This window comes from Sorex fumeus, unplaced genomic scaffold (genome assembly GCF_029834395.1).
Source record: "Sorex fumeus unplaced genomic scaffold, SorFum_2.1 ptg000006l, whole genome shotgun sequence".
NCBI lineage: Eukaryota > Metazoa > Chordata > Mammalia > Eulipotyphla > Soricidae > Sorex > Sorex fumeus.
The window spans coordinates 42,692,000-42,796,391 of NW_026606063.1; the positions used below are offsets into that span (position 1 = coordinate 42,692,000).

General features: G+C 39.5%; 1 protein-coding gene and 1 non-coding gene across 2 annotated transcripts; one reads left to right on the plus strand and one right to left on the minus strand.

Annotated features, from left to right (window-relative positions):
- Nucleotides 1-30,590: 30,590 nt before the first annotated feature.
- PPP3R1 (protein phosphatase 3 regulatory subunit B, alpha) lies at nucleotides 30,591-98,856 on the plus strand. Its single transcript, XM_056128647.1, has 6 exons — nucleotides 30,591-30,702; nucleotides 70,197-70,236; nucleotides 89,945-90,121; nucleotides 91,290-91,349; nucleotides 92,308-92,492; nucleotides 98,148-98,856. Exons 1-6 carry the CDS (start codon nucleotides 30,700-30,702, stop codon nucleotides 98,193-98,195), a joined length of 513 nt encoding a protein of 170 aa, XP_055984622.1. The 5' UTR covers nucleotides 30,591-30,699; the 3' UTR covers nucleotides 98,196-98,856.
- Nucleotides 61,346-61,404, minus strand: LOC130038224 (U7 small nuclear RNA). Its single transcript, XR_008794619.1, has one exon. It is a non-coding gene; the product is annotated as a U7 small nuclear RNA (small nuclear RNA).
- Nucleotides 98,857-104,392: the final 5,536 nt, after the last annotated feature.

The window sequence follows — 104,392 nt, forward strand, 5'->3', positions numbered from 1 at the left end:
CTGCCTCTATGGCAGCACTTTATATAGGTACTAAGAGGTCACTGTGTTTGTTCAGGGCATTCAGTATTTTTATTGGGAAGGTAAGGCTGGAGTAGCTTTTGTAAATGGGTGGTAGATTTGGAATGCAGACATGACTGCCAAGGTTTTCAGAAGTACAGGGAGCTGGGAGGAGCTGGGAGGAGCTTTCTCATCCCACCTGAGAAAGCCTGGAGATTTCAGTCACAAAACCCACACACACATTTTCAGCAGATTATATCTTGGTGAGGTCCATCCCAAGATGGTGGAGTCCAGCCGGTGGCATGGTGATGATTTTGGATTGTGGAAGCAAGCAGCTGCCAGGGGCTCTGCTTGGCCAGGCATCAGGCTGACCAGCCTCCCTTTGATTTACCCTGGTCTGTTCAGCTTTGCATGGGTTTGAGATTAACTTCAGCTTTTGATTTCTTTTGAGATTTACTTATGGGTCTCTGAAGCACGGCCAATAAATGAGCTTGTATAACTGAGCCAGACATACCTAATTTTTAGCCATTTAATTTCTTGGGAAACTTGGTCCCAAGTTGTTGGGGTCTGACTAGAGGTACAGAAGCAATTTTGGAGTATGAAGAAGCCTGAAGGCAGCATCAGGCTGCTAGTGTACTTGCCCCAAAGGTACAGGTTGATCTGCTGGTGGAACCACACCCCAATATCAATTTTTTAATATGACTTTTTTGAAAGATTTTTTTAGGTGTGTCTTTTTCCAGTTGCAATTGGGACACTGTTTGTTTATCATCTTTCAGCTACTGGCATGCCATAATCTACTCTAGGAAATGACTGCATAAATTACCATATCCAGAAATATTCTAGTGGAAAACATTTCCAGGTTCATTTTCAGAAGTAGACTGCATTACCTCGATGTTGAAACCTCTCCTCCTGGGATCAAATTCAGTTCCATGTCTCCTGTCGCCACACCTGGCTGATCTCACCGGGACCCCTTGGAGGTGGCTGGGTCACCCTCCCTGCCCTGAGCAGAGCTCCTGCAGCCGAAGACCTCCAGAACCAGCCACTACCATGCTGAGACCACTCTCCACACGCATGAAGGTTCCGGCAGAGGAACAAAGGCATGTGGGTCCCCCCACCCCGGCTGGGTCACCCTCCCTGCCCTGAGTTTTCCTCCCTGCCCCGAGCAGAGCTCCTGCAGCCGAAGACCTCCAGAACCAGCCACTACCATGCTGAGACCACTCTCCACACGCATGAAGGTACCGGCAGAGGAACAAAGGCATGTGGGTCCCAGGGCTGAGATCTCCAAGCCTGCTAGATTTGGGGCTGAGCATCATCCACCCAGATCCTTCATCTTCCAGTAGGCAGGGGTCACACCCACCAACTGCCCCCCCTCACCCCCCCCCCCCACCCCGGCGCCATGTAATCCCATCAACGGCCAAGACCCAGAGACTACATAAACCCAGCTCCTGGAAGCCTGCGGCTGCTTTTGCGGCCGCGTGACATCTTATTATCTCATTCTTTGGACAACCTGGCAACCTACCCAATGTGACCTGCCCACATGGCAGAGTCTGGCAAACTCCCTGTGGTGTACCCAATATGCCAAATACCAGTAACAATGATGGGTCTCATTCTCCTAACCCTGAAAGAGCCTTGAATATGGCACTTTAAAATCTCAGGGCTAGGATGAAGGAGATATTACTGGGGTCTGCTCGAGGCAATCAACGAATAACAGGATGGTTGTGATCGTGATCGTTTCTATATTTAAATCAATAATTTTGAAGTGTTATTTTAGACATCACAACTCCAAAATTATGGCAAATAAAGCACTTTACATCAGGGCCAGGGGGTGGGAAAGAAGCACTTTATAAATGCCATATACTATGTATATTATTGTGCTATATACATGCTATATAAAAAATTGCATCTTATTGTAAAAAAAAATCAACTACACAGTAATGGCGAATACTCAGGGTCTTATCCAATATAGATAGTCAAGAAACCTCTAACACTTATGCTTGGCTTGAAAAACTGATTATGTTATACTGACTTGGGGGTGGGTGAGTGGGTGGGATGGGGTATTGGGCCACACCCAGTAGTGCTGCAGGTGGAGGAGCTCAAAAAGAAAAAAAAGAATAGGCTTATATGTCTATTTATGAAGGTAACTGAACCAACATGCACACAGGTTATTCTGGTTCATTTCTGGGATTCTTCTAAGCATTGTTGCTTGGCTAGATGATGCCATTAAACATTGCTGGGTTTTTTGTTTTGTTTTGTTTCTTTTTGGGTCATACCCATCATGCCTAGGAGTTACTCCTGGCTTTACACTCAGCACTTCTGGCAGTGCTCAGGGGACCATATGGGATGCTGAGAATAAAACCTGGGTTGACCTCATGCAAGGCAAACACCCTACCTGCTGTACTATTGACCCAGCCTTGTTTATAACTGTTATACAACATTTTAAAAATCCTATTCATTCTATACCTGGGAAGGCAGTGTTTTTCAGACAGTGCTCATTGAAAGTCTTCTATATGATTAAAGGATTGGTTGTTTCTGTGTTTTTGTTTGTTTAGTTTTGGGCTACACCCAGTAATATTCAAAAGTTATTCCTGGTTCTGCACTCAGGAATTGCTCCCAGCTATGTTCAGGGACCATATGTGGTGCCAGGGATCAAATCCAGTCGACCATGTGCAAGGCAAGCACCCTACTCACTGTTCTATTTCTCCAGCCCCTCTATGCGAAAGGATTGGGACAGAGGGGATCACAAAAATAATTTCCAGGTTAGTTTACAAGCTACTGTTTGTATGACAAAGTATAAAAAAATTAAAACCACAAATCATTTATCTGATTAAGAAAATTATTTTTTTGTTCACTTTTAAAAATAAAAAATTCCATTTTTATTTTGCATCTATTTTTACAGGAGTCACTCCTAGCAGTGTTCAGGGCCACCAGGGTGCTTGGAGATCAAACTCAGGGTCTTACACCTGCTTCAGCTATTTCATCAACACTTAGATTTTATTGTTAATCCATTTATAGAATTAAAATGTACTAAGTATATTTTCATCTCAGAGAAGGAGGGAGAGGGAGAGAGAGCCAGAGAGAGCGAGTGAGAGAGAGAGAGGGAGAGGGAGAGAGAGAAAGAGAAATGTTTTTCTGCATGAGTAATGAATCATTGGTTTGGTTTGGTTTGGTTTGGTTTGGTTCGGTTCGGTTCGGTTTGGACCTCCCAAGCAACAATCAGAAAGGCCCATGAGCCACTGCCAGCAAAACTGGGCCAGTTGGCCAGATGATTCAGTGCTTGGGCTGGATGCTGCAGTACTACTCATGCCCAGTGATGCTGGGACACAGCAGCAGTACTGGGGGAGGGGGGGCTAAGGAAGGGTGTGGGGGGAGTGCTGACAGGTATCCAACCTGCAATTCTCTCCATGCAAGGCACATACTCCAGCCCTCTGAGCTATCTCCCCAGCACCCTATCTGGTTTTTTTTAAACTTTTCAATTGAATACAAAGATGTTCATGATTGGATTTCAGTCATACAGTATTCCAACACCCAGTGTACGTTTCCTAGCATCAGTGTCCCCAGGTTCTCTCCCACCTCCCATTCCCTGCCTGCCTCTATGGCGGGTACTTCTTCTTCTTCTCCTTATCCTTCTTCTTCTCCTTCTCCTTCTCCTTTTCTTTCTTCCTCTTCCTCTTCCCTTCCTTCCCCTCCTCCTTCCCCTCCTTCCTTTCCTCCCCCCTCCTCCTTCTCCTCTTCCTCTTCCTCCTCCTTCCACCATCTCTCTCCTTTAGGATATTGTGGTTTGCAATACTGATACTGAAACGTTATCGAGAATAGCCCGGGCTGGAGCAATAGCACAATTGGTAGGATGTTTGCCTTGCACACGGCCGACCTGGGTTCAATTCCCAGCATCCCATATTGGTCCCCTGAGCATCGCCAGGAGTAATTCCTGAGTGCAAAGCCAGGAATAACCCCTGTGCATTACTGGGTGTGACCCTCCCCAAAAAAGAATATTACTTACCTACTTTTAACCTCAGATATTGTCCAGCATGATCATTCCCAGTTATTATTGTCATACTGGTCTCTTCTCTATCTTACCTACCATCTGTCCCATAAACACTTGTGGTTAGTTTAAACCATTGACAGTCTTCCTAACCCCTGTTTTCCTTGGCCATGAATATTAGTCTTCTACCATATATTTTTGTATATACCACAAATGAATGCAGTCATTCTCTATCTGTCCCTCTCCTTCTGACTCATTTCACTCAGCATGATACTCTCCAAGAAAAGAAGAATGGATAAAGAAACTATAGTACATCTACACAATGGAATACTATGCAACTGTCAGGGAAAAATGAAGTTATGAAATTTGGCTATAAATGAATGCACTCTGCCTGTTTTTTAGTCACAGACACGGGGCTCCCATTCCAGCCCTGTGAGCTCCCTTTTCTGACTCAGCAACTTCATCTACATCTCCCCAGGGAAGTTTGCCTGATCTTGTGGGCTCTTTGTCAACTTTTCTGGTACGGAGGGGGATGGAAATATATTAATAAAGATTTATAACGTATACCATTAATATCCTCAGGTGAGTCATAATTTAGGACTTGATTATTGCTTGAAAGTTAAACTCTTGACTTTTCAACTCAAGTGAAAATGTAACAAGTCTTCATCCTTTAAACAGTAGGATTAAGCATAGGAACATTCTGGCTTCCAAAGAAGAATTGTTTGCCTGAAAAGAAAGTATTAGCAGATTATAAAAGCTTATTTTCTCATCTTCAGACTAGGAGCGGAGCTGCTTTCATGTATAACTGATAAAAGCCAAAGGAAGAGAAAGAGGTTCATAAAGGCCCTTGAATAGCATACTTTGCCATCTTTGGTGCTGTGTTAAAGTACTCATTGTTGAAAGGAAATCAGCTCATTTTGAAATAATTTCATTCCTAGTCATGAAAGAAACCCGAGAGGCCCTTTGGTTTTTGTCCCCAGCATGCAGTAACTGCCAAAACAACAGCGTGGCACTGTAGGTGAGGAAACAAAAGCACAGTGAGCTTAAGTAACAGAGCAGAGACATTAATTCATGCCCATGATTCCACACTCCATGAGCTTTACAGCACCTTAAACAGCCACTTCCAAGAATTTATACTGAAAGTTGCCCTGTGTGGGCACATTTCTCCCTGTTTCTTTCCCTAAACTTTTTCTGAACTTAGAAATTAAACTAAAGAGTTGGGGTTCTAGCTCAATGCTAGAATGCAAGCCTGATACTCATGAAACCCTGAATTCTATCCCTCAAACCATAAAACATATTGAACTGAGATATTCTAATGAAACTTCAATCTTGTTGCCAGAGACCTGAAGATAACACAAAGCATCAGTTAAATGTTATTTTGAAGGCTATTTATTTTAAAATAGTTTAAAGGGTAATAATTTTTTAACTATTCTTCATTTATTTTTTAAAAATTTTTATTAGTGAAACACCATGAGGTACAGTTGTAGACTTACAAATTTTTGTGCTTGGGTTTCAGTTATACAATGATCCAGTACCCATCCCTCCACCAGTGTCCATTCTCCATTATTTACATTTTTTTAAAAATAATTTTGTTAGTGAAACACCATGAGATACAGTTGTAGATTTACAAATTGTTGTGCTTGGGTTTCAACTGTACAATGATCAAACACCCATCCCTCCACTAGTGCTCATTTTCCATCACCACAGGTTCCAGTATCCCTCCCATCCCCCATCCCCCCATCCCACCCTGCCTCTGTGGCAGGGTATTCCCTTTTGTTCTCTCCTTTTGGGTGTTGTGGTTTGTAAAAGAGGCATTGAGTGGCAATCATGTTTGGTCTATAGTCTACTTTCAGCATGCTTCTCCCATCCTGGGAGAAGAATAACAATTTTTAATTGAAGACACAACCACTACATATGCTCTTTCTTGAGAATTTATGTAGTCTTAATAAATCTTTATATCAAATTAAAATTCATGGCATATTCTCAGTATTTTAAACTTTGTATTGAAATATAACATTTATACAGAAATGAAGAATATTTGTTTTCTGGAATGTCTAAAACTCTCCCCATTCTCTTCTTGTAATAAAATGACTTTTCATAAAGTCAGAGGTAGATGGACAAACACCAGTGACCTCATCCATCTGTGATATAAAAAGCAAGAGAATAGGTAGTATTATGACAAACCCTTGGCCAAGGATTATACAACTCAGATTACCAAGCTTTGGTTTTGAGAGGAGAAAGAGACAAATTAGAAGTGACATAGGGACATGGCAGAGAGGAGGAGAGGAGAGACATTTTGGTGGTGGTGAAAATACAGTAATTGTGTGTATTAAAACCATGAGTATAAGGGTTCGAACAATGGGTAGGGTGTTTGCCTTGCACGCGACTGACCTAGGTTCTATGCCCAGCACTCCATAAAGTCCCCTGAGCCCACCAGGAGTGATTGGCTGAGTGTGCTCCCCCATAAATAAAATCCTAAATGCTAACACTATTGTAACCATGTTACCTCGACTACAACACAAGTACAAAATTTAAAAGAAAACACTTCACATCTCCAGGACATATACTATATGTGCATATGAACCCTAATGACGTATGAAGGTGAAACTTCCTGTTTAAAATTAGGTGTTATTGGTAAGTTATTATTATAATTGTGATCATCATTTTTTATCTTGTTAGCTGTGGGAATATAGCTGGAAAGGGTACCCCCAGAGCCAGGACTGCTCCTGGAAGAGCTTGGGGCCACTAGGCTGCTCTGGGCAGTGTTTGAGGAGCTGTGCAATGCCAGCATTAACCCCAGGGCACCACACGTGCCAAGGATGCTTTCTGCCACTGGACCTGTATCTCTCTGGCCCTGATTATCATTTCACACAATAATGATATTTTTTATACCTTTGAGCTACAAGGTAAATATAATCTTTAAAATCTTAAAAGGTTAAGAATATTCATCGCCTGAACAACTTATTAAAACAATATGATCAAAAGTTCAAAAGTTTCCAAAAATGTGATAGCAGTTGAGGAAACTCCATCTTAAGTGAGAACTATTTTTGTACCTTCATTTTGATTAATATTCCTCTGTTTAAAATGCACTGACAACCCATTTAAAAGACATCAAATTCACTTTGATTGTTAGATACTGGTAAATATCACACCGCATTATGGAGGCTCAATGATGTTCTGAGGTAGGAACACAAATTTATTGAACCAATGAGCCTAAGTGTTTTACTGTAGTTCTTTGTACTCCTCTAAACCATGAGTCAACTCATTCCTGCCTTTCATTTAATAGATAAAACAACAAAGACCACCAACTACTCTGATCTATGTCAAGACTCAACTAAAAGGAAAACAGAATGATCGGTCTCCCTACACACTGGGAAAATGGACTTGGATTTAACCCCATTTTCAGTGTCTCTTGTGGCAAATATAAGGTTAATCTGCCCGCTGGAGTCCTTGCCTCACTTGCGCAACTCCCTCCTGTTCTTGGGGCGCCTACATTAGTAGAAAACACTCTGAGAAGTCTCCCTGAGGGGCTGAATTCAGCTTTTGTCTGCCTGGTGAAAAACAATTCTCTAACATTTCCCCCAGGATTTTCCTTAGAGAGTACCATAGAACATATACTGACCCAATTTGAAGAATAAGTTAGCTCAATGAGAAAGAAAACAATATACCCATAAACTTAAAGATTGCATTAATTTGCTACCAAAAATTAATTATAGTCTAGAGCATTAAAATCTGGCTGCAGGATTTCAGGGGGAATATCCACTTATTTAGAGAGTATCAAGTAGAGCACCGGTATCATTAACATTTTCTTATTTAAAAGGCTAGAAAAGCTGTTAAAAGTGGTAAAGCATGTATCTTGCTACCCTCAGCACAATTTGGAGTAGCCCTGGCCTTAGCCATTCAGCACGGCCATACAAGTAATACAAAATAAAACAAAGCCTCATATTTTTTTCTTAAGAGCTTTGTTGAAAAACTGTAGAAAATGTATTACTGTCCTAACTTATTTAAATCATTTGATCATCTTTAATCACTTAGAGTTAAAAGTCTTATAGGGCCAGAGTAATAGCACAGCAGGTAAGGCATTTGCCTTGCACATGGTTGACCTGGGTTTGGTCCCTGGTGCAGTATATTTTCTCCTAAGCCCTGCCAGAAATGATTCCTAAATGAAGAGCCAGGAGTAAACCCTGAGCACCAGTGGTTGCAACCTTCTCCCCAACAAAAAAAGAGCCCCCCACACACATTTATTTAATTTTATAAATATTACATGTTCTCAGAACTTTAAAAAAGTACTAATTTAAATAACAAATTAAAAGAAGTTATAAGATGGGTGGAGAGGAATAAGACCAGGTCCACTAGTCATATAATACATTTCTTCTGCTGAATCATCTGTATTCTACACAAAATTTCCCTTATAAATGCATGCTGGTGAGTCCCAAATTTGGGGGGTAATATATCTATAAGAAACCTATATTTTTGGTACAAGAAAACTCAAAAACTACATTCTTTTAAAATTAGAGTCAAGGCAACATGGGTTTGCAGGTTAACATTTGTCACTTTGATAAGACAAATTTACTGTACCAACCACCACTAAAGCTACTGTTTGTCTGTCTCTTCCACCTCTTTATTCCTCTCACCTCTGCCCCCAGTGCTTGGAAATAAGTTTGTAACTGAAGTCTGAGGATTTGTCATTGTTCCATATTGTTTATTCCCTTGAAAAAATAAATTCTTAAGTCAACTAAAAATAATTAAACAGAAAATCTATGTGAATCTGTTTCCAAGACTGTCTCCTGAGCAATTCAAAAAAAGTGTCAGCCTTCTGTCCCCTTTCAATATTCCCTGGATTTCTCTAATTTAGGTAGTTACATAACGAGATTCTGTGACTTGTAAACAAATAGCCCCACCACTTGACAATTCTGGATCTGTGGGTTTGTACTGCTGTTTCCCTGAGGAGGTTGAGAACTGCATAATGATTTATTCTTTCCCCGCCCCTGCTTTCTTTTCTTATTTTGCTCCTTTTTTTTCTTCTTGGTTAAAGTAGGTTAAAAAAAAATCAAAGGAACTAAATGTGAAAGCAAACCCAAGGGCCATAGGACTGAGGCCATCAATAGAAACACACTAGGCGCAAGAAATGCAAAACGTGAGGGTCTCAGACTCGGCGGAGCTCCCCATAGTGAGATTTCTAATGTAGTATTTTTTCAGTAGCCCCGGACTCTGCACATATGCTTTTGTATAAGGCAGCTTTGATTCCCCTGGTTTCCCACGCATGAAATTCACAGCTTCTGAGAGCTTTGCATGCAAAAGATACATGGGGGTGTAGTTCAGGAGAACGGGCCTCGTAGGCAGAATGTGGGGGAATTAACATTTGAGTCTGTGCTGTAATTCCAGTGCTACCTTTCACTGGTGCCCCACTTATAACGTTGACTGCTGCACATCAGAAGCTTTCTATATTGGTGGTTAGAACTAATCAATTACCTAGTATTAAAACACACCAAATTTCATCACAGAGAAGAAAGAGTTTTAGATTGATTGACAGGACATGAATTTGTTTTGTTTTGTTTTTTCTCACAGTATATAGATTAAGTATAATTTATAATATGAAATGTTGGGTCATGTACTTACTAGCACTTTGTGCTGCCAGTGGAATCTTCAGGAAACACTATCATTACATAAGGGGGGGGGAAAGCAGAAAAAATTGCTTTAGGTTGCTTAAAATCTAGAAATTTGTGATTTCAAGGGAAGCGAGACAATAGAGTCTTCAAATACCTTTAATAATTACATGAACATTTAACTACTTCTTTTGTATTTGTTATTTTAAAAGATCTTTGTTACTAAATATTTTCTCTTTCTCTCCCCTTTATTCCCAAATCCTTCATCAGTCTGAGCATTGTAAATTATTTCTATGCCAAACCACATCTTAGAATATTAGAGTCAAATTGATTAGTGGACTTTCTAATCAAAAGAAAAAGAAACCTGGGAGCATTTTATTAGGTGCATCAGGGCGGAAAAATCTTTTGAAATGGCAAAAGATCTCTTTCAATGCTATTTTTGGAAGTTGGAGCTTATTCCCAGAAATAAAACTAGTTTGTGATTAAAGGATATTCAACAATCTCTTTATAAAAAGTTCACCCCCACCCCACACACACACATTTAAAAATCATTTTGTTCTGGGAATTTTTTTTTATGTTAGCACTTCCATTAACTTAATTCTCCCTTCCCTTCTCTTTGTTGCTGTCCTTATGATGACTGTGGGTCAAAATCACTTGATTGGGGTGCTTATTGGAGACTGCGTACTTAATTGTGCCTCACTTTTATTTAAGTGTATTTCATATGTACATCTTGAATAGGAAAGCCTGATTCTCCCTGGCACTGATTTATGTTGAAATAAAAGTGGCAGACCTCAGTTCTCTAGCCAACAGACTAAAACGAGATTTTGAAGTGAAATAGTTCCTGAGCCCAAGAAATTACCCGAGTCCTGTGTTTCAGTCAGAAGCTGTAGTTGGTACTTGCCCAGTTTGGCTCTGGCAGGTTTCAAAGGTTGTGAGAAACAATGGAAGCATAGACCTTCAGTACTGAAAGATGGATCTCAGCTTTCATCTATTCTAAATCCCTCAAGTTAAAGATGAGAAAAATATATCCCAGGCAGGGAATGTGATCTTAAAAGGCACATTTTCTATTTTTATTCTTTTTAACAAAGCTACTTTTAACTTGTGTTTAAATTAGTAATATTTAGACCATACTAATTGTGATTCCTGTTTACATGGTGGAGAAAATATATAAGGAGTATCTGTTTTTACTTCTCCTGATAGGACCGAGGAAAAAAAATGTAGAACAAAACACTGGATGAAACTTAATGACTTGGAGGGGTAGAGAAATAGTATGGGGATTAAGGGTACAACCTTGGGGGACCATATGGGATGCTGGGAATCAAACCTGGGTCGGCCACATGCAAGGCAAACACCCTACCCGCCGTGCTATTGCTCCAACCTTGGAAGCCCTTTCCACCTCTCCCCCAGCACTGCATTGAGGACTATGTAATCCCCAGCATCAGCACTGTAGGGCTGAACTGCACTGTGCCCTACAACTCTCCCATTGAACTGCCAACCAGGTTGATCAAGAATTCCTGGAAGGGACTACCAGACCTTCCTAAAAAACACTAGGGTCTGATTTGCCAACCTCTCTATCAGTAATACAAGCTTCCTAATTTACTTTATATAATCAAAGCACTATAGCACTGTCCTCCCGCTGTTCATCGATTTGCTCGAGCAGGCCCAGTAACGTCTCCACTGTGAGACTTGTTACTGTGTTTGGCATATTGAATACGACATGGGTAGCTTGCCAAATTTTGCCATGCGGGCGAGATATTCTCAATAGCTTGCTGGGCTCTACGAGAGGGGCAGAGGAATGAAACCCGGGTTGGCCCAGTCAGCAGCATGTAAGGCAAATGTCCTACCCACTGTGCTATTGCTCCAACCCTATATAATCATAAACTAAAATATATTAATTATAACATATAATAACATATATTATTTTATGACAACAGTCAGCCTGGAAGGATAGCACAGCGGTAGGGCGTTTGCCTTACAAGCGGCCAACATGGCCAACCCGAGTTCGATTCCTCCACCCCTCTCAGAGAGCCCAGAAGCTACCGAGAGTATCTCACCCCCACGGCAGAGCCTGGCAAGCTACCCGTGATGTATTCAATATGCCAAACACAGTAACAACAAGTCTCATGATGGAGACGTTACTGGGCCCGCTCGAGCAAATCGATGAACAATGGGAGGACCGTGACCGTGATGACAACAGTATTATGGAGAACTGCATTTTTAAGTATAGAATTTTAGTTGACTCTTTAAAAGATAATTAGGAAAAAGAAGATAACTAGGAAGGCAGGAAAAGATTATATTTCTGCTATTTCTATACCATAGCCCCAACATCCTAAGTAAAAAAAAAAGGTTGGTGAGTCTACTTATATGCCAAACTAGCTGTTGGCTTTTCTGATTTTACAAATGCAAAGAAATTAGATCATTGTCTTTTATTTCAGTTTCTGGGTTTGCAATATTACGAACTAATAGCCTGAGACTTTGAATCACTGTAGCTTTAGTATGTATGGTCTTCAAGAACTATATTTTTAGGTGGAATTGAATTTTACTTAAACATGATTCTTGAGTTTAGAGTTAGGTACCTCCACCCAATGTAACCAATCCTAGTATGTTCACATGAACACACAAAAATTGATGAAAGATATTGCTGTGAACCAATATAATTCTATTTCTATTTTCAAAATAAAATCACTTGATCACTTGACATCCCGTTACTCATCAATTTGCTTGAGCAGGCACCAGTAATGTCTCCATTCATCCCTTTTGCGTGCTAGTGTAGCCCAATGGCATCTGCTCATTCTAGGAATATGAACAGCCTCTAACTGATTGTTCAGTGTCTTGATGAAGAAGTCTGACCATCTCATAGGTGGGCAGCCATGCGATCTTTTGACGTCCCGTGGAATCCAGTCAGTAATGGCTCTAGTCCAGTAGTCATCTCCAAGTCTCATAACGTGTCCAGCTCATCCGATTTTCGATGCCTTGGCAAACGAGACAGCGTCCCTGATTCTTGACCGTTGATGGAGGTCGGAACTCCAGATTCTTTCTCTCATTTGAGTGGAGTGTGATACTCCAAGCATAGCTCTTTTGATTCCTCTTTGGGAGACCCGAATAGCGAATAGCGTTCTCATCCTGTTTGCATAGGGCCCAGGCCTCTGAGGCGTATGTTAATGCAGACAGAACAGTGGAATTGAAGAGATGTGCCCGGAGCCAGAGGTTCTTCATCCTCTTAGCTATTTCTTCGATGCTCTTGAAGGTGTTCCAAGCTGCTCTCTTCCTCCTGCGCAACTCGGGTGCCAGGTCATTCATCATGTTAACCTCTCGACCTAGGTACACATAACTGTTGCATTCAGAGATGTTCGTCCTATTGAGAGCGAATGGAACATCAGGAATGAGACCATATCTCATAAATATTGTCTTCGTGAGATTTAGCTGTAATCTGACCTTTCCACACTCACGGTCAAAGTCGGCCAGCATTTGTGCCGCTTGACTTATGTCTGGTGTTATTAGAATGATGTCATCAGTGAAATGGAGGTGGTGTAGTTGCCAACCATCTATCTTCACTCCCATTACTTCCCATTCCAGTCGTCGCATGATGATTTTGAGGGTGGCACTGAAGAGTTTTGATAAATGGTATTGCCCTGTCAAACCCCTCTCTTGATGTCAATGACCACCTTCTTGTAGAACGGTGGGATCCTGGTAGTGAATCGCAATACAGCTCACAGAGGATCCTGATGTACTGAGTTTGAACGCCCTGTTTGGCTAGGGCTTCAATGACAACTTCAGTCTCAACAGAATCAAAGGCCTTCTTTATATCAATGAGCGTTAGACAGAGCGGCATCTTGACTCCCGAGAAAACTCAATGAACTTGGTTATCGTGTGGATATGGTAGATTGTGCTGAATCCTTTTCGGAAACTGGCTTGCTCACATGGTTGTCCTTCATCAAATGTTCTGCTAATCCTATTCAGGATGACTCGAGTGAACAGCTTGTAGACGATAGACAGCAGGCAGATCAGGCAATAGTTGCCAATGTCGTGGATGTCTCCCTTCTTATACAGTAGTACTGCTGGTTTTCCATTGGGATGGAACATTCCATTCAGACAGATAGTGTGTGAAGAGCCGAGCCAGTGTATTGATGAGTACTGACGGCAGGTTCTTCAGGTGTTCGGGTCTGACCTTGTCTGGGGCCGGGTGCTGTTCCCTTCTTTACCAATGAAATGATGTGTCAGATTTCGGAAGGGAGAACATTGGGAACGACATATCCATCCTGTGGAATTTGGTATGTGCGCAGGTGGATATGGCTATAGAAGAAATCCGAATAGAAATCATGGATAATCCTTTCCATTGCCTTTCTGGAAGATGTGATAGATCCAACAGGACGTCAGAGGGCAGTCATCTTGGTCTTGTAGTTGGCGAAGGACAGGCGGGCATTGCAAATGCTTTTCCCAGCTTCTGCCGCATCTGCTAGCACTGCTGCTCTTCTCTCTTTGAGGTCTCCCTTTATCGCTTCTCTGCACTGCTTTGCAAGCTCTGACGTTCACTTGTGGTTGCCTGAGGCTTGCACCAACCCACGATGACGAATGAGCTCGAGAGTTTTCGAAGACAGGCATGTTTTTGTGGCTATCTCTCTCGGCGTTCTCCGCACAATCATGGAGGTGCTGAACCAGTAGATCGTATTCCTCATCAGTGTTGTCAATGACGGTATCTTCCCATGTTGCAACAATAGTGCCAAAGAGCTCCCAGTTGGTGGTCATTCTGGGAGTTCTCTTCTTAAACTTTGCAGCCCTTTCTCCCCGCTCCGTGAGGTAGAGTTTTGCATGAAGGAGAAGGTGGTCCAATCCCGTTTGTAATTTTGGGACAACAGCAACATCAGTCAGGCAAAACCATGGACTGAATATGATATGGTCAATTTCGTTGTGGAACTGTCCACCAGGAAACTCTCATGTCCAACGTTTAGATTCGGCCTTCTGGAATTGTGAGTTACCATGGATGGTCTTGGTCGATATGATGAATTCAGACAGTCTCTCACCCTGTTCGTTCCATTCTAGGCTATGGGTTCCACTGTGGAGTTCTTCAGATGATTTTCTTGGTCCTATTTTGGCATTAAAAATGCATGTGTCAACACCCAAAAAGAGAGAGAGAACAAAAGGGAATGCCCTGCCACAGAGGCAGGGTGGGATGGGGGGATGGGGGGTGGGAGGGATACTAGGATCTGTGGTGGTGGAAAATGGGCACTGGTGGATGGATGGTTATTTGATCATTGTATAATTGAAACCCAAGCACAAAAATTTGTAAGTCTACCGCTGTACCTCATGGTGTTTCACTAATAAAATAAAAATTAAAAAAAAATAGAAGGAAACATGAAATAGGAAAAAAATGCATGTGTCTTGCACATATTTAAAGATACAAACCACTGGGGCTGGAGCCATAGAACAGCGGGTAGGGCGTTTGCCTTGCACACAGCCGACCTGGGTTCAACTCCCAGCATCCCATATGGTCCCCCCAGCACCACCAGGAGTAATTCCTGATTGCATGAGCCAAGAGTAACCCCTGTGCATCACTGAGTGTGACCCAAGAAGCAAAAAAATAATAACAATAAATAAATAAAAATAAATAAAGACACAAACCACAATTATGCAGCAAACTGCTATATCACAGTGGCAAAATGTTTGAGTTTTGGGTTTTACTTCCAGCCCCCACACTTATTCTTCTGTCTTTTAAGACATAAAAAATATTCAGTGAGCTGAGAAGACAGAAAATGATGATATAGACTTCAAAGTAATTAAAATTATATTTTCTTATATTATTCATATTCATTCCCATGCTTTTTCATCCATACCTATGATATTCATGTCCTAAATAAAAAAAATATTTAGATTCTCAAAGCTAATCCAGTAATATTGTATACTGGAGAACTTGATTGAGATTTAAAATTCTAAGCCCAAAGCTTACAGTTCTTGGGCCAGGGATATGTCTCAGTGGTAAAGTGCATTCCTGGCAAATAGGAGACATGGGTTCCACCCTTACAACCAAGCAAAAAATAATAAACTCAATGTTCATAGTATTAAATCCAATACCAAAACATCCTATAGTGCCTATTCAACGACTATTTGTCACAAGACCATGTACATTTCAATCTCAACACTAGTTGATTTGAATCTTATGAGACTCCTCTCCTGATCTCAGTCCCTTAGGTCATACTCTTAAACCACGTGTACAGCATCATCTCTTTGTCTTGGCCATCCAGACTTATTATTTTTTTCAAAGCATAAGCTAAAGCCAAATAATCGAATTTATATGATTCAAATTGGTTTATTTTATGATGAGGTTTTATTTTACATTGAAAATATCTATTGCTAGCCATTTCAGTGTGCCCACCTCTACATCTCCTGAACCTCTACTTGTTACCACCCCCTACCAGCACAGCAGGAGCTCCACAAACCACAGACACTTAAAATTTCACTGAGTAAACTGGGTGCTAACCAGTTCAGTAAATCCTCGGCAATAACGTTAGTGACACCATGATGGGACTGTAAAGATTTTTTTTTCAGGTTTTGTTTTGGTTTTTTTTGGTCGTAGTGGGAGGTCGGTATCCAGTAGTGTAAAGGGCTTACTCCTGGCTCTGTGCTCAGAAATTACTGTTGGTGGGCTCAGGGGACCATAAGGGAAGTTAGGGTTTCAGCCCTGGTTGACCATGTGCAAGGCAAATACCCTATCCACTATACTCCTTCTCTGGATCCCATGGTGAAGGTATTTAATGAGTGCAACAAAAGGATGACATAGGAAGTCAGAAAAGTGAAAGAAAGCATGGGAACCAAAATGAGAAACCCACAAGCAGAAATGAAGAGTACAGTCACTGTCACTGTCACTATCCTCCCGTTGTTCATCGATTTGCTCGAGCGGGTCCAGCAACATTGTGAGACTTGTTGTTACTGTGTTTGGCATATTGAAGAGTACGCTATGTAATATAAAAAGGACTCAATAAAGGTGCCAGAGAAATAGGACAGCAGGTAGGGCCTTTACCTTGCATGCAACTGACCTGGGTTGGATCTCCTGGCATCCCATGAGTCCCACAGGAGTAATGCCTGAGTGCAGAACCTGGAGTAAGCCCTGAGCACTGTTGGGTGTGGCCCAAGAAACAAAACAGAACAAAACAAAAACACCTCAATAGAATATCTGGTCAGCAGAATGACAGCTGCTAGGGAAAAGATCAAGGTGCTCCAAACAAGACAGAGGAAATCTCTAGAAAACAAAAGATGGTGGGGAAAAGTCTGAAAATGAATGAACAGTACTCCAGAGAACTGTGGGATGAGTTCAAGAAGAACAATATAAGAATCATCAGAGGGAACCAGAGAAATATTACAGAGGGTAGGACATTTGTCTTGCATGTCCTGTTTGGTTGACCTGGCTCAATCCTTGGAGACTCCTTATGGTCCTCTGAACCTGCCAGGAGTGATCCCTGAATGCAAAGCCCAGAGTATGCTCTGAGCACGGCTGGGTGTGGCCCAAAAATCACATACACACACACACACACACACACACACACACACACACACCCCAAACCAAAAAAAAAATCATCAGAACCCCTGAAGAACAAGACGACAAGTTTGATGAAGAAACAGTAATCAAATCATAGATAAGTACTTCCCAGTGTTGAAGAATACTGGCATCTAGATCCAAGATGCCTGAAAAGTCCCAGCTAAAATAAACTCAAATAGGAAGACTCAAGACACACTGTGCTCAAAATGACAAACTCCAAAGACAGAGACAGAATATTGAAAGCAGCAAGATTTAGAAACAAAACAAAACAAACAAAACAAAACAAAAAAAACCCAAACAGGAGCTTACATACAAAGGAAAGCCCAACAGATTTAAATGAGACTCTACAAACCCGAAGAGAATGGAGCAATATAGCACAAAAACTAAATGAAAAGAACACATCATCAAGAATACTCTATCCAGCTATATTATGCAGATTTGAAAAAAGAATACAGCGCTTCAAGGACAGGCAACAATTTTCGGAATTCAGAGCCTTGAAACCAGTTTTGCAGGAAGTATTGATGGAGCTTCTTTAAAAGGCAAGACAAACTTCTCAGCACTTGGCATTGAATATGGCATTCATTCATGGTACTTATGGTTGCCCTCTAGAGATTGAGAAAGGTTTGTTGACTCATGCTAAGACTTTATATTCACAATAAGAAATTAACATTTAATTTATATTGAATGTTATATGTCAGATCGGGTTTTCTAAAATATCAGTAGAAATTTTTATTACAAGCTTTTACTTATTAATGCAGACACTTAAGGAGTACCTATAATATAATATTTTCTAACATAAAGCCAATATTCCCTTACTTAGGACAAAACATACTTTTTTACTTCTATAGGTCTTATATTTTTCTTAACTCCTATTGAGTTTTCATTTGCAAGACTATTTATCTCTATTTATTTAGTTATGTGAATCATAAAAATGTGTTAGCACAGAATTATTCATAATGTTCATTTAACAATTTATATATCTGTAGAAACACAGAACAGTCTACCACCATTTCATTATAAGAATGATGTATGTAATTGGTACAAAATTATAACAAGATAATGCATACAGTTGGTCCTAAATCATATGCCATTGATTTCAGAAGATAATGCTGTCAGTTGTTTTACAATCACTGATGGTTTCATTTTTTAATTTGTATTTATTGTTCATTCTGTGACCTTAATGCAGGATTGCATACGTGGCTTGCCTCTTCATTGAAGAATGTGACTGACATAAATTTTTCTTTTAGTTTTAAGGTCAAAATAAAATTTTATTTTTAAAATTATTTATTTATTTATTTATTTACTTTTTGTGTCACACCTGGCAATGCACAGGGGTTACTCCTGGCTCTTCACTCAGGAATTACTCCAGTAATTACTTCAGTACTTACTCCAGTAATCCCGGTGCTCAGGGGATCTTATGGGATACTGGGAATCTAACCCGGGTCAGCTGTGTGCAAGGACAACGCTCTATCCACTGTGCTATCGCTCCAGCCCCTCAAAATGAAATTTTATATCAATGATTTAACTATTCAAAAGAAAACAAAGCTACCATCAAGGCAGACATAATGAATCCACACTCTACTTAAAGAATAGTTGGTATTCAGGAATCTCCAGTCCTATCTAATCAGTGAATATATATACAATATATAGCACAGAGTGATAGATTAATAGGGCATACCCCACTTTACTGTGCTTTGTAGATACTGCATTTTCTCTTCTTTTTTTCTAAATGAAACTTGTGGCACTCACTCTTTCAGTAAGTTTATCAGCATCATATTTCAACATTATATGCTCACATTGTGCCTCTGTCACATTTAAACTAAGGTTTGAGCACTGTGTTTTCAGACAATGCTATTGCACAGTTACTAAATTAGCATACTGTAAAGATAAATTTCATATGCAATAAAAAATTAAATTTGTTGCTTTTTGTGGTGGTCTGAAATGGAACCCTTAATATCTTTGAGGAATACTGTGTAGTATCAAAAAAAAAGTTCTTAATTGACTAGAAAGGTATTGATATATTGAGGATTTGAACTCTTGCATTTTCATCTGTATGTGCAAAATATCACAAACAAAATAAAAAATCAAACTAGAAACTTGAGGAAAATCATTGGAGCAAAAGATAAGGGTCATATCTTTCACAAACAAAAGTTGCTATAAGACACTGTAGCACTGTAGTACTGTCCTCCCATTGTTCATCGATTTGCTTGAGCAGGCACCAGTAATGTCTGCATTGCGAGACTTCTTGTTACTGTTTTTGGTATATCGAATACGCCACAAGGAGCTTTTCAGGTTCTGCCATGCGGGTGGGATATTCTCCATAGTTTGCCAGGCTCTCCAGAGGGACGTAGGAATCGAACTCGGGTTGGCCACATGCCAGGCAAACGTCCTACCCGCTGTGCTATTGCTCCAGCCCCAAATTTTCAATATTAATAATAATAAAAGAAATTCAAATTATGATAGGTATCATTAAAAACATAAGTTAAAAGAAAGGTCAATATATAGATTGTATAGCTGGGAAATGTGCATATCTGGTTGACACAACAGTAGAAACTTTCACAGGAGTAAAACACTACCAGGTTTGGTTCTTCAATTTCACTACTCTGAATATTTCTTAGAAAAACAAATAGCATTGTTTACAAAAATGTACAAAGATGTTTACTGCTGTCACTAATCAGAAAAACAGAAAACAATCAAAATCAAATTTAAGTTATAAGAGGTGTTTATGAACATTTACGTACCACTGTACCACTGTCCTCCCGTTGTTCATTGAGTTGCTCAAGCAGGCACCAGTAACGTCTCACAACAAATTGTGAGACTTGTTACTGTTTTTGGCATATTGAATATGTCACGGGTAGCTTGCCAGGCTTTGCTGTGCGGGCGAGATACTCTCGGTAGCTTGCCGGGCTCTCTGAGAGGGGCAGAGGAATCGAACCCGGGTCTGCCGCATGCAAGGCAAACACCCTACCCACTGTGCTATATCGCTCCAGCCCATGAACATTTACTATTAATGTTAATTTAGAATTAACATTAATGTTATGAATATATAAAACAATTTAAATAACATTCTTGATGAATGTTTATCACTTCACTTAATCACTTAACTTCCCGTTAGTCGTCGATTTGCTCGAGCGGGCGCCAGTAACGTCTCCATTTGTCCCTGTCGCGTGCTAGTGTAGCCCAATGGCATCTCTTCGCTCCGGGAACATGGAGGGCCTCAAACCGATCGTTCATGACCTTGACAAAGAAGTCTGACCATCTGGTAGGTGGGCGGCCACGCGGTCTCTTGACATCCCGTGGAATCCAATCAGTAACAGCTCTAGTCCAACGGTCGTCTTTAAATCTCATTACGTGACCAGCCCATCTGATTTTCGACACCTTGGCAAATGAGACAGCGTCCCTGATCCTTGATCGTCGACGGATGTCAGAACTCCGGATTCTTTCTCTCATTTGAGTGAAACGTGATATTCCAAGCATAGCTCTTTCTATTCTTCTTTGGGAGACCTGAATGGCGTTCTCATCTTGTTTGCGTAGGGCCCAGGTCTCTGAGGCATATGTTAATGCAGGAAGAACAGTGGAATCAAAGAGATGTGCCCGGAGCCGGAGGTTCTTCGTCCTCTTAGCTATTTCTTCGACGTTCTTGAAGGCGTTCCAAGCCGCTCTCTTCCTCCTGCGCAGCTCGGGTGCCAGGTCATTTGTCATGTTGACCTCTCGACCTAGGTACACATAGCTGTTGCATTCGGAGATGGTCGTTCCATTGAGAGCGAATGGAGCATCAGGAACAAGGCTGTTTCTCATAAACATTGTCTTCGTAAGATTCAGCTGTAGTCCTACCTTTCCACACTCACGGTCAAAGTCGGCCAGCATTTGTGCCGCTTGGCTGATGTTTGGTGTTATTAAAACAATGTCATCAGCAAAGCGGAGGTGGTGTAGTTGCCGACCATCTATCTTCACTCCCATTCCTTCCCATTCCAGTCGTCGCATGATGTTCTCGAGGGTGGCACTGAAGAGTTTTGGTGAAATGGTATCACCCTGCCGCACCCCTCTCTTGACATCAACGATCACTTCTTTGTAGAATGGTGAGATCCTGGTAGTGAATCCGCAATACAGCTCACGGAGGATCCTGATGTATTGGGCTTGAATGCCCTGATTGGCTAGGGCTTCAATGACCGCTTCCGTCTCAACAGAATCAAAGGCCTTCTTTAAATCAATGAACGTTAAGCAGAGCGGCATCTTGAACTCCCGAGAAACCTCAATGAGCTTGGTTATTGTGTGGATATGGTCAATGGTGCTGAATCCTTTGCGGAACCCTGCTTGCTCGCATGGTTGTCCTTCATCTAGTGTTCTGCCAATCCTATTCAGGATGACTCGAGTGAACAGCTTGTAGATGACAGACAATAGGCAGATCGGGCGATAGTTGCCAATGTCATGGATGTCTCCCTTCTTGAACAGTAGTACAGTCCTGCTGGTTTTCCATTGGGACGGAACCTTGCATTCAGACAGGTAGCGAGTGAAGAGCCGAGCCAGTGTATTGATGAGTACTGACGGCAGGTTCTTCAGGTGTTCAGGTCTGACCTTGTCTGGGCCGGGTGCTGTTTGCTTCTTTACTGACGAAATGGCGTGTCGGATTTCGGAAGGGAGAACGTTGGGAACGACATACCCATCCTGTGGAATTTGGTATGTCGGCAAGTGGACATGGCTATCGAAGAGATTTGAGTAGAAGTCATGGATAATCTTCTCCATTGGCGTTCTGGAGGATGTGATGGATCCATCAGGACGTCGGAGGGCAGTCATCTTGGTCTTATAGTTGGCAAAGGACAGGCGGGCGCTACGAATACTTTTCCCGGCTTCTGCCGCATCTACCAGTACTTCTGCTCTTCTCTCTTTGAGGTCTTCCTTGATCGCATCTCTGCACTGCTTTGCAAGCTCGGACGTTAGCTTGCGGTTGCCTGAGGCATGCGCCAAACCACGCTGGCGAATTAGCTCAAGAGTTTTCGAAGATAGGCGACATTTTGTGGCTATCTCTCTCTTGGCGTTCCTCGCACATTCATGGAGGTGCTGAACCAGTCGATCGTATTCCTCGTCAATGTTGTCAACAATGGCATCTTCCCATGTTGCCGCAATAGTACCAAAGAGTTCCCAGTTGGTGGTCGTTCTGGGAGTTCTCTTTTTGAACTTTGCAGCCCTTTCTCCCCGCTCTGTGAAGTAGAATTTTGCACGAAAGAGACGGTGGTCCGATCCCGTTCGAAATTTTGGGACAACAGCGACATCAGTCAGGCAAAACCGTCGATTGAATATGATGTGGTTCTTGATGAATGTTTATAGATGTGAACAAAGTTCTCCAAATACTTAATGGAAAATTATTTTCATGCAATTTGCTGTGACATGGATGGAACTAGAGGGTATCATGCTGTGTGAAGATAGTTAGAAGGAAAGGGATAGATACACAAATGATCTTTCTCATAGCTGGGATGTAAAGATACAAAATATGGGAGAAAAAATAGCCAAAGGCAACATAACTGGAAAGCTGGTATACAAAACTGAGCTTGGAGTGGGGAAGGAGTTCGAAAGGTAAGAATCTTTGGGGCGGTGGTACAGTGAAATGGATACACAGGTGGTGAGAGTGGTGTTAAATATGTGTATGCATGAAGCTACCACAAACAGTACTGTAAGTCACAGCACGTCAATAAAGATTTCTAAAAAGCGTAAAAGTACTTCTCAAAAAAGTAGAACCAACATATCTGAATTTTAAAATTGAATTTTATAGTATTAGTTATATGTAAACTATTTCTGCCTATATATAGAAAAATCGATGGACAATAGGACAGTGCTACAGTGCTATATAGAAAAAAATTGGATATACATCTATATATAATCAATGAATATTTATTGGTGATATTATAGATTTTTTTCTTTTGTACTTTTGTATCTAAAATATTTTCTATAACAACAAAGTAGATGGTACTATGTTTTTCCCCCAGATCCTTTAGCTATTCTTACTATAGCTAAACTATTCCTCTGTTCTAAACTGAAAATGAAAGTTTGAATTAGGGCGAATGCTAAATTTAGGGTAATTGATAGGGTTTGGCTTGGGCTAGGGTAAGTGTTTTTATTAGGATTAGGGTATGGGTTTGCGTTTGGGTTCAAATTAGGAATTAGGTGTGCTTGTGGTCAAAGTTAAAAATGAAATTTAGGATTGGGGTGAACGTTAAATTTAGGGTAACTGGTAGGGTTAGGCCTAGGATAGGGTTGGTATTAGAGTTTGGATTAGGATTAGAGTTAGAGGTTAGTTCTGGTTCTGGCTTGGGTTAGGGTTTCAGTTTGGCAATGACTGAAAAATAAAAATAAAATATAGGATTAGGAATAATGTTAAATTTAGATGAATTTTCAGGGAGATGCAGATCAAAACCACAATGAGATACCATCTCACACCTCAGAGACTAGCCCACATTCAAAAGAACAAAAGCAACCGATGCTGGCGTGGATGTGGCGAGAAAGGGACACTCCTTCACTGTTGGTGGGAATGTCCACTGGTTCAGCCCTTCTGGAAAACAGTATGGACGATTCTCAAAAAATTAGAAATTGAGCTCCCATTTGACCCAGCAATACCACTCCTGGGAATATATCCCAGAGAGGCAAAAATGTATAGTCGAAGTGACATCTGCACTTGTTTGTTCATTGCAGCACTCTTTACAATAGCCAAAAACTGGAAGAAACCTGAGTGCCCAAGAACAGATGACTGGTTAAAGAAACTTTGGTACATCTACACAATGGAGTACTATGTAGCTCTTAGAAAAGATGAAGTCATGAAATTTACATACAAGTGGTACAATATGGAAAGTATCATGCTAAGCGAAATGAGTCAGAAAGAGAGGGATAGACATAGAAAGATTGCATTCATCTGGGGGATATAAAGTAACAAAGTAAGAGATTAATACCCAAGAATAGCTGAGATCAGCACCAGGAGGATTACTCCATAACTTAGAGGCCAGCCGGGCATCCTAGAGGAAAGGGCAGTTCAGATAGAGAAGGGAGCACCAAATAAAGGATGTTTGGAGGATCCTCCCAGGAGGGGAGATGCATGTCGAAAGTAGACTATGGACTGAACATGTTTGCCACTCAATGCCTCTTTTGCAGACCACAACACCCAAAAGGAGAGAGAGAACACAGGGGATTGCCCTGCCACAGAGACAGGGGGGATGGGGGGATGGGGGTGGGAGGGATATTATCCATGGTGGTGGAAAATGGGCACTGGTGGAGGGATGGGTATCTGATCATTGTATAATTGAAACCAAAGCACAAAAAATTGTAAATCTACAACTTTAAAAAAAAATAAAATACAATAAAGGGAAAAAAAATTTCAAAATAAAAAAAAAATTTAGATGAATTTGTATGGTTAGGCCCAGGCTAGGATAATGATTAATATTAGCTTTAGAGTTAGAGACAGGATTAGAGTTAGGGTTTGGATTTTTGAGTTAAGGTTCAGGGTTAGGTTTGGCTGTGGTTGAAGTTGAAAGTTAAAGTTAGGATTAAGCGAATGTTGAATTTTAGGGTAATTGGTATGGTTAGGCCTAGACCTGGTTTAGGGATAGCATTAGCATGTGTTAGGTTTTTGGCTATGGTCAAAGTTGAAAATAAAACCGTTTGGGTAAATGCTCAATTTAGGGTAATTGGTAGAGTTAGTCCGAGGCTAGAGTAAGGGTTTTTATTAGTGCTAGGATAAGGAGTAATGTTAGGGTTAGAATTCATGTTAGGGTTAGGACTTATATTTAATTTTGGTTGAGTTGAAAATGAAAGTTAGCATTAGGGCAAATGTTAAATTTAGGGTGATTGGTAGTACAGGGCCTAGGCTAAGGCTTAGGGTTAGGCTTAGGGTTAGGAATAGGTAGAGGGTTAGGGTTTGAGTTAGGGTTAGGTTTGTGTTAAGTTAGGTTTGGTTCAACTATGACCAAAGTGAAAATGAAAGCTAGGATAAGATCTAATGTTGCAGGTAAGTGGAAAAAATAGAATTAAGGCAATTCCATTTATATTACCTAATAATTGCACAGTAATCAGAATCAAGCAAGAAATAGGTTTAGGAAAAAGAGGACTTTAAGAATAGCTCCTTATAGAGGCAATAGGAGAGGAAATGACAAGCTCATTTGTGCCCAGTATTTAGACTCAGTCTTCCCCATGGTCTCCCCATTCTCATCTAGAAAATACCATCTTAAGCAAGTCCCAGTTATTGTTGACCCACAGCTTAATGCCACTGCAGTGGCATTGCACAGTCTTTTTACTTCTAAGTCAGAGGGGAATTCTGTGGCTGATCAATCTAAACCAATTAATCCTTAGTATCTATGGGTTAAGGGTTGCAATCTGTTAAAGCCATTTCAGATGACAAGGAAGCATCCTCCAAACACTGGAACAGAGGATTGCTAGCATCGTTCTCCTTGGTACATAAAATGATTAGAAAAAGGTGATATATCCTCCATGCCAAATGAATCTTGTGATGAGTTGCTATATAACTAAAAGGTACAAAATATTCTTAATTCTGGGATCCTTGAACTGGGACATATGTTTTATCTTAGGGTAGAGGCAGATGTTAGCTCAGAATTCTATGTTAAGAAATGTGGACTAGCAAGGAACAAAAAAGAAGCTTGAAACTGATGCTCCTTTTTAATTGGCCTTTTCTTCTTATGTATAAAATTAAACATGGGGCCATGAATAAGGCTCAAATGATAGAGCAAATGCCTTGCACGTGTTATGCCCTGGGTTCAGTCCCCACCACCAGCACTGCTGCACAATCTCTGAGTACTGGATCCCAGGCACTACCAGGTGTGACCCTGGACCCAGGCCCAGGCAAGTGCTTCTTATGACCGAAAAATAGCTTAAATCATGATTTGTTATTAACAGTAGTAAAAAAGCATGAATAAGATTAGGTATTTTAGGATGACACTGCACTCCCATAAATAACTTAGAAATAGTAATATGTCAACAAGTGACTGGGGCCAGATAGATATAGAAGGGTAGGGCAGGCCTGGATTTAATCCCTCCCCATATGGTCCTCTGAGTCCTCCAGGAGTGACTCCTGAGTGGCATGTGAGGAGTAAGCTCTGAACACTACCAGGTGTGGCCCAAAAGAAACAAGCAAACAGTTCTTTAAAGATAAGACAGTGACAGCAATCAGTTCTTTAAGAATAAGACGTATTTCTGGCTATCACAAAGATTTTGAAGGTTGACATGACATGACAAAATTTCACGTTACATTTCTAACTTCCAAAGATAACTATGAAGATATTGAAACCTTAGGCTGCTCTGTAAACATTAATTTCTCTTAAACCTTTTCTTTGACAATTTGCAGCTTTTTTTTACTATCTTTATCTATGTCCTTTATTTTTCCTAGACTGAAAAGGAGGCATTTTCAGAATTTCAGTTTCAGACTTTTTTGGTTCCCACATCTTTTCTCTGTTCTAATCTGGATTCTAGTTCCTACCAGGATATCTTATCAACAATTCAAATTTAGCATTTAAAAATCCAAACTCATCTCTTTTTTGCTCAGTAACCAAACCTCCCCTGATTTTTCTATTCCTTCTAATGGCATCTGTACTTTGTCATCCAAATTAAAATTTGTCATCCTTTATTTTCTCTTTCCTTTCCCCCTCCATCCACTCAGTTGTATAGTCAAGTCTGCTTTGTCTTCATATCTTTCAATTCCATTCCTTTCTTCTGCCATTGTTATTTCTCATATTATCTTATGACTCTCTCTTACCATTCCTGTAACTACAAGCTACCGTCTTTTCCTTCAACTTATTAGACATATTACTTCAAGATACAACACAAGAAAAAGGGACCCTTACTCACTGCTGATAGGAATTTTGACTGGTCCAGTCTTTTTGGAGACAACATTACTCAAAAAACTAGAAATTGAGCTTCCATCTGACCCAGAAATTCCACTAAAAATATGCTTCAAAGGATTCCTATGTTCATTGTAGCACTATATGCAATAGCTAAAATGTGGTAAAAACCCGAATGTCCATGAACAGATGACTGGGTAAAGAAACTATGGTACATAAACACAATGAAATGCCACTCAGTCGTAAGAAATGATAGCCATGCAATTTGCTGCAATGTGGATAGATCTGGAGAGTATCATGTTGAATGAAAATTAATCAGATTAATTAATCACTCAGAATGATCTGTCTCATATGTGGGCTATATAGAGATTTCTTAAGGGAATATCAAATGCCCAATGGCAATAGAAACGAAGAGCAGAAGAACTGGTCTTCAGTAGGAAGCTTGGCACTGGGACAGGGGTGGGGGTGATAAGTTAGGGAAGGGAATACTAGAACAATGGGGGAGGAGAATACCTACCACAGAGGGAGGCTGGAGGGTGGGAGAGAAACTGGGAACCTTTGTGGAGGGGGGTGGAAGATAATGGCACCGGTGAAGGAACTGGTGTTGGAACAACACACACCTTACATTCAATCATAAATATCTTTGTAACTTTGTAATTCACAGTGACTCAATAAAAACAAAACAAACAAAAACAACCACAAACAACCAGCTTCTGGCTGCCAAGTTTTCTAGGAAATAATAACCCACTTATTAAGTCTTTTGCCTTTCACATGCCTGGTAAAATGTAGATGGTACTTTTGCAAAAATGTTCTCTAACTGTTATTATAAAAAAAAACTATTTTTTATAGTCTTTTTTTTTTTGCTAGGAAAAATTTTCTTTGGGAATATTAAATATGCATTTTGGATTTGCCTCTTTCAAAGGATTGCACTGTAGCACTCTCCTCTCGTTGTTCATCGATTTGCTCAAGCGGGCACCAGCATCGTCTCCGTTGTGAGACTTGTTACTGTTTTTTGGCATATTGAATGCACCATGGGGAGCTTGCCAGGCTCTGCTGTGCGGGCGGGATATTTTCGGTAGCTTGCCAGGTTCTCTAAGAGGGATAGAGGAATTGAACCTAGGTCGACTGCAGGCAAGGAAAACGTCCCACCCGCTGTGCTATCACTTCAGCCCTTCAAAGGATTAATAATAGATTACTCAACCTGCTATACGTTTATATTTTATATAGTGTACATTAAGTTGGGAGACTGTGAGGGGTGAACTCTGGGAGATTTGCACCATGGAAAGAAGTAGACTGATTCTGTGTTTCTTGCCTTAGTTAAGAGGCTCACTACTTTCACAGTGCCCACCACTTAAATTTATGATTCACAATAGATGTACGTTGAATCATTGTTCTAAATTGGCTCATATCATGACAAAATCATATGCCAATCAAATTGCTTTTAATGTTCAATCCTCAGTAACAACAATAATTTAACTTTCATGTCTGAAGGAGGGCAATAAATTTTTTAACATAGCACTTAAGACATAGCATCCTTTAATTTTGTGATGGACTAATAAAAATCTAAATAGTGCACTTTGATTTGGGACTTATAATTTTTTTGGTTAACACATTAGTTTCGAAACAACAACAAATCTAAGAAACATTAAATGATAGAAGTTAACAGTGTTGGGGCTGCAGCGATAGCACAGCAGGGAGGGTATTTGCCCTGAAAGTCGCTGACCTGGGTTGGATTTCCAGCATCCCATATGGTCCCGCAGCACTGCCAGGAGTGATTCCTGAGTGCAGAGCCAGGAGTAACCCCTGAGCGTCCCCGGGTGTGACCCAAAAAGAAAAAAAAAAGTAACAGTGTCATGTTTTCCTTGTGTGATGCAATTTATCAGGTTATCTTCTTTAATCATCCTGACACAGAAACAAAGATTTTATCTTTTTTTAAAGTGTGTATGTGTCTATACAAATTACTAACCTGCACCGGAAAAGATTCACGCCTATCATAAGAACGCGCCCCCCCAACACTCTTGTAAAATTCCTAACAGTTTTTAAAAACGCAACTACTCAAGAAAGTCACCAAAAAATTTATTAACAGTTCTCACCACTCTGAAAATAACCATCCTTTTCCCTACTCTCACACGGAAATAATCAATACATGAAAAAAAATAAGCAGTTTTTTTTTAAAGTTCTCCACGTTTTTCAGATGATCTTTAACCACATTTCTCCAGCGAGCCCCAACAGAACTCTCTCCCTTAATATTTTTCTGGGCTCCATTTTTCACCGTAATCGGGAGATTCAGAGAAATGGCAATCATTCCCAAAGTGGATGTTGCCCTATTAAAGGCAGAAGTGGGCACCATGTCTTCGAACAAAAAAAAAAAATCAAGGCTGCCTTGGAATCAAAAAGGCAGTCTTGAACAGAGCCACGCGCAGAGGCGTTTGCGGGACCGGGGAGCGGCCGTTCCCCCTCGGAGCTCCCGTGGCCAGCTCGGCTGCCCTCCGCGTCTTTCGGGAGGGCCGACACGGCCTGGCGTGCTTTGCACCGGCTGCGGGGGCGGCCACAGATGAGCTGGAGGCGCTGCGCAGTTCCGTCCGTAGGTCGGAATCGGTACCCTGAACCAACGCTACCTGTCTCGGAGCAGAAACGGAATCCCCCTAAGATTTCGAGAGTGCACGCGCGCTCGTGCGTGCGTGCGTGCGTGTGTGTGTGTGTGCGGTGCGTGTGCGGTATCCGGACAGCTCTGACCCCGTCAGGGCTGCCCCGGCGCTCCTCCTCCTCCCTCGCGAGGCTCCCCCATTCGTGGGCTCCGGTGCCCCTTCGGCCGGGGCTCGCGCACGCCTCTCGCATTTCCTCCCTCCCGGGGTAGCCCAGCATTTCCTTCCTCCCCTCCCGGCCCCACCTTCCCCCCCGCCCGCCTCCAGCCACATGACAGGAAGGGCTCCGCCACGCGACGTCACGGACGTCCGCGCCCCCGTGGTTTCCCCCCCCTCGGCCCCCCCGCCCCTGCCCCGCACGCAGGGGCGGGGGAAGGGGGGCAGGGCGGCCGGCGGCGCTGGGGCGAACGTGGTCCGCGCGCTCCGCGCTCCCCAACCAGAGCTCGCCAGAGCGCCGGCGCGGCGGCCGCCGACGGCGCGCGGGTGCCCGGATGTGCGGCGCTCGCGGAAGCCCCGCCCCCGCCGCCGGCTCCCCGCGCGCCCCCGCCCTCCGCCCCGCTGCGCTCCGCTTTCCCCTCCCTCCGCGCCCGCCCTCCCCCTTTTTCGTGCCTTGAGGTTGCGGGTCAGCGCGAGCCACTGCAGTGAGTCCGTCACGGCTCCGGCGCGAGCGCGACGCTGCAGCCCCCGAGCCGCCGGCTTCCTTTTTTATTTGCCCCCCTCCCCGCTGTCTCTCCCTCTCTGTCTCTCTCGCTCTCTCTCCCGGAGCTCTCGCGTCCGTCCCTCCCCCCTTGTCGCCGTCTCTCCTCCTGCTGCCGCTCTCTGTGTCTCTGGACCTCGACCTTAATTCTTATTTTTTTGGGGGGTTTTATTTATTTTTCCTGCCCCCTCCCCTCCCCACCTTTTCTCCCACCCTGTCGGCTCCCGTGCGCCCCGTCACCCGGCCGGCGCGGGCCCCCAGCCCGGACCCCCTCCCCCGCGGGCGTCCCGAGGGCCGCAGCCGCCCCAGCCGAGCGCCGCTGGGCCGCCGCCGCTGCCGCTTCCTGCGGGAGAGCCCGTCTGAGCGCCGACACACTTCTCCGCGCGAGCCGGCCGCCGACCGCCCAGCAAAATGGTGAGACCCTTGGCTTCCTCCCCGGGCCGACCCTCGGTGCATCCTCCCTCCCCGGGGCGGGGGCGAGCCCCGACGGCCGCGCTCGGCTCGGCTCGGCTAGGCTCTTCCTCCCCCGCCCCCACCTCTCCCGTCACCCCCACCTCCAGCTTGCACCCCCCTCCCCCCGCGCCCCCCACCCGCCGTTGGAAAATTCGAGCGACCCGGACCCCGGTTGGGTGGCGCGCGCGCGCGCGGCGGGTCGGGGAGAACCGCAGGCGGCGGGCGGGCGGGGGCGGCGGAGCGGCTGCTTGACAGGACGGCGCGGCCCGCCCGCCCCCGGGCCTCGGCGGGGCGCTGCTCCTCCACCCCCGCCGGGATCCCGCCTGTGCCGCCGCCGCCGCCGCGGACCCCCAACCCCCCTCCCCGCGCGGGGTCCGGGCGGGCTGCTCTCCCGGACCCTCCTCCACGTGCACGCCCGCCCCGCTCCCCCTTCCCCACCCCTCCACCCTCCCGCGCAGCCCCCAGACTCGTTCTCAAGTTGGGAGGCTCTGCCGAACGCCCGGTGGCAGCACCGCCCTCGGTGGCCGCCGGCGCTTTATATAAGCCCCGCTGTCTCCCCCGAGCTGCTCCTGCCTCGCACTCCCACTCCATTTTTCGAGCTCCGAGGCTTTGGCAGCCATCCTGCCGCTTTGCTTTCCCCGTCTACCCCCGCGAGTGTCGACGCCGCTGCCGCTTGCACCCGGGCGGCGTGTTGCTGCCGCTGTGTGTGTGCGTGTGTGCGTGTGTGTGTGTGTGTGTGTGTGTGTGTGTGTTGCGTGTGTGTTGCGCGCGCGCGCGCTCTGGGCACCGGCGGGGAAGGTCCGGGGTTGGCCCTTCCTGGAATCCGGCCACCTGGGTCTGGGACCGTGGCGGATCTTTCCTTCTTATTACGTGCTGCTTTAGCAGCCAAGGGGTGTTTTGATTTGTCACCTTCCCAAGTCTTTTCTCTCGTTTTTTTTTTTTTAAAAAATTTTTCCCCCTTTCTTTTTTTCTTTTTGGAATCATGGCGATTTAAATGTGCCTTTCCCTTACCCTCGCCTTAATCCCTAGGTGGGAGCCACTGCTGTAGTGTTTCGGTCCGACGCTAGGGGTGTGTCTCCTGCCTCTTGTCACCGTGGCCAAGAAATCAACGGCGCCCTTTCAGCCTGTTACCTTACCGGTTCGCCGGTGTAGTTTTTCTCTCGGTCCTCGGGGATTTGTGTCCATAGTCGAAAACGGACCCAGGACTCTTCCCCGAGAACCAGATATCGGAGCATGTGACTTTAGTTATCGCCTTAAAAAAAAAGTGTCTTTGAACAGCTGTCACAAGCTTTTTTAGACTGATGGACTTGGAGTGATTTCTCTGGACCTTTTAGATTGAATTTTACTGAGTGTATGCCGCACTTAAGTGTTTCAAAATGTAGCAGTGGTGGATGAGGGATGAGAAACATTGTGTCGCTGGCGAGTTGGTTTGATTGAGAGAGGAGTGAGGGCTGCCAGATCCTAAGTGAAAGTTGGATTTTTGGTTTTGTCTGTTTTGGGACTCCTGGTCGAGTGCAGTTACCAGTGTACCTGAAAGCCAGATTAGGAGCAGTCTTCATACATGACTAGTCATATTGCTTCATAGAGCTTTTTCCCCAAGCTGGAGGCAGCCCAGAAAGACAGCTTTGTCCTCCCGGAGTCCCCAAACGGGAGCTTTTCCAGACATTACAGAAAACAACTTAAAGTCATCCATACTAATCATTTTGTTGGCATAGTCTGTTGAAGTTATGAATCGTGCTTTGGTGCTTTCATAGTTTCCTGATGCATGTAGCATACTTGAAGGTCGGGATCCTGAATGTCTTTGCCCGTCACAGTGAATATCTTTACACCTGTATTTATCGGCGATATGTTCTGAGGAACAATGAGCTAGCCTTTTGTTCTTTGTATGTTATGTAAGAGAATGGTATGGTTTCTGAGTACTGTCCTCCCCTCTCCCCAGATGTACAGCCCCCTCTTTTTTTGGGCAACAGCTTAATTTAGGAAATCCTCACTTAGCTCTTGAAGTTTATTTTCCTACTACTCAAAAACATTATCTTCCAAAAACTTTTTGAGATTTGTTAAACAGTACTGTTCCAGGTGATATATATTTTTTTTTCTCAGTTTCTTTTTCAGTATTACCTGATTCACTGTGGGCTCTTTTTCCTACCATCTTCTTAAAACTATTTCAGGACCGATATAATTTGTTGTGACAGAAACTACCCAACTTGAGGATTATTTTGGTCTGCTGAGCTTTAAGCTCCAGTTTGAAAGTATCAAGAACGTACCCATAGCTCTATCCTGCCATATAGGATTTTGATGAACTCAAATAATTAGGTTTTGGATGATTGGTCATGTTTATTTTTAGCTAGTTGAGTTAAAAATTCTGAATAATTTTCTTTGGAAGTGAAATAACTCACAACACAGTTTTGTTAACAGGCTTTCAAATTACGACCATCACTGATCAAGTAAGGGGGGGAGTAAAAAAGTCTTTTAAGATTGCCTCAAACACATCAAGAATTTTTGACAGGTTATTTCAGTGGTAACCTTTTTAAGTTTCCTTGGAGTAGGATATAGCTCGTTGGTAGGGGAAAAACGTTTTCTTTTTTTCCTATAATTATTTTTCCTTTTCGATAATTTTTTGGCTGACACTCCCAACTGTGCGTACGGATCACTCTTGGCAGGGCTTTTGGGACCTGTATATGCTGGGAGTGGGGTATAGAACTGGGGTCACCATGCATGTTATACTATAGATTTTTTCTTGAAAATTTTATTTTTCCCTTATTTTCACCTATATTTGAGGTTTAATGATTGAGCCTCCAGGTGGGATGAAGATTATGCATATGGATACAAAAATCAGAACTCAGTTCCTCGGATCCTCCCATCCATGTCCCAGATTATCAGTGATAAACTTTTAAAGTTAAATTAAATATCTTCATAATTTTTGCTCAGGAGGCATGTGTAGGTTAGAGAGAATGCTTTAATGTTACTGACATTGAAAGGAATGGAAAGGAATAAATAAAAGAATATTTAGGTCTCCTTAAAAAGTCTTGAGTAGTATTTAATAAATTTAGTAGTGACGTTTTTAGAAATGCATTTAACTTGAAAATGTATTTAACTCAAATAGTTTTTACTATATTTCTGCTATAATGTAAACCCATAACCAAGTTTTAAAAATCTTTATAGATAATAACTGATTTGGTTGTGGCTGAATATATGAATATAGCACCTAAGTAGCCATCTTAAGTTCTGTTTCTTGGGGTAATCAAATTTCATAAATGACTTTTTTATGTCTTTGTGTTTTTAGTAAAGTAGTGTGCTTGGTTTGGGGGGTGGCGCTTGTTTTTTGTTTCTGAGTCACACCTGATGATGCTCAGAGATTACTCTTGGTTTTGAACTCAGGAATTAACCCCTGGCAGTTCTTGGGGGACCATATGGGATGCATGGGGATCAAACCCAAGTGGGCTTCCTACAAAGCAAGTGTTCTGCCTGCAGTAGTATTTCTCCAGCCCATGTAAAAAATAGTTTTATTTAGAGAAATATACTTAGAGAAATATTGAGAGATTGATTGAAAGAACATGGACTTCTAAAGAGGAGGGATGTCTCTGTCTGTTTTTAAATCTTATTAAAATTAGTCCCATTAAATGTAATAGATTTTGAAATGCATTTGTTGGTGTTTATATTAACTGCACTTAAAAGTTGCATGTGGGGCTGGAGAGAGAGCACAGCGGGTAGGGCGTTTGCCTTGCGTGCGGCCAACCCGGGTTCTATTCCCAGCATCCCATATGGTCCCTTGAGCACTGCCAGGGGTGGCTCCTGAGTGCAGAGCCAGGAGTAAACCCCTGTGCATTGCCGGGTGTGACCTAAAAAGCAAAAAAAAAAAAAAAAAAAAAAGTTGCATGTAAGTTATATATAAACACTGATATTTTAGTGTTGGGGGAGACTACTTAGAAAAAAAATTCAAGTCTATTTTACCAGTAGCAGAAATAAAATTTATATCAGCTATTAGAATGAACTTTGCTCATCTTGTCTCTTAGTGGATGAGAATATTTACAAGGCCCAGAGAACTAGGTAGAGGCTAAGTCAATCAGCAATGAAAAGGACAGACAAATGTGGGAGGATCAGGCATCTGTCAAAGGTAGTAAAGCAAGCAGAAGTACAAGGCAGTATAAGGAAGTCAGCTTGGGCCAAGAGGATTAAGCAAGTCAGACTCTGCACCCAGTCTGTGCAAGCAATTGGGTTTCACTTACATCAACAGATAGCTTGTAGAGGATATTTTGTCTGATTTTCACCAGTTACAATGCTCTGTTAGGAAGGATGTTAAAATGATAAGGAGAGTCTCCTGCCTTTGTTTAAATAGCAGACATGTTAGTAAGTGTGGAAACATTAGCAGGCTCAATCATGTGAACAATATGCACAAATACTTGTAGAAATTGAGCAGAGAGCGAGATCAGTTTCATCTGGGGTTAGGGAAAGTTTTAGAAGGAGGTGACAATTGATCCAAGTCTAAAATAAATAATTCGGATTGCAGTAGGCAAATTGGAGGCAGCTAGGAAAAGGCTATTTGAATTCTGGAGATAGACACAACATACATTTGGGCCACTGATAACTTAGAATATAGTTCCTGTACCAACGGCATTGGCATCATCTTCAAAATTTGTTAAGACTCACCCTAGACCAACTCAATTTAAAACTCTGAAGATGGCACCAGGCAGTCCAGGTAATTATGATATATTCTATTTTAGGAAGGAATGTCTTAAATTTAATTAAACATCTGTTATTGTACCCAGGACCGATTGTACAAACATAAGCATAACTGTAATTTCCAAGAATCATAATCAAGTGGGATAAACAATGCAATTATGATACTTGTTGTTAACAAATTAAACATTGTGGTTTATCAAAAGCACATGGCAGGGAAGAGGCTTAATCCAAAAGTGGGGTGGGGGGTGTACATTAGGAAAGGGAAATGATTATCATTCGAAGAAAGCTTCCTGGAAGAGATGGTGCCTGAGCTGAATCTAAAAGGATGAATATTTAGCCAATGGGAAAGGCACATTGGAAAGAAAATTTTGTTTAAAGTTATAGTGACGTGACTAACACTGGCTTAAAAGTTTAGGATGCAAAAGCAGGAGGGCAGGATCATTGAAAGCAGCACTATCATGTGAAGAAGTGAACACTTTCACAGCCAGTGAAAAGTTAGTTTTTAAGTAGGAAAATGATTTTGGCTTATTTATTGTTAGAGAGATCAATCTGGTGGCCCTATGGATAATAAAAGAAATTGGTGAATCAACATAGGGAACAATTTAGAAATTGCTATTGTAATTTGTGTAATGAATATGGACCTGAAAAAAAAAAACAAAAACAAAACACTGTCCTCCCATTGTTTATCGATTTGCTCGAGCGGGCCCAGTAACATCTCCATTTTGAGACTTGTTGTTACTGTGTTTGGCATAACGAATACGTCATGGGTAGCTTGCCAGGCTTTGCTGCGCGGGCGAGATACTCGGTAGCTTGCTGGGCTCTCCGAGAGGAGCAGAGGAATCGAACCTGGCTCGGCCAGGCTGGCTGTGCACAAGGCAAACGCCCTACTGCTGTGCTATCGCTCCAGCCCAATATGGACCTGAAAATTGTTTTTATAATACAGATGTAAAGGAGAACTGACCAGTATGAGACACATTTATGAAGGAGGAGTTAGAACTTGTTGGTCACTGGGTTGTAGGGAAGAAAGGGGTGATTGCTGCCAGGTTTCTGATGTGGGTGATTGGGTAAGTCGTATTGCCATCTTTTTAGCAAATCTTTTTTTTGAGTACTTGTGTAAGATTTGGCTCCAGGAATTTATGGTAAACATATTTGTCCTCAAGAAACTTGTATTTGCTTGGATGGTGTTGTTTTCATCACCAGACTTATCATTTGGATAATTATTAGAGTGGTATGCCAAAGGATTCTAAGATCAATAGTCTGTGAGATATTAACATTTTATTACATAGATATCATAGCCTTGGAGATTGCAGAAGGAATTTGATAACCCTGAGGTGGGAACAGAATTTTTTGGAGGGGTGGAGGGCGTACCCAGCAGTGTTTGAGGCTGCTTCTGGCTTTATGTTTAGGACTTACTCCTGACAGTGTTTAGGGACCATTATGCAGTATTGGGGATCAAACCCAGGTAGGACACTTGCAAGGCAAGCGCCCTATCCACTGTTCTATGTATGAGACAACGTATATTTGAACAGTGATTCCTAAAATGTGGGTGCTGAATTAAGCACATCAGCATCGTCTGATACTTTATTAGAATTGTCATTCTCTACATAGGGGATGGGAGAGAGGTGCTAGTGAGATCAGGGTAAGGTGCTCGTCTTGTACACAGGGGACTCTGGTTTGATCCCTGACACCACATAGGATCCTTTGAGCACAGGTTTGGCTCAATTCTCTTGCACCCTCCCTTCCCCCGCTCCCCTGCAAAAAAGAAAAAAAAGGAAAAAGAAAGAAGAAAAAGAGATGGGAGACAGATTTGGGAAAGTGATCATGATTTCTGTTTTGCACATGGTATATTTGAAGTAGTCAAGGGGTATCTAAGTGGACATGTAAGATAGATAAGTTGCTATCATTTTGTCTGAAGCTCAGAAGAGAAATCTGGGTTTGAATGAAAGGTTTGATTATTCTGTGTTTGCATTTGGTAATAATTAAACCCATGAAAAAAGATGAAATTCTACAAAGAATAAAATGAGAGAAGGAAAAATGAGAAGAGTGAAAACTCTGAATAACATTGCATTTAAGAGGCATGCAGAGGATGAGGAACTTACATGAGGTTGTCTGAGGATAGCCAGATAGTTGGAAAATTAGCATAGCAATGTTAGATTTGAAGGAGTCAGCAGTGTCTAGATATTGCAGAGATCAGGAAAGGGAAGGACTTAAAAGTATCTTTGGGAGAGTCAGGAGAATTTTGGTGACTAGGCCAATATTACAAAAAACAAAACAGTAAATAACTCCACCATTTGTAATGCTGGTAAGAAAAGACAGGACACAGAGAGTTGAAGAATAAATGGTGACCACCAATGGGTGGCAGTGTTCAGTAGAAACTTTAAAGAAAAGATGAAAATTAGAGGTTAGATTTGAGGAAGGATTTATTTGGGAGGTGAAGGAAACAAACTAGCAAAGAAGTAATTAAAGCATTTGAGGGCTCTCAAGGAGTAGAAGGGAAAGTGACTCTAGGAGGATAGATATTTTGTCTTTCTGCTAACCAGAGAAAAGGTGAAAAAGATGAAAACTATGAAAGAAGTCACTTGAAAGTTAAAAGCTGCATGGAACTAAGTTGTATGTTTAGTTGCAAAAAGTCTTTAACCAAATGGTTATTTGACCTCAACTTGGTTCCATTGAGATAATTGCTTGGTTAATCTGGACAGAAGATGTTGGTTCATTTGAAAGGATTAGAAATTTTAGGTGGGACTACTGCTTTGCAGTGGCAAAGGTATGAAATTTTAAAGATTTGGAAGTGAAAGAGATGGAGATACTTTATCTGTTTGCTTGTTTTGGGCCACGCCCGGTGATGCCCAGGGGTTACTCCTGGCTTTGTACTCAGGAATTACTCTGGTGGTGCTCTGGTACTACATGAGGTTGTGGGGAAATGAACCCAGTCGGCCATGTGCAAGGCAACTGCCCTACCCAGTGTACTGTTGGCTCAGGCCCCTAAGTTCAGTAATTTATAGCTGGGCTAAGTTTTCAGTATTGAAGATGTGTATATTCTCTAGAATTAGGAGAAGCCAGGAGAGGGAGCTGTAAGACAAAGGATGATGATGGAATGAGACTGAGGCGATAGAATGATAAAAGGAAAAGGAGGGACACCAGTAGAGAAGGGCAAAAAATCAAGGTGAGGAAAGTAGGCCTTGACAATAGATAAGTTTTAGTAAAGGACTTGTATGAGCTGCTCACTTCATTTCAGCAACTTGAGATACTTTGGAGGCAAGCTAGTTTGAGGCAAGAACTTTTGAGTGGTTTGAGGATGAGTAAGTAGTATTAACAAGGATCTTAATATCAATTTGAGGGGATTTTATAGGTAATTAACAGGGTAGTAAGAAAAATCTAATGGCAGATAAACTCCGAGAGGACAACAATAGGTTGGTAGGGTCAGTGAACTAGAAAATTAGAAAGCGAAACTAAGAAAGAAACAAGAGTGTTTTTTGGTGGGGGGATGGGAGTGATGTCACACCCGTGGGTGCTCAGGGTCTACTCCTACCTTTATGCTTTGCAGCTTCAAGGATATAATAGTCTTACCTTGACATTGGATCAAATTATAGGTCTATCGTTTACAATTAAATAAATCCCATATTTTTAAGTTCAGGTTTATGTAAGAATTTATATAGTGTAGTTATAGTTTGATATTCTTAATTTTTTTTAAAGATCTAAAAACATTTAAAAATTTAAAAATGATGTTGATACTCATTTGCTTAATGATTCAAACTGTACCTAAAGTTATAAGATGCAGATTTAATCTTTCCTCACCATCCCTTCCTCTCTGTTAATCCCTGTTAAATTACATTTAAAACTCCCTTTTGAGGTTTTTGTATACTTCTCAAAAAACCCTATGCAGTTCGGAGAGCCCGGCAAGCTACCGAGAGTATTCAATATGCCAGACACAGTAACAACAAAGTCTCCAATGGAGACGTTACTGAGCCCGCTCGAGCAAATCGACGATCAACGGGAGGGCCTTTACTTTACTTTACTTTTAATATTGTAAAGATCAAACATTTTAATATTACATACTCATCAGTTTTATAATTAAATTTGTTAATGTCAATATACAGTAAAAGTAATTCAGGATAATTTTTCTTTAAAAAAAGTTTTAGTTGGGCTAGAGTGATAGCACAGCAGGTAGGGTGTTTGCCTTGCACGCAGTTGACCCAGGTTTGATTCCCAGCATCCCATATGGTCCCCCAAGCATAGCCGGGAGTAATTGCTGAGTGCATGAACTAGGAGTAACCCATGTGCACCGCCAGGTATGACCCAAAAACAAAAAAAATTTTTTTTTAGTTAAAAAATTTCTGTTGCAGGGCACTGGGTACTCGATTGTTGTATGACTAAAATATAATCTTGAAAGTTTGTAAGTCTGTAAAAAAAAATTCTATTGTAGTTTAGGAAACTCTGTTATAGTGGTGATAACACTTGTAGTATTCTTTTTTGTTTGTTTTGTTTTGTTTGGGGGTCACACCTAGAGATGTTCAGGGCTTCATCTTGATTCAGTGTTCAGGGATCCTTTCCTACGGTGCTCTGGGAACCTTGTGAAGTGCCAGGTGTTGAACCAGGTGCAAGGCAGATGCCTTTACTGTCTCTCTGATGCCACACTTAGGGTTTTGATGTCCAAAGAACTGCATTTTCACCACCGCCACTGTACCCAAGACTCTCTACCACTGTTGTTTTAAAAATGATATTTGCACTGCTGCTACACCAGCATAATTTTTCTAATTGGTTAGCAATTTTGTGATGAATAGGGTCAGTACTTTTAGGCATAATATTTTACTAGAACATTTTATTAACTATGTAGAAACAATTTCTTGAATTAAAAAAGAAAAACTCAAAATGTAATGGATGGACGAATAGTATTTCAAATCTGGCAAATGAAAATTTCTAACTTATTTGTAACCATCTTTCATATAAATCACTTTTTAAATAGTTCACATCTGTTTTCTCCCTTTCTGAATTATCTCCTTGAATTTCCATACTTCTTTTGTGGTCATGAGTTGGCACTGTAATTGTAGCTAATGGATAGATCTGGCATAGGAATACATTTCTGGAATTTTTCTATTAAATATTTCTGAGTTAAGTCTTTGATCAAATTAGTCATAAAATTATTTAAGTATTTGCAGTTTTCATGGGAAATCCTTTAAAATTAAGCTCTGATAATTTAAAAGGTTATAGGTTCTTGCAAGTTCCTTCCCTAGAAAGGATTTGTGTGGGGACTAGAGAGGCCGTACATAGGCAGAGTGCTTGTCTTGCTTATAGCTCTCTGGGTTCAATCCCAGCATCCCATCTGGTCTCCCAAGCACTGCCAGGAGTGATCCCTGAGTGAAGAGCCACAAGTCAGTCCTTAGCACAGCTGTTGTGATCCAAAAAAACCAAAACACCAAACAAAACAAAATAAAAATGGATTTTTGTCAGTCTTTTCTACCTGTATCATAAGGAAATCCACAGATAGTCCTGTAGCACAAATCAACATTTCTGGAATGAGATGTTACTTAGATATTTTTGTTAGCATTATTAGATTCATATACATTCTAGCCTAATCTTTTTGTCTTTTGTAAACAAAAGATTTTTTTTTTTGCTTTTCTTTTTTTTAACCCCAGCGATGCTCAGGGGTTATTCCTGGTTCTCTGCACTCAGGAATTACTCCTGACAGTGCTCGGGGGACCACATGGGATGCTGGGATTCGAACCTGGGTTGGCTGCATGCAAGGCAAACACCTTACACGCTGTGCTATCGCTCCAGCCCCAACTAAAGTAAAAGGTAAAGGCCCTCCCATTGATCATCGATTTGCTCGAGCGGGCCCAGTAACGTCTCCGTTGGAGACTTTGTTGTTACTGTGTCTGGCATATCGAATACTCTCGGTAGCTTGCCGGGCTCTCCGAGAGGGGCGGAGGAATTGAACTCGGGTTGGCCATGTTGGCCGCGTGCAAGGCAAACGCCCTACCCGCTGTGCTATCACTCCAGCCCAACTAAAGTATTTTTATTATTTATTATTTAATTTTGGGGAGATGATGCTCAGGAGTTACTCCTGGGTCTGCATTCAGGAATTACTCCTGTTGGTTTTCAGGGAATCATACGGGGTGCCGAGGGTTGAATACGAGTCAACCATATGCATCCTACCCACTGTAGTATCTCTCTGTCCCAGAGTATTTCTACTTGTGTGTTATAATTTGATATGCATTTTATTCTGATTTTTAAAAGTTTTTCAGAGGGTTTTGGGGCCATACTCCAAGATGCTCGGTGGTCACTCACGGCAGTGCTCAGGAGACCAGATATGGCGGTGGGGATTAGTGCTGGGGATTAAATCAGGGTCAGCCAACATGCCTTAACCCTGTACTTTCTCTCTGATCCCTGTATCTTATGTCCCTCTATGTATTTTAAAATCTAGGTGTGAGAAAATGAGACACAGCAACATAAAAAAGATAGAGTCTTTACCTTTGGCCCTATTACATATATTAATTTTTACTTTTTCAGTCTTGGTTTCTGTAGTTTCATAGATTTTTAAAAATATCCTTCTGAAATACGATGTCACAAGCAATTTCCTGTTATGGACATGTAATAACTTGGTGTCAATAGTACAATTCACTGAGTTATTTTAATAAAATTTGGAATGTCAGGAAAAACAGGGACTAGTGGATAAGTTAAAAATCTGCGATTTTATGTTTATTTTGTAACTATTTTCCTAACAAGTAGCACTGTAGCACTTTTTAAATTATAAATGAACTTGTTGGCCTTTCTCAGAAAAATACGGAATTTATGAACAACTGGTGCATTTCAGCTCTGTCTTATTTGGGTATCTCTGTCTAACCTTAACTGTCATCCTTGGAAGAAATTCTTATTTATATTTTTTGAGTTTTTGAACCATACCTGATGGTGCTCAGGTGGCTATTCCTGACTCTGCTTGGGAGAGTGCCAGGGATCACACTGGGGTTGGCTGCATGCAAGGCCAGCATCTGTGTCCTGTACTCTTCGAAGCTCCATCAACTTTCTGATTCTTTACTCTTATTTGCTATACTTGTGTGTTTTCAATTTACTACAGTCCAGCTGCTACTTATCCTGTTTGACAATAACTAGCTACAGGTGACTATTTAGAATTTAAGTTAAATAATTTCAAAATAAAATTAAATTCTGAGCTCATCTCTTGAGTCAAAATAACTTTTTATTTATTTACTTGTATTTTGAACTCCTGACTTGATGTTTAAAGGTCATGAAACTTTCAGATGGTGTTGGAAAGACCATGTGGTGTTGGGTTTTGAATCTGGACCTCCCACATGCAAAGCTTTCACCCTAGCCCTTTGAGTTATCTTCCTGGTCCCAAATAACTACATTTTAAATGTTCAATAGCTGCTTGTGACTAATGGTTACTGCATTAGTGAAGATATGGAACATATTATGGTTACAGAAATTTTTCTTGCCACTGGTCTAGAATGATTTTGCAGCTGCGTTTCATTGAAACTTATGTTGTTAGTAATCTAATTACCAGCATGAGATTTGGAGCTGGAATGATTTGAATTTAGATTCTGGTACTGCAGTTTTTAGCCTATGTTAGTTTATGAATAAACAGTCTAGACCAGAGGTTTCCAAATTTATACCATCCTTTTTCAAAACAAAAGCCCCCCCCCCGAAAAAAAAAACCTAAAAAGAAGAAAAAAAGCAAAACCCCACTCACATTACTCAGCACTGCCAACTGGAACCCTCCACCAAGAATTAAGGGAACAGACAGAAATTGCTGTTGGAATTGAAGTTGCTCCAAAGGCATCTACTACCCTCTGCCCCTATTATTCTAGTGCCCCGTCAGGGCAGTGCAACCTGCTTTTCAAAACACAGCTCTGCTTTTATGTGAATTATCCTTACGTGTATACATTGGGAATTACACTACCTCAGATTGTGATGACAATAGTGTCTGGAAATCTAGTAGATTTTTTTTATTAATTGTATTTGGTTCTTTTATTTTTTTCTTGATTTTGTAATATGGGAACTTAAAATCTTTCATTGACTTCTTAACTAGTCATTCTACCTTTTAAAAATGATCGCATTTACAATCCGTGCTGCTATCCTCTCCTCAGGGTTTGATCCAGGATCCTCTTAAATATGATTGTATCTATCACTTTACCATTTAAAATTACATATGTTGTAGAGACTGAAATCCTTAGCATAGCCAATAGACTTATCTGTTGTTTACTTAGATTTCTTTCACTGTTTCTGCATTCTCCTGTTATTCTAGAGGCTTGGCCTTGTTAGATTTTCTTCAGTATTGCAAACTATGTTTATTCTTCCATCTGTTTATTTTACCTTCAGTCTTTTGCATATTCTCTGGAATGCTTTTGTGTCCGTTCAGGCATGTGGCTATGTTACACTCTGTACTACCTTTTATGTCATCTTTGTAGCACATGATTAGTTAGTTCTGTAGATGTTTGCTTGTCTTCCAGTAATTTAGTGTAAGGCCTGTGAAAATGGGTATCAGACCACTCTTACATACTCTTGTCATTCATTCTAGGCTATCCTGTACTATAGGAATTGAGTATGTATCTTCTGGATGAGTGAATTGAGTGAATGCTTGAATTCTTTGCTTATGCCTGAATTCTTTGTTTACTCTCAAAGTTTTGATTTTTTTTATGTTCTGTTGAGTCATATTTTCATTGCACGTAATTTTCTTTTGCACTGGTCTATAGATTTGCTTACTGGATATTTATCTAAATACTGTCTAAGATACCTCACCTACACATAAAATTTATTACATCTTCGTAGTCACTGTTCTCTCTCTCTTTTTTTTATGAGGGGGGCACTCTCAGTGGTGTTTAGGGGGTCACTTCCAGCAGAATTGCTCGTGGTGCTTGGGGCACCATGAAGTGCGCAGGATTGAAGTCAGGGCTTGGTTCAAGCCTTTTAGCCATTTTCTAGCCTCTGTCTCCTATTCTCTTAAGTGAACTGTGTCTGTCCATTTATATCCTATCTGGGACCGTGGATTTAATCTTTCTTTTCTCATTTTTACTATGAGAGCCACCATATTTAGTGGTACTTAGGGGTGAGAGCAGGGCCACTCCCAGTAGGGCTAGGTGAAAGGGGGCAGGTAAGTACAACTGGAGACCAAACCCAGAACCTCTGGTGCAAGGCTTATATGTACTCTTATGTGTTGGGCCACATCTCAAGCCCTACTACTGAAGTCAAAAAGCATTAGTTTTAGTCTGTATTAGTCTAACTTTTGTGTGAGTAGAGACTCAATTCATCACTAAATGGATGGAACTTAAGAGACATTCTAGTCTGGCTCACATGCAGCTAATACAGCAGAAAGTTCATGTTCCCAGTTTATTATTTTCAGTTTATTAGTGCTTTGTGATATCAAGTTGTGGCAGTTGAATCCAAAATATACTACCATAGATGGAAGCATCAGGTTATTGAAGTACTGCATCATATAGCCCATGTGATCCTCATGGCTATTTATCTGTGTTGAATTCATTGCATTTCCCCGTATGCTTGTTAATTTTTCCTATTTCTATAACTTATTCCTTATGTTCCTTTTAAAATACTTTAAAAACTGTTATGTAGCACATGTTAGTGTGCTTATTAGAATTTTAATTTTTGTTAGTATTTTGGTTAGTCAAAATACTTAGATTTTTAGTGTCTGCTGTCAGCTCAACTTAAGCCATGTTAATTTTTTTTTTTCTTTTTGGGTCACACCTAGTGATGCACAGGGATTACTCCTGGCTGTGCACTCAGGAGTTACTCCTGGCGGTGCTCAGGGGACCATATGGGATGCTGGGAATCGAACCTGGGTCGGCCGCGTGCAAGGCAAACGCCCTACCCGCTGTGCTATCTCTCCAGCCCCAAGCCATGTTATTTTTAATATGTAGTTCTGAAAGTGATGTCTTTCAGAAACATAAGTCTCATATTGTGGCAAACATGTTCTCTCATTCATATCCTCCAAATACCTGTTGAATTATCTTTTGCTATTTCTGTAGCTTGCTTAGTGGTTTATTCTTTTTACCTATTTCTTCTTTCTTTGTTTTTATACTGCAATAGTTTTTCTCTTTTTGAGATGAAAATCTTAATTCACCACATTAATCATTTCTACATCTTCTAGAATTAAAATGTGTAAATCTTTTGTATGGTGCTCATGTACTTATTTCTAACCATTTGTATGCTCTTAAGTGCTGGACTCTCAAATACCTTATTCTGGGCTAGGGATGTAGCTCAAAGAATGAGGCACATGTCTTGTGTGAGTGTGTGAGGCCCAGCGTTTTGATCCCTGTCACCTGGTGCTAATACCACATCCTTGTATTTACTGGTGTGTGTACCACAGAAAACCTTATCAGATGCTTTATCTAAGAAGACCTTTTTTTTTTTTTTTTAAACTTGTGTTTAATTGCTTTCCTCGTAAGTCAGGACTTCAAGGAGATGTTTTCCAGGCCCTATGGGCGCCCAGCCCCTCCACCCATATCATTTTTAAAATGTTAGTTTTTGTTGTTGTATCTGTCTTGGAATGTTGGATATAGCTGTAGGTACCTGTGCAGGCTGTCAACAGAGGTGGGAAAGTGAAAAGGAAACAGCTTTTGGTTCTAAAAGATAGATATCTCAGGCTGGAGAAGTGAGTCAGGACCCTGGAGTTTGATACTGGGTACCACACATGCTATCTTAGGCTCCCTAACGACAACAAATGATAGCATTTCTTTTATGCTTCAAGATTCTTTTCCATATGTCAGTTACATATGAGTATTATTTTCATTTGTAGGTGCTAGGTAGGCTTTTTCATAAGGAAGTAGACTCAATTTAAAAATAAGTTTTGTTAATTTACCTTAACATTTGTTGCTTATGTTGCATTCAGTGAATTTTCTATAATAGTATGAGATGCAATGTGATAGGTTGAAATAAACATGGTATATAGAATTGGAAGGCCTATGTTGGAATATCCTGATTTATACATATTTGAAAATTAACTATAGCACCCTTGAATTCAGAGTTTTTATGAGTATTGGGTAAGGAAATCATTTAGGATGCTGGATAAATTTAAAATGTGGTTTAAGAAAAAGAAAAGCTAGCATGATTTGTCCTGGGAAAATCTACTGTTTCATCCTTCATATTTTTGTGGAACTTTTTGTCCAGTAATATGTTTACTGACAGATTAGAAATGTGTTAGTGTTTTGGGGACTACAAGTAACAGAATCTCCATCCAACTAAACTTCAGTAACAAGGCATGTATTATTTCAGAATGACAAGGTCAGGGCAGATTACCCTTTTGTGGTTCAGAAGATCAGATTTATTTTATTTATTTTTAAAAATTTTTTATTATTGAATCACTGTGGGGCTGGAGCAACAGCACAGTGGGTAAGGCGTTTGCCTTGCATGCGGCCAACCTGGTCAACCCGAGTTCAATTCCTTTGCCCCTTGACAGGAGAGTCTGTCAAGCTTCTGAGAGTGTCTCGCCTGCGTGGCAAAGTCTGGCAAGCTACCCCTGATGTATTTGGTATGCCAAACATAGTAACAACAATTCTCAAAATGTTATTGGGCCCACTCGAGCAAATAGATGAACATTGGGAGGACAGCGACAGTGACAGTGACAGTGAATCACTGTGAGATACAGTTACAGGCTTTCATGTTTGAGTTTCAATCATACAATGATCACACACCCATCCCTCCACCAGTACACATTCTCCACTAGCAGTCCCCAGTATAACACCCCCTTTCCAGCACCCCCCTCCCCCGCCCCTGTGGCAGAAAATTTCCCCCATACTCTCTACTTTTGGACATTATGGTCTGCAATAGAGATAGAGAGGTTATCATGTTTGGTCCTTTACCTTCTTTCAGCACACAGGTCAGATTTATATTAAAGCTGTATATGTAAGGAGAGGACTGCCCCAATATCACCAACATCTGGCTGAAGAAGAGTGGGGAGAACTTTATCTCTACAAGAGAGAAGAAATTTTTTTTGATAAATCTCATAGGTTTTTTTTTTTTTTTTACCCTTTGCTTGTGCCATTGTATTTTCCTTGTTTCTTGAATCCTAGAATTTCTTATTCATATTGATAGGGTCTTCGGACTCTACCCCAGGCTGTTTTCACTCGGGCGCCCCAGAGGGGGGCGGGTGGGAGCCCTCCTCGCCCCAAGGAACCCAGCCCCGGCAGCCGACCTCCACTACCTAACTGCCACCACGCTCCAGACCACTTTCCACACACTTGGGCCGAGCCTCACATATGAGTGAACATATTCCTGGATACATCATAAGACACTCCCTACCCGTTATCTATAATTACCACACCATATTTGATGGGATTCAGACAGTAAGCAACAAATCATAGAGGGAACTACACATATGTGTGTGTGTGTATCTGTATCTATATATCTATATCTATATCTATATCTATATCTATATCTATATCTATCTATCTCGGAGAGCCCGGCAAGCTACCAAGAGTATCCTGCCGCACAGCAGAGCCTGGCAAGCTACCTGGGGCGTATTTGATATGTCAAAAACAGTAACAATAATGGGTCTCATTTCCCTGATCCTGAAAGATCCTCCAATACGGCAGCATTAGGAAAGACAAGTAAGGAGAGGTTGCTAAAATCTCAGCACTGGGATGAATGGAGACGTTAACTGGTGCCTGCTCAAGTAAATCGATAAACAATGGGATGACAGTGATTGATAGGGTCTTAACAGACACCTTCACTTACCTTCAAGCACCAGAGACTGGGCCTCATAGCAAAAAACAACAGCAACAACAAATAAAAGTCTCATTTGTCAACCCTGCCGCAAAAAACACTTCCTGCATCTATTTTCCATAGCCGAAATTCTACTTCTTCCAGAAGATACCTGTCTTACTATCCTTTTAAGAGAAGGAAGGCTGCTCAGTTTAAGTTAGGGTTTGGAGTTGTTGGTATTATATCAAATCAAGATTTAGAATGTTTCTTTCTGTAAATGACCAGGTAGTAGCAAATGGAAAATGTGCAAGGTTTTGTGGGCCAAACAGTAGTCTTCTGCTCAGCTCTGCCATTATAGTTTGAAGCAACTACACTAATAAGCAGGCCTGTGTTCCAGTTAAACTTAGTTTTCAAATGCAGTTGTAGAATTTTTTCTACAAGTACAAGCAGTAGAAGGAAAAATAGACTGAATTGACTGAGCATGACAAAATTAATGGTGGGTTTTTTTTTTTTTTTTGAGGGGAGAGGGCAGATTTCCAAGCAGTGCTCAGGAGGACTGCTGAGGGGAGGTTCCTACTGGCAGTTCTTGGCTGGTCCGATTAGCAGTTCAATGTGAGGCTAGTGCTTCATTGTATGTAGTGCTGCTTAGGCAGGCCCTGCAGGATTAGGGATTCGCCTTCCTCAAGGAGTCTCCAGGGCCACACCCACCCCGCACTGCTCAGGGTTCCCTAGGGCTGTTCTGGGGACCTTGTCTTGCTGGGACAAAACCCTGGTCAGCTGTATGCAAGTCATGCACATAGTATCTCCCGAGCCCCCCACAAACTGAAAGCCCTTTTGTTTTAAAGAATATCAAGAAATTGTTAACACAAACAGAAAAACAAAACACGCAGACTGGAAGAAGATTTTTGCAAATCATATCTGTTGAGACAATTTATAATGACTCAACAATCCAGCTTTTAAAAATGGGCAGTTTTTTGGTGTTTCACTAATAAAAATTTAAGAAGGAAAAAACAATAAATAAAAATGGGCAGTTTTTGAGTAGATGTTTTTCCAGAGAAGATAAGCGCTTTTCAATAGGCATGGGAAGACAGTTAATGTCATTAGGGAAACCCAGATAAAAACCACAGTGACATAGTCACTTTAGACCCACTAGGATGGCTATAATAAAAAGACAAGAGTTGGTGAAGATGTGGAGAAACCAGAGCTGTTGTAACATTGATGGTTGGAATGTAAATGTAGCTGCTTTAGGAAAGTCTCTCAAAATGTTAAATGTAAGAGTTGTATATGACCTAGTAATTCCTTCCTAAATATAGCAGCTCTTGGATGACTATTTTGTTCTATATTGTTTACATAAAACATAAATGAGGGGGGAAATGCTGGCAGAAATTGAACGAAATGACATGATTTGAGCTGTTTTGGTTATACAGATTTTTCTCTGAAGTTTCCAAGAGTCTATGGAAGATGTTAAGTGAGACTTTTTTTTTAAAAAAAATATATCTGTAAGAAATGATTTGAAGGGACTGATCAGCAAATGTCCATGGTAGTATTATGCATAATAATCCTTACAGGGGGAAACAACCAGAATGACCATTAACTGATGAAAGAATAAATAGAATGTGATATATTCGTTCTGTTGGCCATAAGAAATGAACTAAAGAGGGACATGAGAGATTGTAGAGGAGTCAAAGCACTTGGTTTGGATAAGGCCAACCCTGGTTTGATCTCTAGCACTTTACAGGACCCCTTGAACACTTGACAGGAGTAGTACCTGAGCACCTGGGGGGGCGGGGAACAGGAAAAAATTCAATGATTCATGGATAAACTTTTAAAATACCTTGCTAAATGAAAGAAGCCATTATCAGACTACCAGATAGCATGATTCCATTTGTGTATAATATCCAAAACAGGCAAAGATAGGTAGAGACAGCTGATTATTTCTTAAGGCTGGGTTGAGTAGGAAGATGCAGGGAGTGACTGCCAATCTTAGTTTTGGAGGATTGATGAAAATGCTCTAAATTTTGGTAATGGCAGTATATAGCTCTGCCAAATGTCCTAAAAGTCACTGACTTTACACTTTAGATTGATCTGTTTTATGGCATGTCACAGGCTAAGTTCAGGCTCTTCTGAAAACACAAAATGATCTGGAGAGATAATACAGCAGATAGGGCACTTGCCTTGCATGTGTCTAACCAGGTTCTGTCCCCAGCAAAACGTATTGTTCAGGGATCATCAGGAGATGATGCACAGAGCCAGGAGTAAGCCCTAAGCATTGCTGGGTATGACCTCAAACCCAATAACTAATTATGAACACAAAATTGCATCAGAGAGTTAGTACAGTAGGTAAGGTGCTTGTCTTGCATGCAGCTCACCTGGATTCATTCTCCTGTACCATATAAAGTCCCTTCAGCTCAGAGGCCAGAAGTAAACCCAGAGCACTTGCCAGGTATGGCTCAAAACCTGAAAGAAAAAACTCCCACAAAATTATAGTAATTATAAACTATGAAATAACACAAAGACAAACATATAGAAACATAAAGACAAACGTACAGAAAATGGAATGGAGAGCCCAGAAAAAAATCTGCTCAAGTATGGTTAATTTTTGATAAAGCCAAGAATATACAATAGGGACAGGGCAGTCTCTCCAGCTAATGGTGTAGAAAATTGGACAGCCACATGTAAAATTAAAACTTGACTGTTATCTCACACAAGAATCAAATGAAGGGATGAGCATGTGGCCCAGTTGTAGTAGAGAACATGCTTCATATATGAGACTTTGGGTTTATTTCCAGCATCACACACAGTAATCAGCTAAAAATAGAAGAAATCTTTGGGTGTAATACCTGAAACCACAAAAGTCCTAGAAGATAATATCAGCATAAAGCTCTTTAATAATGGTCTTATGATGAAATTTGTGATTTGATACCAAAAGCAGAATAAGTGTAGTAATACTGCATCAAACTAAACACTTGCACAGGAAAGGGAAACATGAGAATAAAAAGAAAGCCTGCTAAATGAGAGGAAATATTTGCAAATAATTTATCTTACATGGATTAATAACCAAATATAAGAACTCATAGCTCAATATCAATATCAATAACAAGTAATTTGATTAAAAAATGGCCGAACAATCAGAATAATAAGTTATATACATGGCTAACATGGTACAGTTAAAAGTGCCCAATATCACTAAATATTGGGAAAATACGAATCAAGACCCAAATGAAGTATCAGCTGATGCCTATTAGAATGGCTGTTATCAAAAAGACAAGTTTTAGCAGGAGTTTTTGAGGATGTGAAGAAAGGAGGACCTTTAATACACAGATGTAGACTAATGCAGCCACTATGAAAAACAGCAAGGATATGCCTCATGAAATAGAGCTTCCATATCATCTAGCAGTTCCACTTCTGTGTCTTTCTCTGAAGAACATGCCTATTGTAGCACGACAGCCACGGTTAGGAGTGAGTGTAGGTGCTGGGGATCAAGTCAGAGGCTTCTGCATGCAACGCGTGCACAACAACCCTTTGAGCCATTTCCCCAGCTCCAAAAGTACTGCTCAAAATCCTCCCTCTCCCTCCATCTATGGGTCATGAAAGTTAACTGTGATCATTTCTCAACATAAATACAGAGCCATTGTGTACCTGAAGCAGATGTGTGTCAGCCATATTTCAGTTTTCAAAAAAATGATAATGCTGAAAAGAATCCCAAGATGATGTAATCTGGGACTGTAGTTTGCTGACCATTAATAGATTATTCTAAATTTCCCTGCAAAATTATTTCCTTCTGTCTGAACTATACCTTTTCCTTTATCTCATTTAATACTGTCACCTAACATCTTTCTGTTCACACTGCTCGAAATTTAAATATTGGTCTCTCAATTTCCTCTAGATTCCACCCTCACTTTTGGTGTTTATGTAAATCTATGTTTTAGTGCTCCTGACTCAATCATTTACCAAATTATACTTTCTGTCTACATCAGTTTCTTGCTGGCACCATAATCAAAATGATCTTTCAATGTAATCCAGATATTAAAAGTTGTTGCACTGCAACAACTTTATTTTCTTCTGGTGAAACTGTTCTCTCGGTTGTTACTATTGAAAATGTCATTTTTGTTTTGAAATTATGTTACAGGTTTTAAAATTAAAATATAGCAGCAATTTAGTATTGTTCCATAGAGGAAGTAGTTGGGTTGTTTCTGTGCAATTGTATTTTAATATTTTCCATTTCTTTCTTACAAGCTATCTCTACTTATATTCTCTTAATGTCACGTTCCTGTGAATATGACTACTGTGTTGGCTATACAGGCAGCAAGTTTTAGTGATGCTAGTATCAGTTGGCAGTGACAAACCATTTGAATTTCCTTATTCTCAGATGATCACTTATTGCTTCTCTTAGTTCAGGAAGGGTGTGACTTAATGATCTATTGATAAGAATGTTATAGGAATTACATTAACTCTCTGCCATAGTGTACTATGATACTTTATGGGACCTGTTTAATCTTGACACACTGATTACCCAGAGGATTGTCTGGAGGATAAATGAATTGTGTATATAAAGTCTCTAAGAGCCCAGCATATAAATATTTTCTTTCCTTTTCTCTCTCTCTCTCTCTCTCTCTCTCTCTCTCTCTCCTTCTTTGTCTCTCTCTCTCTCTCTCTCTCTGGTTTTCAAGTAACTGTAACTGTTTGTGAACAGATACAGGTGGTAACATTTAAATGCACCAATTTCCCAGAAGAATCAGATTATTTTCTGGGCCTCAAAGGGTTAGCCTAGTTTGCAAGAAAAAGAAAGAGTCAGGGAGGGAGAGTTAGAGGGGGTACTGGAAGGAAACCAGCTCTGGACCTTCAGAAGCTAGCCCTGAGGCTGCTGAAGCTGGTGCTTCGAGGGGTCCCAGGCTCTACACTCCTAGCAGACCGGTGGGGACCAAGTGCGCAGAGAACACCCCTTTTTTTTTGTGTGGGGAAATCTACACTGGCCCATATATGGTTTCTTTTCTCTTGTATTCAATGAAATGTATTTTTGTTTTTGTATTTCTATTCACAAAGCTAACTTTCAAGATTTCTTTTTTTTTTTTTTTCTCTTCAGTTGTCAGAAATTTCTATGCCCTTGCTTTGGATGGAGTAGGGCAAGGCCTCAGTTTCTCATAATGTTCTTGTAAGAACTAGAGATACTAAGTCTCTTGAATGGGAAAAACAATCTTTATGCTGATACTTTCCAAAGTTCATCTCTATTTATCTTTACCTTGTGTTCAAGTTCTTTACATGGTAGGTCTACATGGATGTCTAGAAATTTTTGCAGTTTCAAAATTATATCTTAGAGAGGCCTGAGAATCTGTAGTGTTTACATTTTGTGCCTAGCATATTCTATTGCACATGGAAAGGCTTTTCTCCTTTCTTCCTCATTATAACAGTTCCATAAAATAGTGTTGCTTGCTCTATACATCAGGAAAAATCATATTACTAAGTAATATTTTTTTTTCTTTTTGGGTCATACCTGGTGATGCTCAGGGGTTACTCCTGGTTCTGCACTCAGGAATTACTCCTGACACTGCTTGGGGGACTATATGGGATGCCAGGGATCGAACCTGGGATGGCCATGTGCAAGGCAAACGCCCTACCTGCTGTAGTATCATTCTGGCCCCAGTAATAAATTCTACAGAAAAAATACGCATCTATTCAGATAGCTCGGTAAAAGAGTAATTGGATATATTAGGAATTAGTGTAAAATAAAAGACTTGGGTAGATTACATTAAAGTTAGAACTTTTCTAAAGATATAAATATAAATGGTTTTATTTTGAAATGAAAAAAAAAGATAAGGTTAGAACTTTTTTGGGGCTGGAGCAATAGCACTCTAGAGGGTAGGGCATTTGCCTTGCATGTGGCCGACCCGGGTTCGATTCCCAGCATTCCATATGGCTCCCTGAGCACCACCAAGTTAGAACTTTTCTTCAAATAATATCACCCATTCTCTTTTATAAGGACTTAGTGCTCCTTAGAGAAATAACTTATTTTTTGTACCAGGAATAGGAAATACAGTGTATGCTTAGAACACCAGTCATGTGCAAAAGATAGCATAAAGGATAGTGGGAATCTATTTAAAGGACACAGGAACCAGCCTGGAGGGAAGAATGCCCACTGACCCAATATGAGACTCATAAGCATCAAATTAGGTAAAGATGATAAACGGATTATAAACCATCCTGGGAGGGATGTAGTTCTATATACCAGAATAGACCCCCTCTCCACTCCCCCTCCCCCCATTATCTGGGAGGGATGCAGCTTAGTGATAGAAACTCTGGTTTCTATACCTGGGACTAGACAGACAGGGATGGACTGATGAACACACACACACACACACACACACACACACACACACATACCCATCCATTGAGTAAAGTTCATTTGTCTCTATGGAAATAGACATGTCAGATAAAATCTGTTAGTCCCTATGGAAATGAACACACACACACACACACACACATCACGGTCACAGTCCTCCCGTTGTTCATCGATTTACTTGAGTGGTCCCAGTAATGTCTCCATTGTGACAATTGTTACTGTGTTTGGCATATCGAATATGTCTCGGATAGCTTGCCAGGCTTTGCTGTGCAGTCGAGATACTCTCGGTAGCTTGCTGGGCTCTCTGAGAGGGGCAGAGGAATCGAACTCGGGTTGGCCATATTGGCTGCGTGCAAGGCAAATGCCCTACCCGCTGTGCTATTGCTCCAGCCCACCCACACACACATACATTGAAGAAAATCCATTCGTCCACATTGAAAAACATAAAAGACCTGGAAGAAAAGGAAGCCTTTCCCTGCAGTGAAAAGAAAAGCAATAACAAACAGTTGAAGATGAGATTAGGAAGTTATGAAATGAAAGTTAGTTGGTTATATTGTGATCCGTTAAAAAAGGGAACACAGGCTGGAGAGATAGTACAGTTGGGGTCTTGCCTTAATACAACAGACCCAGATTCAATGTCCAGTATCCCATATAGTCCTCAGAGCTCTGCCATAGTAATCCCAGAGCCAGGAGTGTCCCCGAGCAATGCTGGCTGTGACCCCTAAACTAATTCCAATGAAGTGAACTCAAATTATAGTTACTTAAAATCACTCAAGTTTCTTAGTATTTTGCTTCACAGACTCTCAGAAGGGTGAAATCAAGGTATCTGTCTGGCATTAATGGATGACTTGAAGAGGGAAGGATGCAATTCACACTTACTGGATGTTGCAGCATTCAGTTCCTTGTGGGCCCTTGACCATCTTCAGTTTCTTTGTGAGGTTCAGAGACCTCATGCAAACTGAGATCTTTAGAAAGAAGTTAGTATTTTGTATTTAATCACAGAAGGGGTATCTTTAATGTTGTCATGTCCTGTTAATTCAGTGCAAATTGCAGAAGGACTAGGATTATAGAAGACTGTGAAACTGGGAGTTGGGGATCCTGTTAAGGCTGTAACACAGCAGTCATAATTCAGTTGACTCAGACAAAAAGCACCAATGATATTAAAAGAAATTTTGCATAACAGATATTTTCACAGTCTAAAAGTATCTTCCCACAAAGTGCTTATTAAATAAAACAAGGGAAATGTAACTATAATGGAAAAACCTGGCAGACTTCAATAAGTGATCAAAATTATCATTAACAGTAGTGACAAAACTTCATCTGTTTCTTGATATCTTGGAAGAGCACATTACCACCTTTGTTCTACCAGAGGGGTATAATTTGAATTAAATCACAAGGACTGATCAAATTTGTAAGGGACAGTACAAAATAACTGCCTAGTCCTCTTTAAAACTGTCCAAGCCTTTAAAGGCATAACTGTAGTGAAGAATTATTTCAGTTGAAGGTACATTAGAGGGAGACATGGCAATGAACATACAATACATGATCCTGGATTTTATTTATTTGTTGTAAAGAAATTATTGGCTTTTTTTTTCATTATTGAAGAATTTATTATTTGGAGCACTAGTAGAATATTCCATTAGAATATTTAGAATAGAATATTCCATAGTCTGTTGATTCTGTTCCATAGTCTGTTGATTCTGTTCCTATATTGTATTGTTTCCATTTTTTATTGGTTGATTTTTACTATAGTTCTTTAAATGTCACTGAATTATATCAGTAGTGTATCAGTTTCATGTAAGAATATTCTTAATAATGCAATTAAAAACATAACTTTTTAATGATTGAGTATAATGCTCTAATATGATGAAATTATACACTTTATAATGAACTATGATGAAACATAGCACTTTGGATGCTAAAACTGTATTGACTGTTTTGAAGAAAACCATATTTTTTGGGGGTGGGGGATGATGGGGAATGATTTGGGCCACAACCAATAGTGCTCAAGCCTTTCTTCTTATCTCTCTAATCAGGGATCATTCCTGGCTCTGTGATCGTTGGACCATAGTAGTGCTGGGGATTGAACTAGGGTTGGCAGCATGCAAGACAAGCGTGTTAACTTCAGAAAATAAAATTCTTATATTGTGAGAGACAAGCTGAACCACCTGCTTTTTTAATAGAACATACCACTACTTGAGCATAACTGACAAAATCTAGTTATTCGCTAGAACATTTGGGAGATGATTTCTCAAAATTTATGGTGATGCCATCACTTTAAGAACATGACATGTGGAAATTTGAAAGATAGAAAGTCTTAACAAAGATATGCAAAACACAAAGATGAACCCAAATGGCAACTTTAGAACTGGAAACTATAAAATAACTGATGAAATTAGCCCTTGAGTAAACTCAACAGCAGAAAAGAAGAGACATGAAGGAACAAATCAGAAAACTGGTAGATAAAAGAAATATCCAGTCTGAACACCTGAGAAAATACTGAGAGATATCCATAGAACTTCAGGGAATTGTGGGACTATAAAAACAGTTTAGTAACATTTGTATCATTGGATTCACAGAAAGTAAGGAATAATGAGGACAGGGTTAAAAAATACTTAAAGAAATAGTAGTTGAAAATTTCCCAAAGTTGGAAAAAAAGAAAGCTTCCAAAACTTAGAGAATCTATAGCAAGGTGTTGCCAAGTCAGACTTTGAAAAACTAATGACAAATGTTGAAATCAGTACAAAAGAAAAGGTTCTTTTTGTTGGTAGGGAAAATATAAAAAGTTCAAATGACAGACTTTTCATCTGAAACCACAAAAGCTCAAAGACACATTTTTCAAGTGCTTAAAGAGCTGTCAGTTCAAAAACCTGTATCTAGAGTAAATGTCCTTCTAGAAAGATATGAAACACAAGACATTCTCATACAAAAGAAAACTAGGAACTTACAGCAGACAGATTTTTTAGACATTAAAAAGAATGTCTACAGAAGTTCTGAAAAAGAAGGGAACTGAGAAGAGAATTTGGTTCATCAGGAAGGAGGAAAAAGCAATTCACAGTATAAAAGTATAGGTAAGTACAGTAGATTTCTCTGAGTTTTCTAAACTAGGTTTGACATTTGAATGAAGTTTTTTTCCTGAAGTGGTTCTAAAGATATCTATGTAAGATATTTAAGATGACTAATAAGCAGGAGAGGGTAAATTGATGCGAAAGTGAAAAGTTACATATTGTGTGGAGCAACCACTGAGAAAGCTATTTGAAGACATGTACTTAAAAACATTTGATAAATAAAAACAGTGAATAAAATGGGATTTCCAGAAATGTTTGGGTATCCCACAGGATGCTAAGATTAAAAGATCAAAAAGCAAACAGTAAATGGTAAATTAAGCCCTAACATATACACCATAACATGAAATAGATAATGGTCTAAATTTCTACATACAGTTAATATACATATAGTGCATGTTAAACATAAGACCCAATTCTGTGATATTTTTAAGAGACACATGGCCCTTGCACACCCACTGCAGAACTGCACCATAGTCTTGGCCTTATAGGGCTGAACTGCCAACTCATTTGAACTGTCAGTGGGAGTGACATTTAGGCTTCCTGAGCCATGCTTGGGATTCCTTCCCCCCTCCCCCCCATGCAAACTGCCATGTAATATTCAATATGATGTAATTTGAAAGCCCCACTGTCATATCAAAATTCTCTACAGCATAAAAAGAAATTTTCATTTTCCAATTTTTATTTTTTATAAAAATCAATATTTTCGGGGCTGGAGCAATAGCACAGCAGGTAGGGCATTTTCCTTGCACATGGCTGACCCGGGTTCAATTCCCAGCATCCCATGTGGTCCCCTGAGCACTGCCAGGAGTGATTCCTGAGTGCAGAGCCAGGAGTAACCCCTGAGCATCACTGGGTATTACCCAAAAAGGAAAAAAAAATCAATATTTTCATATCAATATATATGCAACGTTTTGTAACAAAATTTCAGAAAATAGAATTAAGCAATTATTGCTTAATTGATCAAGTATGGTTCATTGTAGGGATATAGTGCGATTTTACTATTTGAAGCTCAGTCTCATAATGTGCTGTGGAAGAAAATTATGTGATCATATCACAATGGACAAAAGTCATTACAGAAATGGAACCATTGATGATTTCTTTCTAACTGTGGTAAAATACACATTTGGAGTTAAATAAAGAATGTCTTAAAACCTACAGCTAAATATGCATACTTTGTCGAGACTGCTTTCCCTGTAAGAAAGCGGTAAAGAAAGCAGCAAGGCTCTGCTCTCCACTCCAGCTAATGAAGTGTAAGACAGGAAAAGGGCTAGACTGTATGCTTTGCAGTGTGAAATCCCTAGTTTTTGTCCCTGCCACTCCATGGTTCCCCAAGCAAGAACCAGTGGGCAGTGGCCTGGGGGTGGATGGTGGGTGGGTGGGAGGGAATAAGAACGGAAAGGGCACACCCAATTGGGAAGAAAAAAAGAATTGTCTTTATTTGTAGATGTTGTGATTGTGTAGAAAATGGGGGAAACATAATGAAAAAACAAAACCCAAACCCAGTCATATCTTGTAACTAATAGATAAATGTAACAGAATTACAGAGATTACAAATATATGATAATGTTTCCAAAAGTGAACAGTATTCAATTCCCTCTCTCCCACCCCAGATAACTGGAATGATCCAACGAGAAACACTGGGTGTAAGTGGGAGGCACTTTGTTCACTTAATGAAATTCCCCCTTGCCCCCCTAAAAAGAAGGGTGGTGGAATTAAATTTGGGAATTTCTGAAATATAATAACTGTATGCTTTGTTAACGTTGAATAGTTTAGATGTCATCTAATGGGTAATTTTCTTTTTATCAGTGAAACACCTTTAGTTACAGTTGCAGACTTACAAATTTTTGTGCTTGGATTTCAATTATACAATGATCGAGTACCCATCCCTCCACCAGTCCATTTTCCACCACCACCTCTCCACACACCCGCCCCCCCCCCCCCCCCCCCCGCCTCTGTGGGAGGGCATTCCCTTTTGTTCTCTCTCTCCTTTTGGGTGCTGTGGTTTGCAAAAGAGGCATTGAGTGGCAATCATGTTTGGTCTATAGTCTACTTTCAGCATGCATCTCCCATCCTGGGAGGATCCTCCCAACACCCTTTATTTGGTGCTCCCTTCTCTATCTGAGCTGCCTTTTCCCCTAGCGTGTGCGACTGGCCTCCAAGCCATGGAGTAAACCTCCTAGTCCTATTTTGTTACTTTATGTTCCCCAGATGAATGCAATCTTTCTATGTCTGTCCCTCTCTTTCTGACTCATTTCGCTTAGCATGATACTTTCCATGTAGTACCACTTGTATGTAAATTTCATGACTTCATCTTTTCTAACAGCTACTTAGTACATAATGGGTAAATTTTAACTGTAAAAATAGGGACCCCATTATGCTATATGGTCTTTTAAATAGTTAATTTGTATAACTCTAAATATTAGATTCAAACAAGCTATATAGAGTAATTATGACACCAGACTAGAACATTTTAGTTTTTTCTTCCTAAAATAATTTGACACATAGATGCATTCTTGACTTTCATTGGAAAGCTTCTTTATAACAGAAGAATTTTATACTTTCCTTAAAATTCTACCATGTGATATCAACTTAATTTTTTTTCTAGAGTATCTATAAAATCCCCGGTACCAGGGGCTGGAGAGATAGCATAGCGGGTAGGGTGTTTGCCTTGCACGCGACTGACCCCGGTTTGATTACCAGCATCCCATATGGTCCCCTGAGCACCGCCAGGAGTAGCTCCTGAATGCAGAGCCAGGAGTAACCCCTGTGCATTGCTGGGTGTGACCCAAAAATCAAAAAAAAAAAAAATCCCCAGTACCAGATTTGTTGCCATAACTAAGATAATGTTTGATATATTTTGTTAATGCTTGTACTTTTTGTTTGTTTTGTTTTTATTTTCCCCTTTATTTAAACTCTATAGTTTATGTGGTTTACAAAGTTGTTCATGATGCATTTGTTACAGGCATTCAGTATTCCAACACCAATCCCACTACCATTGTGAGCTTCCCTCTGCCATTTTCCCCATTTTCCCAACCACCCTCAAAGACTCCCAAGTGGCACAGGTCCTCCCATTGTTCATCGATTTGCACGAGCGGCCCAGTAACGTCTCCATTGTGAGATTTCTTGTTACTGTGTTTGGCATATTGAATACTCTCGGTAGCTTGCCAGGCTCTACGAGAGGGGCGGAGGAATCTAACTCGGTGGGCTGGTTTCGCACAAGGCAAATTACTTGTTAAAACTATATGGCTAATGCCATTATCTAAAAGTAATTCAGTAAAAGAAAATTTGTGAAAATTGTAACATCTCACCAATGGGTCATTAAGTCCTTGTTTGAGGACTTAAGCTGTTGTTGCTAGTTGAGCCTTCTTCGTTCTTGTTTATTGAGCTTAGTGGGTGTCTGTGTTATTTTTCCATCACTGTAGGAAGTCCGTATTATATGAGTTGGAGATGGAGATGTTTGCACGGCAGTGGCTGCATGCTCCAGAAACTCCAGAATATTTAACTAGGTTGTGAGTTTATATGGTTGCAGTTGTGGAATGTGGGTGTAACTGCTGGGACTTCTGGCAGTATGCGCCTTGGAGAAGGCTGTGTGCCCTCACTTTGAGAAGACCCCAGAGTTCTCAGCCCTGGAGACTGGTATACTTGGAATTTTCAGCAGTTTGATTAGTTGTGAGGCAGTGGAAGTGGCATGGCGGCAGCTGTGGGGTGTAGTGTGACTGCTTCAGTTGGGGGGACTCTCTGCTCCTTCTCCTGAGGGTACCCTGGAATTTTCAGTCAGAGACCAGTTGTACCCGTGGATTTTTGCAATTAAGAACTTGTATTTCTTTTCTTTTTGGGAGGAATTGGGGGGTGGGGAGGCTTTCTGGTAAGAACCAGAAAACCTAGACAAATTCTAAAAGAGCTATAATGCTAACAGCCTGTAATACTAGCCTGTATTTCTGAGATGTATGTAGCCCTTTAGTTTCTTAAACAGAATGTTGATTGTGGCCTACAAAATACAATCAATAAAAAGTTAAATATAGTCTAGTTGGGAAATTTTGTTTCTTGGATCATCTTTGAGCTTCTTAACATTCAGTAGTTGTTTCCTTTCTCCCTTACACCCGCCACATTTCTCATATTTAAATATTTAGCATTTTCATTAGTTTTCAAAAAATTAAATGCAACTAGAAGTAACTTCTCATCTTATTTCTTCCAAGGAGTATTTACTTCTAGAGGGAAAAATTGTGGGTTCATTGCTTAGAGAGTTAGGCTTAGTTTTGGAATTCTAATGATAACAGCAATTCTTTTCTGTCTTTTGATCTGTTTACTTCCTTCTCCCTCTGTTCACCCACCCATTCACAGTTTCGTACCTTTAAAATTTTCTTTCTCTCTCTTTCTCTTTTTTTTTGGGGGGGGGGGCATATCCAGCAGTGCTCAGGACTTACTATGACTCTACACTCAGGAATTCCTTCAGGCGGGCTTGGGGGACCATATGGGGTATTGGAAATCAAACCTGGGTCTGCTGCATGCAAGAAAATGCTGTACACACTGTACTACTGTCCTCTATAATTTTTTCTTGAGTTTTGGGAATATGTATTCTAGAACACTTTTTAAGATGACTTTAGAAAAATAGGTGATTTTGCTTTAGGAAAAATAGGTCATATTCTAGTAATTATTGATTTTGATTGGCTGTCTTTCAGCAGATAAAGACATTTGGTTTTATTCCTGAGTTTTCAAGTCCACACCATATTATTTAGTATTATTTAAAATTTTACTTTTACAAGTCTCAGTTTTGGTACACATGAAATCAGTAGAAACTAGAAGATATTTTCTAAAGAAACCTGGCAAAGAAATGAACAAAAATATTTTTAGCTCTTGTTTTGTTTTAGTTACTTTGATCTTAAAGTCAAGATGTGAGAGAAATACATTTTACAGTGTATATTGTAAAGTTTAGAGTATTTCAGAGGGTCAGAATTTTTGGCATCATTCTTTACCTAGTGAACTTTAAGAGGTGACAACATTGTCTTATTTGGTTATGGGCTCTCCTTGTGAACTATAAATATTATATCAGTATTAGAGTTTTGCTTATTTAAATTAGATTCAGCAGCTGTGTATTTGACATTCATTATGAAACGTGAGCATATTTTTTGATAACTGGATCTTTTAAAAGAGTTTAGCACTGTAGCACTGTTCTCCTGTTGTTCATCGATGTGCTGAGCGGGCCCAGTAACGTCTCCATTGTGAGACTTGTTACTATGTTTGGCATATCGAATATGTCACGGGTAGCTTGCCAGGCTTTGCCGTACAGGCGAGATACTTTTGGTAGCTTGCCGGGCTCTCTGAGAGGGACGGAGGAATCGAACCCAGCCTAAGCAAGCTCTCTAATACTTTTTGTCTTAAAATGTCACTTTAACCAGGTTCCTTAAGGCTATCCAGACTTTTACCATGCACCCATAAAGTTCTTTCTTAAGCAAATTTAGACGGTATTAAATCTAGCAAGGGATAGCACAAGATACTAAGACAGTTGTTGCCTTTGTGAAGTTTTAGAACAGACAGTGGGGCTAAGCAAAGGATGAAAGAATCATAAGAGTCATGAGAAGTATAAACATGATAAGATTAACCTGAAAAGATGTAATTTGCTATCTTTAAATGCATATATACACATCTATGTAGTTTCTGTGTTGTGAATGGTAGTATGAGTTAGGGAGTGGAAAGATTTGTCTTGTTTTTGGGCCATGCTCGACAGTGCTAAGGGCTTACTTCTGGCAGGGCTCGGGACATATGTGGTGCCAGGGATTGAATCCTGGTCTGCCCCTTTTGCAAGGCAAACCCTATTGGCTGTACTGTCTCTCTATTTGAGATCTTTCTTCCACTCCCTCCTTCCATCCCTCCCTCCTTGCCTCCCCCCACCCCTGCCCCTCTCTCAACACCGTGGTTTATGGTTTATAAAAGTTATTCATAATACAATTGTTACCAGCATTTATTGTACCAAAACCAATCCCACCACCGGAATGACCTTCCCTCCACCATGTCACTCATTTTTCCAAACCACTCTCAAGTCTATCTCTTTAGCAAGCATGCTCGAGGCCCGAGGCCCTCCCGTGGAGCGATAGCACAGCGGGTAGGGCGTTTGCCTTGCACGCAGCCAACATGGCCGACCCGAGTTTGATTCCTCTGCCCCTCTCGGAGAGCCCGGCAAGCTACCGAGAGTATTTGATATGCCAGACACAGTAACAACAAAGTCTTCAATGGAGACGTTACTGGGCCTGCTTAGCAAGCATAAAATAATTTATTTTATACTGCTGTTAAAACTTCTTTTTTAAAAAAAAATTTTATTAGTGAATCAACGTGAGGTACAGTTACAGACTTACATACTTTCGTGCTTGTGTTTCAGTCATAGAATGACCGAGTACCCATCCCTCCACCAGTGCCCATTCTCCACCATCAATGGTCCTAGCATCCCTCCCTCCACCCCACCCCAACTCTGTGGCAGGGCATTCCTTTTTGCTCTCTCTCTCTCTCTCTCTCTCTCTCTCTCTCTCTCTCTCCTTTTGGGTGTTGTGGTTTGCAATAGAGGTATTAAGTGGCCATCATGTTCAGTCTACTTTAAGTCTACTATAAGTCTACTTTCAGCCCGCATCTCCCATCCCGAGAGGGCCCTCCTAGCACCCTTTACTTGGTGGTCCCTTCTCTATCTGAGCTGCCTTTCCCCCCAGCATGTGAGGCCAGCTTCCAAGCTGTGGAATAATCCTCCTGGTACTTATTTGTACTATTCTTGGGTGTTAGTCTCCCATTCTGTTACTTTATATTCCACTAGTGAGTGCAATCTTTCTATGTCTGTCCTTCTCTTTCTGACTCATTTCAGTTAACATGATACTTTCCATGTTGATCCGCTTATATGCAAATTTCATAACTTCATCTTCTCTAACACTGCATAGTATTCCATTGTTGTTACAACTTCTTAACTAGACACTTAAGTCTGTGATTTGCAGCCCTTCCATTATACTTAAAATTCCTTCAACTTGTCAAGTTTTACTTGTTACGTATTTTGCATTTATCCATATAAACTCCTGTTTAAGTTTTCTTTCTCTAGCTTTAGTATTGAAGTGATAAGACATTGTTACCTTTTTATCATGCTTCTTTCACTTAACTGTTCCTTTTGAGATTCACTTATTATTTGTATATCAAGGGTCAGGGATGTGGCTCAGTGATAGAGCACATACCTTAACAAGTGTGAGGCCCAGGATTTGATATGACATTACACAGTCCCTGAGCCTTGCTGGATGTCACCCTAGTGGTCTTCCAAGCACTGTCCAGAGTGGCCACCACAATAGTGGGGGGGGGGAAGTAAGAGAAAAGAAAATATTGTGTGCATTGGTGAATTTTTGTTTGTGTGTGCTCTTCTGAGTTCTGTAAGGAATTTGCAAGCTCATTTAGATTGTTGGCAGAATTCAGTTTCTTTGTAGAACTTAGTTCTTTGCTTGTTTTCAGCTGGAGGTCACTCTCGGGCTCTTTATGGCTGCTTGTATTGATTGAATTGGCACATGGGCCTCTCTGTCTCTATTGTATTTTCTTTTTCATTCTTTGAATCTGACTTTTCCCTTCAGATTTTCAAAGACTTTTAACTAGAACCCACCTGAATAATCTTGTGCTAAGGGTCACTAATTTAGAACCCTTTTTATATGTACAAAATGCTATCATAGCACTGTTTGAAGACCTGAGTTTGTGTGCTAGGGGCTGGAAATTTCAGAGAGCTGACTTAGAATTCTCAGTTACATAACCCATTTGTTCTATATTTTCAGCGATACTTGGTATGTCAGTTCCTCCCACTTTCCAAATTTTCCTCAGTTGATGTTGAAATGACTGAGAGTTGCACTTGATTGTAGTGTTTGCACATTTGGTTGTGGTGCTTTCTGGGGATTGCATGGTTTAAGTCACATTTCTTGCATACTCGGCCATAGGTCACACCCTTTGGTTGTGATAGTTTATTGCACATTCTGTAGTGCTTACTGGGGGTGGAAGGGTCGACACTTTTTGGTATATGTGATGCTTATGCTCATCAGGGAGTTATATAACTGGTTGTAGTGCAACTGGAAATGACTTTGGCATGAGAGATTGCAAGGCAGCTGGGCTGCCAGGCTTGTGTTTGGTGCAGATGGGCATCATCAGGGATTGAACTAGAGGTCTCGTATGTATAAGACAGGCACTATCATCACTGAGCCAACCACTTTACATACAGCCCCTTAGTTTTAGCCAGTAGTTGCAAGTATAGTTGTATTTGATTGTAATTTTAAATTTTCTCTAGTGCCTAAATGATCTAAAACATCATTTCCTGTACTTATTTGCTATGTATGTATCATTTAAGATGTATGTATATGTGTACATCCACAATCATGTCATCTAAGAGAAAAGGCAGTTTAATTCCCCTTTCTAATTCATATGCCTTTATTTTTTTCTCTCGCCTTACTGCACTGGTGCAGATATCTTTATTTTGTTTCTGATCTTCTTTGAGAGAAGTCAGGCATTCAGTCTTCTGACTTAATTTAGTTTGGTGTTTATAGATGTGACTTTTGTAGATAAAAATCTTACATGGCTTGAGGATAACCCTTAGTTTATCATGTGTAATTTGTCAGATGCTCTTATTTTATCTGTTGAGATGATCATGTGGTGTTTTTTCCTTTGTTAATGCTGTGAATCAAGTGGTTTTGAAAAAGAAATCTATCTTGCGTTGTTGAGATAATCCTCAGTTGGTCACTGTATTCTTTAATTTTTTTCCCCTTGGCTTCAGTGAGCTCCAAGTGTTAAGAAATTTTTGCGTGCATGGTCATGAAGAAAAATTTGGTTGTATGGTTTTCTTTTTTGTAACATCTTTGAGTTTGTCATCAGGGTAATGCACCTGATTGTATAAAATTAGCTGAGAACTATTTCTGCAGTTTTTTGAAAGGACTCTTGGGGTTACAAAATTGGAGTATCAGGATAGATGAACCATGTGAAGCCTGATGATCTGTAGAGTTTTCCCTCACTTCCTTTTCCTTTGTTATTGCTGTGTTTGGATTTGAACACTTTTTTTTTTCTCCCCAGTGTGAAGGTTTTTAAACTATAGCTATTCTATTTTAACAACTTTAGAGCGATGCAACTTCTCTACATGAGTCAGTTTTGAGTAGGTTCTTTCAAGGAACTTGTGTTTTCATCTAACTTTGTAAAACCTCTGTTCTTACTATCACTGTCCATTGTTCAAAATATTCTTTTACATTTATTTTAGGTTTTGTAGTGATTTACCTGAATGTTTATTGACTTTTTTTAAAAAAAAACTTTTTTTCCTCTCCCACCCCCATTCTTCATTCTATTTAGTTTCTGCCTGTTTCCCCCTTCTCTCATGCATTGGGTTTGATTTCTTTTTTTTAGTGTCAGAATGCAGACCCAGGCCTCACACACAAGAGGCATGTATTCTGCTGCTGAACCATTTTTCTAAGTACCTGCTTTCTACTTTTTAAACCACAAATCACTGAAGCAGTTTCCTTTAAATATTGCGTAGTTGCATCCCTTAAATTTTGCTAAGGTCTGTTTTCTCTCTACTCTAATTTCTAGTTACTAACATGATTTTCTATAGCTCATGGGTTATTTAGAATTGTGTTGCTTCATTCCCCAAATATTTTTTTCCAAATGTACCTTTCCAACTTAATTGCATTGTAATGAGAGAATATATGACTCATTGAACCTGCCACTGAAGTTGTTGGCTATTATACTACCAAAGTCATCCCCTCTCTCCTTTCCTTCCCCAGCTTCTTCTCTCTGGTATTCATATTTTTCAAAGTCTAAGTCTTGTTTCTTTTTTTAGGAAATCAGGTATGTAATTTATGGTAAAAATTTTTGAGGAACGAGGGATGTGACTTGTAAAAATGAGTTCAAACCTTGACTCTGCATGGTTCCCCAAGCACTGCCATGAGTGACCCTGGTGGCCCTCACGCATCACTGATGTCACTCCCACAGCAGTAACAACTTAAAAGAAATCCCTCATAAAGAACGTTTTCAAAATTTGGGCAGGATAAGAGAAACGATATAAATTCTGTTGATCATTGCTATGTGGATGGAACTGGAGAACTGGAGGGTATAATGCTGAGTAAAGTGAGTCTAAAGGACAAAGATCAAATTATCTCTCATGTGGAAATCACTATCACTGTCCTCCCATTGTTCATTGATTTTCTCAAGTGGGCACCAGTAAGAGCTCCATTGTGAAACTTGTTACTGTTTTTGGCATATCGAATACGTCGCAGGTAGCTTGCCAGGTTTTGCCGTGTGGGCAGAATACTCTCAGTAGCTTGCTAGGCTCTCCAAGAAGGACAGAGGAGTCGAACCCGGCTTGACCACGTGCAAGGCAAACACCCTACCCACTATGCTATCGCTCCAGCCCATTTGTGGAAATAAAGAATAACAATAAAGGAATAAAATATTCCCAATGATAACAGACCCTGAGTTGACCTATAGAACTGAATTTGCTAGGGGACGTCGGGGGTCTGGTGCAGTGGGTAAGCAGGAACCTAGCCAGTGGCAGAGGGCTCCCAATACTCGGGTGGTTGTGGTAGAGCAGTGCTTGTTTGCCTGAAACATGGCTATTAACAGTATTGCAGATCATAGTGTCTAAATTTAAGTAATAGATTAAACAAAATTTAGATATAAAAGAATATAAAAGATTAAAAGTTAGGGATTTTAAGGTCAGTAAAGAGGCAAAAATCCCAGACCATCATCTCTCCCTATAAGTAAAGAATCTCAAGTTATGTTGCTTGCTATTTCTTTTGTCTTAACTTTAATGTATATTTGATATTTCAAGCGACCTAAAATTAACCAGTTTTGGAAAATTCTCTCAATAGTTTGCAAGGAGAAGATGGTAATGTGACAAAAATTAAGAATATTAGAACTGATTCAGTTTACATAGAATCAGAGATACATTTTGGAGTTTAAAAGTCAGCCTGATGACTGAAAATGGTTTTTTACACTGTTCAGTGATTTCTTAAGATGGAGTATATTCAAATATTAATATTAATCCTTCGGTACACCTACTGCTAGACATGGTCAGTTGTAGATAAACAGAATATAAGAATGTTTGGTAAACTAAGTTTTTATTACCTTAGATTCTTTGTTGTTTTTTGTTTTGGGGGCCACACCTGGCAGTGCTCAGGGGTTACGCTTGGCTCTACACTTAGTAATTACTCTGGGCAGTTCTTAGGGGACATATGGGGTAGTGGGGACTGAATCCAGGTCTGCCTTGTGCAAGGCAGACCCCCAACTCACTGCATTATCGCTCCAGTCCTCTATTACCTTAAATTCAATGAACCTCTTGAAAGATGAATACATACTTTCTCATGTGATTGTTATACTTGGAATTTTTATTGTTCTAGTTTTAGAACTGCTTCTATTACTAGTCAAATGATGTGATTTTCCGTTTATGTGCAGAAAATCTACTGGGGCAGAATCTCTTGTACTGTCCAGTGCAACCCCCAAATATTGATCGGCTTTGGACAAGGTTTATAGGTTTTTTAAAAGAATACTTTTTTTTTCCCCTTTATTGTATTTTATTTTTTTTTAAAGTTGTAGATTTACAATTTTTTGTGCTTTGGTTTCAATTATACAATGATCAGATACCCATCCCTCCACCAGTGCCCATTTTCCACCACCATGGATAATATCCCTCCCACCCCCATTCCCCCATCCCCCCTGTCTCCGTGGCAGGGCAATCCCCTGTGTTCTCTCTCTCCTAAAAGAATACTTTTAACTTAGTGTCTGATGAGAGTTTTCAAGAAAAGAAAAAAAAAATTAGACATATACATTGGATTCACCTTTTCGTTTTTTTTTTTTAGACTGAAGTACATGATATAGGCTTTTGGTGTGCATTATTGAAAATCAATATATTTCTCTTTATCTTGGTTTATGCCCCATCTCAGTAGCCTTTCCTTCCTTTTTAGTAACCTCTAATTAGTTTATCGAAATGTTCATTATTGAGTTTATCTGTTTTCTCTGTTATCACTTACACAATAACCTTGAGGTCAATAATTTTCAACTGGAGGCCAGGTGGTCCTCTCTGGGCTGAGGATATTCTAAGGGGACCCGCCTCTTAGAATCACTTATTAATGGTCCATGACTTGAGACTAGGGATTGAGCTAGTAGGACAGTAACTCCTCTAGAAGGAAACAAGATTGGAAGAGGACCATGGTCAGAAAATGGTTGAGAAAAACTGCTCTAGGTCATCTTCCTGTGAATATTTCTGTTTCTGGTTCACGCAGGTATACATAGTGATGGGTTTTTGTTTCTTTCTATTAACAACTTTACAGTCTCAGAAAACTTTTGAATACATGGCAGGAAAAGCATTAAACATTCTAAATTCTACCCCCAAATGATTGACCTAGCAAGGCAAGCTAGAGCATTGACAGTCTTCAGTGTGTTAACATTTGGTATAAAACATTTTGAAGTTACTAAAAATATTTAAAATAAATGTTAATAAAATGCTTGTTTTTTTCTGAGTTCAAAGTGGCAGAGCCACAGCCCAGATCCTTTTGATTCAAGAGCTCATTAAATCATACTGTATACTTTAAAATTTATATAGAGATACTCGTTTATGGCTTATTTACATATGTTTCGTGACTTAAAATGTCTATAGTTTTAAAGAAACTTGTGCCTGTTTTGTGACTAATTTTTTTCTTTCTTTCTTTCTTTTTTTTTTTTTTTACCAGGGAAATGAGGCAAGTTACCCTTTGGAAATGTGCTCGCACTGTAAGTCAAATACTCTTTTTATCAAGAATTTATGTATGTACCTGTCTATATCTGGATCTGTAGGGCAAGTAGATCTTAGCTGCCTAAGTGGTGAATTTGACTTCTGGTCAGATTAACATGTTGACATCAGTGCTTCAGTTTATGTTAAATAAATGACATTCAAGTGTGAGCCATCAGTGGTACACGCCAGAATCTACATACTAAGTTTTTCGAGTAGGGAACAGTTTTAATAAGCCTTTTTATTATTAGTGCCCTCACCATGACTTTAATATATCTTCTTTTATAGTGACTATAATCCATTAGTTCTTTAGGTTTGCAAAGTTTTAAGTAAATGGTGAACTTACCTTATTAAAGTTTCTGTTGAAGGTACAGCCTGGTAGACAAAGCAGCTACTTGCAGAAGATTTACTGAGAATAACGAGCATAGAAATGTGCACTGACTGGCTATTTTTGACTATACTGGGGAATGTAAAAAAATAGTGTAAGGAACAGGATATAGGAGCTTAAAAAATCATAAGGTCTCTTCTGTGGAAAGGCAATAACTGAGAAAGAGAGGTCCCTAGAATTAGAATGGAAACTTTTAGGAAGTTTCTGTAGTGCCTTAAAGTGTCAGAACTCCTAGATTGTTTTGAATTTTCCTTGCTGCTTCCATCCGTGTTTGATGATGCTGGATCAGCCTTACCATGTAGTTGAGGTGTCTCTTCCTCATTATCATACTGTTTCCTCCCCAAAACAATTGTTTCATTTCTTCCGTTCTCAGTACTTTCATTCTAAGTGGTACCTTACTTTATTATCAGCTCTAAGTTGACTGAATTTTTTGCAACTTTCAACTTGTCAGCATAAGTGTTGTTTTCTGTAATTCATTCTCTTTAGATTCTCCAGAATTCACTTTTGGGTTGTACCCTCTTTATGCACTTTAATCGGAGTTACCATAAGCTGAAATTATTTGTTAATTAATCCATTTACCTTTCATTTAAACTTCTACAATTTTTAACCTTTTTTTTTTATAAAGATAACTTATGACCATATGCACTTCATGATCAATTCCTATAAAACTGCTGTCCAGTCACTTTTTTTGTAACTGTGTATTATAGGATTTTTCCTTTAGGAATTATGTATCTAGTTACCATATGTATGTGTTTGTTTTCTATTTTAAACATAAAGATAAAATTACTTTCAGAATATTGTGAGAATTGAGTAAAACCAAACCTAATTATGACTCTGAAGACAGGCATTTTCAACTGCTGCCTGACAGTCTTTTTTATTATTCACACAATGTTTATGGCTATTTTGGTGTTAGGAGTTGAGTAGTTGAAATAGATCCATAAAATCTAAAATACTTTCTCTCAGATCTGTTAGAGAAAAAGTTGGTTGAACTTCGTTTGAGAAATTGTTTTTTGTGGAGGCTAGAGTATAGTGGGTAGGGACTTGCCTTACACGCAGCCAACCGAGGCTCAATCCCCAGCATCCCACCACGAGTACCCAGGAGTATTTCCTGAGTGCAGAGAAGGAGTAACCTCTGAGCAGTGCAGGGTGTGGTCTCTCCATTTCCCCCCCTGATTTTGAAAGCTATTTGTCACTTTCTAAAATGTCACTATCTTTTAAACACAGTAAAATAATTATTATTTTATAGATTCTGACCCTGAATATTATGTAGATCCTAGCTGCTCTTTGGTGGGGCAGGGGATTTGGGGTCACACCTAGTGGTGTTTAGGACTGACTTAACTCCTTGCATGGCATGTGCGAGTCGCTAGGCCTTGAGTTCAATCTCCAACACTACATGGTCCCCTAGGTACTGGTAAGTGTAACCTTGGTTAGTCTTGAGTACTGCTGGGAATGTCCCTCACACACACAAAATTTAAATAGAAATGTGTGGTCTGTATTCAGAATAAATTTCATATGCTTTTAAAACAGCCCTTTTTAGCTTTATCCTCAGAATTAGGTAAGTGGTTTTAGAATTTCATCTATGCTTTGATGAAACTTAAACCTTGTCATTAAATATTTGTACTTGTCAGTGGTGGGTCAGGTGTGAAGTGTTACTATCTAGTATATTTTCTATTTTTTTTACTGACATGCAACTTTTATCCTATTTTATACATGATTTTGATGAATTTTCCTCAAATGATGTCTGCTGATGTTCTATGCACATGTTATAGTAAAAGTTATTTTGCTTATTTACAAATTCTCTTCTTTATAGGAAGGGTTTATTGTTATTTGTAAGCAAGTATCACACAGAAAACTATTAAAACCTTCCCTTCTCATTTCTTCAAGATCCAGCTCAACTTTACCATTCTAGAATCACTCCCAGCCTTTTGTGGTTCTCTCACCTCAAGTAATTTAGTATTTAAATTGAATCACTTTTAGCAAAGGAAAATAAATTCTAAATTATATGTTGTAAAGTACTGGTTTTGGCTTTGTGGCAGTTAACATCCATACAGTACATACAGCTTGGCTTCTGGTGTAAAGGGAAATGTGTAAGTGCATGTTACTGTTCACTGTTTATCAAGTGAAATTATTTTAGGTCATTGTGACTTTTTTTTCCCTGTCAGGTGAACTTTTGTGGACTAGGAAACCTATAACCTGTTGGGAAGATTTGTTCAATGTTGAGTTCTTAAGTTGCAACTGGGCATGATAACTTGGAAAACTTACTTCAATACAAAATGTTTACAGATAGTTTAAGCAGAAGATGAGATTGGGATGATGTTTCAAAGTATGAGTAGATAATCAGTTTGATTATCTACAGTCCGTTACTGTTGACAAAACCAGTATAATTATAAATAATTTTGATAATATTCTTTAATTCTTATATTTTCTAGATTGAATATAGATGAGACTATTAAGTCTTTCATCTAAAAAATATTTTTTTCCTTTCCTTAGAATTTGACCCAAGAAAAACTTGGCATATTCTAAAGAAATAGTGACCTATATTGTAAAAAACCTGAAGACTGCTTAGCCATTAAAATACTATTCTAACTTTAAGTGGTTTCACAGAAGCAGTTTTCTTTATAGTTTGAATATTAAGATTTTTACTTTGTACTGTTAATTTTCTCAAGGGAGGCTTACAAATGTGCTTATGTTTTTTAATTGAGACTAGGGTTTTTCTTTAATTTGAAAACAAAATTCAGAGAAAAAGTTATTTTGTGATTTTTTTTTGGTCTAAAATTATTGTGGTTTTTTTTTTCTTCTTTTTGGGTCATACCTGGCATTGCACAGGGGTACTCCTGGTTCTTCACTAAGGAATTACTCCTGGTGGTGCTCAGGGAACCATATGGGATGCTGAGAATCTAACCCGGGTTGTTCGCGTGCAAGGCAAATGCCCTATCCACTGTGCTATTGCTCCAGCCCAAATTATTATTATTTTTCATAGATAAGTAAACTACAAAATACAAAGTAATGTGTGCAAAGTAAAAATAAGGGGTTAGAGAGATAGTACAGTTGATAGGGCACCCACCTTGCATGCAGGTGACCCAGGTACAATAACCGACATCAGATATAGTCCCATGAGCTTAATCAGGAATGATCTCTGAGAGCCATCAGGTGTAGCTCCCAAACCAAAAATAAATTAAAATAGGGGGCTGAAGAGATATTACAGGAGGCAGGGCACTTGCTTTGTATCCTTTGCACCCAGATGGTCCCCTGAGCCCAGTAGTGTATCATGGTGCAGAGAAAGCCTTGAGCACCTCTGGAACCAGGGAGATAATATAGTGGGTAGGGTATTTACCTTGTACATGGCCTTGTTCAGTCCCTGGCACCCCAGATGGTCCCCTGAACTTGCTGGGAGTAAATCCAGAGTGCAGAGCCAGCAGGAAACCCTGAGCACCACCGGGTGTGGCCTAAAATCCAAAACCAAAATCAAACCCAAAAAAGTAAAATACTAATTCCTTTTTCCTTATCCATACTTTAAAAATTTGATACTGTGGAAGCTCTTATAAATTTGTAGCTTTAGCAGTGAGGATAAATTTCATGACATGCATTAATTTTCCTAGCACAGATATGAACAATTATTAATATGTAGAAGTTGATTATTTTAGCTGATAAGAAAGCAAGATTATACATTTTAATCTCAAAAAAATAAGGGAAAATATGCAAATAAAGGAGACTTGGAGAATAAATATGGGAATAAAGTAGCAATTTTCTGAAAGAATATCAAGAGATGCTTTAGAGAAGAGGGAAGCAAAAAAATAATTAGTGAATTAAATGGAGAAAAAAATTTCCCCTGGTCTGAAAAATTTAATCTTTTAAATGAAAGAGCATTCTGAAGGCAGCTAGGTAGGCCAGATAAAAAAATAGTACATTTTGTCCTTTGTAATGTTAGACTTTCAAGAATTAAAAAAAAAATCCTTTAAGCTATTATACAGTAGAAAATGTTCCCTAAAAAGCACAGAAATCTACTGATAATAGCAGTAGATAGTAGAAAGTAACAGAATTATTAATTCAAAGTGCTGATTGCTTAAATGCAGAATTTGATACTAGTCAAATAATTACCAAGGTGTGAGTTGAAATTATTGATATTCCCAGGAAAATTAAAACTTGGGAGTCTTACCTTTCTTACGGTGTTTAATGTGAACCTCAAAAATAAAAAATAAATTTTAAGAAGATGAGGAAATAACAGTGAAAGATGAAGATATAACAGTGAAAATCCCAGGATAACAACTGTTCCTTGGATTTATTAAACTTTAAATGAGAACAAGAATGTCTTAAGAGTGTTTAAACGAAAAAAATTCAGAGCAGCTTATTGAATAGTATATTGAAATAAAGTTAAAAAAAAAAAAGCAAGTCAACCAGAAAAGCAAAGAAGGCAGAGCCCAGAGACACAGAATGACATTTGTGGTGATAAAACCAGATTGAGTTCTGGAGCAGCCATAAATAAGACTTGAATAATTGGTACTCCAAGCGAAAGAAGACTTCTGAATATTCATTTTGTTGAAAATGCTCCATTTTCCCCACAGTTGGGGATCAGGAGTGGTACAAAGCTAAAGAAAATTGCCTGTTTAAATGTAACATAACATAGGAACAGATTAAAAAATGATAAGATCAGAATAATGTGGTATAGAGAGATGGGATTGAATTTGTCTTAAAAAAGAGTGAAAATCTCTGATAGCCATGTATTTTGATGAAGGTTGTTACAGACTTACATAATCTATGATTAGAAGGGACAAAGAGATAGTACAAGGGTTTAGGCACTTACATTACACACAGATCCCTGGCACTGCATATGGTTCCCTAAGTTCCACCACCCCGTGATCCATGAGCTCAGAGTAAAGAACTAAGCTTACTTAGGAATAACCCCAACACTCTTGCAAGTAAATAGGTAAATAGATGAAATAAGAACTGCTTTTTAGGACAGAGTTAATAGTAATAGTCATAAATCTAGAAGCTGTGGGGTTTTTATTTATTTTATTTTATTTATTTTTTTTTATTAGTGAAACACCACGGGGTACAAACTTTTGTGCTTGTGTTCCAGTTACACAATGATCGAGTACCCGTCCCTTCACCAGTGCCCGTTCCCCACCACCAGTGATCCCAGTATCCCTCCCACCACCCCCATCCCATCCCTCCCACCTCACCCCGCCTCTGTGACAGGGCATTCCCTTTTGCTCTCTCTCTCTCTCCTTTTGGGTGTTATAGTTTGCAATAGAGGCCCCCTGCCCATGTGGCAGATTTCCACTTCACTCTCTCTCTAAGTTGATCACATTCAATATTATGACAAAAGACCCATCATTATTGTTTGAAATTTTCCCCAACAATCAGACCTGCCAAAAAGACATCATTAGATAATTTGTTTTCTATTGCTGATTATGAAGAGCTTATGATGTTGTGTGGCCATGCGGCCACGCGATTTTGGATTTCTGATATTTTAGTAATAAGTCTGGAGGGATTACTGCCAAAAGCTGCTGGGTTCTGAGGTTGGTTTGTGTGCCTCTGGTATCATGGTCATTCAGGAATTGGAGGCAGGCGTTTGTGGGCAGCAACTCAGGAACTTTGTCAGGGTGGGGAGCAAGGCCGTTCCACCCCCCATCCCATGAGACCCTGTGTGCCTCATCACTGCAGTCTCATACCTGGCTGTTCATTAGGTTCTGAAAGATGGCAGCCACCATGCTGCTGCTGCCAGGGGGGAAAGGTAGAGGGACAAACACCCTTCCCCTCCCAACCTTTCCCCTCCCAGGGCGGCATGGTGCCGTAATTTAATGCACAGCCCAGATGCATTTCTGTTGGGCATTATATCTTGCTCGAATTTTCCCACCACCATTCAAGCCTGCCTTCCAGGGACAGGCGCTAGATCTTTTACTTTCCATTGCTCACTTTGCATATCACGAAAGGTCCTGCGGCTCTTATGCGGCCATGCAGTTTTGAAGAATAATCCTGGTGCCCACATACCGAATCCATGCTTGTAAAAGCTCATGGTCACTGGGATTCCATCTAGCGGAAAGTAAAAGATCTAGCGCCTGTCCCTGGAAGGCAGGGAGAATGCACCTGCCCCATCTGGGACCTCCCCGCGATATCGGCTTGGTATTTGGCCTGGAGAATTCTCCGGATGTTGAGGTGCCAGCTGGCCAGATTTCTTCACTGCTGTGTGCTAGAAGCTGTGTTTTTGGATGTTTCAAATAGTTGTTTTTTGGGGGGGATTAGATAATATAAACATTGAAAAAGAGATATACAACAGCATTTTGAGTACCATCTTCAGGAAGCCAGTTATACATGAATTGGTGCACATCTGAGAAATATGTAATCTTGACTTTACATATTCAAGGTGGTAATGTCCCTTTTGGGGTAGTGGGGGAGCAATACCAAGCATTGAATCCAGGGCTGACCTCACACATGCAGTGGGCGGGCTCAGTGCACCATATTCCTCACCTGCGGGAGCATTCTTGTTGTTTCTTTTTCTCCACACTTTGCCCAGAAATGCAGGTTGAGGTATAGCACTCTTTATTATTGGCCAAAACTTTTGTATTGATGTATTTCAAGAAGTCATTGTCACCCATCTTTACCTCCAAGTTTTTTAGCTTTGAGACTCTCTGAGTCTATTTCCTAATCTTGAATTCTGATGTTTCTTCCAGCCCTTTATATCAGATGCCTTTTCTCTGAAAGGTTTTCTTCTAAAATTTAATGCACGCTAAAGACAATTCTAATAATATATTTTTAGAATCCTTAAGTGTGTAGCTTTTCTGGTATCTTTGGAGAATGTTCTTTGAGTTCTAGTGTGGTAGATTATTTTTTAACATCTTTAGAGAAAATAGGAAATAAATGATACATTCACATTTTTGTTTCTTGTTCTGGGATTTGGGGCTACACCCAGTAGTGCTGAAGGGTCATTCCTGGCAGCAGTTAGAGGATGTGGTAGTGGGGATCAAACCTTGGTGTTTTGCATTTGAAGGTAAGCCAGTGAGCTATATGACACCCTACACGCACACTTTGAAAAACTCTAAACCAAGAAAACACAATTGCTAGTATCAGTAACAAAACTACACATCCTTTTGTTAAAAAGATAATGGGGTATGTAAATTGGGAGAACTCAAGAAACATCTAAAACCAGTACTGGAAAAAAATAGAAAACATGCTTGCTGTTTCATTGTTGTTGCTGTTTTCTTTGGGTGCTTGGAGCGAGGGTGGGGACAGCTCCCAGTGGTGCTCAGGACCTTGGAACCCCATAGCAATTCTTCACAAGTGCCTTACCCTCTGTACTTTCCCTCGGGGTGTGTGGGTGTGGGTGTGTGTGTGGGTGTGTGTTCTGCTGTTAATCCTTGAGCCGCACACATACAAGGCAGGTACGTTATTCTGAGCTACATTCCTGGCCATCTAGCAGCATTTAAGTTAAAAAAAAATCATAATCTGGAATTGCATCAAAAAGAAACTATACTCATACCAAAGGCATTTAGAGACATTAGAGACCTATGTTCACTATGAATATATTTGCAAATGCATTTGTAAGTCAAATGTAGCAATATGTAAATAGTACAATATGACATGAGTAAATGGTCCCAGGAGATAAGCTTAGTAGTCTGGGACACATACTTTGCATGCAGGAAGCTTGGAGTCAATTCCTTAGCACCTCCTAATCTTCCCCAAGTGTCCCTGGAAGTGCTCCCCAGGAACTCAGCTAGGAACAGACTTTGAGCACTGCAGGATGTCACCCACAAACAAACAAAAAGCAAATGATGTTTATTCCAGGAGTATGATTTTTAATTTAAAAATCAATTAATATGGGCCAGGACAGAGCTCAACAGATTGGATGAATGCTTTCCTTAGAGGTAACTCAAGTTTGTTCCTGCCACTACATGGTCAAGTCCCCTAAGCAGTATCATCCGTGACCCAACTCTTCTCTACACCTGAAAAAGAAAATCAAATATACGTCACTAATCACTGAATAAGTGAGGGGGGAAAAAAGTCCCATACATGCACATTTCATTTCTGTGAGATATCTTATGCCAGCAGAAATGTTCAATTTGTTTCTGTCCTATTTACTTAATGTGTATACTTTTTAAAAAGGACATAATACTATTGCATTTTTTTAAATGGCCGTTCACTTTATTGCCAAATACACACATATTTTATAGAGGTCTTGGCTTAAGAGGATGGTCCAGTCACATAAAGTTTAGCATTACTAACCCATCACTTTCCAACTCTTCTTTGCCCCCACTTAATCCCAATTAGGGCTAGATGTTGCAGTTAGGAATGACTAGCTAAGCATAGGTGACAATTCTTGGGGCTTTGGGTGAGACTCAAAGCCTAATACCTGGTGCTTGTAAAATGCGCCCAGACATTCCCTCCTGTTCACTCTGCAGGGACAGGTTTTATCTGCTATTGCATTCTTAATAAATTACAGTTAGGGGGCTGGAGCAATAGCACAGTGGGTAGGGCATTTGCCTTGCACGCAGCCAACCTAGGTTCGATTCCCAGCATCCCATATGGTCCCCCGAGCACTGCCAGGAGTAATTCCTGAGTGCATGAACCAGGAGTAACTCCTGTGCATCAATGGGTGTGACCCAAAAAGAAAAAAAATTAGTTAGTATAAATGTAACTTAAAAGTAGAGAATTCAGACTTATGTAAATTGCTTTATTGTGGTATTTTTTTTTTAATTTGATGTTTTGTGGTAGTCCAAGCCCACATCTCCAGTATCCTCAAACTGTCTGTGGCTATAACAAAGTATTCATTAGGCAAAGTTCATTATGTATTTATGAATACTGATAGCAAATATAATAGAATGGAAGTTCCTCACCTTGGTAAAGGCAACTTGAAAAGCCCTACAGCTACCTGTTATACTTATTTAACAGCTATCTGTTATCCTTTAACAGTGCATATACCCTTATTCTTATTTAAGTATACTTAAGTATACCTTTCTATTACAACAGTAAAAAAATGAATGCTTTCGCCTAAAATTGGGAAGAAAGCCAAGTTTTTACTTGTGATTAGTAGTTGTCAAAATTGAACTAGACATTTTAATCAGTAAAAAATAAAATATATTAAGACTGGAAAAGGAGGGAGTAGAATTATCTTTAATCTCAGATGACATAGTTGCATACATAGCAAATTCTAATTTCATTCGAATTTTGGTGTTGCTTTTGGGCCACACCTGGTGCTGCTCAGGATTTTACTCCTGGCTCTGCACTCGGGTCACTCCTGGTAGTGCTTTGCTATGTGCAAGGCAAATGGCTAACCTGCTGTACTATCTCTCAGCTCAGTTATTAGAATTTTAAGTAAGATTTAAATTAGCAAGATGTTAACATATAAGAATAATATACAAGAATCTGTACTTTTGATATAGCAGTGAATTAAAGTGGATTAAAATTTTATTAGTTGTAAATAGAAAACATGACTTTTAGACTTTATTTTAATCAAATATATGTAAGATCTGTTATTCAGGGTGGCTTAAAGAGTTATCCAGTTTGCAGATTGGAAAATTTGCTACTAACTAGTTAAGGTTTCAGTTTTACTTAGAATGCTCTATAGATTCAAATTCTCAACAGACATTTTGTAAAAAAAAAAGTACTATGAAAGTCCTTTTGTCAAAATACTATCAAAATTAGTGATTTCATTTGGAAATGGAGAGGCTTAGAAAAGTCAGACTAGTTTTTACAGCCAAGTGAGAAGAATGTTTCCTTCTTTTCTTAGTTAGGGGTCCATAACTACTACCTTCATGGCTACTCGGGCCATTCTTTTTTTTTTTTTTTTATTTTTGGGTCACACCCGGTGATGCAGATGACAGGGGTTACTCCTGGCTCTGAACTCAGGAATCACTCCTGGCGGTGCTCAGGGGACCATATGGGATGCCGGGAATCAATCCCCAGTTGGCCGCGTGCAAGGCAAACGCCCTACCCACTGTGCTATATATATATAGCTCCAGCCCTCTAGGGCCATTCTTAATGATGCTTGGGAGTTGGTCATGCTGTATACCGGGGATTGAACCCAAGCCCCTGCACATGCAAGATAAGTACTTTGGCACTTGAGCTGATATCCCTGGCCCCTGTTTTCTTATTTTAAAGATTATGGTATTGGAATATGATAAGGCACATGGGTAGGATAGACTATGGGGAGTAGACATACACACAAATGATTAATTTGACAAACATAGTAAAGGTATCAATGTAAGTGGTGCCTCTCAAAAAATATTTTTATTTAAAATAAAAATTTACCTCTACTCTTACTTACATACAAAAAATAACATGGATTACAGGGGGAGAAAACATAGTAGAAAAGGTTCACAACCAAGACAAGCAAAGAAGAAAAACAGGTTTTATTAAAATAGAAAGTTTTGTTCTTTTGGAGAGACCCATAAAAAACTGCTTACAGACTGGGAGAATTTGGATTAATGAGCATATAGAGGAAAAAAATCTTAATTCTTTTAAAAAATCCAATTTAAAAATATTTGAATTTCACAAATTGATACATGAATTGCCAATGATTACATGGAAAGAATGCTCAAGATTATTAGTCCTCAGAGAAATAGAGATTAAAACTACAATTAAATGCTTCTACCAACTAGAATGACATACCTAATCGGTTGACAAAACTTCAAAAGATTAATAATTCCATGTTGGCAAGAATGCTAGTGGAAATCTGATGCATGATGTATGTGCTAATGGGAATGTAGAACAGCTGACAACTTGAAAAATTTTGTGAGTAATTTCTGAAAGTTAAGCATATGCTTACTAACCAGAAATTTCAGGAAAAATTTATTGCCAAAAACAAAAATGCTTTATGTGGGCCCTAGAAATAAAAAGAGTGTTTACCTTATATGTAGCTAACCCTTGCTTGATCCCCAGAACTGCACATGATCCCCCAGACACCATCAGAAGTAATCTCTGAGCTGATAGTAAGCCTTGACACTGTAAGTTGTGCCCCCCCCCATTCCCACCCTGCACCACCACCACAAAAAAACAAACAAAAAGATTTACTTGTGAATATTCTGAGCTTCATTTTTTTTTTCTTTTTGGGTCACACCCGGCGATGCTCAGGGGTTACTCCTGGCTCATGCACTCAGGAATTGCTCCTGGCAGTGCTCAGGGGACCATATGGGGTGCTGGGAATCGAACCTGTGTCAGTCATGTTGGCTGCATGCAAGGCAAACGCTCTACCCGCTGTGCTATCGCTCCAGCCCCTGAGCTTCGTTTTTTTAAAAAAGCAGGAAATAGGAATCAAATTGCAGTTTATTACCTACAATGTACTATGCATACTACTTAGGAGCAAAAAAGAACAAACAACTAAGATATGAAACAACTTGAGACAATGTAAGAAATTTGAAAAAGGAGAGGATACAGAGCAAATGCTTTCATAAAAGTATATACTGTATCATCCTATTTACGCCTTATGCTAGGCAGAATTTAGTTAAGAGAAAGTATGGTTGCCTGGAGTAAAGTGGGAATGTGACTGACTGGCTGCTAAGTTCACAAGTGAACATTTGGGGATAATAACATTCTTTTGATAGTAGTGATGCTTACTTTGATGTACATATTTGTCAAAACCTATGGAACTAATAAAACTGCAGTAATGATTTCAATTGTTTCTTAAAGTTGCTTGAAATTTTTAGCTTGCTTATTTGGGAGGGCATGGGCAAGGGGGAGTGACAAGCAGTGTTCCTGAGGGTCCTGGGCCACTCCTGGTGATATTTGTTTGGCCTGGCAGTGTGGGAGTAAAGTTCAATGATTGGACTGAGAAGGCAGTGCCACCAGTGCCACACCCAGCATTGCTTGAGGACCATTTGATCCTGGCGTTCAGATTTAGGGGTATCCACATGCAAGACATGTGCTTAAGTGGTCCTCATTTTAACATTTTGATTACAACTTGAGTCTTCTATTGTTATTTGCTTGTTTAACAATTACTTGTTGGGGCAGTAGTGATAGTACAGTGGGTAAGATTTTTGCCCTGCACATGGAGGGCCAACAGGGATTTGATCCCCAGCATCCCATATGGTCCCCTGAGCACCTCCAGGAGTAATTTTTGAGTGCAGAGCCAGGATTACCCCTGAGTATCGCCAGATGCGGCCCAAAAAGCCAAACAAAAAACCCCACAAAAACTCCCAAATCCTATTTTTTTAAGTGTGTAAGAATTGTATAGCAACAGTGAAGAAACAGAAAACACAGTAAAAAGTTTTAAGTACTCTTAAAATTGAGACCTGTGGGTGTGAGCTTTTTCATGCATGATAAAAGAACAGCACAAGTTTTGGGACTGTGTCCATATTTCATATTATACTGTTTCAGTTCTCTTATAGTATTGACGGGTTACTCTCTTCTGTTGTCTATAGAATATAAATTAGAAAAACTGCTAGTCTGTGCAGTATACTTAAAATTGAGGGCTTTATGCACACGCTAGGGGAAATGGCAGCTCAGATAGAGAAGGGAGCACCAAATAAACAGTGTTGGGAGGATCCTTCCAGGATGGGAGATGCGTGCTGAAAGTAGACTATAGACCGAATATGATGCCACTCAGTGTCTCTTTTGCATTTCACAGCACTCAAAAGGAGAGAGAGAACAAAAGGGAATGTCCTGCCCACAGAGGCGGGGTTGGATGGGGGGCGGGGGAGGGATACTGGGATCATTGGTGGTGGAGAATGGGCACTGGTGGAGGGGTGGGTACTCGATCATTGTATAACTGAAACCCAAGCACAAAAATTTGTGTAGTCAAGGTGTTTCACTAATAAAAATTAAAAAAAAAAAAATTGAGGGCTTTAGAGATGCTCATGGACATTTTACTGTAATTGTGTCTATTGCTCCCCCTGGTGGTTTACGTCTTATTTGGAGTGACATGAAAATAGTCACCTTTTTGGGGTTAAATTACACAGGAAGACTTTTAAAAAATGATTAAATTTTTATATTGAAAAACTACCCATTAACTTATGATCTCAAAAAAAATTATCCATACTTCTTAATATCCTTCCATATAAAAGATATTGGGAAGTCTCTTAGAAATAGAGTGAGTATTGAATGAGACTGGAATGAGACTCACAATGAGACTGGAACGTTTTTTGGTGCCAAAAGCTAAGTTTCTCTAGATGGGAGTTGTTGAAAACATGAAACCTAACCTGAGATAGTACTTAAAGATTAAACTGGAGTGGGTGGAGAGATAGAACAGTGGGTAAGGCACTTGCCTTGCATGGGCAACTTGGGTTCGATTCCCAGCATCCCATATGGTCCCCTGAGCACCACCAGGAGTAATTCCTGAGTGCAGAGCCAGTAGTAACTCCTCCTTCGCATCACTGGGCATGGTTCAAAAAATGAAAAAAAAAAAAAGATTAAACCGGGAACAGTTTAATTAATGAATAATGAACATTTGATTTTAATTCATAAAGTAAAAAGTTATGAGTCCGCACCGTGCTGATAAGAGTAATTGAATACACCAAAAAATGGGGAAAGAGACTAGCACACACAGCAGGAACATTTCAATGACAAGGGAAAGAGGAAATCACTTAGCTATAACTTTACAGCATATACAATTTAAAGACAGTTGAATAAATGAATGCTATATTTAGGTGAGTTCAGGAGAAAAAGGATATTTATGTAATTCTAAGATCATCTCCATAATTTTTAATGCAAAGGGAAGTCAGTCACTTTGGCCAAGTTATCAAAGTTAACACCACTAGACATAGTGACATTATGAATCCTTTGATAAGAAACACTGAGGACATAATTGTAATGATTTTGGTATTCGTGGAAACACAAACTGAGGGACAGTTTAAAAAATGCCACATTTAAACTTTCAAGGTAATTAAACTCAGGAAGAATTAAAAAGTTGTCATTAACTAGAGGACGCTAAGGAGGGATTATGTTAAAAATAAAACATTAATAGAATTCCCAAATATCCCTCACCCAACTTCCTATAATGTTTATATATCACCAAAACAGTACACTTCTCAAAATCAAGTGAATTTTGGAAAAAAAATTAAATTGGTGACAGTACCATTAACTATTGAGTGAAACAATAAGTGCTGCCATTTGAAAGCTTTTTCCTTCTCCAGAATTCTATCCAGAACCTCATGCTACATCACTGTCACTGTCCTCCCATTGTTCATCGATTTGCTTGAGCGGGCCCAGTAACATTTCCACTGTGACACTTGTTACTGTGTTTGGCATATCGAATACGTCACGGGGAGCTTGCCAGCCTTTGCCGTGGGGGCAAGATAATCTTGGTAATTTGCCAGGCTCTCCGAGAGGGGCGGAGAAATCGAACCCTGCTTGGCCAGGCCGGCCATGCGCAAGGAAAATGCCCTACCGTTGTGCTGTCGCTCCAGCCATACTACATACATAGTTGTTTCTTTAAAACTTTTATTGCTGAGTAATTTGAAAAGATCTGTTTTTGTTAAGTCAATGATAGTATATTAAGTGGTTATTAAAAAAATCATTTGAAGTAGAATTCTGTTGTTGTTTACAACTATAAAATGATTAAAGATTGTTTAAATTTTGGGGGAAGTTATTTTTCCTACCTTTCTGCTTTGTTTTTTCTTTTTTCATTCTGAGAAATTATTTAGATTTTGCTTTGGGGGGCTACTTCCAGCAATGTCAGGGACAAACCCAAGCCCCCAGCATGCAAAGCAGGTGCTTTAGTCCTTTGAGTCTTCTCCCCAGCCCTAATTTCCATGTTTATCTGTGAGCATACTTGGAGAACAGTTTCACTTAATATTTCTATGTAAGTTTATTAGTGATGATTTTGTATTTTTGTAAACTCTGAAAGAGATACTTTTCACATGAACTGTATGTGTGTATGACATTATCTGCTTGAAATAGTTTCACTGTTAAAGAAGATAATCACTTCAAAGGTTCCCTTACACAAAATAGAAGACTTAGATTTAATTGGGCACTCAGATTTAACAAGCAAGAAAGAGTATCTCTGAGTCACAGGATGGCTCGAGAGGGTGACTGTTTTTTTCCCTTCTTTGTTCACCTGAGTTAAAGTACTGCAGTTCCAAAAAGTAGAAAAAAACTTTCATAAGGGTTACTGACAAAAGTTGGAGTTTGTTCTTTAATATTTAACTTCTACTGAGTGCACATTTAATGCTATTGCCCTACCCAGGAATAAGTACTGAATAACCTAGTCCTTGTTTTATTCATTATTATAATCCAAGGAGGAGGAAGAAAGAAAAGAAGGAAGGATATAAATGAGGAGTTGGTGACTAGACATTTCCTCCTTTCAACTTATTAAAGGAACTACTACAGTGAATTTTAGCAGTATGTTTTTGACTTGGTGACAAATCATAGAAAGAGTCACTACAGCACAGTTCCTCCAAGTCACGCTTCAGGGGCTTTTTTGAAAGCCGCTTACTTTCCAGTTAAATGTGATCACTGGCCTTTGAGAAAATATTTTTCTTCTTTTTCTTCCTTTATTTTTTGGCTTTGTTTGTTTCACACCCAGTGATGCTCAGTGGTTACTCCTGGCCCTGCACTCAGGAATTACTCCTGGCGGTGCTGGGGGTGGAGCCGGGGCAGGGGTGGTCGGTGGGGGGGAGGGGGTATGGGATGCCAGGGATCAAACCCAGGTCAGCCTCATGCAAGTCAAACATCCTACCTGCTGTACTATCACCAGGCTTTGAGAAAAGGTTTTCAAGTTTTCATTCAGACCGGATATCAAATATTTCATAATATATCTAAAAATAGATAATCACTCACACTTTTGAGTCATAAGAAAATTGATCATGGACCTCAAAAATAGTGCAAGGAAAGACCAGCTGCTGGTTCATCAGGAAATAGAGGCATGAAATTTATTGTGTCAAGAGAATTGTTGCCAAATAAAAGTAACAGGGAAAAAGATAAAATATAAATTTGAATTGAAGCTAAATATTTTTGAGGGCTTTGAAGTTTTTTTATACTGTGCCTTAGAAAACCACTAGCAACTTTTTAAGCACAGGAACTAGCAATTTGAACATACGTTTTAGAAAAATTACTGTGCTGGCAGTATAAAGGACGATAGATTAATCCAGTAGTCTTGCACATACAGAGTTATATAAATACTTTTAATTATTATTCTGTAATACTTTTTAATCATTCATTAAGTCCATGGAATGCTTATTTCTAGTTTAATTGGGGTTTCCAGGTAATTGAAACAATACTTCAAGCTTAGCTTCAGTTTCATAATGTACAACGTTTTAAACTATTATTCATGACCCAGTTTCAATAAATAGAATATAACAGTTTGCTTAAATGTTGCACTACATTTCTGCCTTCACTTTTTTCCCATTAATTATATTCTCTAGGCCAGGGTTTCTTCACTCTGGATCCAAGATATTCTAAGGAGACACTGTTGAAAGTCACATAAATGTGTAGGGGCACAGCTTGAGAGTGAGGGTCAAGGAAGGGATCGAGGCTGCAAGTGATCTACAGTCAGAATAGGGTTGAGAAACCCTGCTCTGAGGCTTGGTCTCATTTGACTATGTGCTTTTTATGGAAAGTCTTTTCCCCCCACTGGTTCTATTACTACAATCTTACCATTATGTTTGATTTTCCTCATCACTTTTTCTATGGTTGTAAAGTAAAACCAAAGATTATTAGAATAAAATAGCTATTAACTAATCTTTGTCATCTAGTATGTAAACTTAAGGCAAGCACCAAGAGGCATCTCTTCAGAAAAAATACAAACATTGCAAAACTTTTGAAAAAGATTTGCTAGTTGGTATTTGATTAGATAAGTAGTTTTTTTACTGTAAACATTAATGGCAGTTTGATCAAGTTTTTTTTTTGTTTGTTTGTTTTTGCTTTTTGGGTCACACCCAGCGATGCACAAAGGTTGCTGCTGGCTTTGTACTCAGGAATCACCCCTGGCAGTGCTCAGGGGACCATATGGGATGCTGGGTTGGCCGCATGCAGGGCAAATGCAGTACCCGCTGTGCTATTGTTCCAGCCAGCCCCTTGATCAAGTTTTAAACCCTAAACATTTAGATTTACTTAGGACATTTATTGAGGTGGAGAGTACAATATCATGCTTTGCATATGTGAAGCTCTGGGTTTAGCTTACTTACACACTTAGACACTTACACACACACACACACACACACACACACACACACACACACACATACCACAAAAGAAGTTTTATTTGTTCTTGTTTTGTTTTGTTTTGTTTTGAAGGACCACATCTGGTAAGCCTCAGGATTTACTCCTGGCTCTGTGCTCCCGGCCATGCTCAAGGGATCATATGGGGTGCCAGAAATTGAACCCTTGTCAGCTGTAAACAGAGCATTTTTTTTTTTCACTTTAACTAAAAATTCCTAATTTTATAATGCAAAGAAACAGTTGCTCCTATCATTTCATTAAAGAAGGAATACTGTTTAATAGGGGGATAAAATGCTTAGGTAGTTGACTTGTTTATTAAGTGCATATTTGAATGGTGGTTGGTGGTTCTACCCACCTGTACTCAGGAGCTGTGGTGCTTTTCCCAAGTGGGAATAGTACTACACCGAGTAGTCAGCAGTCAATAAGATTAGGCCTGGTAGTACTAGGTGTGGGCTGAAGGGGGTTATGGCGCCAAGGATCAAATTCAGGGCTTCATGGTTGCACTCCAGCACTTTAAGCTATTGCCTTGGCCCTATATTTGAAATTTTTATTGGATTGTTTATGTGTGCATTGCTGCTTGAAGTTATATTTATGAGGCTCATTAATATAAAGGCATTTTCTACTATAACACAAATTTTGCTTTTGGCTTACTGGCTACAAAATCACACATCTGGGAACAGTATGGATAGACTAGATCTCTCTCTATAGCTTTATACAGAGTATGAATGAAGGCAAAAATGGTCATAAAAATACTAGCACTCATTAACTTGGGCATTTTTGTGTTAAGCACCAAAGAACTTATTAGATTGAACGTGTGCTTCCTTATTTTGAGATCCAGGTTGTTGACAGCATCCACTTCAAAAGAAGGTAATTTTGTCCAACTTAATGAGCTTTTGACTGTTAACAGGGGTTGGGGAGAGTAAATGGTAGATGAGAAATTGTTTTTGTAGCTTATTCATTTGTGCCCTTAATTAGTACTCAGACCAAGGTGTTGAAAAGAATTGAAGTTCTTAAAGTTACTAAACTTGCTGTTATTTCCTCTATTGAGAATTTGTTTTCACTGTTTTTCTTATGATTTTTATTTTTTATTAAGTTTCTCTTTAATTTGAGAAATGTTGGGCTTGATCCTGTCATAGCATACCTACCAGGAAGCATCTCTGAACAACCAGTGTTTCTGTGCTTTATTGCTATCACTCCCTTCATTAAGTACATACAAATTTACTCATATAAAAATAGTAATGTAATGTTCTATTGTGCAAATAATTATAGTTCTTCTTTTGTTTAACATTTTTATACGTTAACTATATGTTAACTTTTAAGTTCTTAGACTGCAGTTATCATATAGTAGAAGTTTCAAAGCAGTTTACATTCATTTTAAAAATATTATGGGCCATGACTCAATACTCAAGGGCAATGAAACATTTGTCTAGTTAATCTTTTTAAAAAGTTGTTACTTACATTCTTTTACATTTTAAATATTATGAATTATTTTGCTACTAAAGATGAAGGAGAATGGAATTTGGAAGAAATTTCAAGAATGCATTTGAGATCTGATAATGAACTTCTATAGAGAATTTACAGATTAATACAAACATTTTAAAAAGTTGTTAGTTTTTAAGAAACATTGAGGTGACTTGTTAACTAATCTATTTTGATAAAAGAGAAAAAGAGTAAAAGCCACGTTTTACTTGCTTTTATTTGCAAAGGCAATCTTTATTTGCAAATACTGTCTCTGGAAGAATAATTTAAGAACTGGCAACATTGCCTCTCAGAAGAGGAATTTGATTTCTGTAAGGCTGGATGGAAGGCAGACTTATTTTTGAATTCTCTTTGGAATTTGAAATAAGCTTAAACTGTAGTCTGATTTTGAGCCATGAACTGTTACATATAAATAAAAATTTAAAAGGATTAAAAGGATAAGTGTTAAAAAATAGTTACCTTGATGCAGAGCAAAGGTAGCTTGTCTAGTAGGAATCAACTGACTTCCACAATCAGCTTAGCGTCATTAGTTCTGTAATGTGCTGTTTCACAACATGCGTTTCGCAGTTGTTGTGGTAGGTGCAGACAAGCAAAAGGGTAAAGAAAAACATTTGACATATTTTCTGTTGTCAGAAATTACTCAACAGTACATATAATTTCAAAAATAAATTAGAAATTGAGATATTGAGTTAATGTTTAGTTTTCTTTCTGTATTAATCATTTTATAAGTCTTGCTCCTTTTTATTTGCTTCCAGTTGATGCTGATGAAATTAAAAGGCTAGGAAAAAGATTTAAGAAGCTTGATTTGGACAACTCTGGTTCTTTGAGTGTGGAAGAGTTCATGTCTTTGCCCGAGTTACAACAGAATCCTTTAGTACAGCGAGTAATAGATATATTCGACACAGATGGGAATGGAGAGGTAGACTTTAAAGGTAAGAAAATAGTTTTTAAAAAGTCTTTAGATAGTAGTTTTAAAAATGTCATGAGTTAATTTTTGAGTAGTGATACAGCTGTGTACAAAATATCTGAAAAATTCATTTTCTTAAAATGCATGCTATTGATGATCCAAAATATGTTGTTAACTTGAGAATCTGGTATTTTAACCTTAACTACCTTGGTTATTAGTGATCCAGCTTTTCTAAAAAGTAATCTTAAAAAGTAATATTTAGCATTTTGTAAGTATTTTGTATGTAGAGAAACAAGGGGTCAGAGAGGTAGCGCAGCAGACTCTGCACAAGAGTCCCATGTGTGTGGTCTCTGGTGTGATCTCCATGCGTGGTCCCTCAGCACCATAAGAAGTGACCGCTGAGCACTGCCAAGTGTGGCCGCTAACTACTCCCACCCCCAAAAGAAAAAGAAACCGCAGTATTAGAAGTTGCGTTATTTAAGCTTTAAAAAAATCAGTACAACATATTAAATGATCTTATAAGCTAGGAATAAAGGTGGACTCATTTCACAGAAAGAATTGATTTATTTTTAATAAAGACAACAAGCGCTTTTGCTAATATTAACTTGATACATGACTTTATACTTAGTTCTCTAAATATTTTGCTGGGGAATCATCAACAGATTTACTTAGTTTAGGAACTGAATTTTAAGTGATTTAAAAATGATTGTGACCATTCCTCATGCAATTTCTTAGACTTTATTTAGATTCTGAATTGTGGACCCAGAAATCTGGAGGCTTTTGTTCTGGCAAAACAACGTACATAATCATTTTACTCCTATTATAGCCATTTCAGGCAGAGTACAATAAATGTTTTTGAGTGTTATGGTTCTTAGTACTTAAATATTTATACAATTTTATTTGATTTTTGAGAACTCAAAGTATGAGAGAGAGAGAGAGAGAGAGAGAGTGTGTGTGTGTATAGAGAGAGAGAGAGGGAGAGGAAGAGTGAGAACGCATGCGCAGAAGACTACAAGCCTTTGTGGAAGTTTCTAATGTGTCATTTCAGTTTTAAACACCAAATTTTATTTATTTAAACAGTAAATTTTATTTCGCAGTGGGAAAATGTCTTTTATGTGTATATAAAGTAAACATTGTTTTTCTGTAGAAATAATGGATACTTATGATAAGTAATTATTTTTTGTTCTTAATAGAATTCATTGAAGGAGTTTCTCAGTTCAGTGTCAAAGGGGACAAAGAACAGAAGTTGAGGTGTAAGTATTTTTCTTCACTGCCTCTTCTTCTTACACCAGTGATTACCACCCCATACTATGTTATAGCCTTCTTTTAAAATATTTTAAAAGTTATCATTTTATTTCAGTCCTTAGACATACAGAAGTGTTACAATCTGATGAGCATTCTTTTAGGATGTTTGCACTGTTTCCCCCCCCCCCCACCCCCAGAAATAATGTGTCATTGGTTTTAGTTGGATAGAAGATAGAAGGGAAAATAGAAATTCCTTCTACTGAGGATAGTCAGTACATTTTTCAGGTTAGAGGTTTTGGGTTTTTTTCTTTTATTTTTTTGTTTTGTTTTTTGAATGAATAAATGGCAAGAAATATTCTAATGTGCTTAGATAAACATGTTTACACACATTGTATTCAGAATTTTCAAACCAGAAGTCCACTGTGTTTATACAGGTCATCTCTATTATAGCAAGCATCTGATATCTTTTTAAATTATTCAACTCTTTGCTGGAGAGCCATTTTATTCAATAAGACTTCTCTGAGGCACAATAATAGTTCTTTGTGAAAGATGAACTGAGAGAATAAAGTATAGTAATAGCAATTGCTAGCTCTTAGTAGCTTTTGCATGTATCATACACTTTTCTAAGCAGCTCATATGTATTATCATTCAGTACTCAAAAAATTCCTGGGATTTTGCAACTGTTACCCCTTTTATACATGCAGAAGCTGAAGCTTAGCAATGTTAAATACTGTTACCTTATGCTACATTAATTAGTTCAAACAACTTAGACTTCATACTCTATATCCTTTCCTTAATCAACTACATTAAACTACATCTAAAGGTATCTATGTTTAGGAAGGAATGTTCCTTAGAGTTATACTTTGTTATACTTCCAGATGTTTGATTATACACATTTTACATCTCAGCTGAAAGTATTCTAGTTGTTCTAATAATTGCCATTGATACTCCTTACTCTCCTTTCAGTTGCTTTCCGAATCTATGACATGGATAAAGATGGCTATATTTCCAATGGGGAACTCTTCCAGGTGCTGAAGATGATGGTGGGGAACAATCTGAAAGATACACAATTACAGCAAATCGTAGACAAAACCATAATAAATGCAGATAAGGATGGAGATGGAAGAATATCCTTTGAAGAATTCTGTGCTGTAAGTACAAAAGCACTGGTTCCTCATTAATTTTAAAGCATATTTGTTTTAAAAAACACTTAATAGAGATGGTCTTACACTGTCTTGCCTTTAAAATTTGATTTTGCCTAATTGCCCCATATTCAGGTTTTAAAAAGTTTTCTGTCAATTACTATTCTCAAGAATTAATACTCATTATTTGATAGAAGCTTCAAGAATCATACTAGTAATATTTATTTTTAGCACTTGCTCAAATTTTGTAACTAGGTTATAGGTTTGTTTTTTTTTAGCTTTTAATATTCTTATTTGTTTTAGGGAGTAGTCAGTTGCTGGGGATGGACCCAGGTTCTCACATATGCAAAGCATATCTTCTACAAAGAAGTCATCCATGATTAGGTTATATTCTTAAATCTCACTTAAAAGTGACTTTTTTTTTATTGTCAAAAGAATGTTGTTACAAAGAGATGACTGAACTCTATGTTGGGAATAGCTTCCTTTGAACTGTTTGTTGGGAATAATTTCCTTTTATATGGTTGAAAGACAGAAAGTTTTCCTTCTTATCCTAGTTGAGAATCAGATTATGTAGGATTTTTGAAGTGCTCTTTTTGGGGGCTAGAGCAATAGTACAGTGGGTAGGTCGGCTGCCTTGCACGCAGCTGACCCAGGTTCAATCCCTGGCATCCCATATGATTCCTTCAGTACCACCAGAAGTGATTCTTGATTGAAGAGCCAGGATTTATCTCGTAAGCACCACCAGGTATGACCCAAGAACCCCCCCCCAAAAAAAAAAACCCAACCAAAAAAAGCCCCAAATCAAAGTGCTCTATTGGCTGCTATAATTGACAGATAATTGTCTGCTGAAGCATTAAATTTGGTTTTGATTTTGTTTGTTTTGTGGTTCTGGAAATAGAACTCAGAGCCTCCCACATGCAAGGCACATACTCTACCACTGAGAGACACATCCACTCTAGTTTCTTCCATTTCCTTGGGGGGGAAAAAAATCTTCTGTACATAATTTATTTTGGGGAGTACTGGAGGGCTTGGGCAAGATCTCTTGAAGAGAGAGACTTGAGTATTGGTGCCACTTGTAGTTATAAGTGTGTTCGTTGTTCCTCTCATTTCTCCTCACCATTGCCAAAGATAGCTGAAGCACTACTGGCATCAGTCTGAGTGTGACGTGAGACCAGCCTGATGAAGCATCACACATAGCAGTTTTTAAAAGAAAGAAAGTAAAATGGAAATTCCAAGCTTTGGGTGAGACAGGCAAGTGGAAGGGAATGAAAATACGTGTTTAGGAATAGAGATGATGCTGTTTTATACTTAGGCATATGGTGAACATTGAGCTAGATATCCTGCATTTGTGATAAATTACCTTTGCTAGGGTGCAGGCTGGAGTCTGCCAGCCATGTTTGAAGCCCACTCCTGGTGATACTTCACCTGACATTGTGGACTTGACAAATTGGGCTTGGATCCAGTGATGTGCTGGAGACCACTAGGTCCATTCTCAAGGGGCGGTGAGACATTTGGTACTGGAGATCACCCTGGCTTATCTTACTCAAATTTTTGGAGGGACATGGAATGGAGGGGGAAAATGTTTATTCTATGCTTTCAGTCTACCTCTTTTTTATCAGTTTTTTTTGGTGTGTTATTTTTATTAAAATTTCTTGATCTATATCTGTGAAAGAAATGGCAAAAAAAACCCCTTTAAAACATAACATACTATATGAAAACGTGAGATTTCTTAGCAGACAGATCATACAGTTGATTGAAACGAAAACAAAAGTGGCTCAAAAATTGAGTGCGTGTATCTTTGCTTCTTCCCAAAACTGTAGTAGAATTAGCTGTATTTTATTTCTTTCTTTATTTATTGTTTTTGTTGTTGTTCATTTTTTGTGGTCTTACGTGCAGTGTTCAGAGCTTATTCCTGTCTTGTGCTCAGAGATCACTCCTACTGGTGCCCAGGGAACCATATGGGGTGCAGAGATCAAACTTGGCTTGGCTGCATGCAAGCAAGTGCCCTACCCATTGTACTGTTGATACAGCACAAGAATTAAGTGTATTTTAAAAGAAAAGGCCATCAACCCATAAAGGCCAAAGTGACCAGCAGAGAGTATAGCAATTAAATTTGATGATTTACAGAGTTAATTAATTAACTGAATTTTATTAGAGAGGAAAAATAAAATGAAGTCTAATCCGTTATTCTGGAAAAAAAAAAAACTAAGAAGTAACCAGGTTTATGTTAGAATCCCTGAGAGGCTCAGAAGAGGTGGTACAAAATAACTTGAAAATATTCTTGAAAGAGGCTTAACTAGAGAATGGTTAAAGTCTGTTTATGAATTACTTTGTGAATAGAAGGCCAGTAAAATACTTAAAAATAAAACACCAATCACTCATTATTGAGTCCAGCTACAGACTCAGAGGACTGGAGCATATGCATGGCATGACCTCCAAAATGCCATGGCCCGAGCAACAATGTCATTAGGACTTTACTGCTGGCAAAGTATAGCTGGAACTGGTCACCTAGTTTCCTGTGCACCATTCGAAAGTTCTACTCCTCCAGAAAAAGTCACCATTATCCTGTGGAGTATAATATATTAAATCATCTGTTTATTTGGGGTTTGGGGCCGCATCAGCTATGCTCAGGGCTTACTCCTGGCTCTGCAGTACTCAGGGATCACTCGTGATGGTACTCAAGGGACCATGCAAGACAAGCGCCTACCTGCTATTTTATCTCTCAGGCACCTATATTAAATCCTTTTAGTTTAAAAAAAAAAAAAAGTAGCACTGTCCTCCCATTGTTCATCGATTTGCTTGAGCTGGCACCAGTAACGTCTCCTTTGTGAGATGTTGTTCTTATTGTTTTTGGCATATCAAATATGCCACAGGGAGCTTGCCAGGCTCTACCGTGTGGGCAGGATACTCTCAGTAGCTTGCCAGGCTCTCCAAGGGGGACAGAGGAATCGAACCTGGGTGGTTGGCCATGTACAAGGCAAATGCCCTTCCTGCTGTGCTATCACTCCAGTTCAATAAAAGATCTTTGGAGCATTTATATTAGAGGCCTATTTTAGGAACCAACAGCTGATTACTCGTGCTTCTAAAAAGAAAATGGAGAGAAGGAAATCCCTGGCAAAATGAATAAAATATACCTCAGAATATAAAGTAATGGCTTTCCTGAAAGGACAGAATATCTAGTATATGTTACAAAAATAATCTGAATTTAAGCATGTTTCATGAAATTTTAATACAGGGAACAAAGAGAGGGTTCTATAAATTTCCAAAGAGCTAGGATAGAGAGAAGTGTGGGGGCTGGGTGTGTGTGAGGAACTTCATACAAAAACTCAGGAATGATAACAACATAATTCTCTGGAGCAGAGTTGGACAGCAGAAGACAGTGAAGCAGTTATCTTCACAATCTCCATGGGAAGTTATTTCCAAATTAGAATTCTCTGAAAACTATAGACATAATAAAGACATTTTCTGTTATGCAAGGCCTTCCTTTTTTTGGAAACTACTGAAGGATGTGTTCCCACTGTAATAAGATTATATAAACCACAAAAGCTAGGTGGGACCCAGAAAATCCATCAAGAGAGAAAAGGATCTCCAGAATGCTGGTAAAGGGAGATCCAGAGGGGATAGGCCTAGACTGCAGCAGGTTGGAAAGCTCTGGCAGTGATTTCGAAGAGTAAAATATGCAGAACTATGCAGCAGATTTGAATGTATTGACACTGGAAATTTAGGTTGAATTACTGATACAGAGAAGTACCCTCAAAAGAGAAAGATCAGTTACTGATTGTAACAACTGTATTGAAAAGAAAATATGTGAATCTTCTCCTGCTGTAAGTAGTAATTGATATAATTAAAATGAATTAATTTCTAATTAAAGATTAAACTATTAGAATGGGAGATAGGAAAATTCCTGAATTAGAGTTGTTATAATATAGAGGGGATACCTGCAAAGCTAACTATCCTCTGTTATAGTTGCTAGTAGGCAGCGTCTACAACTTTAAGAAAAAGTCATATGGGAATGTTGTTTAAAGACCTTGATGTAAATACTGAAAATCAGGTGAGGCAAAAAAATTCAAGTGATTGTCTTAGGTCAAGAAAGCAGAAAGAATGAAGATAGGGTGCAAACTGCTGTTTATACAGCAGAAGTTACAGAGCTGTTGGCAGTTGTAACTTTATATTTTAATAATGTAGATAAAATTGTGTATCTTACAGAAATTCAAATGTTGAGTGAAATAAGGTAGGCATGAAGAAAATTTCATATATGAAATTTATAGGAACTATTCCTTGCTGTTTTAAAGCCATAACATGGCTACCTGTGTGTATTAGGGCTGGCAGGGAGGGGCTGGCTAGAGCTGGTGTGGACTGGAGCATTCTGGTAATGGTCTAAGTATTGGTTGCTGGATGGATGTTCACTCTCAAAATTCAAGCAAGTTCTGAACATTAATTCTTATTTCTCTTTTTTTCTGTTCTCTTTTTATTTAGGTTGTATTTGATAAAATTTGTCCCCTAAATATAGTCATTTACATTTTAGATTATAACAACCAACTTTATGTGAATTTTGACTTCGTTGTTGGGAGAGGGGTTGGGAAATGTGCAGAAAATTTAAATTCACTTGATGTTTTATTACCCTCTAGAATAGACTGGCCCAAGTTCATATTTTTATTTTGTTTTGGGGGACCATACCTGGAGGTGCTCAGGCGCTACTTCTGTACCCTGTTCTCAGGGTTCACTCCAAGAAGTGTTTAGGGGACTATGTGGTACCAGAGAACAAACCCAGTTTTACCACGTGCAAAACTTACATAATCTCTGGCCCACATTGTTTTCCAAAACAATTTTTATGGTATCACCTGTTTATAGAAGTTAGAAAAGAATCTGCTGTGGACCAAATACTGCTTATGGTATATTTAGTTTTTTGTTTTTGAGTCAGACCTCGCTGTGCTCAAGGATCATTCCTGGTGGGGCACAGAGGACCATATGTGGTGCCTGACGCATTGAACCCAGGTTGGCCACATGCAAGACAAGCACCTCTACCTACTGTAATATCTCTCAGCCTTCAGTGGCCTGTTTTATATTTCTTTGACCTAAAGAATATTTCTTTACATTTTATAAAAGTTAATGCGAGGCACACGGGCACGTGCCCGGGTAGAGCAAAAGCACAGCAGGTAGGGCGTTTGCCTTGCACTCAGCCAACCTGAGTTCAATTCCTTTGTCCATCTTGGAGAACCCGCAAGCTACTGAGAGTATCCTGCCCGCATGAGAGAGCCTGGCAAGCTACCCATGGCATATTCAAAATGCCAAAGACAGTAACCATAAGTCTCACAATGGAGATGTTACTGGTGCCTGCTTGAGCAAATTTATGAACAACGGGACAACAGTGCTACAGTGCTTTATAAAAGTGTTTAAAAAGAAGTTTAAGGGGAAAAAATGCAAGAGAAACTAGACTGCAAAGCATACGACATTTAGTATTTCTTTACAGTATAAAATTGCTAATACTTATACTCAAACACAAGAAAATGTCTATAATTCTGGTAGAAAAACACCATAAAAAATTTAATCAAAGGGAAAGGAATATTTAAAATTTTTAAAGTTTGTTTTTAAAATTCTAATTTTGATAAGATCGTTACACTAATAAAACCATGGTTAAGCTTTACTTGTTTTTGTCTGTTGCAGGTTGTAGGTGGCCTAGATATCCACAAAAAGATGGTGGTAGATGTGTGACTCTTTTTCAAGAGCATCACCCAACACTTTTGCTTTCTTCTCCATCTCTGAAGATCTGCTCAAGACGTCCAGCAATGCTCTCTGTGTATTTAAATGGAAGTATTTTTCTCTGTGAAGCCACATTTTCCAACATGAGCCTCATGAAGCCAACTAAGTGTTATTGAACTCTTATTCTCTCAATAACTCAGTGTAGCACTTTAAAGTCTGAAGGACAGCAGCATGAAAAGAGCATATCAGTGTGGGAAGAAAGGGAAGGGGTTGGCTTTTTAATTTATTTTTCTTCATCTTTTATAACAAGAAAGTATCTATATATACATATGTAAATATTTATATATAGATATATGTAGCTTTCTATATGTGTAGTAGGTTGGCTTTAATTTAATATACTTGATTCAGAAACAAAATGATAGAGTACAAAAGTGCCAAGCAGAACATAAAACATCCTTACTTTTATTTCACACAGTTTTTATATATAGCTAGAAGATTGTACAATTTGAGCCGGGTGTTAGGCCAGCTATATTCCTTCTCCTGTGCTTTCTCCTTTGAGAGATTGACAAAGCATTTGTTAATGTCTTCTTATTTACCTTAATTACATTTTTGTAACAAGTTTGTAATTTTATTTATACCTATGAATATATTTCCAGGGACTAAGTCTCATTGCTGAGCAGCTTTTAGTACTCTCTGCTTGAGGAGAAAGTATAGTTCAGTGCTACTGCCAAGAGCTTGTTCTTGTGTTCATATAGCAACGGCAAAATTTATGGCTGCTTCCTTCTGTTACTTCATAACTAGGAGATACGACATTCATTAAATGTCCCTGAGTAAATGCAAGCTATCAGTTGTGATTTTATGAAGATCAGAAGCTGAGGCAATCATGATTTATCTTAGACATTAATGAGTACATGAAGTAATCATGTAATTGCTTAAATTATCCATTTGTTCGATTACGTGGGTAAATAATGTCATTAAACTTTTTTTTAAATGTTTGAACCATGAATTTCCCTTCTGTGTTTCAGAAGATTTGCAGCTAACCTAAAAAAACCGGTGGTAGTTAATGTGCATGTATGTATCTAAACATCCACACATATTTGTGATTTAAATCAGAGAAATCTTACTAATTTATATGCCACAGAAGAGCAAGTTTTTACCTCTTAAATTCCTTTACCACAAGGCATAGAGTGCATGATGGTTTTCTTGATTTGCCCATATTTATAATGGATGATAACAATAAATTTGTGTGATATAAAAGTAGTGTATCATGTTCCATCACTTGAGATTTTCCCTTCCTTTTTCTGCAAAGGTACTGTTGGCTGGAAGAAACATTTTGGTTAGCTTTTTAGGACAGTGGTCTTTCCCTATATAGTTTTTGTATAAAAACTGGTTTTATAATCATGAGTGGAAAGGGGCAGGTTGAACCATGGTGAATGAATCTTGAATCGGGCGCCTGCCTGCCTTTGCTGTTCCTTCAACTGAGTGCTGCACATCATGGGCTCTGTCTGTGAGAGAAAAATCCCGGTGCTTGGTGTCCTTGCATGACATGGAGTTTTGCATGTAGATCGATTTAAAATGTACCTCTTGTTTACATAATTTGCATAATTTTAAAAGATAATGTTGCCAAACTTTGGAAATGTTAATGTTCAAACTGAAAATCTCCACTACATGTAACTTTCTTCCTCTGGATCAGTACGTGGCTTCTTATCCCAGCCAGCGATTTGATCTGTTCCAGTGTCAACTGCCATGTGCTCTGCTTCAAGGGGGAACTAGTCTTTTGTGAATTTTTTGTACATAAGTATTTGTTACAAAATATTTTAGCAAATGCTTTCTATTTCTCTTGCTTGTGCATATCTTGGCTGGCGTTACAAAAAGAAAAAAAAATAGTGCAAACATTATTTCCTTACTGGGGAATGAGGGTCTTATCTTTTTTTTTTTTTTAAAGTGTGTGGGTGGGTGGGGGGCGGGGTGGTTTATGTTGAATGTTTAGTTTTTCTTCTGCATGAAACGTCATGTTGTGGGATCTTTAGAAAACTTCATACTGTATGAATAAGAAAATAAAATATTTGAAACTTGTTTGAGTGTTTTCACAGTGGTCTTTGAATAGTTTCATTTTTTAATTTTGTTGTTGATTTGGGGTCAGACTTGGTGGTACTCAGGGCTAACTCCTGACTCTGCACTCAGGAATTACTCCTGGCAGTGATCGGGGACCATATGGAATTCTGGGGATTAAATTCACGTGGCAGTCAAGGCAAATATCCTACCAGCTGATAGGCTCTTTATTAGATTTCTTTAAATGTTGATATTGATCTAGAACTATAAGCCATAAGTGAATCTGCTTTATGAATAGGTAATCAACTGTTGCCTACTATGTAGGCCAGTCATTACAGGATCCCTTTACCACACACGCTTGTTTCTGCTACAGGGCTTTCTACTTTCCCCACTAGACATCCTATACAACCAAGTCTGTTCACTTACATTCTGTTCAACTGGAGCTCCTTTTCTCTCCCTTTTACAAGTACTAGTATACCTCACACGTACTCTTCCCACTATTGAATTTAAGCTCTTCAGATAAAATTTATTTTTGTACTATTTGTCTGTTACTGAAATAAAAACTCCACAAGGGCATTGACTTCTGCCCTTGACACCTTATTTATTCTACTCAGTACTTTGTCATTTTTTATAAGACATTTAGTATTTTTTTGACTAATATTAACTTGGTCAAAGAGATTGACCTAGAGTCCCTTAAGCTAGTGAGTGAGAAGACGGCATAGATCTAATTCTAAGAACTCGTTGAATTTTTACAAAATGCTGTCAGGTGATCTGAATTTTGCGAGACTTTCTGTTGAGCATACTTAGATCTTTCCGCAAAGCCTGGCAAGCTACCCGTGACATATGCGATATGCCAAAACACAGTAACAAGTCTCACAATGGAGACGTTACTGGGCCCGCTCAAGCAAATTGATGAACAACGATTTGTTATAGTGCTACAGTACATTAACTTGAGCTTTACTTATGCTGTGATATTGATGCGTTTATGCTCATTACAGTAACATGCATTTGAGGTAAGTGGTATACCTACCCCCGAATAGTAACAGGCTATTTGGGGATGTTTTATACTCAGAACACCAGTATTGTCAGATATGCACTAATTATAACATATTTTACAATCCTTTCTGTGGCCCCTTACAAATTTGCTAGAACAGTTCTTTGAACCTAGACCAAAAGATGAATTTGTCTTAACCCTCCTTAACTGTTTTGAGTTGAAATGACAGTAAAATGACAGTCTCCAAAATATAAACTCGTTTATCTGCGATAGCACAGCGGGTAGGGCGTTCGCCTTACAAGCGGCCAACATGGCCGACCAGAGTTCGATTCCTCCGCCCCTCTCGGAGAGCCCGGCAAGCTACCGAGAGTATTCGATATGCCAGACACAGTAACAACAAAGTCTCCAATGGAGACGTTACTGGGCCCGCTCGAGCAAATCGACGATCAACGGGAGGGCCTTTACCTTTACCTTTACCTTATCTGGTGATTAATGATCTAATTTATTAGATCATTTATAAGTGATTACTGTCCAAGTTATATAAGAACTTCTACAGTGCAATTTTTTTAAAAAACCATTTGATGGGCCGAAAAGATAGTATAATGGGTAGGGCTCTTGCCTTGCAATGTGAACTGTCTCTGGTTCACTCTGGCATCACATGTGTTTCCTTGTGTCCCACTGGGAGTAATCCCTGAACAGTCAGAAGTAAGCCCTGAGCACTATGTTATGTAGACCAAAATCCAGAATATAAAAAACAAAAAAAATTTTTAAAAAATTGAAAATGGGCCAAGGAACATTTTTCTACAGATATAGAATAGTCAATAGCACATATATGCTCAAGTAGGAATGCAAATCAAAAACCATGTTTTAAAAAGGTGCTATTAGCATTTTTACTGTTATGCAAAAACTGGTGAGTATACAGTGAAGTTGAAACTGGGTGCACTTTTGGTAGGAATGTCGAAAGGTATGGTCAAAAACAGAATTGCCATGTGATTCATCAATTTCTGCTTGTGGGCAATTACTGTTCACCATAGCGAAAGGTAGAAACATTCCAAATTTCTATGACAAAGATTGAAAATTCGTGACCATATACATACAATGAATTTGCCATAAAAGGAAATTCTGACACATGCTATAACATGGATGAGCTTTTAAAACATGCTGAATCACTCCCCAAGAATTCTGCTTCTACTCATTTGAGTTCCTGGAGTTGCCAGATTCAGAAGCAAACTAGAAACTAGGGTACAGACACTATAAATTCTGCAACAGAAATGTGGATTGCACCTAAAATTTGATGTATCAGACCTGGCACTGAGGCCTTACAGAAAGTTTTGGAGATGATCTGATCCACACTTCTAGGACCAAATACCATGTAATTTATTCATCTACTTCAACCAAGAATTAGTTGAATTTCACTATCATTCTAACGTTTCTTACTCCTTCCTCAGGATAGGACTGAAATGCTTGATCAGGTAGGAATGTAAAACTCAAAAAGTTTAGCCTCCAAATATCAGCAAGTGCCACAGAAAAATATTTGAGAATTCTATGTAAGAAAGCCCCTGCATGGCTGGAGATCGCTCAGAGGGCTCGAGTGCGTGCTTTGCATGCTAGGGCTTAGGTCCCAGTGCCACAGGGTCTCCTGAGCACTGCTCCCAAAAGAAAATCTGAAGGTAGTTGGTTCAGTGTTCCAACATTAGTGTAATACCCATATTTTCCCAATAGGAGGTTTATGCTTTCACATTGTTACCTAGCAAGTTTATATCAGCAGGAGTGTTTCGAAAATCACTTAAACTGAACAGATTCTCTCAGAAAGTACATGTAAGTAGTCATTTGAATACAACTTCCTGGGCAAAGCACAAGGGCAGGCAAGTGCCTTCAAGAAAACAATCTTCAGAACGAAGTCCCAGCAAATTTCTTTTTCCAAAGAGTGTCGCCATACTTATGTACTGCCCAAAGTGAAAAATAATTTTGGTCAGTGTGAATATCTAGAAATTTCCCATTGGATTCCTACAGTAACAATGTCAGTATAGACAATCCCATAAATATACAAATAGTACATGTAACCAATGGTAAAAGAAGTTAAAAGATTTAGTCAAAACATCCTAGGATAAGGTAAAGGTAAAGGCCCTCCCGTTGATCGTCGATTTGCTCGAGCGGGCCCAGTAACGTCTCCATTGGAGACTTTGTTGTTACTGTGTCTGGCATATCGAAAACTCTCGGTAGCTTGCCGGGCTCTCCGAGAGGGCCGGAGGAATCGAACTCGGGTCGGCCATACTCGAGATAAGTTACAGGAGGTTTACTCCATGGCTTGAAGGCCAGCCGCACATGCTTCAGGAAAGGGCAGTTCAGACAGAGAAGGGAACACAAAGTAAAGGGTGTTGGGAGGATTCTCCCAGAATGGGAGATGCATGCTGGAAGTAGACAACAGACCGTGTATGTTTGCCATTCATGCCTCTTTTGCAAACCTTAGCAATCAAAATAAGAGAGAGAACAAAAGGGAATGCCCTGCCACAGAGGCAGGATGTGATGGGGGTATGGGAGGGGTGGGAGGGTTACTGGGATCATTGGTGATGGAGAAAGGGCACTGGTGGAGGCATGGGTACTCGATCATTATATGACTGAAATCCAAGTACAAAAACTTGTAAGGTCAACAACTGTACCACAAGGTGTTTCACTAATAAAAAATTTTTTTTAAAAATCAGGGACGATATGACAGTACAACTTCATATGTGACTGAAAGGTGTGTAATGGTTTAGGATTCATAGAGATAGTAGAGGGGTTAAGGTTCTTTCTTTACATTCAGCTGACATGAATTTAATCTCCAGGACTACATATGGTCTCTGACTGGAGTAAGCAATGAGTACTGCCTAGTGTGCAGTGTGTCCCCCTAAGCCAAAAGTGTGTAATAATTTGGTTAAACGAGTCAGGAATGAGTGCACTGCCCACAACTTTTTGTTTGTTGTTTTAATTTTGGATAATAAATATTTTAAATTAAAAAAAAGATTTAGTCAAGGGTTTCAGAGATGCTTTAACAGATTAGTATCAGTCACTAGGTAATTGTGAATTCATCTAAAAAATGCAAGGAAAAAGTACAGGGAAAGAGTTGGGGTGTTTGCCCTGCACACAGTCAGTTTAACCCCCTGAGGTGTGGCCCCAAACCAAA

Excerpts from the sequence above, each read along its gene's own strand:
- PPP3R1 (XM_056128647.1), top strand. Across the intron at positions 91,350-92,307 it reads CAAAGAACAGAAGTTGAGGT|TTGCTTTCCGAATCTATGAC; the intron begins GTAAGTATTTTT and ends CTCTCCTTTCAG. Across the intron at positions 92,493-98,147 it reads CCTTTGAAGAATTCTGTGCT|GTTGTAGGTGGCCTAGATAT; the intron begins GTAAGTACAAAA and ends TGTCTGTTGCAG.